A 121,896-nucleotide genomic window follows, 5' to 3' on the forward strand; every position below is an offset into this window, starting at 1 on the left:
AAAGTCAAACAAGGATCCAAGCCAAGGTGTCAGAGGGCAAAAGCACAAAGAGTTATCTGCAGGAGTAGTTGAGGAAGCAAACTAGGTCCATAACCCAGAAGTCAGTCCAACACAAATATGAAGCAGGCTGGATCATGACAGAAAAAGCAAGCAAACAATAGGGGGTGATCCAGAAATGTATTAAATGTGAAGTGTAGAACAAGCCAAGGAAGGACAGTCAAGAAAGCACAAGAAACAGAGTTTCCAAGACAAAGATGAGACTCTGACTGAGCAGAGATGTACTGTCTGTGGTGGTCTTAAATACTCTGCTGGTTACAGGTAAGAAGAACAGGATTGCACACAGGTAGAATTGCTCCCCTACTATATCATATTGCCATGGCAACAGGTCAATTGACAGGTTGAGAAGAGGCTTGGCTGGTTGCCCAGGTACTTGGGGTGAGAAAAACTGTACCTATTGGAATCGGTATGACTAATATCTATTGTGGATTGCAGTCCAAAGCTAATGCTGTCTATTATTATTAATAGTTTTTGAATTGCATTAAAACACTTGCAATTAGTGCCAAAAATGAGCAAGCTGGGCAGTCTAGTTTCTAATACTATATCTTAAGAAAAATATTAAATGCTTTAGTCTATTTGGTTATTAAAAAACTAACATTGGAATAACCAAAATAAGATTTTCAAACATTCATCCATACAGTACATTCATTTCCAGTCTTCTTCTTGTGGTGAAGATTATACAGACATATTGTACCTTTGCAACTGACCTCTGACAAACATACTATTCTAGAGCAATACTGCTGATAAATAATTCCTATGTCCATATATATTGAGCTAACTTGAAGTCAATATGACCATTTTTAAGCACATTTGTGTCAGCCTGGGGCCATGGTCCCCTTTTAGCAATATTCCTGAAAATAGAATCCTGAGAACAAATGTCTATAGCCACATTCTGTAGCCACATTGGCTCAACTGTAGCTATAGAACTCTCTGACATACTGTACATCTAATAATCCTCCAAACCATACAGAAAAAACATATTCTTAAAGGTCATCCCATCAGTTAAAAATAACTCCCTCCCATCAAAGTTCCATGTTTCCAAGGAGTTTCACCTACAGTACACCTGAGGATATTTATCACTGCAGCCAGTATTGTTTTCTGGACAAATCCCTCCAATTAGAGCTTTAAATCAATTATAACAGTAGAGACAACCACAGAGATCAATCAAATTCATCAGCAATAATCGTAACACAGTCACACTTGATATGTAATAACTTCGCAAAATAGATTGGTGTCATAGCAGTTCTCACTGCTCCATCTATGGTTTTGAGTGTGGCCTTTTCATGCATCTGCCTATATGTACAGTGCATGATCATCTTGTGTTCACATCAGTTTTCTCCAGATGTGCCAGTTTTCTCTAACATCCAAAAGAAATACGTTTTAGTTTTAAGTTGTACTTTATTAGTGATCTGTGTCCCTTCAAGGGAAAGCAGTTGGGTTCCCTCAGTCCCACTTAACTTAACACCCTGTTCTAAGGGGATAGGTTCTGGCTTGATGAGCTAGTTTCTGATAATTGATATAACAAATACAAACTGAGATACAGATGCAGCCATTCAAAATGGGTGGGGTATTTCGCGGCATACCCCGGTGGGCGTGTCGCGGTATCACGCGGTGTCACGCAGTGTCACGTGGTTAATCGCGCGTCATTTGACGCTCTGCCGGAAACTATCCGGCGTCACCTTGTAAAACCGCCAGGGGGAGCTTAACCTCTCATGTACAGCATTTGAGCTTTTAATTTTGAACTGTGTATTACAGCATGTTAATCATCAGTCATTAAAATGTTGGTATATTTTATGAAAGCAAGATTGCTCAGTTGGACAAAAGTACACAACCTACCTTTATCAGAAATATTTATGCATCAAAGCCTTTACTGAAGATATTACTAATAGTACTAATAATGGATGACTTTGGACAAGCTGTATACTCAAAGTATAATTTCTTTAGCACATTTGTACAAGCACTTGGAATCTGTCCAAGCCATACTTTGTCAGGCATTTTGTTTTACTTCAACGGGCATAAAAACTTCCTTGCTTTTAACAGGGCGTTTCATAATTTCTAACTACGAAAATGATTTAAAATGTGACACTTATCATTCAACTAGAGCTCAAAATATCACAAGGATCCTCAAGAACACAGCAAAGACTGTATTAAAAGATACTTGTATGTATCAACACTTTCTTTTCCGTATACCAAATTTTATGGAACCACTTCAGAAGGGTGTCAGCCAGTCAGATTCCAGGAATCGGTACTTTAAAGGAAAAATACACACCGGTATTCCATTTCTCCCTAACGATTTTAAGCATCGAAGTATTTAACTAGCATGTGAAATAGCGTGTAAAAAAGTGGTAGTTTTAAGCTTTCTGCTAATATAATATGGAATTGCGTATCTAAAGAATTTAATAACGATATATTCGTGTACTGCAACAGAGCTGTGTAGGGCTGTTTCGCCTCCCTCTTTTTTGTGACTTCCCCTGTAGCTTACTGGTCTACGTGCCTGACTACCAACTCACGGGTTGTGTGTTCGAATCCAGCTGGTGCTGGACTTTTCTTTTAACAAACATTTCTTCGAAAAAATAGAATAGCGATATTATGGACAATCAATTGACTTTTATATTTCAAAATATCACAACATGATCGATTCTAAGTCATTTTTGATAACTTTTTGAATAGTCACCTTCTTCCCTTCTGACAACAGTCCCTGCTTCTGCTTCCTGCTTCTATTGTGTGTGTGTGTGCAATAGAGTAAATTTTTATAGAGAAATGGAGGCTGGACAGTATGCGTTACAATATAAACATTCATATTGATTTAAATCGTGTTCTGATTTAAATCGCAAACGCGTGTTTAATTATGTGTTTTTTAATCATAATCAGGCTAATGCAACATAAATTGATACAGTATCTTTGTCTTCTAAGTATCTTAATAAACTTTCAGCATAGCTTTCTACCCGGTTAGATGTATATTTCTTGGGATTTTGGGATCAAACGTGGAAGGATTGGATTGTAATCGTTTTTATTTGTCAAATACGTGATTGAATTTCTGAATGTTATGTTACACCAACGAGTGCCCCTGTCGGTCAACCAATCACGTACCGCGGTACCCCGCGTCATCTTGCGTCATGATGCGCGACACCGCAGCCAATTACCTGTGGTACGTGTCTGTACTGCTCACTTTGAATGGCTGCATTTGTACATGGCTTTTGCAAGGATTTTGATTATGCTGACAAATGTGAACTTCAACTTCTTTTTTGAAGGAAATATATGGTTATTAACAAACTTCTTATTTTATGTGAATAAAAGTTAAAATATTTAGATTACAACTGTTTTACGTAGAAATGTTAAAGATGTCCCCAGACAAACCTTTTCAAACATTTTTAGGCATTGCAGGAACATAATTTCCAAATCTAAGCCACAGCAGTTCATCTGGCCAGAGCTTATCCTGGTTTCTGTGGCATTAAGTGGACAGTAGTGCACGTAATTACTTGCCCTGGATGGGGATCCCTCCCCTCAGTGCTGGTCCTCATTATGCAGCTGGATAGACATTTTAACAACTGAGTACTTCAGTCCCTTGCTCAAGGTGCAAGTGCAGCTCAGTAGCAGGGACTTGAATCCCTACCTACCAGTTAAGAAGACTTAAACACTATGCTGGACCCCTTAAGTAATGTAGATTTATGTAATTTCCAATCTACAGAGTGATTGGAAAATCTAAATGTGAGCTTCATATTATTATTTAAAAAGCCAAAACAAATATGTTGCTATTTTTAATGTACAGATGCAGCCATTCAAGATGAGCAGGCAATATCGCATTATTTTGCGGTGTGCTTTACGCAGTCTACCGCGAGTTACAGTAAATTCTCGTATAGTACCTCAAGTAAAATAATAGTATCCGGAATTTCCGCAAGGTGGAGCTAATAAAGCTCAGCCTCTCATGTTTGAGCTGTCGCCATCAAGTCTTTAACGAAGATATTACTAAAAGTATTAATAATGAATGACCTTGGACAAGCTGTAAACTCAAAGTATTGCCCTGGTCCACATTCTTTTTTTCATTGACCGTCTTTGTTAAAGTAACACCACAACATTTCGCAATCACGCATTTGTTTCCAATCATGCAAAGTACAGTAATTTTTGAGAATCTCTGATTCACCATGCCTTTCACATGCTCATAAAAGAGATTGATTTAGGAACATAAACATATTACTGTATGCAAACTGTACTGTATACAGTATGTATATGTATATTTAATGTCTTTACTGTGCCCGTTTAAGTATTGAATATTTATATGGAATTTTACCACTGAAGGGAAATCTTAGTAGCTGAGCATAAAAAGAATAGGAGCATACTGTAAAGTGTGTGAAGGCCATAAACGATATTAATTTTGGAACTTAAACATACAGTATATGGCTGGTCTCGGTACTTTAAAGAAAACATACACACCAGTATTCCATTTCTCCCTAAACATTTTAAGCATCGAAGTCTTTAACTAACGTGATACCGGAGTCAACAAGCATACTTTTAGAATTTGATTAAAAGGGAATATAATATGGAATCGCGTATCAACTCTATCTAAGACAAATATATGGAAGAAAAGATAATGCACTAGATTACTATAATTTTTTTTGTTTTTTTATTGATACATTGAATTAATTAACAGATAAGAAACAGAATTCTGTTTTCCAATTATGAGTTCATAATTAATCTGTTTTAAAATTGTAATTATTTTAGACTTTACTATTTTTCATTCACAGGATGCTCAAAACATCAGAAATAATCAGTTTTATTTTAGTTCTTAGATTTGCAGAAATGTGATGGAATTCAAATTGGGTACAGAAAAAAGGATTGTAGTGCGACAGGTTTTTGCCCACAGAAGGAGCCATTATATTAACTTACAGTTTTCATCCCAGCTGTTAGAAATCTAGAGGGCATTCTTCCATGTCACATATTTTGGAGCATCTGGCTAACAAAACACACAGCTTTTTCAGTAATAAACATAAACTGCCCAGCTTTTTTCAGATTTCAGGTAATAAGGGAATTAATATGAAAAGGAAAACCTCTCTCTATTTGATATCAATTTAAAATTGAATAATGGTCCTGTTTGCTGTGGAAATTAGCATAATTTGAAATTTATGTATCACCAGACATTTTTGCCTTAAAATATTATTTTTCATTCCATTTGTTAATATTAAGATTTATTGCATATGTCTACCACATTTCTGAGTATATCAGTCATTAGCTTCCAATAATGTCTATTTATAAAGTACAGTATATACTGTAGGTATATATATATGTATAATGTTAATATATATACATAACAATATAACAATATAACACTTATGGGCATTCTGAGAATTAAGTTAAATCTACATTTCACTTTCTGTTTACTTTTCTTTATATATGTATATAAGAACTATTGATATTCCTTGATTTTACCCTCAGTTTGTAACTCACACTACCTGGTGTACTCCACTTTCAATGCTTACAATTAAGGAACTACAGATGGAGCTGTCAAGACATTTAACTTTCTGATATAAATTCTCTGATATAAATACTATATACAGTATAATGTAAGGAACCCTTACATTATATTTGTATCTCTGGGATCCTAACTCCAAGGGACAATCATCAAAATCCTTGAGATACATGCTAAAATCATACTAGAAAATCTGCAAAAAGGAATGATATGATACTTCAAACTTTTATTCTGTCTTTCCTTCCAGCTTGTTTCTGTTGGGAATGTTGAATCTAATTCTATGGTAATTATGTGGTAATGTACTTTAAGTTAATTGCAGTTCTTACTAAAATGAAGAGATTTGTTTACACTAGGGCTAAGACATTGAGCTAAGAAATGTACACCGGGGTGGAGCAGTGGCGCTGTGGCTAAGTATCTGCACCTGTGGATGGAAGCTTACTAGTTCAAATCTTGCAAAGGAATCATATTTTGCGGGGCCCCTGAGCAAGGCCCTTAACCCCAGCTGTTCCAGGGATGCTGTATAAATGACTGACCCTGTGCTCTCACCCAAAGCTTCTCTCTCACTGCCTGTGTGTCTCATGGACAGCAAGCTGGGGTATATTCCTAATGCAAGGAATTGTATTGGGCTAACAAATTGATCTTATCTTACATTACAAAGCACATGCAATAAAAAATTGAAAAAGAAAAATGGGTTACCTAAAGAAATGGTGAGAGTATCATTTATGTTTTGTTCTAAATTATATTCCACATAGTATTTGTGCACATGCCTGTCGACCATTCCAGAAAGTGGCTGCAGACCACTCACTCACTTTATTTTTTAACAATACATACGTGAGCATGGAGTTCCAGAATATTTCCACACAGATCAAGGTCGACAGTTCGAGTCAGATTTGGTAAAAAAACTGTGCTCTAAGTTAGGAGTGACAAAAACCCGAACTTCCTCCTAGCATCCAGCAGGTAATGGGTTAATCGAAAGATTTAACCGGTTCCTAAAGGACCAACTGGCCAAATGTTTATATCAAACACATGAAGCTTGGGACACGTTGCTGAGATCCATTCAGCTTGCCTACAATACAAGTGTACATGCTAGCACTGGGTATAAACCATTCTATCTGGTGCATGGTTGTGAGGCTCGGTTGCCAGTTCATCTATTATTTTCACCTAAGGCTGAACTATCATCTGCATCTCCAGGAACACCAGCTGAATATGCTGCAATTGTTTGTCGTAAACTCCAGCATGCTTATCAGTCCAGCCAGGAACATTGTGAAGCTGCACATCTACAACAAAAGACCCAGTATGACAAAAAAGTAAAGTACTCACCTTACCACAAAGGAGACTTAGTTTGGTTGAACGATCCAGCTCATTTACGGTGTAAACTGGCGCCACGTTGGAAAGGGCCATACTGTATCATACAGTTAATACATCCTGCTGATGGAGATGGGGTGCTGTATGTCATTAGACAGAAAGACTCCCCTGATGGACCTACCCAAGTTGTTCATCACAACCGTCTGAAAGCTTCTTTGACACCTGCTTTTCCACAGACAGAATGTCTCCCTCCAACTGCACCTGTCGAGCTTCAGCAGACTCAAAGGGTGCCACCCCAGGACAACCCAGATGTGCAGGTACCTAGTGCTACCCCTGAGTTGCCTTCTATCATTTTCTCTGGTGTGAAGCAGTGCCACCATCCTGCCACACATACAATTAATGAACAGTCCACTGCATAACGCGTCCAACACCTTCCAGGGGAATCAGATCACAGTGCAGCTCAGGTAGCATCTCAAATGGACAGTACCTCCTGCTCCCCTGATAACCCCGAGCAGTCATCACGACAGCCAGGTCGCAGGCCTATTAAGTTGCCAGCCAGTTTCAGGGATTATATTGTAAAACGAAGTTAAACAAAAATGTACACAAAGTGTTTCAGTGGTTTCATGTTGTTTAATGATCTTACATCTAATACTTGTTTGTTCTAGTATTTGTTACTTGTTATAAAGTTTAGTTATTCTTTAGTGTTTCTTTTTCCACGGTGGGTCTAATGTGAGACATATTTGGTTAAACATGTTCAGTGTTCAGTGTGTGGTAATTTCTTTGGTGTGAGTGAAGTTTTATTTAATCTCTGACCCAGGGAAAAGTGTGGTGTGGACAGTTGAGGAGAGAATGCAGGCTCGCGCTGTGTCTGTTATTTTGATTTTTTGTCTTCTTCTTGCTTGATCGGCTAGTTTACTTTTTTTGTTTTACCAATAAAGTTTGATAATCGGCCAGTGAAAGCTCTTTTGTCCTTCACCTGAATGCCTGAAACATTTTACCGAACCCAGGATTTTACAGTAGCATGATATTTTAGATAGATAGATACTTTATTGATCCCGTAAGGGAAATTGCAGTGCAACAGCAGCTTAACACAGACAACACAGCCACAGTGTAATGAATGATACAATAATAATAATAATAATAATAATAATACAATATATACAATACAATCAGTATAGTGAGAAGCGCACTAAAATAGTTACTCACAGTCCAGAACACACAAGAACAAACTAGAACAGAACAGTATGCAGAAAAATCATGTTGCACATATGAATATAAATATAGATGTAAATATAAATGTATCGCACAGGTCCCTGGCATATATTGCATAAAAAACAGTTGTAAACGGGAAAAGAAAAAAGAACAGATGTGTCAGTTTACTGTTCAGTCCAGAAACAGGTCACTGTCAATGTTGCCTCTGCCCAGACGCAAGGTGGATGCGTTGTACAGTCTTATGGCAGAAGGCAGGAATGACCTCCTGTAGCTCTCCCTGTCGCACTGTGGATGAATCATGCTATTGCTGAACGTGCTCTTCATTTCTACAAGCCTGTCACAGAGGGGATGGGAGAAGTTGTCCATGATGGCCTCTAGTTTGGACACCATTCTCCTCTCAGCCACTACCTCCAGGGGGTCCAAGCCAGACCCAATGACAGAGCTTGCTCTCCTGATGAGCTTGTTCAGCCTTTTAGAATCCACTGCTCTAATCCCAGAGCCCCAGCATACCACGCATAGAAAATGGGGCTCGCCACCACCAACTGATAGAACATATGTAGCATCTTACTACACACATTGAAGTACCTGAGCCTCCTCAAGAAGTAAACTCGGCTCTGTCCCTTCTTGTAGATGGCCTCGATGTTCTTAGACCATTCCAGTCTATCGTCGATGTGCACTCCCAGGTACTTGTACGAGTCCACCATCTCCAGGCCACTCCCATGGATGTAGACAGGAGTAGGTTTGACCTTTTTCCTCCTGAAATCTACCACCAGTTCCTTTGTCTTTGTTACATTCGATTGCAAGTGGTTCTCCCCACACCACTCTACAAAGCTGCTGACCAGTCCTTTGTACTCCTCCTCCTGCCCACCCTTGATACATCCCACAATTGCAAAGTCATCTGAGAACTTTTGCAGGTGGCATAACTTTGAGTTGTACTTAAAGTCCGAAGTATAGAGGGTGAAGAGGAACGGAGAAAGAACCTCTTTAGTTGTCTCTTATTATAACGTCCTTGCATGTCTCAAAATATGTGGACAGACAAGTCCAATTACTTTATTACATAATCATTTAAACTAAAACACAGAAATGCATTCCATTATTTCCACATGAATAAAAACAATTATTGATGAATGACAATGATGGTGTGACACATATTGTATTCCAATTCCAACAAATTAAATGTTGCCATACTGTCCCTTACAAAATATGTGACAGTACACGTGATCTAATCTTCCTTAATATAAGCATAAATAATATAAGTATGTTTTCTCATCATCATTTGATACCCTTGAGTCCTGTTTTTTTTTATCCTGAAATTAAATCTTCTACAAAATAAAGTAACAGCTATAATGACTTTTGAAAACATCTACACTGTGGGTGTTTTTAAAATTTTTAAGTCCCATTCATACCTTGAAAAATAGAAAAATATGCCAAAGATAAAGACAACTTGGACTGAAAATAAATCCTTCCCAGCATTTGCACACACTGACTTCAAATTAACCATAAGAGCACAAACTCATTACAGATTGACTGCTAGAATAAATCTGCATAGTTAAATTTAATTAGTTTCAGGGTTTTTGTGACCATGAGTTTTAAAGGCTTACAGATTTAATCAGTAAAGAATCTGATAAGCAAAAGGTAGAAGAATACTTTCCCCATTTGTGTAATAAAAACAAGGAATGTTTGAAATTTTCTTTATGGATTCACTTAAATGTAAAATGTGAGCTTATTTATATTTGTGCTTGCATAATAGCTTGAATTTAGACCATTCATATCACAAAGAACATTCAACTATCTGAAACTTTTTTTTAGGAAAACCCATTCCCATAGCATAGATTTTACCCATTTATATATATTTATAATATTGTGGAGTGGTGTCATCTTAATCATCTCCAGCATAACACCAGCAAGACCAAAGAAATGATCTTCGACTTTCGAAGGAATAAGTCTCCGCTGAACCCTGTTTCCATCCAGGGTGAGGACATAGAGGGCGTACATTCCTACAAGTACTTAGGGGTACACCTGGATGATAAGCTGGAGTGGTCTGGTAACACTAATGCCCTGTACAAGAAAGGTCAGAGCCAACTCTATTTTCTTAGGAGACTCCGGTCCTTTGGTGTGTGTGGAACACTGCTACACATTTTTTATGAATCAGTGGTGGCGGCGGCCATCTTCTACGCTGTTGTGTGCTGGGGCAGCAGCATCATGACAAAAGATGCAAATGGGCTCAATAAACTTATCAAGAAGGTTGGCACTGTGTTGGGGATGAGCCTTGACCCCATGGAGGTGGTGGCTGAGAGGAGAATACCGACCAAGCTCACAGCCATCATGAACAACATCTCTCATCCACTTCATAGGACTGTTACTGGGCAGCGGAGCACTTTTAGCAACAGACTGCTCCAGCTACGGTGTTCAAAGGAACGTTTCCGCACGTCTTTCCTCCCGGCGGCTGTCAGGGTGTATAACGCTGCCCTAGGCTAGGACTGTTAGCCCTTTATTTGCTCGTCTATGGACAGCATGTTTGCTCCATTGTACTTTTTGGACAATCAGTCTGTATAAACCTATGCACATTTTGCACATATTTTATTGTTTTTACACTGACTATGATCATTACATTTTGCACACACCTATGTATTTATTTATTTTTATTTATTTTCTTATCTTTTGTTTTATAACTATTCTGATGTCTGTTTTTGCTTGTCTTGGGCTGGACTGCTGTAACACATCAATTTCCCTACAGGATTAATAAAGTATTATCTATCTATCTATTTCAAGATAAATTGAAAGGATGGTCAAAAATAGAGCAAATGCTTACCAAAAGGGAATAGTGTAGATGAATAAGGAATAAAATAATTTAAGTGTTATGAACAAAGACAATAATTTTAGGTTAAGGGTTTCACTTCTACTTTAGAGGTGGGGAAAGGATTAATGTGACGGCAAAATAATGTATGAATTGAAGGTTAGCATTAGAGGACGTAGGAATGTAGGAATAGAAGGCTAAGGTTAAAAGAAGCAACAGCTGTTTCAAAATTAGGTGAGAGATGAAGTGAGAATAAAAAATAGGAGTGCTAGTGAACTGGGCCAGGTTTTAGAGCACAAAATTAAAACATTTGTGATTTATTGTTTGGTATGGGTATTGTTTGGATTAATTGTTTGGAGTAGGTGAATCTTAGACACTTCAGAATGGAATGAGGGATTGTTATGTTCTTATGTTCCAGATAAGAGTGAAAGTAAGGATTGTGTTCGGAATTAAGGTTAGGCCGGGGAAATAAATAATAAACAATAATGCACAGGAAAACTTATTTTTGCCTTCTAAAGGGGGCACTCATCGTGTGGTCTATGTGGGTCCTAATGCCCCAGTATAGTGACAGGGGCACTATACTGTAAAAAGGCGCTGTCCTTTGGACGAGACTTAAAACTGAGGTCCTGTCTCTCTGTGGTCATTACAAAATCCCAGGGTGTTTCTCGAAAAGAGTCCTAGCCAAATTTACCATTGGCCCTCACCAATCATCTATGAATTGGCTTCATTATTCTGTTCTCCTCCACACTAATAGCTGATGTGTGGTGAGCGTTCTGGCGCACTACAGCTGCTGTCGCATCATCTAGGTGGATGCTGCACATTGTGGTGGTGGATGGGAGTCCCCATTACCTGTAAAGTGCTTTGAGTGGAGTGTCCATAAAAGTGCTGAGTTACCCTTTTAGAACAGTTCCAATCCAAACCATAAACAAAGTGTTTCTGATATCTCTAACCTTGACACCAAAGCATAGGAACAGAATTTGTAATACCCAATTTCCTGAACTAAACCTTACCTAAACCTTTGTAAAGGTTAAAACTGAATTTAAAACCAAATTTCACTAGTTTAATCAATTTAGTTTTTTTTTTCAATACAAAGATTTTGCACTTCTTTGGAAAATTTTCATGATTTGTGTCATCTAAATGAAGACTAGAAATGATTACAAAGGATTCACAGTTCTAGAACTTATTGTACTGTACTGTAATAAGAGTAAACAACCTACTGTAACCAAATCTACTCCATTATCAAACAATAACCCTCCCTTCATTAATATACTGTTGTCTTTACAATATTTTTTATTTAATTTCTATTACGAAACTTTTGGTTAACGTGACAGCTCTGATTGCTGTCACGCCCTCTGCAGCCAGAGGGCGCTCCTTCTCTGTCCTGTCCCTAGTTTCCGGTCTGTTGTCCTTCCGGTCCCTCTCTTTCCCTTGGGCTATATATTTCCGGGTCTTGCACTCTGTCCTCGCTCAGCATTGATGTTTGGATGTCCTGAGACCCGCCTAGCACCAGGGCGCCCCACGTCCGCTCCCTGAGGGCATAGGTTTCTATACGGCATTCCTGAACTCTTTGCACTAATGAGCCCGGGCCTTTTTCCCGTCTCGCCGCTACACATATGGGTCTTTTTCCGCTCTCCTGCTCCCCACGGTTAGTCCCTTTGGACGTCCGTGACAATTGCTTTTTGCTAGCACTTTAGAATAAGGTTCTGATATTAAGGGTTTATTAATGCTTTGTCAGGAATTAACTTATAAGGATCCATATTTTACTGAAAATGAACTCAGTATTAATTAATGATTAACAGAAGTGTACTTATTCCTTTGTTAGCTTAAATGTTCATGCTTTGTAAAGGTTTTTTAAAAATTGAATAGACAACAATTAATCAATTATAGAGAAGGAACAGCATATTAACAGATGAGAATGTGTCTATAGTGCCAGCCTGTTGACTCTTTCCAGGAAAGTGGTAGAACTGCAGTATATTCTTTTTTTTTGGAGTGTGCAGTTACAGTATTCTACCATGAACAGTAGAACCATCAACCAAATTCAGACTTAGACTTTCAAAGATGATTAATGTTTGCTATCACCAAACTGGGTTGAGGTATAAATTATTAACAACCATTTGTAAAGGCATTATGAACGTTTACACAACACCTCATCTATAGGGTGATGTTATTCAGCTTTTCATGCTTATAAATGCAAAACCATGTTGCAATAAATTATTAGAAGACATTAATAAAGCCTTTGTAAACTATGTATTAACGTTTTGCAGCACTCTCTCTAAAGCATAAACATATTCATGCTTATTAATACAAAATCATGTCACAATAAACTATTAATTGCCATTCACTAGGAATCACAACAGCCAAGAATTAGAATATTAAAAGTACGCTGGGCAAACATTCCGAGGTCAAATTCTTCCAGCACGGGGGTACCTTTAAAGCGGAGACGACGGCACCGAAATTTTTTGGCGCGCCTTCTCTTTAAAGCCCTGGCCAAATATGAAGACAGTACGTACAGTTATAATTCAAACGGAATTAAAAACTACACATCCCAGTTACCATGGTGGTGCTTGTGATCATTGCGTTTAACCAACGAAACAGGGCGAAAAATCAGTCACATGACTTTGGGGCAGAGTTTCGAAAGCTTAACCTAAAAGCAACAAAGCGAAATTTACACGATAAGCTACCTCAAACTGTCAGTTACACGACTGTGTATGTCGCTTAAGCCACTCCTATTTGGCATTTTAGTTATGGAGGCGAGAAGACGCCCCCCCCCTCTGGGTGTCTGATTTCCCGCCATCTTTAACCGCTTCGTGTCCGAATGGTAGTAGCTACGCATACGAAATAAAGTTCATCCCAGCTACAAAACATATATATTTTTGTGGTAAGAGGGAGCAAAACATCAGTATTTACTGTTATTAATTAGTGTACGATTTATAGTTGAAATCTGAGCCTAAATATAAAGTTAAAATCTCGACAAAGCAATGTAGGAAATACAGAGAAAAGAAATCCTTTCTGACATCTAAAATCAGTTTCGATCAAGGTCTCTAAAACGAACAAGAAAAAGAGGATTTTCGGAGGGCAATTACAATGTATTAATATAAGGTATAAGTGATTTATGAGCAATCTAATTTCTTGTTCGTTTAAAACAGTGAAATGTCAGCTGCAAAAGATCGCACCAGAAACAGCACTCTCTCTGCCTGTCATAGACGTTCAGGAAAGGCTGAATGAAGTCATGTCAAGTACAATAATTCGGTGATCAATAATAACAGTTGTAGGACAAGAAACAAAAGATAGTGAAAACTTAAGATTTTTAAGGCTAAAACTCAAATTCATTCTACAAATTAAGGCAAATGAAAATTCAGGATGTTAAAGTGCTAGAGGTGTAAAAAAATACAAAAATGCACATGAGCAAAAAGTTTTAGAAATGGAGCAAACAGAAAAAAAGCCATGCCTATAGTGCAGAAGAGGGATGCAGGGACACTTGCTTAGATATACAAAAAAATCACAAAAATGTGTATGTTACAAAAGAACATGCAAACATGTTCATCGTGTACATGAACAGGTACATCAATTTCCCTTCGCGATCAATAAAGTCTTATCTATAAACATGAAACAGAGTGAGGAATCAGAAAATTAGCATGCATAAAAAACAGCAATTCTGTCAATGAGCCCTAAATGAATTAATAGCAACCATGGTTTCATGGAGGGCTTCTCAGATAGTTGGGCATTCAGGTAGATTGCCAGGTGAAAGGATTTGTAAACATACTTTGTTAAAGCAAGTCAGTTTTTTCCGCAACACATAAAATACATTTTTCCAAGAAAGTTTAGCCGTTGTCACTAATGAAACCACTAAATAAAGACATAAATATAGAAATCATAAGATTTTTTTTATTCAATGTTGGTAGCAGGATGAACTGTGCTAAGTGTATATTTTGTTGCAGAGTTGCTGCAAGATGTTAACAGTGAAAAAAGGTATTTAGAAATGAGTTATTTCAAGAAGAAAATTTTCAGAATAATTGCAAATCTAGCAGGATAGAGAAAGCACAGAAAACAGGCAGTTAGATTGATCAGATTAGTATGAAAAGTTATTTAGCAAAGGGAATGAGAAGAGTGACAAACTAGTATGCTTTAGATCTTTTTATCTGAACCAGGGAAAACTGATCATGTTTCTCTATAACAATAATAAAAAACTTTATTTTATATATCACCTTTAAAAGTGGCATCTCAAAGCAATACAGTAGATATAAAAACAGATAAAAGGACCACAGATTACAAAGTAAATACATATAAGAAAGACAAGCAGTTAGAGGTGCTACCAAAATTAGAAAATGAAGCAGATACAGACACTAAGTCTTCTGAAAAGAAAGGTTCTGAGGTTAGATTTAAATGCACTCAGGGTACGTGACTGATATCACTGGGAATACAAATTGAGAGCTCTGGGGTGCAGCTAGAGAAGACCCTGTCACCCACAGAATGTAGATGTTCTTGAGGACAATAAGAAGACCAGAGTCAGACGGACAAAGGTGGGGAGTAGACAGATAATAAGCCATATACTGTAGGTACTGAATGAGGATGAGGATTTTGAAGTTGACTCGAAACCTGATAGATAACCAATGCAAGGACTTGAAAACAGGTGTAATGCATCCCTGATAGGATTCTCGCTGTCATATTCTGAACATATTGAAGATTGCTCAGTGTGGATTTAATTTCCCCAGTGAACAGGATGTGCATCACATCACATCAAATTACCTAATCTCTTTATCCAGTACAGAGGATTTGGAATCTATCCCAGTAAGCAACAGACACAAGGCAGAATACACCCTGGACATAGCGCCAGTCCATCACAGGACAGACAGACACAAACACACACACACACCAGGGCCAGTTTTCCCATAAACCAATTAATTTACCAGTATGTTTTGGAGTGCGAGAGGGAGTCATATCACACATATGGAGAAAAACCATGTAACCCAGAGAGAACATGCAAACCCCACACACACAGGATGGCAGGAATTGAACCTAGGACCCCAGTGCTCCAAGATAGCAATGCTAACCACTTTGCCACCATTATAAATGGATGGATATCTTAGTTATCTTTCTAGTTCACAGGTTTGCATGCATATTTTAATTTTGAAAGCCACTGAGACATCAGGTACTTCTGTTGTATTTATGAAAAAGAAACAAAACAAAAAGCATACTAACAACTGTGCCATCCTACTCTTTAGTTAATACAATTTATTATTTATAAACAGTTAACATTGTTAGCAAAATATTTTGAATTATATTTAACCCTATTTTTTCTTTAGTTTTGTATTTAACTTATTATATGATAGTCAGATTTAATGTATATTTAAACAATGAAAATATATTTTTACAAGATGTGGGGGAAAGTGCAACAACTTATTACAGTGCTAAATTTAATATTATTGCTAATAGTTTATGCTAACACCTAACTTTCTTAATTAGATGTATTTAAAACAGTGAACTAAGTGTAACATACCATTCAGAAATACAATCGAGAATAGTTTTGTGGTGTTTGTATGGATGAAACGTTTCTAAAATTTATAACGTAACAAAATTAAAGCCGATTAAAATCTGTAATCTTTCCACTTGTAATGTCATTAGACAGAACAACACGTTTCTGCTTTGTCTAAGGATGGTATCAAAAAGTAGTCTTGGTGGTGAGAAAGCTGTGCTTAATGATAATTAAGTGACTTAAAAGTAAAAAGAGATGCTTCATATTGCTTGATTAATTTTAAAAACTAAGTTATAAATGCAGACGCGATCGGTGCCATAAGCGCTCCAGGCAGAAGAACGTTCGGTCTGTACTGCTGAGCTCCGCGCCTCCTCCCTCGCAGTGGGCGGTACGCTATTTTCAGAGCCTCTGATTGGGAAAAAAAGACCTGCTGATGAGTTTCACACAACAGGAAGAGAAAAGAATGGGATTTTTTTCTCTTCGAAACGTGTGTTGTCTTTATGAAATTCGTGTATTTTAAACGTTTAATTAAGAAGTAAAAACCTTACAGCGTACACAAAGATTCTGAGCTGATCACGAGGAAGAAAAATCACCCATTTTTCGCGCATAAAAAGTGGTTTTTAACTCTCGAAACCTGTTTTTATATGTTTTAAAGTCGTGCAATGTCTAAGTTAAGCAGGAACACATCATTATATCTCATTTTTTATTTATTTAAAAAAAAAATCGTTTGCCCAGCCTATTAAAAGGTTTATTGAGTATTTTAAGTTATTAAGCAATAATTTGTCTTAACCCCCTTAGCTTAGCTTAGTTCTGGCCATAGGACAAACAGGCTAGTAACCCCATGCAGGGTAAGGAGTGACCAAGAGGCAGTTGCAAAGGTAGAGATTGGGTGGAGGAGGGATGCAAAAGACAAATGCAAGGGAAAGGAGGGGATGTGAAGAAATGATGTAATGATTGATTATAAATTAATAAGAGTGACAACAGCCAAGAATTAGGTGTATTCAAATGTTTATTAAGTATTCTATATAATAATTTCTCTTAGTAGTTTGGGTGGGTAGTTGTGTCAGCATGCGTAGGCTGCAAAGGAGCAAGTAATAGGTTTATTCCATGCTGAAAAGAGAAGAAAGAAGGCTGAAGAGCTGAGCCCACCTGAAGAAGGCTCCATGGCTGAAACGTTGTGTTATCTTTCTTCTCTTTTCAGCATGGAATAAACCTATTACTTCATAATTTGTCTTAACCCATTAGCTGAGGGTTAACTTCCTGTCTATTGGACGAGGAGACTAGAACTCCAAAAACAGAACCCGAAACCATCAAGGCAGAATTGAAAGGAAAGCATCAAGAAGGTGAGACACGTGAATGTTTGCAAATAAAATGAGCAGAGGGGAGGATGGAAAGACCAGGAGAAAAAACAAAGGAAAGGCCATCAAGTAAACAATGACTAAATCCAGAATCAGGGTGGTAGAGTAATTTAGAAGCCAGTTTGGGAATATCAATCAGAGTAGAGAGATGAATCAATAGCCATTTCAGCAGGCCTGAGCTTCACTGCAGAAACTACAAATTTGAAGGAACCAGCGAGAAAAAGATGAACAGTTTAAAGAGTTGAAGTTGTTATAGCCTTATATTTACCTACTAACAAAATAGGATAACGAAGAATACCTCTAGAGCAGCTGTTGCTTGAGTTTAGAGGAGGAAGATTGTGGGGGAAGGGTAAAATAATAGGAGATAATCTTAGAGATAGCTGCAAGCAGAATTTTGTAGATTGGGATTCTGAAGAGCAAATAGTGCCGGAAAGAGCTCTAAACACCAGCAAAAATATGGCAGTGGAAGTCAGTATCTAGGGCACCCCAGTAGGAATGTTGGTTGCACTGGAATAAACAAGCTGAAGCCTTGGCAGAAAAGTTTGTGGCATTCATAAAAAAGAGAGCCCCCAAAACGGATGGATAGATTCAATATAATATGCATGTACTGTAATCATCCTGTTCTTGGTAACAGTCAGGAAAAACTAAACACATGATATCTCTTAAAATACTGGAAGCTAACAGAACTTGGGAATTGTGAGGATAGAAGAGGAATGCAGGAAGATTTAAGAGTGACAGAAAAAGCTAATAGAGTCTAATAGAAGATGGGCAAGATTAACATTAGCAAAGTATAAGATGTGCTTCTTGAAGGAGAGAGCGACAGGAGGTGGAGTGAAAATCAAGATACTACAAGGAGCAGGGAGGGAAGCTGAAGGTTGGTTTGCATATGAGAAAGAAACTGAAGTAGAGAGGAAGGACAAAGGAAAAGAGGCCCCCGCCTTGTTATTTTGGACTCCAGGCAGGGGCATTGCCCATGATTGATCCTAGGCCTACCAAATCAGTTCAAAGTAATTTAAGATTTTTTTGTGGGATTTCTTGTTTGCGTTACATGATTTGCTTTTTTATGTTACATGATTTGATTTTAATTTGCTACTGGCTTGCTGTATTTTTTGTGACCCATAGGAAAATTGCAGTGGGGCGGTGCAAGTGTAGCCATAGCCTAATTGGCTATCATCATCGTCAGACACTCTTAGAGCTATCTAGTGCTAGGTTTTTGGTTCATTAGCCACCCTACATGTCAAAACAATTGAATATATCTACGTTTTTCAAAAAGCCGCATTTAGACGTCCAGCCAGGCCCGAAACAAATAATAAGACCCATTAGATGCTACAGGCAGCCGAGGAGACGATGGGGGCTAACACTACGGCCATAGTTTTTTCATCAGAGGTGAGTCTACCTTCTGCCTCAAAAGACGTCAACGGTGACAGGACCACCAACAGATTTGTCTGCCATTGACAAACCAGCCACTCAACCCAGCAATAGCAGGAAGTTTTTCGATAAAGTGGTATGAACAATTTAAATGGGTAGAATACAGTATAGCTAAGGATGCAGTACGCAAAGTCTACAGACACTTCCCAGAGATGTATACTGAGTTAGTGTTCAGTAGAGAAGGATTTAAAAATTGGAAATATTTTAGACGGGCTTGTTCAAAACATGAGAACAGTAAACAACGTCATATAGCATTTAACAAGTCAAAGGTATACATGTCAAGCCATGCCCCACGCAGCCGTGGAACAGTGCTAATTAACTGCAGGGGGATGCTAACATTTCATTTATAGAGAAAAACCGCCAGCATGTGAAAGTTGTTTTGGACATTGTCTTGATGTGTGCAAAGCAGGATATTCCACTTCGAGGGCACAGGGAAACTGAAGAGTCACGTAACAAAGGGAATTTTATCAAAATGTTCAAGCTTATCTCAAAGTATGACCCAGAAATTGAAAATAGCTCAAACAGCTTTCTAAAAATGCTAATCTGATGAGCCCAGAGATACACACCTGAAGAAGGCCCCATGGTCGAAACATTGTGTTTTCTTTCTTCTCTTTTCAGCATGGAATAAACCTATTACTTGTTCCTATAATATATATAGCCTAGCTGCTGTTTAAAATGTAATGTGGATGTTTTTTTTCTGAATTTTCTACATTACATGAATCCATTCAATCCATTAGATTGAAAACTCTTGCATTAAACCATTATGTTTGGTCCTTCACATTACAGTATTGTAACAGCATGGGAAGCCTCCTCCTTTAAATCCACTTAATATGGAATTATGTACTTAAAGGGAAATTTTGATAAAAAATATCTTAGTTGCCAGAATTCTTATTTCTTTCCTCGAAATTAATAGAACAGTGTTCAGTATGAGAATATTAAAACAAAACTAGAAAAGTTTACATTTATTAAAGATTATTCAGACATAGTGGATGTGGCATTATTCTTTCTGCAGATAATATGAACTACCTGCAGATAATATGGATGTATCTCACATGTATTCAAAATGGATTGATGGTGACTCAAGAAACTGTTACACAAATTCTGTTATTGACTGTTGATTAATGGCGACGACATACAATTCAACGAAGGGTGTATTACAACTTGGTACCCATGTGGCGTATGGACAGCTATGATAAACTGAAATCTTATGGCAAATGTATTAATGAGGCAATAGATGAGTATTCACGGTACATTATCTGGATGGAAGCCCACAAACCAAACCCAAGCTTGTTGCAGGCAAAAAAAAAATATTAAAAAAGCTGGGAGTTTTGCTATTTGACAAAACTACTTAAGCACAGGACTTTTCAAAAATAGAGCGTTAACCAAGATAGGAGATAACAACATTACCATAATTAAAAACAAGGGTTTAGAATGTGCCACAAGATGCAAATAACAGACAGACACCAATTAAATAAAAGACTTTCTGAAGAAGAAGATTTTTATCTGGATTTGAAAGTGCTCAGGAACGGTAACTCTGATATCAATGGGGATGGAACTCCAGAGTTTTGGGGCATAGCAAGAGGAGATTTTGTCACCCATAGAATATAAATGAGCTTGTGGTAACAATGTGGTAAAAATGTCATTACTGTATTTAATGAAATTGTCACTAGTATGCATGTAGCATAATTAGTGCAGCATAATTAAAGCACTTATGGGTTAACAAACATTTAATGCTTAACACATTTGTCTGAAAACCACTACACTAGAGGTGGTACTTTAAGGATTCACTGGCAGTTTTATAGAGTAGTGCACTGTCTACCACAATATACTGTACCTACTGTAGTGACATCTTGCACATTTTAGATGGATGCCTCTATAAATTCCATCACCACTGAAATGGAATATGAATTCCATTTTATGACAGATTGGCTATAATACATGACATACCCGGAATTCTTTTCATTTTGAAGAAAAATGACAATAAGGTGACAAAATATTAAAAATTCCAGTTAAAATCGTTTATTGGAAAAAAGGGGGTACTAGTTCAGTAATTACTATTTTGTTTTCTCAATAATGTACGTCAGGGCCCCTTGAAGACAAATGAATGTGTTGCAAAATTCTTTGCACTGAGACTTTAACTTTTTTGCAGTCTTTAACAGAATTTCAAAGCCAATATATCCTGTTACTTTTAACAACTTCATATGATTTAAGATAACCTAAAAAGTGTAGTGTTCCATTTTGTCAAAAGCATTGCCTTGCAAATACAGTGGGTATAGAAAATTACCACCCCCTTTCAAAATTTGTACCTTTTGATGTATGACACTCTGAAAAAAAAAATTAAATTAAGCTGGTTCCATTTTTATTTACACACAGTAACCCACATTAGCCAAGTGAAAATACAATTCTAAAACATTCTGAAATGTATTAATATTACAAAAGTACAATGCCTTATTTGGATAAGTGAACACCCCACTTACAATTGCATTTGTAAGTATAACCAATCACCTTACAGATCACACAACATACTAAGGGGCTCCCACCTGTGATCAATTGTGGTGATTTTGATTAGTTCAGAACAAAAGCAGCTGTTTCTAGAGGATTGCACTGCTTGGAAGTGCATTTCAAAGCAAAGAATCCACCATGGGCGGAAAAGTGCTTTCAAAAGAACTTCGAGACAATGTTGTGGAAAGGCACAAGACAGGAGATGGGTATAAAAAGATTTCAAAGGCTTTAAGTATTCCATGGGGCACAGTCAAGACCATCATTAAGAAGTGGAAGGCATATTGCACCACCCAGACCTTGCCTAGATCAGTCCATCCCTCCAAACTGGATGAGCGAACAAGAAGAAGACTGATCAGAGAGCCAACCAAGAGGCCGATGGCAATGACCAAGAGTGGTCATTGTGTGCAAGTCACAACAATTTCGCAAGCACTCCACAAATCTGGCCTGTATGGGAGGGTGGCAAGAAAAAAGCCACTCCTTTAAAAAAAACACATCAAGTCTCATTTATTTTGGTAAAAAAGCACCTAAAAGATTCTGTGGCCAAGTGGCAAAAGGTGCTGTGGTCAGATGAGCCTGAAATCTAACTTTTTGGCCGGAATGCAAAATGGTACATGTAGCGAAAACCCAATACATCTTACCATCCAAAGAACACCATTCCTACAGTATTGCACAGTGGTGGCAGCATCCTGTTGTGGGGGTGTTTCTCTTCAGCTTGGACTGGGACACTTGTCAGGATAGAAAGGAAGATGGATAGTGCAAAATACAGGCAAATTCTTGAAGAAAACCTGCAGCGCTCAGCCAGGAAGTTGAAACTGGGAAGATGGTTTATCTTTTAATATGACATTGACCCAAATGACACCACCAAAGTAACCATACAGTGGCTGAAGGACAGGAAAGTTAATGTCCTTGAGTGACCTAGTCAGAGCCCTGACCTAAATCCCATAGAAAATCTATGGAATGACTTGAAGAGGGCAGTCCATCAACGGTCACCTCATAGTTTGACTGAGCTTGAACAATTCTGTAAGGAAGAATGGGCAAATATTCCTCCTTCTAGGTGTGCAAAGCTGGTAGAGATGCATCCAAACAGACTCAAGACTAATTCAAGCAAAAGGTGCTTCCACCAAGTACTAACTCAGGGGGGTGTTCTCTTATCCAACCCAGTTATTCTACTTTTGTTTTCAGAAATGTTGCTTTCTTTTTTCACTTGGATGTTGCAAGGTGCAATTTGTAAATAAAGCTGGAAAAAGTCTGATTTTATTAGTCACCAACCTCTTTTAGCACTCTTCATTATATTCTAAGGAGAGTATAAAAATAGAGGTTGATGACACATGAGTGGAAAGAACAGTCTTTTAAGACTTTGCAAATGTGATGTCTATACACAAACACAAAGGGTGCACAAGTTCTCCACTTTCAATCACGGTGTTACAATGTCATGGCTCAGCAAAGGCAAATGAATACCACTCGCTTGTAAAATTAGGTTACTAGGGCATCAGGATACTACCACCTACTATAATTAAATGCCAGAAAAGCTACCAAATGACAATAAACAACCATGATAGACTTGTTTTTGTCAAGTCATTGTGTCTGCCCAGGGCCATGTTTATAATATTTTGACACTTTTCCTTCACCTGCTGTTGTTTTCTGATTATTTGCATGCAGTAAACATATTAAATGGATCTATTAAAAGCTTCAAAATTAATACCTGAGTCAAACAGGAGTGTATCATTTCTATCACTGTATTTTCAATAGTTCTGAGTGCTATTGAAAATTGAAAAAACTACGTAACCTACTGTACAACAAGTCTGGTTGAAAACTAAAATATCCCCAACTTCAGTCAATGAATTGTAGTACTTTTATGATGCTGCATTATGTGCATTGAAAGTACTGAATAGATTTACACATACAGTATTTAACAAGGTATATAAGAAGATAGACATAGCATTTAGACATACTGTAGCATTATCAGAAGACTGAGATTCTCTATAATAAGGCTCCAGATACACATACTGTACCTCATCACCATCAATTTAAATTCATGATGACTGTCTAAAGAATGCACAGCACTACCCATACATTGGGAGTCTTTGTTCACAGAAGGCTGATAGCTAGGCTAATGTTGACTAAGAAATCTAGTATGCTGGAACTCTTCAAGTGCTACTAAATTAGAAATAATGACATACAGTACATATCTTCAAAAATCTGGAGTCATAACCAACTCTTTTTGCAGAAGCTTTTACAACAAGAGGGAGGATAGATGCACCAATATCAGTGTTCTTTTTCAAGGAGGCACCACAGACAAACTCCAGGCTTCCAGGTTAACCAAGGCAATTGCACCAGAGGAGATGAAAATACAACTTGAAGCAATTTGAAATGTCAAATCCTGGGAGATTATGACCTAAATCAGATGTAAGAATGAAATCATGAAATCAAGACCACACAGATATAGATGCATACTGTATCAATATTTTATTAGACTGTGTTTAAGTGTTTTAAAACAGTGGTTTAATGATGAGAAAATTTAAATTCATGAGAAGGGTTATTTTTATTTGCTAATTCCATATTCTGTGATGGAAAAATACCATAAGATTTTAGTTAAAGTTATAATGTGCTGTTGTTTAATGCATATGAGCGTTGCTGTAAAATCACCTGTGTTCGCCTTAAAAGCCTAGTCACCTAACCACTTCCCTACGTGACCATGTCTAGCTTGTTTTAGTCCAGAAAGTGCTTTACCTCACACATTGGATTAAAAATAAACCATAGGTTGTCTCTCTCTAAATAGGTTGTTACGTCTGTTTAAGTTTATAACATTTTGGTTGTGTCACTATGAAGCGCACAATTAAGAGCATCATGGAGCTTTTTTTCATATTCTACAGTCCATATACTATATGAAGTTGAAGAAATTCATTCACACAACTATTTTTGTCTATATGTTAGCATGTAAATCTTTTCCACACTTTACTTTTGTTACTGTTTTCACTGTACCAAAAATGTGATTTTGTATGAAATTCATACACATTCATTTTTTATGATCAAATCAAAAATTAAAATGAATTAAAATGGATTAAAAAAATATGTGGAGCTGTGGTAGCTCAGACAGCAAGGGCATTTAACTCCTGCCCAGAAGGTCCCGGGTTCATTCCCAGGTAGGGGTAAGCAATGTAGCTTGCTCTAATTCTTTCCAGATGGCTCCCAGGTCCACTCAGCCTGCTTTCCAAGAGAGTACCTGGGGTTAATCCTTCTGGGAGTTATAAGCTGGCTGGAGCGTAATGCTGATCACATCACCACCATGTCCAGTGTCATATGGTCAGGAAATATGGTAGCCCTTGCCCCCCATTCCCCCATGGGCCTTTATGGCCTGAAAAGGGGACCAAACCTACCTAAATAAAGATCTATTAGCCTTATTCATTTCAATCAGAATTTTACAAATTTGCTTTGAACTTTGACAGCTCTAGTAAGTACTTCCTGAAGCTCTTAATAGTAACTGTCAACTACTCATGACAAATATTTCTCCAGCTTCTCCAATTTGCATGTCCTGCAGTTCTGATATTTTCAACTCTTTCCATAAATAATTTATGGATACTCTGATAACATATCAAGAACACTTTGTTTTCTTTACATTTTGTTTAATTTGATATAAGCTTTGAATTTTTATTCTACTGTAAAATATATTTAATGCTAAATCAATGTTTCAGAAAGAAGTCACCAGTTTTGAAAACTATTCGATAATTATAATAATTGATCTCTCCATTTTAAATAGGTGTCACACCCTGAACACCTAGAGGGCGCTCTACTTCTGTCCTGTTTCTAATTCCCTGTGATTTTTCATGTCTTTCTGGTGTGTCTTGTTGTGTAACCTATTTACTTCCTGTTTCTGCTCTGCTCCTCACTCAGCATTGAGGTTCGGATGTCCTGAGACCCGCCTAGCACCAGGTCGCTCCTGTCCATGGCCTGAGGGGATAGGTTTCTATACGGCATTTCCCAAACAGCTGAGCCCGGGCTAACGCCCATCTCGCTGCTACGCATAGGGTCTTTTTCTGCTCTCCTGCCATTCCACGGTTTGTCCCTTCCAAAATCCGTTATACTAGGACATTAGAGGATGCATATCAAACCTAAAGCACAAAATCATTATTCACTAAAGGGATGTCCTAGTGAATAATGTCCTAGTGACATTCATGTTTTTGTGTTTATCATATTAAAGGTTAACCCTTTATCAGATTAAAATCAGAATCAGCATTGTTTTATTTAACTACATTATGTGATGCAATTTGAAATTAGAATGAATTATTTGTCGCCTAGGCATAGCATTGCAATCTTGCAGCACTGTGACCCTAGGTTCAATTCTTGGAGTGCTATCTCTGTGGAGTATGTAAGCTCTCCTCGTATTTACATGGGCTTTCCCTGGGTGCTCCAGTTTCCTCTTATAGTCCAAAGACATGTTGGTAGATTAATTGGCTACTAGAAAACTTGACCCTTGTGTGAGTGTGTACATATTTATGACATATTTATGACTGTAAAAAACATTTCTATTTAAACATTGTTGTTTGTATGTGTGGCTTGTGATGGACTGGCATCCTGTCCAGAGTGTATTCCACTTGGCTCCCATTGCTTGTTGAGTTATATCCATATTGAAAACATTTCTATTTAAACATTTCATTTGTATGTGAATTTTAAATAGTTTTATTATTCAGACATTATGTTTTTTTTCATTATTTTGTATGACCTTTCAATCCATATATTTTTAAAAATATTGATGTATTCCTACATGTTTTTGATAAATCAATTATTCATTACAGTTTCTCATAGTATGAATGCCTTTTCCACCCCTGTAGTGATGTGATGGATTTTGATTTACTGTGGCAATTAAGAAACTGGAACAGTAAATTGTGAGAGTCCTCTGACGACTGTTGGGAATCAAACACAACAACATACAGTCTCACACATGGATTCTAACTATACAACATATAATTTATTGATACAACACCAAACTTAGTATAAAAAAACAACAAGAATAATAGAATACATTTAAGATTAATTAATTAATCTTAATACAAAAGGTTGATCATTCACATAGGGATAACAAAGACAAGAGGTTATCATTTCAGTTAAAATATATTGATTACAACATGTTATTGTATACCTCATAGGTTGTATTAATCTCATATGTTTAATCACATTCATCTTGTCACAGACAAGTATATATGCATTTACTTTTATGAACTAAACAATCAAACATGTTTGTAATAATAGTTTAAGAATTGTAATGTGGGACTGACCACAAGTAACCACCCATCCTTCGGATGAGACGTAAAACCAAGGTCTTGACTCTCTGTGGTCATTAAAAATCCCAGTGCGTTTCTCGAAAAGAGTAGGGGTGTAACCCCGGCATCCTGGCCAAATTTCCCATTGGCCCTTACCAATCATGGCTGTCTTGTTTCTTGTGCACATTTAGTGTAGAAATTAACAACCCAGGACGACGATGTGACACTCGAACAAACTCTTTATTTTTTAACCTGTAACTCCAAACCCGTTAGCTCCTACATTCACCATGGCCTGTTACCCTGAGCAACCGTTATTCCCGCTCAGCCCTCCACCAATCAACATGCAGTTTCACTGCTGACACACACAAATATAACAATGGCCTATTAATAATCCCTGTCTATGAGTTGGCTTCATTACTCTGCTCTCCTCCCCACTGATAGCTGATGTGTGGTGAGCGTTCTGGCGCACTATGGCTGCCGTCGTATCATTCAGGTGGATGCTACCCATTGGTGGTGGTGGAGTGGAATCCCCATTACCTGTAAAGCGCTTTGAGTGGAGTGTCCAGAAAAGCGCTATATACAGTGGTGTGAAAAAGTGTTTGCCCCCTTCCTGATTTCTTATTTTTTTGCATGCTTGTCACACTGAAATGTTTCAGATCATCAAACAAATTGAAATATTAGACAAAGATAACACAAGTAAACACAAAATGCAGTTCTTAAATGAAGGTTTTTATTATTAAGGGGAAAAAATTTCAAACCTATATGGCCCTGTGTGAAAAAGTGATTGCCCCCCCCTTAAAACATAAATCAACTGTGGTTTATCACATCTTTGGAAAGCTGAGTTCAATTTATCTAGCCACACCCAGGCCTGATTACTGCCACACCTGTTCTCAATCAAGAAATCACTTAAACAGGACCTGCCTGACAAAGTGAAGTAGACCAAAAGATCCTCAAAAGCTAGACATCATGCTGCAATCCAAAGAAATTCAGGAACAAATGAGAAACAGAGTAATTGAGATTTATCAGTCTTATCAGGAAAAGGTTATAAAGCCATTTCTAAAGCTTTGGGACTCCAGCGAACCACAGTGAGAGCCATTATCCACAAATGGTGAAAACATGGAACAGTGGTGAACCTTCCCAGGAGTGGCTGGCCGACCAAAATTACCCCAAGAGCGCAGCGACGACTCATCCAAGAGGTCACAAAAAACCCCACAACAACATCCAAAGAACTGCAGGCTTCACTTGCCTCAGTTAAGGTCAGTGTTCATGACTCCACTGTAAGAAAGAGACTGGGCAAAAATGGCCTGCATGGCAGAGTTCCAAGATGAAAACCACTGCTGAGCAAAAAGAACATAAAGGCTCGTCTTAGTTTTGCCAGAAAACATCTTGATGATCCCCAAGACTTTTGGGAAAATACTCTGTGGACTGACGAGACAAAAGTTGAACTTTTTGGAAGGTATGTGTCCCATTACATGTGGCGTAAAAGTAACACAGCATTTCAGAAAAGGATCATCATACCAACAGTAAAATATGGTGGTGGTAGTGTGATGGTCTGGGGGTGTTTTGCTGCTTCAGGACCTGGAAGACTTGCTGTGGTAAATGGAACCATGAATTCTGCTGTCTACCAAAAAATCCTGAAGGAGAACGTCCGGCCATCTGTTCGTGACCTCAAGCTGAAGCGCACTTGGGTTCTGCAGCAGGACAATGATCCAAAACACACCAGCAAGTCCACCTCTGAATGGCTTAAGAAAAACAAAATGAAGACTTTGGAGTGGCCTAGTCAAAGTCCTGACCTGAACCGATTGAGATGTTGTGGCATGACCTTAAAAAAGCGGCTCGAAAACCCTCCAATGTGGCTGAATTACAACAATTCTGCAAAGATGAGTGGGCCAAAATTCCTCCACAGCGCTGCAAAAGACTCATTGCCAGTTATCGCAAAAGCTTGATTGCAGTTGTTGCTGCTAAGGTTGTACCAACCAGTTATTAGGTTTAGGGGGCAATCACTTTTTCACACAGGGCCATGTAGGTTTGGATTTTTTTTCATTTAAAAACTGCATTTTGTGTTTACTTGTGTTATCTTTGTCTAATATTTCAATTTGTTTGATGATCTGAAACATTTCAGTGTGACAAACATGCAAAAAATAAGAAATCAGGAAGGGGGTGTAATGATTCATAGTGTAGCCGTTCAGGGACGCCAAATATGTAAGAAAACTGGCTCAGGGACGCCAAATATGTAATCATAGTGGCTCTCTGAAGGCACCAGTTCTGTAGGGTTTGGGCATTTACTGAGACAATTATTAATTGTAGCAGTAAATCACAAAGTTGATTCTTTTGATGGCTTTAGAATCCAACCATGCGACATAACTCAAACAACGCGCACACACAGGTACTAATACACGAGGATACATTTATTAATACATAGAATATGCATGTAAACCTAACAGATCTTATCGAGAGGGTTATCAGAATACAAAAGATATATATTCAATCAGTTACGAAGTGTTACACATATCAAGAGGACATACGTTCAGTATATCATTCATTAAGACCGTTTCGTAAATGAACTTAGTTATAACTTCTACATTAGATACTCAAACAAGTACATAACTCTTAGGAATTAAATTGATATCAACTGGTTGGGATAACAATTGAATTCTCGAGCTGTAATGCATTGAAGTTGAATACTCATCCAATCTCTGGGGATTCAGATCTCCTGCGGGCACAAAGAAACAGTTGCAGGCTGTTGCTGTCCAATCCGCGCTCTCTGGCTCGGTGCCAGGCTGTGCTGTGCGGCTTGCGATGGTGTGTTGCTGATGCTCACTGGCCTGCTAGTTAAGTTTGTGCACAGGAGAAAAGATGACTGTGGGTCCCAGCAAGTCAGGAAGAGGACCGGTTCGTTCCTGATGAAGAGCTAGTTCTGAATAGCGATTCAGCTGTCCACAGTTCCGACCTGTTCACGAGGCCTGCTGCTGGTTACTCTCTGGCAATCTCCACTCTAGACTCTTAGAACAAAGGAAAGTTCTGGCACTCAGACACACTGGCCGTTCCGTGGTTGTCCGGGCTGAGTCTCAGGATGGTCAGGAGGCGCGATGCGAGGATGTCCTGCCCTTGGGAGCCTTCTGCTCCTGGGCCGTCCTGCCCTGGAATTCTCCTTTGAATTCCCTTTAGAACTGTCCACAGAATCCTCTCCAGAATCCCTTCTGAATCTGAATCTCTGTGTTGCCTGTTTTTACCTGGAGGAACTTCAGCTCATTGATTGGCTGAAAGTTCCATGGGCATCAGAGTCCCACGTGGGTTACTCGGCCCTACCAGTCCCTGATTGGTTGATCAAGGTGAGATATGAGTCACTTACTCCTGACACTTAGGAATGCAGTCCAGATGTCCAACTCGCACTCCCTAGACAGATAGGCGCCAATGGATGACCATTGATCATGATAGCCAGGCTTAGCTAAGTGCATCCACCTTTGGGAGCTGTCCTTATCAAAAGAAAACATCTTGCATGAATAGTTTCTCTGTGGCTTCACCACAGAGATGAACAGAGAAATGGGGCCTCATTTGGGAAGGCTCAGAACACTTAATTCTGCCTTATTAATAAGCCTCGCCGCTACAGGGGCAAACACTTTTTCACACCACTGTAAGTGTAAGCAATTATTAATCATTATTATTAAGTACGATGAGTGGGAAAAGGCTATTGTTTTTTGCTGAATATGCTCGAATACTCAGAATGTTGCCAGGAAGAGTCCAAATGTCTTAATGTTGTTGATCAGGTGAAAACAACAATCGGTTTGCTAAACACAAGATTTCTGTTACAGAAAGAACATCTTGGGCAGAATTCTATTCTTTTTTGACACACTCTCTCGGCCTTGTGACCTGAATAAAGTATAAGTCCTGACTTACACTGTTTGCCATCACATAGTTGTTAAAATGAGATGCCAGATTAGCTGGAGAGAAGAGGAGCAAGTCAGCGAGTTAACCAATCAAATAAGTTGGGTATCTCATTGGTTGGTTATATTTTGCGTGATGTACAGTAACATCTGAACCATTGTCTTAGGTATCAGACTTAGAAGAACCTCGCTGCACCACATATCATTAAGGAGTTTATAAGGTTCATGACATATAAACTGTGAGGACTGGAAGCTCAGGCAAAATGTCAGCTCTGGCCTAGACTAGATTCTACCAGAAAGCCATGGGGAATGTCTTTCTACCACCAGTCATATGACCAGTTGAAAGAAGAACAAGTGGTTGGGTGATGCTTTAAAACAAGGTTTAAAGCTTTAAAAACAGGAAGATGGTGCTTCCTAAGAGAAAACAGAGAAGGAGAGAACAGAAAGGAAGAGAGGACCCTGTGTAGAAAGATATAGAAGATAAAGAAAAAGAACAAAGAACATTGTGCATGACAATCATGGAAGTGTGTGAGCCTACGTGATGTGTGTTTTGAGAGTTTGTTTTGAGAAACCAGTAAAGCAGGTTTGCTGCCTGACTATTGTTAGATAAAGAAAAAAAGAAACCTCAGAAAAGGTTAGGCTTCCGTTTATGTTCTGGTATTGTTTAATCAGTTTCCATACACTGTAAATAAATACAAAGCACTTGTCTTGTACCTTAGGACTATATTTGTGTCTGTTTCCTAAGACCCACTTATAAAAAGATCTCTACAATGCTCAAACCGCCAGCAACATAACAAGATGTACTCCCATGTGACATTAACTTTCATTAATCAACTTATTAAACAACTTTTATAAGGAAGCCTTATTATATAAGGAATTTGTATTCCTTTGCCGAATGATGATCCAATATTTTTAGAAAAAAAGAACTTCAATGTATCTATACATGTCACATGTCTGGAAATACTGTAAGTGCAATAGGTGCAGGTTTGTTATCCTGTGAAAAGCCTACCATGGTTGTTTTTTATCATCTAATCAAATAGAAGTTAAAATTGGTTCTGTTGTTAATAATTTTTTAACAATAAATCATATTGTTAAAAAACATACACTACCACATCAATGTATTGGTGTGACTATATAAGTTACTAAACTGTAAGTACAAATTCACATAGTATTTAAAAATACATTCAGAAAAAAGTTGACTAGATGTCAGTTGTTGAGGTGAAAATGACTCTCAAAACACAGGAATACATCTATTTGATCAGTTACTGCAGCTGTTTCAAAGACAGTTTAAATGACTTTCAGTTACCAAAGCTCACTTTGAGATTACTACACTGTAAAACTGTCTGACATTTTACAACACATTGGAGCTACTGCAGCATGATAGCAACAGAAATCATCAGCATATGTGTAGCTAATCTAATTTTCTTAGATTGATAAGGTAATGAGGCACATATGCAGTAGATGTCCAGCTTCTCTGACTTTGGTTCTATGACTAATGTTTTGAAACCCAAGAACACTTGCTTCTGCTATCTGTTTACTTACAGTACTACTTTGTTCATTATTTCACAAGACATTCATTTGTACCACATAGTCTTATTTAAATGTCTGACTATTCTACTTATCAATACCCCTTCTTCGGTACATTTTATTGTTAAGAATACATGCAGCCGATTTAAAACCAACAGTTTCCTTAACTTTTTGTACCATCATTTCAAATAAAGGAAAATCAAAATCTTGACTTGCATACATGCTGTGTTCTCCAATGAGCTATAGCATTATTTGTTTTATAATTACCCTATAATTGATTTAGGATCCCTTCTCAAATGTTGTCCTGTTTTGCACCCTGTGCCACTGGGACAGACACTGAGAAGCAGCTGTCTGATAATGTATTGATGGTTTATTGTAATTATTTATGATCTAAACTGGAAGCAGTTACACGATATCTATAAACTACATCTCAGAAAAACAGATTTTAAAGATCAGACTGAAAAAGGAACTAAGAGCACAATTGTTATTTTTTATTGTAGAGCTGTTTCGTTTCCCATTTAATAGCTGGAAGAGTTTTCTCTTTTTACGGAAATTCTGAATTCAGAGGAAGACCACTTCAGTGTTCCTCAGTTACACACTCTTTTTGTTTTTGATAAATCCCAAATTGGGAAACATCAGATTCACATGATACCATATACAGTATATATTTACCTTGATATAATGGATAATGAATCTAACATGTGCATTATTATGACAAACCAAGAGATTTTTTAATATATGGAAACTTTTTTTTCTAATTTGAAATTACTTTCTCACAGAGTCCTTAATGGTCCCTCATCACAATGCACATTAAGTAAAAAAAAAACATAGTATGCAACCTGTTACAAACATTATGTTATATATTTATAAAAGTCTTTCATCAGTGGTTACATTGGGACAAAGGGCATTTTGATCACAGTGGTTCTCTTTATGCTCTGAATCAGTTATGCAAAAAGCTTAATAACTCCATTTTATTTAATGTAGTTGTTGTTATAGAGAAATTGAAGATGACACCAACTCTTTAAAATTTAGGAGCTCCTAACTAACAGTTATCTTCATCAAATGATCATTAAGAAATTTATATCACTGATCATGTATTAACATCCCTCACCGTTTTCATTTCTACAACCAAATCATTCATAGTCAAAGTCAACATAACATTAACCACTGATTATAGTTCTGCACAGAATCTAATTAGTTAAAAGGAAACTAGTATACCTCTTGAATTCTAGAAGCTGCTTATTTTGTGAGATTTTGCTATCTGAGATTGCAGTAGTTCTGTGTTGCTTTCAAGGTTCAACCTATTTCTTTTTAACACTAGCCCGAGGAGACACAAACTCCTTTGGATAAATGCTGAAGAGATTAAAAAAAAACAATTTCCCAGAAACTCTAGCAGATTTATTGCATAGTGAGGTTTGGGGGTACTGACTGTTTTGCAGGAATATTTTCAGTACGCAATATGTACAGTATAAATCTCTTAATTCCAGTGCATCTGTTTCTTGCTTAGAAAATCTGATAATTGCATATTTCTTAGGCTTCAAAAATGAATCAAAATCAAATACTCAATTACTCTGGGAATCATAGAATGTCATTAGTAATCCACAGATGGTGATATTGAACAAGAATTTAGGAAAAAATGTAAATATATATGCATTTTTAGTAAAAGGCACGCATATTCACATTCTTGATAAATGAGTTGCAAAACTTTAACTTTTTTAAAGCCCCACATATCAATGCAGTATAAAGTGATAAAATGAATGATAAAGTGTAAGAAACACAATGAGAACAAAATCCTTCACTGTAGAATGCTGATGTTAGCTTTGAGGAAGTAGATTACAAACCAACAAAAATAAGAGGCTGAAAACACAATTCTAAGTAATTAAAACCAAGACATAAACGTCAGACAAAACCTGTGGTGTTTTAGTGTTAAACTTACTTGATAAAGGTCAGTGTTTTAACCTAGTCTATTATTTGTGCTCTGTAAGCATGTCCAAGTTTCCACTGTAAGAAAAACAACTTCTACAACATTAGTAAAATACCATTATAAACTCCTCAACAAAAAAAGCATCAAAAGATCTGATGTATTTGTACATCCTATTCTATATGTATCCACACCTCTTAGCACAAGAGAATTCAGTATTAAAATCAATGCTTCTACTTTAGTGTTTGAAAAATAAATTTTGTATTTGTATAGCATTACAAAATTTATTTTTTTTGATAAACAAAGGGAGGAGCTTGAAAGAAAGCTTTCTTGCAGTGGTCAAAAACTGAAGCACATGTATCAGAATAGCACATGTATCTTACTAACTCATCAAATTAGGACATTTCACTTCAAAATGCAGAGGTGGGGACAATACGCAAAGTTTAAGAGACGTGAAGACAGTCCAGTTCAGAGGTGAGGTGATATTTAATGTAGATCTAGGCTTACATTTTTCCATACTGTAAGTTTTTAAATTCTAAATTTTGTTTTCCTGCATATCAAACATTGATAATAAAAAATGATATTAAAACTACCAGTACTTTTTCATATTACAGTCAATACTTTGTGATTTACCAAAAGGGTTGTAACTTCTTAAAGGCACTTCTTTACCCCATAATCAGCTTACTCATGAAAATATTGATAACTCTGTAAATGGCTTGGAGATGAGCAATGGGTTAAAAAATGTAAAAAATTCTAAAAGATTACTGTATATATTTCAGCACAATCAAATTATAGAACTGGCCCAGCACCCTTAGTCTGATGTAAGTTAAAAATCATAAAGAAGGAAATAAAGAGCAACTTTTGAAATCCGAATAATATTTCTTGAAGACAACAATTTCTGATACCTAAGTTATGCTTATTTAATATTATTTCTATATAAGTTTTTTTGTGTGCAATATGTATGCAAACTTTATGTGTATAAGTAAAATATGAAAGGCATGTATACATTGAGCATTTGACATATCTGGCTCTTATAGCCTTGGCATGGCAACTGTGCACAAATTATTTCCACTTTCAAAAAAGACCATACCAGTTCAAATCTTGGTCAATGCCTTAAATATTGTCATGGATGCTGATTTACTATTCTGATATACCCAGCATTGACAATGATCTTAATCTCCCATCATTGCGACACTAAAGTGATGGGGAAAAGTAGTGTTAGTCAACTGTTTTTCAACAGAACACCATAAAAAGTGTGATTCTCTTATTCAGTATAAATTGTATTTCTATAATATACAGTGTCTTTGAAAAGTATTTTTCTCGTTCTAATGAAATGCGTTATTTTATTGAATTACATGTGATGCATGCACATCTTTGACATAAATATTTTAATCTAAACTTGATTTTTTATTGTTGAAACAAATGATGAATGACTGACTGTATAGAACAAGGCATACATGTTTATGCACATATTCACTCCCTTTTAAGAGTTTAGTTAAGAGTTTAGTTATGGCAAACCCAAATTAGTTCAGGTGCGCAAAATTACTTTTAAAAGTTACACAATTAGTTGAATGGCCTCTGATTCTCTGTAGCAATAGTGGTTCACCTGATGTAAAAATTAATACATATATATATACAGTAGGGTATGTCTCTGTAAGATCTCTCAGTCCGGTAGTGAACTTCATATATGAAGACAAACAAACTTTCAAACTAACTCTGTGATATAGTTGTAGAAAGGCACAGATCAGGGGAAGGATATAAAACCTTTCAAAGACAATGTAAATGCCTTTGAGTACAGTGAAGTCAATCATTAACAAGTAGAAGGTATATCCTATCATTGAGATTACCTAAATCAGGCTGTTCTCCCAAACTGGGTAGTTGGCCAAGAAGGAAGCTGATTAGGTATGCAACCAGAACAGTTTGGGTCCTCTTTGAAAGAGCTCAGAGTTCAAACGCTGAGATAGGAGAAAGTAAAAAATGGTCATTCCACAGTGCTGGCTTAAATGCCAGAGTGGCAAAACCATCCATGGAATTTGCAACAAAGAATTTAAGTAATACTGCTAACATGTGTCAAAATAGTCTCTGTCTTCGGCTAAATGCAAATAATACATATGTTGCAAATTCAACACAGTGCATCACCCTGTCCACTCCTCCCTACAGTCATACTAGTCATGGTGACTGCATCTCTTCAGCAGGGACTTGTCAAGATAAGAAAATGGATGGGGCAAAGTTTGGGCAAATCTTTGAAGAAAACCTGCTTCGGTCTGCTAAATACTTAAAACTGGGTTGGTCACCTTTCAGCAAGACAATGACCAAAAACACAATGCCAAACCTATACTAGTATAGGAACAAGTAATAGGTTTATTCCATGCTGAAAAAAAGAAGAAAGAGAACACAACATGCTCTTCGCAGCTACCCACCTGAACTATACTAGTATAGTATTGTAACGACTGCGGGTTTTGGTGAGGAATGGAGCAGGCATGGGACTCAGGGAATGGGGTTGAACAACGCATTTATTAACTCGAACCAGGGAAAGGTACACACACAGGGACAGGGGTTACAGTGCTGCACCTTCACTAACACACAGACACGAAGGGAAGACTCTGGATCCCAGCCTCTGTCCCACTTTATACAGTCCCGTAGTCCTGCCCCCAGGCATTATTCCCAGACCGCCTTGTGTGCACATGGCTAAAGCACCCTGCGTGGCGCTACATTGCCCCCAGCTGAAGAGTCAAGCGTCCTGTCGACCCCAAACCATCCCTCCAGGCTGCACACACAAGGCAGGCTGCTCTGCGGGCTAGCCTCTATTTGGGCCAGGATCCTCCGTCTCGGCTAAGGCTCTCTCCACCCACGCTTGGCCTCTCACCGATCCACTCCGTCCCACTGCTGACACCAATGTAGCAAATTCAGGTTCGGAGAGGATGGCCACAGTGACTCAGACTTCGTGGAGTGAAAGTCAGCAGAGAGATAGAGAGTGAGCACAAGAGAGAAAAGAGAAAGAGCAACACACAGGGGTCTAATCGGGTAGTTACACAGGGTTAGGGTGTCAATTGGGTACAAGTATAACAGGGGTGGGAAACCAGGGAACTACATGAATCTGGGTGATCTCACCAGACTGTATGCCCATTTTGCAGTGGGTCAGCTGCACTGGTCAGCGGCTTTCCTAGTCCCCACCCTGACCATTACTACTCCCGTCCTGCCCCTCGCCGCATACCCCAGCCAGGCACTCTTCGGCTGCAGTGCCAGGCGAATGCGCTACAGTATGAATCTGATAGGAAATCTGTGGCAAGATTTGAAAGTTGCTGTACATGTTTGATCCCCACCCAACTTGATAATGATCGAGCAAGTTTGCAAAGAAGAATGAGTGTATCTTGAACCACCCCAGTGTGCTAAGTTGGTAGAAACTTATCCAAGAATACCCACAGCTATAATTGCTGCAAAGTTGCTTTAAATATGTATTGACTCAGGAGTGAACACATATGAAATCAGCATACTGTAGTGTGTGTTTTTACAAAGATTCAAGCACACCAATGTGCAGAGAACAACATTTTACTATCCTTAACTATTTACAAGCAGTGCTACCCCGAAAAAGATCAGAGAATTTATTAGCAGGTTTGAACTATTCCATATCCCCACAAATTTCACAGCACAAGACTGTCCTCCAGTCATTACTTAAAGTGAGACTGGAGTAAGACGTTAAGTGAGACAGAGTGGAAGGCACTCTGGTGTTAATAAGGAATCTTCTATTTCTGCCCCGTTACCCCCTGCTTCCCTTTGGAACAGACAGCAACATCCAGTTCTGGGGTCCAGCCCCAGGGTGCTCCTCTACCAAATGACAAGAAAACAATTATCACTAATCTGTGTCTTCATATTTCCCAAGCATCCTTAGGTCATAAGTGTTAAAATTAATTAGTTGCATATTAACAAGTTGGTTTAGTTTTTTGAAGGTTTTTGAAGAGTTTTGGAGCCAGTACGCTGTTTTTATGTTTGGGTACAAATAGGTAGAGATGGTAGGGAGCTAAAGCCTTGCTAGAACTCAGAATTAAACTAGTTTATTTGTTTCTGTTTGGATTTCAATACATTGTATATACTGTAAGCAAAAACATAAAAAAACATCAGAACAGTTCAGAAATGAGAGGAGGCCAATCTAGCCCATTTGGTAGTAGTTAATTGATCCAAAGGTCTCTCCCAGCCATTTCTTGAAAGAAGCCAGGGTATTTCTTCAACAACATACTTGGGTAGTTTGGTCCATACTTCACAAGTCTTTTGGTATTGAAGAGCGGACTATTCTCAGATTTAAGTACATTCCCACTTTATTTCCACTTGTGTCTTCCAGTTCATGTATCACAGTTTATTCTAAGGTCCCTGTGTAATTTTCTCTGTACAAGATTAAAATGTCCCCTCCCTGCTGCCTATCAGTATACAGTCTCTCAAGCTCCATACCAATAAACCAAAGAATTTATTTATTATTGGTGATTTTTCTGCCTGAGGCATCTTGTTAAGTTGTTCCTCAGTAAACTACTCACTTAGTACATTAGTCATTTATCTTTTATTGTTAGAAGGTTCCTATTATTGTCCTAGAAATATTTTAGTATTTTTATCTTTAATGGTTCTTTTGCTTTTGTAGGACTTAAAGTAACTTTTTATTATTAATTTTAGCCTCCACTGCAATATTCCTTTCCATCTCTCATTTGTGTTTTCTAATAACCATTTTGCAATAAATGTGCTTGCAAAGTATTGCTCTCTTTCTCTTTATTGGATCCTTTTGCTTTTTAATAATTTTGTGAAGCACTTTTTCTTTTATGTTTCCTAAATGATTTGTTGAACCACTTAGAATACTGTTTTTTTAAAGTTTTTCTTAGCCTTATTTTTGAGATTATCAGACTTTATCTTCAGATAAAATTGTTTTGTGTTTCAAACATTTACATTATATTTACTCATTTTGAATAAGCATTTATCCAAAGCAAATTACAACTGCATCTGGTCAAGATGCAAAGTGTGCATTTAACAACAGCACAATTAAACCACAGAAAACAATGAGCACAGCATTTTGTGCTACTGTGTTGCAAAGTGCATAGGGCTGCTTCACAAACAGGAAGTAGAGACTTAAGAGCATACATGGTAAGTAAAGGTTAGTATTTGGCCTCTGAGGTTAGTGATGAGTTTTCAGTTTCTTTCAGAAGGTAAAGAATGAGTCCGCTGATCTGAGAGTCAGGTCAAGGCATTGCCAGTCAGTCTGAAGAAGCAGTTCTTAGTGCCCTAGCAGAAACACAGGGTCGGATAATGATATGGACATATGCTTGTTCAGTCCTCTTGGAGTCCATGTAGGTATACTGTATATCCATTTTGAAATCTGATGCGGGTCAAGATTGAAGCCAATGTAAAGATACAAAGAAGGGGAAGCATGAGTGTATTGCAGGAAGCTGAAGACTGGGCAGGCTGCAGTATTCTAAAAGTTTTGATGGAACTGATGTAGGGAGTTCTGCTAGAAGGGAATTTCAGAAGACCAGCTTTAAGAACAAAGTGTCTGAACAAAATACTTAAAAACTGAGCTGAGTAGGTGGTGAAGTACTGCATACTGTATGTGGATCTTCTGGATGTCGTACAGGATGTATCTTTACTGTAGCTTTGCCCATGATTACAGAGTTTATAATTAACTGAAGACTTGACCAGGATGTGAATTAGCTGAGCCATAGAGAGACTGAAACAGAAAGTGAATTAGCTCAGCCATAGAGAGACTGAACAACAGACGGTGGTCAGCTTTAGAGGAGAAGATGTCCACTAAACATGTTGTGATTTGGGAGGAGACTTGTAGGTTACAATGTGGTAAAGACAGAGATGGATATCATCAGCATAACATGTGTGACATCATGAGTCACAGAGTCCTGTTGGATCCCAGTTGATAAGGTCTGTGACACAGAAACTGTACCTCTCTTTGACACATGGTAGGACTTTCCCAAGAGGTAAGATGTGCTCAGAGCAGTGTCAGTGATGCTAAGGTTGGGTTGAGTATTGAGGAGGATATTGTCGTTCACTTTATTAAAACCATAGAAAATCCATTCTCTCACATCTCTGATTACTATCTGTCTTACTAAATCCTCAGTATCTTTCTCTGTCTTGATATCTGAAAAGGCAAGATCAGTATAAAAAATTCCTTTTGTAGCTGCTCCAACAATTTGGGTAAGAATGTAATCATAAACCGTTTCTACCATTTTATTTTATGCTGCTATCATTCCTAAAGGTTTTTTTTCCTTAGTCTATGTGGAGAATGTTGAGGTCCACAAAAGAAACACATTTGTTTTCTGAAGATAAAATCATAATTGTGTGATGCATTATTGGTTAAAGTTCAATATATTTCCTTACTGCTTCATTAGGAATGCTGGGAAATGCTTGCAGGAGAAGGGATTGAGTTTCCAGGTTTTACTCTTACCTAATGCATTAGTTCAGTTGAAGTCCTAATGTCGAGATGGTTTTCTCTCCTCCAAATTCTTCCTCTCTCATCCAGTGTATTGACCAGAGTGTTACAACCACTTTTAAGATAAAAGATAAGATCAGTTTATTGGTCATATACAATTTCTTGTATTAGGAATTTGTCTTTTTGCATACCCCAACTTGCTTTCTATGAGACACACAGACAGGGAGAGAAGCTTGGGGTCAGAGCACAGGATCACCCATTTATATGGCACCCCTGGAGTAGTTGGGGTTAAGGGCCTTGCTCAGGGACCCATACGGAGTAGGATTCCTCTGCCGGCCACTGGATACGAACCAGCAGCCTTCCAGCCAATACAAGATATGCTTTTGGCTTTAATTATTAGGGCATTCTGATGCTGACCTTGAGGTATGGAAATGCTGGAAGGATTACAACATTGCAGATTGCATGACAAACATAAAAGACACCCAGGATTAACTGACACCCACCATTGTCATTGTGTGTTCTAGGAACCAGAATACTCTTTTTGATATATCCTCCCCCATTAACTTTCCTATATCTTATTAAAAAAATTATCCATTACTGTTACATTAATCTTGTCATTATATCAATCTCTATCCATGTTGTGATTCCAGTTATATCATACATGTCCGTTAATTTGCTAGCTTCTAAATATTTAAAGACATACAGATGCAGCCATTCAAAGTGCGAGGTACAGACACGTACCGGAGGTAATTGGCTATGGCGTCGCACATTGTGACGCACGATGACGCGCGGTACCGCGGTACGTGATTGGTTGACCGACAGGGGCACTCGTGGTCCGTTGGTCTGTCGTAGAAAGATTTACAGTAAACGTCTTTACTGTGCCCGTTGTAGTATTGAAAATTTATACGGAATTTTACCACTGAAAGGAAATCTTAGTACCTGAGCATAAAAAGAATAGGAGCATACTGTAAAGCATGTGAAGGCCATAAACGATATTAATTTTGGAACATAAACATACAGTATATGGCTGGTCTCGGTACTTTAAAGAAAACATACACACCAGTATTCCATTTCTCCCTAAACTTTTTAAGCATCAAAGTCTTTAACTAACATGATACCGGAGTCAACAAGCATACTTTTAGAATTTGATTAAAAGGGAATATAATATGGAATCGCGTATCTAAAGAAATTAATAACGATATAATTATATTCATGTACTGCAACACAAGAATAGTACACGCTGTAAATTGTCTGTTGATAATGTTTCTGTAGTGCTTTTTCAGGACTCTGCATGTGACCTTGCTGGTGGCGCTTTGGGTTAGGTTCCTGACTCCCATGTCACACGCTGTGTGTTTGAATCCTGCTGGAGCTGTGACTTTATTTTTTAACAAACATTTCTTTGAAAAAATGAAACGTTTCCCTTGGTCAGAGATTAAATAAAACCTCACTCGCACCAAACAAATTTATATTTCTAAATATCACAACATGATCGAATTTAAGTCATTTTAATAACAATGAATAGTCACCTAGGCGTTACAATATAAACATTTATATTGATTTAAATCGTGTTTTGATTTAAATCGCAAATGCGGGTTTAAATATATGTGTTTTTTGATTCACAATCAGACAAATGCAACATAAATTGATATCTTTGTCTTCTAAGTATCTTAATAAACTTTCAGCATAGCTTTCTCCCCGTTTAGATTTATTTTTCTTGGGATCTTGGGATCAAACGTGGAAAGATTAGATTGTAATCATTTTTATTTTTTAAATACATTGCGAGTTAAAGCAAGTTAAAGCCTTGATTTTATATATCACCTTTAAAAGTGGAATCTCAAAGCAAAGTAAATACCCAACACCGATTGTACCCATCTGTCATGCTAATAAAGCACCTTGAATTGAATTGAATTGAGGGAGAGAGGGGGGAGGGCGAGCGAGAGAGCCAGGACAGACAGGCAAATAAGATACACTCCACAGACATTCACAACAGCGACATATCATAAAACGTTTGCACATATAGTTAAGTTATTACTTGGTTTTCAAAGTGCAATGAAATACAATATTGTTGTTGTTGCTCTTATTGTTGTTTTTATCCTGTAAAGCGTTTTGAGAAGCCACCTTTAAAGGCGATATATAAAAGCGCTGAATCTTATGGAATGTGTTCCGCCGGGGATTCAAAAAAAATTTTTTTTTTAATCGCGTATCTAAGGAAATAGCAGTATAACTTTGTTCATGCACAAACAGTGGCATGTTACATTATTAATTTGGGTGTCTCCTCTTGCCAGAAAGCTCTAAATTGCATTTTGAGTGCGGTTTTTGACTTTTTCTAAATTGCAACCCATAAATAAAGCTGATACTGTTTAGACTTATTTTAAACTGTATTACAGCAGCACAATGGACAATGCAACGTAAATTGCAAAAATGCACTTGGAATCTGTCCAAGCCCTACTTTGTCAGGCATTTTCTTTTACTGCAACGGACATAAAAACTCCCTTGCTTTTAACAGAGCGTTTCATAATTTCTAACTACGAAAATTATTTAAATTGCGACACTTATCATTCATTCCATTCCATTCCATTATCAGTCTTCCATTTCTCCCTAAACATTTTAAGCATGAAAGTTTTATGAAACGGTACCCAAATATGTGATTGCTGTATGGAATGAATTTTAATTTAAAAAAAATTATTTAACACGAAAATTAAGCTGTTTACATCTTCCGCCTGAGAACAGTCACCCGTTGCTACCCAACGCAGAAACACAGCCACTAACTAGCAAAGAGAGGACATTAGCTAGCCAATATGATAAAGAAATAAATGATTATTTTATTTCTTTTGCACATTTATTTGAACATTTCCATTGATTGTACAAGCACTTGGAAACTGTCCAATCCCTAGTTCATCAGGCATTTTCTTTTATGCTGCGGGCATTCTCCTGGTCTGGCGCCGATCTGTGTCTTCTAGGATATAATGCCAGCGAACTCTTGTTTTTATGTCCACTATAACAGACAATCTCCTTTGCTTTTAACCGAGTGTCTAACCCCTCTGATTGGAGGAAAAAGATGTGCTGGTTTGCTATGCTGTACATACTGTACCAGGAAGATGATTTCTTTCTATTTGAAATGTGTATTTTAAAAGTTTAAGAAGTAAAAACCTTACAGCGTACACAGATTTCTAAACTGATCAGGATCGTTATCTTTGTCTTATGCATAATAATGTTCACCGCTCTGTCCAGCAAATTATTAATAAACTTAATTTTATATAGCGTTTTAAAGGAATAAGTAATTAGATTGCTCATAAACCTAATCGCTTTTTATACATAAACACAGCGTGATTGCTCTCTGAAAATGCTTTTTCTTTATATTTAGGCTCAGATTTCAACTATAGATCGTATTATTATAAACTTTCTTGGAAAAATGTCTTTTATGTAAACCATGTTTGCTATTAATTCATTTAGGGCTAGAATATGTTCATTGTCTTCCAATCGAGTCGAGTTGACATTAGAAGCTTGCTACGCTCGGACTGTTACACCAACGCATTAGCATGTTAAAGCGATTTCATTGAGGAGCCTAGCTTTCTTAACTAGTAAGTACTGTACTTACTGGGTTTTTGAGGGGGGGAGGTGTCTTTCGCTGGAAATCTCGCCCCCTTCTACTCTGAAAATACCTGTGAAACCGGTTTAATTCGTCACAGCCAGCACTTCCGCAGAGAGGGGGGTTGTACTCGTTAATGTCTTAGCCGGAACACATCATTATATCTCATTTTGTATTTCTATAAAAAAATCGTTTGCCCAGCTTAACACTTTTGCTGTTGTTTTTATCCTGTAAAGCGCTTTGAGGAGCACAGCTTCCTCACCACTTAGATTACTTTTTGATACCATCCTTACACAAAGCAGAAACTTCTTGTATTTTCCGATGACATACAAGTGGAAAGATTACAGATTTTAATCGTCTTTTTTCTGAACCAGGGAAAATCTGATCATGTTTCTCTATAACAATAATAAAAAACTTTATTTTACATATCACCTTTAAAAGTAGCATCTCAAAGCAATACAGTAGATGTAAACCACAGATTACAAAGTAAATACACAGACAAACGCAAACGCGTTTTTAATAAAATGCTTTTATTCATTCAGCAGAGAGAGAGCTAAAACCTTGGCGTAACAGCTGTTCCTTCTTCTGATCACTCACTCTCTGGATAAACGTCTCACCTGTCCTGTTCTTTGTTTTCATAATTTGCTGATTATGCCTTCTGCGATCCACTCCCCCCCTCACACCTAAAGAAGACTATATTTCATTTTTTTGCGCAGTCCATTGTGCAGTTAACCCTTGTATGTGCTGTCCTTAAGGTGATATCACATAAAGGTGATATGTAAAATAATGTTTTTATTATTGTTATAGAGAAACATGATCAGATTTTCCCCGGTTCAGAAAAAAATATCTAAAGTATATTAGTTTGTCACTAGTATACTTTTAATACAGTCTTTGCTGTGCTCTAGACGATCCTTGTGATATTTCGAGCTCTGGTTGAATGATAAGTGTCGCAGTTTAAATAAATTTCGTAGTTGGCAATTATGAAACACTCTGTTAAAAGCAAGGGAGTTTTTATGTCCGTTGCAGTTTTTTTGAAACTGAATCAGCGCTGAACTTGTTTGAATTGACTGAGCTCCGTTCTGTACCACACAATGTCTGTTTTTTTTTGTGCTGTCTTTTGACAAAACAAGTTTCACCAGATAATGTGAATCGAAACCTGTTTTTCTAGCTTTTAAAGTCGTGCGATGTGTAAGCGGGAACACATCATTATATCTTACATATGAAAAATACATAATATAGCTCCCAAACAAATGCAAACGTGTTTTTAATAAGATGCTTTTATTCGTTCATAATCCGACGATTTCAGGAAGAGTCTGGATTTTTTTCTGGAAAACCGTAACTCTGGTCTTGTCCAGATTGACTGTCAGCGCTCAGGTCTGACAGTGCTGCTCCAACAGTGCCAGGTTCTGCCGCAGCCTCTGTTTTGTGGGCGACAGGAGGACCAGGTCGTCTGCAAAGAGCAGGAACTCGATTTCTGTAATAAATGCAGATCAGTAAATCAAGGGACAAAACAGTTATTGCGCCCGGCTCCTCAATGGGCTTTGACGTGCTAATGCGTTGGTTTAACGGTCCGTGTGTGGCAATGTTTTTTATTATTGTTATAGAGAAACATGATCAGATATTCCCCGGTTCAGGAAAAAAGATCTAAAGTACTGTATACTAGTTTGTCACTCTTCTCATCCCCTCTTTGCTAAATGGCTTTTGAATAGAGTCACATGAAGAGAGAGGTGAAACAGCCCTACACAGCCCTGTCACAGTACACGAATATAATTATATCTTATTAATTTCTTTAGATACGCGATTCTTTTAATACAGTCTTTGCTGTGCTCTAGAGGATCCTTGTGATATTTCGAGCTCTGGTTGAATGATAAGTGTCGCAGTTTAAATAATTTTCGTAGTTAGAAATTATGGAACGCTCTGTTAAAAGCAAGGGAGTTTTTATGTCCGTTGCAGTTTTTTTGCAACATGAATATGATTATATCGTTATTAATTTCTTTAGATACGCGATTCCATATTATATTCCCTTTTAATCAAATTCTAAAAGTATGCTTGTTGACTCCGGTATCACGTTAGTTAAAGACTTCGATGCTTAAAATGTTTAGGGAGAAATGGAATACTGGTGTGTATGTTTTCTTTAAAGTACCGAGACCAGCCATATACTGTATGTTTAAGTTCCAAAATTAATATTGTTTATGGCCTTCACACGCGTTACAGTATGCTCCTATTCTTTTTATGCTCAGGCACTAAGATTTCCCTTCAGTGGTAAAATTCCATATAAATATTCAATACTTAAACGGGCACAGTTAAGACATTAAATATACATATACATACTGTATACAGTACAGTTTGCATACGGTAATATGTTTATGTTCCTAAATCAATCTCTTTTATGAGCATGTGAAAGGCATGGTGAATCAATTCTCAAAAATTACTGTACTTTGCATGATTGGAAACAAATGCGTGATTGCTAAATGCTGTGGTGTTACTTTTACAAAGACGGTCAATGAAAAAAAGAATGTGGACCAGGGCAATACTTTGAGTTTACACTTACAGCTTGTCCAAGGTCATTCATTATTAATACTATTAGTAATATCTTCGTTAAAGACTTTGATAGCGACAGCTCAAACATGAGAGGTTGAACTTTATTAGCTCCACCTTGCGGAAATTCCGGATACTATTATTTTGCTTGCGGTATTATAGGAGAATTTACGGTAACTAGCGGTATTTACCGGTAACTCGCGGTAGACTGCGTACAGCGCACCGGAAAATAATGCGGTATCACCCGTGCATTTTGAATGGCTGCATCTGTAGTTTATTTCAAGTACAATACAATTTTAAAATCACCTTTTCAAGTGTTACCTTCTGAACACTGCTATGATTCTGTACCGAAGTCTGTGTTTCACTGATACACATCTTTTCATATTCTTGTGGGTTTTTTTTCTTTATTGACACAGTACTGATGTCCATCAATTATCAAAGTGTATTTCGAGGACTGGAGTTGATCATATGTTAAAATGTATAGGATAAAACATCTTTGGTAAATGAAGCAGCTCAAAAATCTTTAAAAATGGAACCCTTTCCTATCCCAGCACATGAATGAAAGTTCGGTGTATTGTATTTGAAATAATGTAATGCTTTTGTTTAGTATGTGCTGTTTTAATGCACAAATGCAGTTTGTAAAAAATACACATTTTTATTCCATTTTTAACACACAATACTATCTTTGTAATAGTGCACTGTAGATTATGATTAGCAACATCTAGTACTGACGAAAATTTAAACAGATGTCTCTCTAAAATAATTTAAGTCATGTTCTATTAAAAACTGTGGCCTTCAGTTTATTTGTACTTAAAGGCTTAAAATGATGTATGACACCTGAACAGATGTCCTATGACAACAGCCGATCATTCACATTTTTATCACCTAAGCTCTTTACCTACAAAAAAGGCATGAGCAATGCAACAGACATAATGCAGAAAGATAGAAAAAAGTGTCAGTAAAAAAATACAAAATGAATTTAAAAAATAAACTTCATTATGTGACCTGCTTACTAAACATGCAAAAAACTAACCCTTATATTTAAGGACTTTTTTGAATGAAATAAACTAATGATAATCTTTGGGCTGTACAATGGCCTTTGTGCCTCCTGTTTACACATTTTTGTACCACTGGCATTTAATAATTTAAACTGCTGAATCACCAAAGCTTTTCTGCAATCTCTTTACAGAGATACTTTCTAACAGATACCTCATACACTGCTCCTAATTTATTAGTGTATTCTCAAAAGTAACAAAAATATGTTTGTTTAAAATATGAAGCCTTTAAGAGATAATACTGAGAAAAAAGAAATGGAAAAAGACTGTAGTATTTTCACATTGCTGCATAAAAATACTACTATGTACTATTATTATACAATTCGTTACACTGTGGCTGTGTTGTCTGTGTTAAGCTGCTGTTGCACTGCAATTTCCCTCTCTGGATCAATAAAGTATCTATCTATCTAAAAATAAAAAGGATTGAAAAAAATTTAATGAAACGCTTGTTACATTTACATACTTCTATTATTGTTCCTGTTCTAATTATGACAATGTAGCACATGCTACCGTCAAGGAAATAGCATTGCCCACCATTTTATAAGACTTTTGTAACAATCTGACTGCACAATACATTTCAATTTTCATACTTCCCTTTAACAAGCACTCTACAGGCAACTGAACCAAGACACTGGGAATGATATATCAAGCTGGTTTTACCAAGAAAATGTTAGTTCATTAAAAGAGAAAACATATTAGTATATTCTTGTTAAAGAAGGAAAAAGTAATAGGTTTGTTCCATGCTGAAAAGAGAAGAAAGAAAACACAACTTTTCGGCCATGGAGCCTTGAACTACTTGTTAAAGAGTTAACTAACTGGTTCAATCGTGTATTGGGGTGTCTGAAAGCACAATACTTTGGAAACCTTGTGATCTTTGTGGTGACTACTCTCTACTCTACTTTGTGGTGATATTTTCAGCTGAAGAGCTTTTTTTGCAGTGGATAGGTTAAGTGACGTATGGGGGATCACACTGCAGCCACAGAAGGTACTTTTATGAAGCACTAACCTGAAGGAAAATGAGACACATTTCAAAATAAATAAGAAATTCTTATCAGCATGAGTTTACGCTGCTCAAGGGAATATGTTTAACAATGATAGAGTAGCCAAGAGCTAGCTTGGCTACTTTGTAAAAATAACTTCCTCTAATTATGCCTAAGCATTATGTACTATCTTTTTTTACAGAGAACGGTTTTTGATGTTGTGTTTATACATTGTGGTTATGTTACTCAATATCTTGCCTTTGCTAAGTTATTTTTGATTAAAACATCATAAAAGTAATGTTTTATTTTTTGGTGTATTAATTAAATACTCTAAACACATCTAAAATATTTTTTCAAAAATATGAGCTTTGATTGTAAGAAAAAAGAATAAACAATAGTCTATCTTAAATGGTATGGCAGAATAGCACTAATATATGCCATTTCTTATGAGCAACTTCATTATGAGGAATGCAAATGCCCTCTGTTGTCCCAGCATTGTTAGATTTCTTGAAATTAGACCCTTATCTTTAAAACAAAAAACAAGCTAGGATTTGATTGCAGGTATGAGACATCTGTGAAAGACTTTGAATAAAGTGACTGAGTGGCAGAGAAAAACTGCATAGCAGTGATAAGAATCAGTAAATACGAGAAGAGAGATGGTAATCAAAGAGGAAATGAAGCTATACTATAACAACAGAAACCACACAGGAAAAAGTGACCTTGAGAAAACAGCCTAGATCAGTTTATGAGAACATAGTTTTTTATTCTATAAATAAGTACTGGCCAAAGACTTTAAAAAAGACCAACTTTACAATGAAAAAAGAAATATTCTGAAGTATTTCCATTATACTACTGGATCCATGGTATGATTATATCAAATAAGGTATGTGTCTAAATCATAATATAATGCATTTGTGTTATCTGGTGCTTTTTTGTCATCGATAAAAACAGCTTTTGCTACCAATGAATGTTTTAGAACTGTAAAACTAAAGGCAGGTGATACATGATGGAGCTTCAGAAATTAAAATTTCCCTCATCAATAATTTGAGTAGAATATATTGAGAATGTTCCTTCCAGGTGCATTAACTTTAGAATATTTATTTAATTAGATGTGGTGTTCTGATGGCTAGAGTTCCTCCAGTGATTTTCTTACATTGTACATTTTCTATTCAATATATTTCTTTAAGCATCCATGAAGTTGAGATGTAAATGTAGAAATTGCAATAGGGTTTCCCATATTTTATTTCCATTAATGTATGTATCTTTTGGTTAAGTATCAAATAGTGATTTTCTTTTCTATTTAAAAAATGAATTAAGCTTTCCTTTACAATCTGGCAAGACATAGTTAAACATCCGTCTTCAAATGAAAAGTAACGTTTTAATATCTATTAGGAAACTTGGGGCTCTGACTGATTTTAGTTAAAAAGATAATTGTGGTATCATTCATATTATGAAGAATGCAATTTTAAAGTTTTGCAGAACACAGCAAAAGTGACTTGTACTAATCATTAAATGACTGTTCTAATTCAAAATAACAGTAAATACATTTTCACAAAATATGAAACAAAACAACTTAATGTAGATTTTACAAAAAATTCAAAATTTTCACAACAGTCTCTTTTTTAAAAAACAGTAACTTGGTCTAAGAATTAAATCATTTTGATGATTTCATTTCAGCCATCTCCCCAAAAGAATGAGGTGGCATGTGTCCACTAATTGGGTGTGAGTCTCGACACTAAACAGCCCAGTTTTTTTAACTCATAACTACACATTTGTGTTATGTTAGCCAACATGGTTACACTATTATTTTTATAGTGTTCTTTTTTTCTTTTTTGCTTTTTTCTTTGACATCCTTGTTATAAAATAAAGTAGCCATGCAAGTCATCAAATGCCATTATTTACCATATTTTTTGCTTTTATATCAGTGATCAAATATGACAAATTCTAAATTTGAGTGTACAGTATATCCTCACATTTTTCTGCTTCATATTTTTTGCAGCAGGCAGATTGGTTATCTCCTATTCTCATCACGTATTTTTAAAATAGAAGAAATGATAATGACACAAAAAGTGTTGTGACATAAGGACACGTGAATACTTGTTGTATTTCTGTATTAGCCATATTTATTTTTTTATTTTATATCATTTAGGACGCCTAATTATTTTTAATGAAACACTTTCTAGACCAGCACAGGTGAAAAACATACAGTTATATTCTTTTTCATGTACCATGCTTCATAAAATGCCTTGCAGGAGAGTTAATATCAAGTGAGTGAAGTAGACTGAAAGCTCACTAACACAAAATCCAGGCAGGTCACAAGCAACATGTTTCTGAGGATACTTTGGCCAACACTAACTCACACTGTCTTGTTGGTATCTCACATTAGGTGATAGTGGATACAGTCCGTCTAATCATGTATCACAGGTACAGACTAGGTTATTCTGCCCAACCTATGCTCTATATATGTGCTTTTACTCTTTGAGTCACCTAAGAATCTGTCCATTTAGATGATTTGGTTAATGTTTGAAAGAAAGGCAGAAAGACAGTACCTAGAACGACTAATGAAAACAAATTTTCAGTGGAGGTGCTTAACTGTGATGTGTACATCAAATCAATGTAACCCACTTCCAGCTCATTTTCAAAAAACAAATGTTGATTTTAAAAAAATTCAATCTGTTTGAAAAAAATTTCAATTTTATTTATTTTTTTGCAATCTGTTTGTCTCCTATGTGCCCATGGTAGTCAATGTTGTAATCTAAACAAGCAGCATCTGTAGAGCATCATCAGTACAGCAAATCAAGAGGCTCTGCATCCACTTCCATTTTTAGTGCTTCAAGCCTAGTTTGATGAATTTTTAAAGTGTAAACATACCATACATACTGTATTAAATTTTTCATATGGAGCTGCTGGTGTTGTGGCTTACATGTGCCAGACTGCCTACAATCTTAAATTTAGAGGTTTCAAAGCTGAACTCCAGTGAGTTTAAGTTCAATTTAAGCACATTAGATTCAATGCCCTTCAAATTTATTCTTAAAATACTTAAAAAATGTTATACAGTTATGTAAATTGTATTGCACAAAGCTAAGTCAGACTTGTCATAATAACATTAATAAAACACAAGGTCGTATTTACACACATCCCTGTAGTTAGTACATTATAATTCTTCCTCTAGCATGGATTCTAATGACCAGACACCTCCTGTAGTATCCTATGCTACTAGCACTTCAAATGGGTAACTTATGATCATTCCTCCATATAAAGAGTTTTTCAGAGCATTTGCTTTTCTTCAGTGAACTGCCAACTTGAGTTAGTATTACAAATGTTTCAATTGGATTAAGGTCTAGAAATTGAGATAAAAAGTCAAGAACATGTCTTTTGTGTACAGTTAACAATTCGTTTGTAAAATTTAGATTCATACTTTGCATTATTGCCAGGCTGGAATGTCCATTTTTCATGTTCATGACTTGATAAAGACTCCAGGTCCCATAGATGTAAACTTCCACAAATATATTAGACCCCACACTATATTTCACACTGGGCATTACATTTTTTAACTTGAACTTATCCATTTTTACACCAAATATAAAACAGATGATCATGTCCAGAATGCTCACTTTTCATTTCATTTGATCTAGTGACATTATTTCAATTGTCATTCAAAGTATATTTTGCGATACGGAATGTCTATGTGGTTTACCTTCATTCAAGGTTTATTCCTTGCAACCCAGCTATGAATCCCACATTTTTGCAGATTACATTGAATGGTAGTCTTCAGCAGCATCTATCCTAATGGAGATCTCTAACTGTTGCTATCAAATTTACAGTTGTCTCCCAAACTACTTGCAAAACAGGCTTGTGATCTCTTCCTGCCAGGGTGAGCTTAAATACTGTATATTAATAAAGATTACTACAGTGGAAAGATTCAGCTCTTTGTAGATTCTTCTAAGGCTTCATGACTATTTGCTCTCAATCTTTATAGAGCTCTTTTACATTTTATGTATCATCAATGATGATGTATGCTATTGCTGAATGTTTTCCGAGTATCAAATCCTTTTATGCATTAGGGAAACAATACACTTTCAGAATATTCAGAGAATTCTGTATAGTTCTTTTGATTTTGTTTGCATGCCCAAGGAGCAGAATGTCAATGTTGATTTTTGTTGTTGTTGAATTGTGTTTTTTTATTTTATTTTGCTTTTAACAGTAATGATAACAATAAGAAGTCATTGTTCAAAATAAAATATGATTATCATCCATTAATACAAAAGGAAATAAACTGCATAATGATGTGTTATCAAGTTCAATTTCAAGTTTATTGCCATATGTATCTGAATACAATTAAATGCTTACTTTCCTCACATGAAAAATGACATAAAGATGACATACTGTATCATTGATACAGAAAATAACAACTAAAGGCAGCACAATTATTGGAGACAGGAACAGGGTAGCAGCTATCATTGTAACTAGCATGTAGATAGAAGCTGTGTGCAAAGTTCAGCAGTGGCAGTGTTTTCAGTTCAGTGCAAAATTCAAGTGGTGGCAGCATTTTGAGTTCAGTACAAAACATAGGTGTGTCAGTGGGGGAGGATTTAAGAGACAGAGTTAAGGAGCCTTATGGCTGTGGAGTAGAAGCTTTCCTTGAACCTAGAGGTCTGGGTTTTTATACTCCTATATCTTCTGTCAGAATAAAATAGAGAGAAAAGTGAATTCCCAGGGTGGTTTTGGTCATTGATTAGATTATTCGCTGTTCTGAGGCAGCGTGTTGTGGAGATGGTCTGGATGGAAAGAAGTTTTGTGCCAGTGATGGACTCAGCTGTCTCCACCACATTCTCAGCTCATGACTGTATTTTACATTCATGAGCTGAGCAAATTCCATAACACATTGTAATGTATCCAGTGAGAATACTTTCCACAGTGCATCTGTAGAAATTTGTTAGTTTTATGAAGACGTACCAAATCTCCTGAATCTCCTGAAGAAGTAGAGTTGCTGGTATGCACTGTGATTACTTTATCTATGTGATATGACCAGATTAGGTTGTTGGTGATGTGAATCAGGAACTTGATTCTGCTGACCATCTCCACAGTAGCCCCATTGATGTAGACAGGGGCGTGGACTCCTCCCTGATTCCTGAAGTCAACAACTAGCTCCTAAGTTTTGCTGAAGTTGAGGGAGAGGTTGTTGTCCTGGCACCATACCACCAGGTTTTCAGCCTCTTTACTGTACTCTGTTTCATCATTATTTGTGATCACACCTACAATGGTGATGTCATCAGCAAAAGATGAAGCTGGAGCTGTGTCTATTCACACAATCATGGATGAACAGGGTGTAGAGCATGGGACAGAGCACACAGCCCTGGGGGGCTCCTGTGTTGAGGATCAGAGTGGGGGAGATGTTGTTAGGGACAAAACTGCACAGCCCTCCAGTACTAAAATAATCCTAGAAAGAATTCAGAAAGGTGAAATAGTTCAAAGTGGTGACCAGATCTTCCAAAAGTGCTCCAGTCTCGAGTGGAGATCTTATACAGTATCAGTTTTTCAAGAAGGTTGAAATGCAGCTACTTAACAGACACACATTTCAGCAGGTGGTACCTTGGAGACAGAGCATAACAGTACCATAATGGTACCAAAGCAGCAAAATACATTTCCTAACAAAATGAACAAGCATAGCAGATAAACATTCCGAATCTTTGTCAAGTTTGACCGTATAATCACTTTGTAGAAGATACAATTCTGCCGACATAGTAAAATCCAAAAATGCTTTAGTGACAGAATGTACATTGTTCCAGTATTGTTTAATTTTATTATGTTTTATTTAATCTGAGAGTGACACTTAAAACATCAATTAGATCTACCTGGGTATATCTTTTGCTAATGGACTGGGGTTAGATAAGATCCGTTAAGAAATTTGAAATTAAGCTCCTGTTTAATAACAGAAGTACACTTTCGATTCAGTTTTTCACAAAATGTTAGCCAATCCTCCTCGGTAAATAAGTACTCACTCCCAGATAGTTTTCAGAGTTATGTACAGTATGACAATTTACAGTTATTAAGTAATATACTATAGAACTTTCATAACATTCCTCCCAGAATAGCAGGAGTTCATAATTTTTTTTCAACCTCAGAGTGAAAAATCTCAATCTATTTTCTTTCATAAGAGATAAAATATAGTTCTGTATTTGAAAAAAAAAATGATTAAATTCAGATATGGGAATATTATACATAGCTTTGATCTGATTAAAAGATTTTAAGATTTCTTGTGCGAATAATTAGGATAGGTCTAAAATCCCCTTTTGTGGTCCAGTCTAGAAGTTCTATATTTTTCATTTGAAGAGGGAAATCTGGATTGAGAGTGATAAATGTTGAATTGTGTTTTAAACTACTTAATGGTGTAAATAAATGTGACCCTCTTTTTTCTGGAATTCAATTATTTATGACAAATATGCATTTGCTCTGTGAAATTCTATTATTATCAAAGTATACTATTATTGAAATTATAAAGTGACATATTATGTAATCCATCCACATTATGTAAACTCATTCTGCTATATAATGTTTTTATACTTATTTCACCAGATATATGAATAAATCTGAAGAGCTCTGTACCTAAAATAGAAGTTTTTGAAACATGAGATTATTCAAAGCCTTTCCTTTTTCCAAAGAACGTTTTGTATTTAAAGTATGTTAAATACACACAAGCATTTTTTGTTGACTTTTATGTTATCAAGGTATTGTTTTATGTATTTGGTGCAAATTATTATTACGGTTCTTTCTGTATGTTGTCATGTCAGTGGTTTTCTTCAAATACATTAAGACTACACACAAATAAGAATTTCCAATAGAAACTTAAGTTCCTAACAATTTTCTGAGATTTAATTTTCTAAATGTTCACATTCAGGGAAATAAATTTTTGTTTCAGTCTGAGTTAAGAGAATGAAGAAATTAAGATAAAACATCCAAAAAGTAAATTTGGCAAATTATTATCTTTGGTTTTCAGGCTTACTTTTAGGATTTTCCTCTTAGCTTTTCTACAGACTTTGTGTATTCATCTACTGTATGCCTAACTTTCATAATACACAACAAATTCATAAAAATAATCATAAAATGCAAAATATGTACTATACATAGTTAAACTCAATCATTTAAATATGTGGCTTAATTGAGATAGAACAGCAATTCTGTATGGGTTACAATATAACTCATCTTGACTTTACAACTTCTAAGAAGAATAATGCCTTTTCACAAATTATCTAATCTAAATTATATAACAGATTAAGGATTTTTAAAGTTGAGTCTTATTATTGTAACTTTAATTTTATCAAATGCTCAGGCCGATTTAACTTTGCACTATGATCAGTTGCCAAAAGAAGCCATTACTCTTTTTAATATGATTATTAGATTTAAGATAAGCGTATGGGAACTTTCTGAAAACTTGTGAGTTCCTGCTTTCTTCAAAGCCTTTAACACAAAAAAAATAAATTCGTATCTAGAAAATCTGTGAAGAGAATAAGATATCATGTCTTCTTAATAGGGACCTCTGTAGTTAAATAGTGGTTGGCAGCTAGCAGAAAAAAGCAAGAATGTACAGTAACCTACTACGAGGGCCTCATTCTTTTATGATAACTGTTCATCATGTGGACAATGATCATTCTATTATACAGAAAAAGAGTTGTTTCTACTCTCATGATCATGTCAAATAAATTGAATTTGTACTGTATGTATTGAAACATAGATATTAAGTTCTGTTGTCATAGTCATAGAAAATATATCCAAATATTTCAGTTAGAACTTAATAACATCAGAAACATAGCAAACAAGGGGAGCCCTTCAGCCAGTCTGGCTCCTAAATTGCTTAATTGATCTAAATATCTCATCTGGTCTTGAATGATGGAACAGTAGCTTCATCTGCATGCTTTCTTCTAATGCTCTCAAACTCCCACAAACTTTTTGTGTGAAAAAAAGATGCCAACAATGTCCAGAACTGGAAAAAAATACTAAAACGTATTACACAAGCATATGATTGTTCTGTATTAGGAACCATTCAACATCAAAGGCAAAAATAGAGCCACATCTGGAGGTCTGTAAAAGGAACTGATAAGGTTCACTCCTATACCTCAGTGACTGAAATGGAAACAACACTTTTTTTTTACTAGGCAACCAAATCAAAAACTAAAATAAGCAATGTGTTTTTAAAAATGAGACAATTCTGAAATATAAGCAAAGGTGGTGTTCTCAAACTACAATATTCCAAAACAAATTAATAATATGCAAAAGGGAAGGCAAAAAGGTAATTAAATGCAAACTCAATATATACTGTAAATGTATAGACTACAGTGGCAAGTACTATACTCATAATGATTGGTACTTCAGTTATAAAGAGTAACATCACCTTATTGAAATATGCATTTTGGAATGTTTATTGAGAAGTAAGTCAAAAGAAAGTCTGGATCAACTCACTTGGCTGAGGGTCAACCACCTGAAACATATTGTATGTTCTCCCATACAGAGAGAGAAGTTAATAAAAGGGTAGCTGTAAAGGTGGAGATGGAGTGAAGTAGGGATTTAGAAAGAAATACCAGGTAGAGAAAGAGAAAGTCTGCATAATACATTTAAAAGGCTGCTTTGCAGGAAAAACACAATGTTATTATTTAAGCTACAGTATAACAGGATTTGTTAACTACTTTCTGAAATGTCACGATAATTAATTTGTTTCTTATTAACTTCAATTATCAATGTTAACTTTTTTTTCTATTCTACTTTCAAAGGTCCTTTTTGCTTTAAAAATGTACTTCTTTTACACTGGTACAAAACGTGTTCAGTTTTTTGGAATTCTTCTGAATCGTTTCCACCCTACATTCTTGTTGTTAATCTTCACTTTCATTTCCACCATATTTATTCTTAATAACTTCCTCTCTGTGCTTTCACAATATAAGATATTTTTGAAAAAACGGCAGTAGCTTCATCTTTTTTATTATTTAATTTGATTTAAAAAAAATCAAATGTGCATTGGATCATTTTTCTGTACATGCATTTTATGAATGCAGTCACTTTTCAGTTGAAAGAATGAAAATGAAAGAATAGCTTATGCTTTTGTAAACAGGAAGAAACAGTGAAACTTAATTATGTCCTAACAATTGGGGTAGAGTTTTATTTTAAAGAAGCAGACATTAGTGTATTTCAGTGGTTTGTAGAGACAAAACATCCAAAACGTGCTTTTTTTTTTCATTTTTTTTTCATCACCACTAAGCAGAAACTGCTTGTCATCTAAATTGAAGCGTGGAAGAAAAAAAGTTATGATCAATTTGGCAAAAAAAATTGGTTAAGTATAAAGTGATTCACACAAAACAATGGATCTGTGTACCTTTAAAATGTTTTCTGACTACATACTGGAATATTTAAAATATTACATTTTTCAGCTATAAGAGAAACATTTAATTTGCTGTTGATAAATGCTATAAATAATATGATAAATTAAAAATATTCATATTTATTAAACCAATTGACTTGTTTCAGTAAAGAACAATACAGTATCAATTATAATTTTATTTTCAGATGTACTTTAAAAAATGATTTATAAATATATTAGAATGACATATGATGTAAGTGGCAGAGCTAAGCATTTGAGACTAAAGCATTGTTTGGAGCTTCATGTAGCAAATTCGGCTGTATTTTTTTGCTTCTTTAAACAACAAGGATTTTTCTACTTGTGGTTGTTTTTCACAATGAATGTGATACAAAATATAATTCATCATGAGCATTAAAACATTGCAGACAAATTTTAGAAAGAACTATACATGAAGAGAGGAGGATCTGAAAAGGGCAATAACAAGTTTTAACAATAAGACAGACTCAACATGAAATCCAGCCTGAACTCTTTAAATTCACAAATGTATGGTTAAATTTAACATATTTAAGGTTGGGAAAGCTAATCAAATCTACAGCTCATAGTTATTATGCACTTATCTACACGTAATAGATGGAATCAACTTTGCTGTAAACATTTTCAAAGTTTTTATTAAAGGGAAGTCTGGGACTAAGGATATCGTGCTTTTTTCTGTATACCATTTATAATTTATAAAGAATCTATCCCTTTGTTGACTTTAGCTTGACAGCTTGCAATCCCTGTTTCAGTATTTCAGTCAAATTCTAACAACGATATAATGGACCAATGAACCAATGAACAACGGATAGCTTACTTAATGCTTTGGCTTGGATTTGTCTGTTTGGAGAAATGACAACTGATGGATGAGCCAGGGAGATTATGCTGCCATGGTGAAGTTTGGGTGGATGGAGGATCTAGAAAAGATTAATACAGTGCTGTGTACTGCTAGGGCAATTTTATGTGTAGGGGAGCAGAAGTATAAATTTAGAATTTGGGCTCAACCCAAAAACCAGTTTAAAATTAACACCTTTATATTAAGACATTATGCTAAACAATTAATTTAATAAAAATCAGTATTCAGAACCTTCCTATGGTGTGCAATCTTATGAAATTGCCAAATATTACATAAACATTTTTAAATCAATATTTTACACAAAATCTGAATGCGCAAACTGAAGACTTTAATGGTAAGTTACAGTAAATGGCAGCAAGACTAAAGAGAAAAACTGAAATAAGTTGATTGGATAAGTATTCAGACCAGTGAAGGCAACGCTTGGTAATTACTTTGCACACTGGTTTGGTTCAGTTTTTGCTCATTGTTCTTGACAGTTTGTCTCAGGCTCTTAAATTGCTCGGGAATCACTTATGGACAGTAGTTTCCAGGTCTTTACTCAGATTGTCAATAGAATTCAAGTCACTCAAGGAGATTCACATGGAGAGCCACCCCATGTTTAACCTAATGTTTAACTAATGTTTTGAATTATTATCCTTTTGAAAGTTGAATTTTCAACCCAATTTTAGATCTAAAACAGGTTTTCGTCTAAGATTTACCAGTATGTTTCCATCAGTCTTAACAAGCTTCCCAGGCCCTGCTGATGAGAAAGAGAACTACAGATGCAGCCATTCAAAATGGGTGAGGTATTTCGTGGCATACCGCGACACGCCCACCGGGGTATCACGCAGTTCACGTGTGTCACGTGACGAACTATCCGGCGTCGCCTTGTAAAACCGCCAGGGGGAGCTTAACCTCTCATGTACAGCATTTGAGCCTTTAATTTTGAACTGTGTATTACAGCATGTTAATCATCAGTCATTAAAATGTTGGTATATTTTATGAAAGCAAGATTGCTCAGTTGGACAAAAGTACACAACCTAAAAAAATAGGAGCATACTGTAACGCGTGTGAAGGCCATAAACGATATTAATTTTGGAACATAAACATAAAGTATATGGCTGGTCTCGGTACTTTAAAGAAAAAAATACACACCAGTATTCCATTTCTCCCTAAACATTGTAAGCTTCGAAGTCTTTAACTAACGTGATACCGGAGTCAACAAGCATACTTTTAGAATTTGATTAAAAGGGAATATAATATGGAATCGCGTATCTCAAGAAATTAATAACCGATACTACAGTGCTTAAGTACTGCTCACTTATATGTTTCTAGGTTTATATTATGCATTTCATACGGTCAAATTACTTTTGAGCAACTAATAAGAAGCGCGAAACGGTATGCGTTTTAGTTTCGTTTTGTGCTGGGACCCGTGGATTGATTAGAGATATCAAGTACATACAAGTCATTTTTTAAATGTTGTAGTTCGTCTTGAAAAAATGTTAGGAGTACATCATCTATCAACAATTACACAGGTTCTGTTTCCATATTGCGGATTTTGGTTACGTAATATTATTTTCTAGATTTCACGTTGTGAATATATGATTTGGGCAAACAGAGCCGCAAAGAAGTACATTATTGGTTGTTGTTTTTTTTTTTTGCAGTTTTATCTAGAACAAGCGATGCTTAAACCTTTGTCTGATTCTTGTGAAACTATCCACACGACAGTTACAGTACCTAGGAGTTGACTTCAGTGATGTCACTGATGGGATGTTTCTAAAAATCCATCCTCTGTAAAACATCTTCTCTAGTTGTCCTGCATATGTATTCGCTAATGAAGCTGTGTGTTCTGAGCCTGGATCTCTACATTTCTGTATGAACCAGCTTAGAGGGCTAAAGACAGCTTGTGTTTAAATTGAGTGTAAGGCAATTTATGCTTCTAAAGTCATGGTCAGCATTTATTTTTGTACTGTGCTCTAAACTTGTTCTGTGCCAAGTCACATTATTTTATAGCGTTTTTATAGCGTTATCAAATCCGGTGGCGCTGTGTGTTAGTTTACTGACTCCCATGTCACATGGTCTGTGATTGAAACCTGTAAAACCAGTTTAATTCGTCACAGCCAGCACTCTTCAGGTGTGAGGGTCTTCTGCTCAGAATGAAACGCTAAAATGTTTGTGTATATTCTAATAGTAGTGGGGGCAGGGTGTGTGGGAACAGGTTTGGTTGAAATTGCATTGGAGATCTATGTTCTTCACACCTGAAACATTTTCTCTGAAAGGATTTTCTTCGCAGTTTAACCGATCTTGTTACAGCATGTTACAGTTTACTATTATTAACCATATTAATTTTAAGTGCTTAATGTAAAATCTTGTAAAAATATATTTTCATTGTTCAAATATACATTAAGTCTGACTATCATATAATAAGTTAAATACAAAACTAAAGAAAAAATAGGGTTAAATATAATTCAAAATATTTTGCTAACAATGTTAACTGTTTATGAATAATAAAATGCAATAACTAAGGAGTAGGATGGCACAGTTGTTAGTATGTTTTTTGTTTTGTTTCTTTTTCATAAATACAACAGTAGTACCTGATGTCTCAGTGGCTTTCAAAATTAAATTATGCATGCAAACCTGTGAACTAGAAAGATAACTAAGATATCCATCCATTATATTCCATAATATCCATGAAATATATGGCGCTGAAATATGTGTGACGCAGTGGTGGCCTGACACGGTGAGGTGCCCTGGCAGCTGTATGATGCAGTGGTGGCCTGGCACGGTGAGGTGCGCTTGCAGCTATGTGACGCAGTGGTGGCCTGGCACGGTGAGGTGCACTGGCAGCTGTGTGATGCAGTGGTGGCCTGGCACGGTGAGGTGCGCTGACAGCTGTGTGGTGTGGCGCAGTTGTGGCCTGGCACGGTGAAGTGCGCTGGCAGCTGTGTGATGCAGTGGTGACCTGGCACGGTGAAGTGCGCTGGCAGCTGTGTGGTGTGACGCAGTGGTGGCCTGGCACGGTGAGGTGCCCTGGCAGCTGTATGATGCAGTGGTGGCCTGGCACGGTGAGGTGCGCTGGCAGCTGTGTGATGCAGTGGTGGTCGGGTATGTAGAGGTGCACTGGCAGCTGTGTGTTGTGACGCAGTGGTGGCCTGGCACAGTGAGGTGCGCTGGCAGCTGTGTGATGCAGTGGTGGCCTGGCACGGTGAGGTGCGCTGACAGCTGTGTGGTGTGGCGCAAATGTGGCCTGGCACGGTGAAGTGCGCTGGCAGCTGTGTGATGCAGTTGTGGCCTGGCACGGTGAAGTGCACTGGCAGGTGGGTGATGCAGTGGTGGCCTGTCACCGTGAGGTGCGCTGGCAGCTGTGTGGTGTGACGCAGTGGTGGCCTGGCACGGTGAAGTGCGCTGGCAGCTGTGTGGTGTGACGCAGTGGTGGCCTGGTACGGTGAGGTGCGCAGTTCATTAACCCTTGTATGTGCTGTCCGCGCCCAAAATGCAATTTAAAAAAAGTCAAAAACCGTGCTCAAATGCAATTTTCAAAGTGCAATGAAATACAATATTGTTGTTGCTGCTGTTCTGGTTGTTTTTATCCCGTAAAGCGTTTTGAGAAGCCACCTTTAAAGGCGATATATGTTGTAGAACCGCTGATTCTTATGGAATGTGTTCCAAAAGGAAAAGCATTTTCAGAGAGCAATCACGCTGTGTTTATGTAAAAAAAGGGATTAGGTTTATGAGCAATCTAATTACCTATTCGCTTAAAACGCTATATAAAATAAAGTTTATTTAGAGATGAATGATCAGTGTCGCAGTTTAAATAATGGGAGTCAGGAAACTAACACACAGCGCCACCGGATTTAATAACGCAATAAAAACGCTATAAAATAATGTGACTAGGCACAGAAAACGTTTACAGCACAGTACAATAATAAATACTGACCATGACTTTAGAAGCATAAATTACCTTACACTCAATTTAAACACAAGCTGTCTTTCTGTATGAACCTCTAAGCTGGTTCATACAGAAAATGTAGAAATGCATTAGCCTGATTATGATTAAAAAACACATAATTAAACACGCGTTTGCGATTTAAATCAGAACACGATTTAAATCAATATAAATGTTTATATTGTAACGCATACTGTCCAGCCTCCATTTCTCTATAAAAATTTACTCTGTTGCACACACACACACAATAGAAGCAGGAACCGCTGTCAGAAGGGAAGATATGTTCAAAATATCGCAAATATCGATCATGTTGCGATATTTTGAAATATAAAAGTCAATTGATTGTCCATAATATCGCTTACCTATTTTTTCGAAGAAATGTTTGTTAAAATAAAAGTCCAGCACTACCTGGATTCGAACACACAACCTGTCAGTTGGTAGTCACGCATCTAGACCAGTAGGCTACAAGACAGCTCGCATGAGCAAGCAGGCGAAACAGCCCTACACAGCCCTGTCGCAGTACACGGATATAATCATACCATTATTAAATTCTTTAGATACGCGATTCCATATTATATTCCCTTTTAATCAAATTCTAAAAGTATGCTTATTGACTCCGGTATCACGTTAGTTAAAGACTTCGAAGCTTACAATGTTTAGGGAGAAATGGAATACTGGTGTGTATTTTTTTCTTTAAAGTACCAAGACCAGCTATATACTGTATGTTTATGTTCCAAAATTAATATCGTTTATGGCCTTCACACGCGTTACAGTATGCTCCTATTCTTTTTATGCTCAGCTACGAAGATTTCCCTTCAGTGGTAAAATTCAATATCTACAACAGGCACAGTAAAGACATTTACAGTAAGTCTTTCTACGACAGACCAACGGACCACGAGTGCCCCTGTCGGTCAACCAATCACGCACCGCGGTATTTTGCGTCATCGCGCGTCATGATGCACGACGCCGTAGCCAATTACCTCCGGTACGTGTCTGTACCGCGCACTTTGAATGGCTGCATCTGTATAATATAAGGCTGTCACCACCATGCTTGACTGCTGTAGCAGTCAGATGTAACATTTTGTATTTATGCCAATAAGTTCCAATCTATTCTAACCACAAAACCTTTTGCCACGTGTTTGCAGAATGACTTAGGTACTTTTTTGCAAACCCTGTGTGGGATTTTAGGTGTTTTGTCTTTGGTTCCAATGCGATATTAAGGGTATTTAAAATATTTTATACATTTCTCTTGATCTATATATTTTTATAGCTTTATCCCTGAGTTGTTTGAAAGCTCCTTGATCTTCATGATTAAATCTCTGCTTGAAATTCACTACATAACTGAGAGATGTTCCAGAAATAAGTGTATTCCAAAATCATGTGAACCACTATTGTTGCACATAGACAGGTCACTCAACTAAATAACTAATTGTTAGTTAAAGTTATTGTGTGTACTGTACCTAAATTAATTTTGGTTTGCCACAGCAATGGGTTTGGACACTTATGTGGTCCTGACTTATCTCTTTTTCTTTCACATTAATTAACAAAATATTAACTATTTACTATTACAATTGTCAATAAGAATATTAACAAAAAGTAAATACTGATTGTGGCACACATGACACAGGCCTCTGTGAATATCGGGGCCTTATTATTTGCAACACCTGTAAGAATTCCTGCTTCTTTCAAGCACAAATTAATCTTCATAATACATGTTATAAACCTCAGTGACTGTAGCTTCACCAAATAAAACCAGAACATTAGAATTTTAAAAGATTTGGTTATGTCACTGAAGCAAGAAAGAGCAACTGAAAGCGCTCTTCTATCATAGTCAACCACTTACACAGCAGTTGTAACATTTGCCCTAACTTAGACTATTGGAGAACACACAGTATTGTTATATTATATACATAAGTATGAACAAATGTTAAAATCCATAATTGAGATCAGATATCCAAACTATTATCGGAGAATAGTCAGAAGTACAGTATTTAAAAGTCCATCAATACTGTTTCCCAGATCATATCTTTAGCCACAGTTCCAAATGTAATTTCACTACCCCATTTTTCTGGGGCTTTTCCATTGCAAACTTTATACTGCATATTATAACAACATGTTTAATGACACATAGACTGCCACACCACAAACGTAGATTTATGGATCGGTAGCTCTAATGAAAAATATCTGTTAAAACAGAGTCTGAAACAAATCCATATCCAAACATCTCTAAATCCAGCCTTATCATCTTTAAGACAAACAGAAGTGGTTAGCTATGTACTTCTGATTATGCCATGGTTTCAATTAATGTTAGTAACAGTCTCTCAGAAAGTGTTGGGACATGAACACTACAGATAACAGTCTGTAGTCTACAACAACAGTCTACTCTCTTTGTAATGTAAGTACAGTGCAGTTTAAAAAGATAATTCCTCAGTGAACAAAAAAGGTAATGGTATTTACTTCATAATGCACTAAAGTTATGTACAAAGAATTAAATGTGATGTTTACATTATAGTGCTACTAAAATCTGGATTCTCTGATCATAAATAAACAATAATTCCCTCATCATGAAACTTTAGGCAAAAGGCTTTTTTTATTTTCTGTTGTTTTGCATTATAAGAGATATCATACACACATTTTACACACACAATGTATGATGCTACCTCTTTTTGACAGATTAAAAATACTAACAGTACTTATGATATTACTACTGCAAGTTAGTCGTGCATTTTGCACATTACCTGTATGGATTTATTTAAAAAAACAACACAACCCAAGAGGATGTAGAACATTCTAAAATAATTTGCATTACACAAATAAAATTATTGTGACTCACACAAGTTGGTGTACATTTCTTAAGCCTATCTTTGATTGTTGCTCTAACATCAAAGCCCTTCTAAACACAAGGATTAGAAGAAAACAAGTCTATCATTGAGAGAAGGGGGAAGGGGGAACATGTACATTCTAAACTACATACTGTATGTAGCTTGAGTTAGGGTCATGTGATAGAACTTAGATGTCAATTAGGTCATATTGCCAGGACGCAACATCAAAGTAAAATAACAGAGAACAGTGTATGGTGACACCTTTCAATACTTTTTGAAGACACTTTGTACTTAAAAAATTAAAGAACAGAAGACTGCTCATACTGTATATTTTCATTGTGTTTTAAACAATTAATTACATACAGTACAGTATAAGTACATTATATCCAAATATACTGTATACCCTCTACAGTGACATTCTGCATCTCTCCTCAGGCTGTCGGTATAAAGTCCAAGCCATTTTCTAATCTTAACCTTTATTAAAGATAGGTTTTGTACATTTTTTTGTCATACTAAAGTATTTAACTCCCTGGCTGTCACAAGGCAGACTGATACATTTATTTTTATTGTCCTGATGATACAGGCACATATCCCTCGATATCCAACACATTACAGTTGAAAAATATTTATTTCTTATATCAAATGTAGTACTATGATTGTCTGTTGATTTGTGAAGCATACATCTGATAGACCTGTATTTTACAATTAGAGTCCCTTTTTGTTGTTTGTACAGTATTCAATATAAAGCATTTTAATGTCAAAATATCAAAAAAGGTCATAGGTTTGATTTCTCCTGGTAATTAATTATATGTCACATTTTAAAGGCTAATATGTGAACTAAATCAGTAAGAAAGAGTAAAATATTTCCCATCTGAGGATTATACAAAACTAGGTTCCTCTTTAATTATACTTTTCCTTCTTCCTTACATAACCTTGAAGTTTTCAGTAATAAAATCATTAAGTTTTTTTTGTTAATTTTTTAATGCATTCAATATCATAGCAAGGTAAAATAAAATAAAAAATATTTACAAGTTACTGTAAATTGTACTATAATTACTGGCTGCAATGTCTTAATCTATTTGGTCAAAATATTAAATAAGCAAATAAGTCAAATATTCCACAATAGTGTGTGACAACATGTGAAGATTCTGTTCATTTGCAAGTGTTAATTTCTCTCAGTTCCACTGGAATAGCAATTGATTGAGCCTCCACACATCCTCCTGCCTAATCAATAAAAAAAAACATTTCTATTTTGAAGACCATTGTGTAATAATAATTTTCCTATGTTATCGATTTCTTGAATTTAATTTGTTTTTTTCAAAAATCTAGGGCTACAAGACAGGTGAACGAAGAAGAGGTGGAACTGAATAGCCGTGGATTGCAAAGCAGGTGAATATTGTTTTTCTTCAGGCTGTATTCTTACCTTCTTTGGATGGTAATCTTATCTTTTTGCCTGAAGTCAAAGTTTGTTCAGTACACATCATTGTCTTTACCAGAGGCTATTGTTCACAGCATAGTTTTTTCAAAAAGAGGACTCATTAACCATGAAATATTCCTCACAATGCAATTTTTGAAAATGCAAGTTTAGTTCCATCTTAAAATCCATCTCTCTATAAAACAGAAAAAAAATAGGTTTGGAAGTTTCCCTAATTGTACTTATGTGCTTGAATTTTGTGTACTTTTAGACTTCCTTTTTCTAACTTTGGTTACTGACTTTCTCCATGTACTATATATGCTATCAATATTACTATTCTAAAGGCTGGTTTCAGGAGGGTTTCACAATTCAACGCATCTACTGACATGTACAGTGTATAATAAAAGCAGAACATTTTCTTCCAGGAATATACACATCTCAATTTAATAGTCTAATGTTTAATTTTATTTTTCTTTCTCTCATTTTTCTTTTTTCTTATAGATTCTCGCCACAGGTATATTTTCAATCTGAAGAATATTTTTCTACTGATGGTATGTACTACAACAACAAAACAGTTTAAGATTTAGAAGTTTTAGGAATAATATTAAATTACAAAAGATTAAAAAAAGCACACGGAGCAACATATTAGTATTTTTATTTCCAATAAAACAAATGAATTTCATACAGTATCCTAATAGTTCTAACTGAATTATATCCTAAAGTTGCTCATATGAGTTTCAGCTATTCTTCAATGGTGTCTCAAATTTCTCAATTATTGTTATGTGTGACCCAATTATTCTTTAATCTATTGCATATGATAGTGGATTTTATACCTGCATCAGTATTAATCCCATACTTCTTTTTTGGACTTGTTTTATGAGGTCAATATTGTGATTTACGGTACATCCAGCTACAGTATGCTGGGAAGAAAGTATTAGATTCCCATTTACACTAATGTAGAAACCTCAGACAGTTTGAGGAAAAAAAACAATAAAATGTTTTGCACTTTCAAACGTCTCCTAAAACTTTGAAATATTAATGTGAGATCTTATCATTGCCAAAAAAGCAGAAACAAAATTCAATACTAGCCAAAATCAGAAAAATAATTAACCAAAATTTACCAAACCTTTAATTTCCTTCAATTATGGCCATCCCAAGAGTCTATAGACACAGAATCACACAAAATCCCGGCTACCTTCTCAGTTCATACTAAACTTAATACAAACCTTGCCATAGACTGAGCAAATTAGCACCAAAATAAATTGAACAATAGGTCGCATGGAAAAGTTCTGAATATACAGTAGTTGGAAATTATTACTGATGTAATATTGTAGAAGTTTCTCAGCTGTCCTTTGGAAGGGAGAATCCCTGGGGGTAGGCTCCTATGTTTTCAAGAGGAGAAAGGGGAAGGGGGTACTGTGTAGTTGGATAGGAAATGAAGGGGCAATGAAGGAAATGCCAAACTGTGTGCACAGTACAGACTGTACTGCACTTTTTTATTATTTTCGAATTACCAGTTTTGTAGCTTTTTTTACATTAAAGGGCATTAAAAGCTCTTACTTTGAAACAAAGATTGCAGTAACTTTGTGAACAGCCCAGTTAATTGTGCTTTCATGTTGTTCATGCCACTACAATGTAAAGAAAAGAATGAATAGCAAAACAAAAACACAGGGTTAGAAAAACCTGGAATTTGGAATCCTTTTTCCCTTGAATCACAGTTGAGATTCCAGTAGTTTAAACTTTGGTGAATCAAGATTATTCTACCCAACTACCCTGAACAGTCAAGAAACAGCCATACATTGTCTGGATTCATAAAAAACATAAACATAAAAAAGTTGGATGAACAGCGATAAATGTAGAACATAGAAGTGTACAAAGCTTACCTTTATAGCATTGTATACACATAAATGTAGTCTATCATGAAAAATATATTCCCAGTATATTTACTTACATTCTTAGTATTTCGGAATATGTCTGCATCATTTATTCATAAAAAATTAAAGCCACTACGACATGCCACATGATCATATTCAAACCTACAGCAACTGTATTCCTTTTTATTTATGACATTCAATTATCACAATCATTCAGCTATGCTTACATATGGTGTTAATATTTCAAGTGTTATGATTCAGAGCCACCTTTAGTTCCCGTTTGCTAAAACAACAACAATGCTTAATCCTTACTATTGGACAAAAAATGTGATCATGTGGTCTCCATTTTTGGCAAATGGGATTGCAGCTATGGATGATCCCAACTTCCGTACATATATCTGTTCCGTATAAAGTTCCGTACTATATCTGGAAGTGCGTTGCAATCAACCCACAATGTCCTGTGATGTGCAGTATGCTTTCTTATTATTGCCTTTTCAGGGCTCAACAAAAAGAAAATGACACAAAAAAATCCCAACCACAACTTACCCCGGGCATGTCCAAACTCAGTTATACCCATTTGTGAATATATGGAAACACCCTTCAACACTAATCTAATTACCTACCTAATTATCACTGCTGTGTGGCCTCTAGTGGCAGGTCACTCAAGACAAAGCCATTGGCATTGATTTTTGGGTCAAAGGGTCATAGTCAAGGGTTATTACTGTAGAGTAAACTGTAATCTTGAAAGAACATATTGTTCTCGAATGTTTTCTTTTGCAATTGAATGAATGCGACAACACTGAAAAATGTTTAGACAATACTAGTAAACAATTCTTGGAACATTTCTGAGATTCCACACAATAAATCTGAGAGAATACAGTTTGTCCGGGAGCCCTGAAGCAGCACAAATACTTTTTTTTTGTTCCCAGGACTAACAAATGTAAACAGTTATGAGCTTCCAACAAAAATGGTGAGTACTTTCATATGTAACAACAAAACAAACTTCTGAATTGCAATGGATAACATTTTTTTTACTATATATAAATGTACCTACACTAAGGCTCAAAGAATTCGTCATGTTTTTTGATTTTATGATAACATTAAAATTAATTCATCAAAATTGTACTTTTGTTAAAATTATGACAGAAAGTACTACATAATTCAGGTAATTTATTGACCAATTTAGATGTTTCCTGTAATCTAAGGAAAAGAAACATGAAAATATAAATCAGAACTCGGTAACCTTATCTGACCAGTGTTGCATTTCCTGTAATAAAGATGGTTTTATTTTATTTTTTTACCTTTGATCTCTTGACCCTCACCTGTGTACATTTCAACTGACACACAGTACCAAAAAATATTATTTTTTTATTACCAGTGTCAGCTTGTGCTGCTTCTCTCTCAATTTGTCTTAATCCACCTTCTCCTCTTTTATGACTTTGACACAATAGACACTATGATCTGTAAACAATTGCTGACCTGGGAATATCTGGTGCCATTTACACCTGGTTCTCTTTCTCTACTTTGCTGATCACACTTACTGGGTCCCCTGGCAGAACTTGCTCTCTGCATCTCATTTATTCTCCACTGGTATCTAATACTTTATGTGTTTGTGTCCTGTTTTTACCCCCCCCCCCCCCAGCTCTCTGGGGCCTATGATCTCCTCTCACAACTTTTTAAACCACTTCTATGCAGATTATGCATATTATCTTTTTCTCTTTCTCTCCCTCGATATCCTTATCTCCTCCCGTATTAAAGCCTGTCTGTCAGCCATGTTCTCCTAGGTACACTCCCATCATCTGAGCTGAACCTACAGATGCAGCCATTCAAAATGCGCGGTAAAAACCCGCGGTACAGTAACCTACCCACAAGCCACCGCGGGGCACCGGAGGGTACCGCAGGGCAAGTGATTGGCTGGCCAAAATGACCGACAGGGGCACTCGTGGTGCATTGGTTGGTAGTGCAAAGATTTAATCATTTAATGTCTTTACTGTGCACATTTTAATCCGCTTAGTTTTGAATATTTATATGGATTTTACCACTAAAGGGAAATTTTAGTAGCTGAGCATAAAAAGAAGAGGAGCATAACGCATCTGAAGGTCATAAACGATATTAATTTAGGAACATAAACATTACTGTATGTATGTAAACTGTACTGTGTATGGCTGGTCTTGGTAGTTTAAAGAAAAAATACACACCAGTCTTCCATTTCTCCCTAAACATTTTAAGCATGAAAGTTTTATGAAACAGTACCCAAATATGCGATTGCTGTATAGAATGAATTTTAATTTAAAAAAATTATTTAACACGAACATTAAGCTGTTTACATCTTCCGCCTGAGAACAGTCACCCGTTGCTACCCAACGCAGAATGGTGATTGGCTGACACCATCTGACACCCCTCTGATTGGAGAAAAAAGACGTGTTGGTTTGCTATACATACTGTACCAGGAAGAGGATTTCTTTCTATTCAAAACGTGTATTTTAAAAGTTTAAGAAGTAAAAACCTTACAGCGTACACAGATTTCTAAACTGATCAGGATCGTTATCTTTGTCTTATGCATAATAATGTTCACCGCTCTGTCCAGCAAATTAATAATAAACTTTATTTTATATAGCTTTTTAAACGAATAAGTAATTAGATTGCTCATAAACCTAATCACTTGCTTTTTCTTTTTATTTAGGCTCAGATTTCAACTATAGATCGTATTATTAATAACCATAATAACAACCAACCAACAAAAACAACCATATAAACATAATAACAACCAAAAACATAGATAACAACCACAATACAAAATCAAATAATCAAACCATTTTACTCTCGCAAAGTCCTCCAATTATCATAATCCCGCCCCTTATGCAAAACCAAACCTTCCTCCCATCCCAGTTTATCCTGTTTATCATAAACAAAATCCACCTCAATTTTCAACATAAAGCATTACACAAAATCAATACCTCAACACTCCATACTCAACAACGATAATTCACAAACAGCCAGAACATGTAACTACACATTCCCAAACAGACCTAATTTCCATAGCCCCGCCCCTTATGCAAAACCAACATCCCTCCCCTGTTCTCTCTCTCCCCTGGCGGTTGTAATTGTTTTTATTTTCAAATAAATTTTAGCAAAGTCATGTATTTTAAAAATCTTAAGATTTTTATATTTATGTCTTTATTTAGTGGTTTCATTAGTGACAAAGGCTAAACTTTCTTGGATGTCTTTTATGTAAACCATGTTTGCTATTAATTCATTCAGGGCTAAAATATGTTCATTGTCTTCTAATGAAAGAAGGGTTCCTTTCGCCGTAGTCGGGAGCCTAGCCTTTAACTAGTAAGTACTGTATTTACTGGGTTTTTGAGTTGGGGGGGGGGGGTGTCTTTCGCTGGAAATCTCGCCTCCTACTTTGAAAATACCCGTGAAACTGGTTCAATTCGTCACAGCCAGCACTCCTGCAGAGAGGGGGGTTGTACTTGCAGTGTATACAGTACACGCGTTATGCTCTTCGTTAATGTCTGTGAAGTTTTATTTAATCTCTGAGCCATACTGATTCTTCTGGAAGCCAGTTTCCGCCAGGGAGTAAAAAAAAAAACATACTATGGTATTCTCTCCAATGCAGTGCAGTTAAAAACATACCTCTGATGCTGCTCCTAAATGAATATCGTTTATGACCATCAGAAGCTTTATGCTCCTTTTCTTTTTTCCAGTGGATTGAACAGGGAGAGGCATTTCATGATGTACTTTTCACTGATGAAACAACAGTGGCTCTGGAACAGTTTTCAACCAAGTCGTTTTATAAAAAGGGGAGATATGTACACGTTACTGAAGCTAAAAGTTTAGCCTTTGTAACCACTAAATAAAGACATATAGAAATCCCTACGTTACAGACTGTATATGGCTGGTATTGGTAGTTTAAAGAAAAAATACACACCAGTATTCCACTTTCTCCCTAAACATTTTAAGCATCATAGTCTTACATGTGGTTATTTTGAAAACATTTGTACGTGCTCCTTCTTACCATGTTACTGTTTACTGTTACTGACCATATTAAGTTTAAGTGCCTGTGGGCACTTTTCCTGTCCATGGGGGGTGGACCGTCTTTCATTAGAAGGTTAGTCTGTTCTACTCTGAGAATGTAGAGGGGGTGGAAAGTGCCCGCGGTCATTTAATTAGTATTAAAATCTTAGTTATCTTTCTAGTTCACAGGTTTGCATGCATAATTTAATTTTGAAAGCCACTGAGACATCAGGTACTACTGTTGTATTTATGAAAAAGAAACAAAATAAAAAACATACTAGCAACTGTGCCATCCTACTCCTTAGTTAATACATTTTATTATTCATAAACAGTTAACATTGTTAGCAAAATATTTTGAATTATATTTAACCCTATTTTTTCTTTAGTTTTGTATTTAACTTATTATATGATAGTCAGACTTAATGTATATTAATGTATATTTGAACAATGAAAATATATTTTTACAAGATTTTACATTAAGCACTTAAAATTAATATGGTTAATAATAGTAAACTGTAACATGCTGTAACAAGATCGGTTAAACTGCGAAGAAAATCCTTTCAGAGAAAATGTTTCAGGTGTGAAGAACATAGATCTCCAATGCAATTTCAACCAAACCTGTTCCCACACACCCTGCCCCCACTACCATTAGAATATACACAAACATTTTAGCGTTTCATTCTGAGCAGAAGACCCTCACACCTGAAGAGTGCTGGCTGTGACGAATTAAACTGGTTTTACAGGTTTCAATCACAGACCATGTGACATGGGACTCAGTAAAGTAACACACAGCGCCACTGGATTTGATAATACCTAACCAAAATCCGCAATATGGAAACAGAAGTAGTATCGGTGTTAAGACATACCTCTCAAATACTGTAAATCAAGTTAAAAATATCTCAAGACCGATTCTGGTCGTAATGAAACCATGTTTCGTGTATGTTTTCTTTTTCATCTTGAAATAACTCATTTCTAAATACCTTTTTCACTGTTAACATCTTGCAGCAACTTTGCGACAAAATATACACTCTGACAGTTCATCCTGCTACCAACATTAAATAAAACAAATCTTAAGATTTCTATATTTATGTCTTTATTTAGTGGTTTCATTCTAAGCTTACAATGTTTAGGGAGAAATGGAATACTGGTGTGTATTTTTTTACCGAGACCAGCCATATACTGTATGTTTATGTTAAGATTTCCCTTCAGTGGTAAAATTAGATATGAATATTCAATACTTAAACGGGCACAGTTAAGACATTAAATATACATATACATATTGTATACAGTACAGTTTGCATACGGTAATATGTTTATGTTACGCGATTAAAAAATAAATAAATAAAACTGAAAGGTCCGGCACCAGCTGGATTCGAACACACAACCTGCCAGTTGGTAGTCACGCACCTAGACCAGTAGGCTACAAGACAGCTCGCATGAACAGGCAGGCGAAACAGCCCTACACAGCCCTGCCGCAGTACACGGATATAATCATACCGTTATTAAATTCTTGAGATACGCGATTCCATATTATATTCCCTTTTAATCAAATTCTAAAAGTATGCTTGTTGACTCCGGTATCACGTTAGTTAAAGACTTCGAAGCTTACAATGTTTAGGGAGAAATGGAATACTGGTGTGTATTTTTTTCTTTTCATGATAGGTGTCGCATTTTAAATCATTTTCGTAGTTAGAAATTATGAAACGCCCTGTTAAACAAAATGCCTGACAAAGTATGGCTTGAACAGATTCCAAGTGCTTGTACAAATGTGCTAAAGAAATTATACTTTGAGTATACAGCTTGTCCAAAGTCATCCATTATTAATACTATTAGTAATATCTTCAGTAAAGGCTTTGATGCATAAATATTTCTGATAAAGGTAGGTTGTGTACTTTTGTCCAACTGAGCAATCTTGCTTTCATAAAATATACCAACATTTTAATGACTGATGATTAACATGCTGTAATACACAGTTCAAAATTAAAGGCTCAAATGCTGTACATGAGAGGTTAAGCTCCCCCTGGCGGTTTTACAAGGCGACGCCGGATAGTTAGTCACGTGACACACGTGAACCGCGTGATACCCCGGTGGGCGTGTCGCGGTATGCCGCGAAATACCTCACCCATTTTGAATGGCTGCATCTGTACATCTGACCTCCTTATTCTTCTTCTTCACCTTCTGTCAACCTCTCCACCTCTGTTCCTCTTGACTCAACTACGCCCTCTCCCTCCTTCTCTTTGAATAAACTCGGTGTAATTTTTCAGCCCTCTCTTCTTCCCATCACATTTTGTATTCTGATCCACTCCTGCTGTTTCTTCCAGAGAGATATCAGTCAACACCTTTTCCTTCCTCATTAACTCATCTAATTAACTGCTTATTTTGACTCTGGTGCTCTCCTACCTTGAGTATTGCAATACCCTCTTGTCTAACCCTCTCCAAACCATTCATGATTCTGAATTCTGAACGCTCATATCACATCATTACTCTTCCATGATTCCTTATAGCTGCATGTACCCATTTTAAAACTCTAGTGTTTGTCTGCTGCTACATAAACCACTCTCCTTGGGGATAATTCCGGTCTTCTCCTGCCCCAATAATTTCAGGTCCCTCATCTCTTCCTTAACACCCTTCAGACCTCCCTACGCCTTCTTCTAATCTCAATAGAATAATATACCCAGTGAAAACAGAACTATCCAGAACCTGTTCATCTTTTGGCCTCTGCTCAAGACTCATCTGTTTTAAACAGCTCCTGTGATCACTGAAGTCTGCTCAATGACATTCTTTCTTTACTATTTTTAACAATTCCTTCTCATTTACCACTTGATGGTAATTATTTTAATTCCCAATGAAAAAAATGGACATGGACATGCTCCTTTGTACTTGTAACATGCTTTCCTCATATTTATTTGTCTTGTCATTTATATTATTAGTATGTTTTACTGTTTTGATGTTTTTTGTATTTGTATGTATTATTACATATTTTTTAAGCTTCAGTTATTAAGGGCACACAATAAGAAAATACTGTAAATAAAAATAAATAGATGAGAACTGAATAACACGTAAGTGTAACCTCTTCTGGAGATGCCATTGATCTTCTCACATGTTGACATCTTTCATTAAATAGTGTCAATTGCATTCCTACAGTACATAGTTCTACAAAACCCACTTATGTCCATCTGTCAGTGGTATCTTTTCTGTGTTAATTCAGAAATATCACAGTATGGGTCATAATATATCTATTATGTATATTGAGACTGTTTTACTTTTTAATGATGCTTTCAGGCCTATTCATTTCAAAAATAATTTTGGGAGTTTAAATGGAGTTTAACAAATGACACAACTCATATTTTTCTTAGAATGCTTTATTAAATGGTAATTGTCTACATTTTGGTTATTTTTTTCCATGTAATAAACATATTGCTCCACTGGTGTTTTTAATTCCTAATTAATATTGATAAATAATTTTGTCTCTGGCAGGCAACATGATAGATTAAGTATAGTCCATTCTGCACCTATTTTCCTTAAAATGTGTTATTCTTCACTATAGGCTCCAGTCTCATTAAAAATACATTTAAATAATTCTCCTGCAATCAGTGCACCATCTATGTGCCTATGCGACCATAGTTTTTAAATTCATTATTCATAATTATTTATGAGTGTCATTATCAATGAGAGTGTAATCTTTTTCTCTCTTTAGTCTTCTGATGGTTGTTTATTTCGTAAACTTGTATTGTTCATGTGACTAGTGTGCCTCGAAATATCTTTTTTTCTCAGTAAGCAGTAAAATAATTAACAACACAGGCAATGTAGGAACAAAAATGCAATAATTCCCTAACTTTATTTCTCAAAGTAATAAAACCTCCATATTGATGCACTTATCCTACTTATTATTCAGAGTAATGATCAATGGAGATGTTTTATGCTCTTTGTACCACATAGGACTTATACCCTTGAAAAGCTGGAACACATACTGTATCAGTCACAAGAGACTAAGTCTGTGTTGTAGAGTGGAGGATTCACTCAAGTTAAGATGCCAAACAGTATATGCTGGCCTATAAATTGATGAATTGCAATGCAGCGCATAACCCTGATTTCTCATAATTTCCCACTGTGTGTTGCAGATGGTATTAAAACGGTTTGGGCAGCAGGCCAGCCTAAGATTTACCAGTGCTTGTAGATTTGCACAGCAAGTAATTAATTAGTAATTCATTAAATAGCACAAAATTGCTGGTGGAAGTCCTGTAAGAACAGAGAGTAAGAACAGTTTGAAAAGAGAGGAGGCCACTTATCCTATATACCTAATTTGTCAGTTAGTAGTTTATTGATGCAAAGATCTCATCCTGACATTTCTTGAAAGAAGCCAGAGTATTGGCTTCAACAACGTATTGAGTTCAGTTTATAAGACACCCATCTAGCAGAAATATTTTATATGATACTTGTAACGATGCTCTGTAGAGGTGAAAAGGATCCGATGCAGATACAGGAGTCGCAGGGAGGTAAGTAAACGTACCGAGCAAATCCAGGAGCTGAGTCGTAGTCCGAAGGCGAAGGTAAGTCGAGATCCGGTAAAGGCACTGGTGGCGAACAATCCAAAACGTGAGACAGAATCGTAGTCGAAAAGAGAGCTACAGGGTCAAATCCAAAACAGGCAATGATAGCAAACAATCCAAAGGGCGAGACGAGATCCGAAGTCCGAAGGCAAAAGGTGCAGGCAGAATTCCAGGAAGGCAAAAGAGGGGTGAGAACGCTAGGCTGAGCAACAAGTAGTGAACTCAATACCGAGCAACGGGAATCAGGTACGAATGGTATAAATAACCCGGCGTGCCGCACGGTAGAGCAATTGCAGGTGTGTTAACTCGTGCGGCGGCGCTTGTTAGTAGTAATCCGCTGCTGGTGCTGATTGACTCGCTTACATGTTGATCTCCGCTGGCTGGTGGTCGTGACAGTACCCCCCCCTTCACGGGCGGCTCCCGACGCCCGAGACGGCCGATTAGGATAGTCCCTGTGAAAGTCACTGATTAGTGTAGGGTCCAAAATATCCTTCTCTGGAACCCAAGATCTCTCCTCGGCACCAAAACCTTCCCAGTCGACTAAATACTGCAGGGTACCGCGGTTCCATCTGGAGTCAATGATCTTGTGGACCGTATAAGCCGGGCGCCCCTGAATGCGACGAGGAGGTGGCGGGCGATGTTGGGGAGCCGCAAGGGGCGAGCGGTAAACAGGTTTCAGGAGGGAGACATGAAATGAGGGATGGATTCTGAGGGTAGGGGGGAGAGCAAGACGGAAGGTAACCGGGGTGATCCGGGAACGAATCCGGAAGGGACCAATATATCTAGGCCCAAGCTTTTTGGAAGGCTGATGTATAGGTAGGTTCCGTGTAGATAACCAAACAAACTGTCCTTTCCGAAAACGAGGGGCTGGTCTGCGGTGTCGGTTGGCGAATTTGGCGTGGCGCTGGGTTGACTTAATAAGAGCTGTCCTCGCCATTTTCCAGGTCCTTCGCAGTTTGGCAATATATTGTTGCACGGACGGCACTGCCGTGAGTGGAGGTGTGACAGGGATGAGAGTAGGCTGATAACCTAAAGAACAAAGGAAGGGAGAGAGACCTGTGGAGGAGGAGGTAAGAGAATTGAGGGCATATTCTGCCCAGGGAAGTAGTGATGACCAATCATCCTGTGAGCTGGAGGTGAAGGCTCTCAAAAAGGTCAGGAGGCTTTGATTGGTCCTTTCCACCTGACCATTGGCCTCAGGATGATAACCAGAAGTCAAAGATACATGAGTCCCTAGAGTTTGACAGAAAGCCTTCCAAAAGGCCGAGATAAATTGAGGTCCCCTGTCCGAGACAACGTCATCAGGCAAACCATGTATCCTAAAGACCTGTTGTACAAACAAAGATGCCATTTCCTGGGCTGTGGGCAATGCTGGGAGGGGGACAAAATGGGCTGCTTTGGAAAAACGATCGGAGACCACCATGATTACCGTATGACCCTGACTGTTAGGAAGGTCCGTAATGAAGTCAACAGCTATGTGGGACCAAGGGCGGTGTGGGATTGGAAGGGGGTGAAGGAGGCCAGCCTTCCTAGAGCGTGGAGTCTTGCTCCTGGCACAGACCGGGCAAGCCCGGACGTACTCTGCTGCATCAGATCGCATGGAAGGCCACCAAAAGTCCCTGGTGAGGAGGTCCAGAGTGCGTCTGCATCCCGGGTGGCCGGCAAACCGGGAATCATGTCCCCACTGCAAAACCGCAGAACGTAAGTTGTTCGGGACGAAAAGCTTATCCGGGGGGCAGCACAGAGGAACTGTAGTTCCGTTGAGGGCACGCCTGACCTGATCTTCAATGGAGCAATGAATCGCTGCCACAATTCTGTTAGGAGAGATGATTGGTTCAGGTGTGTCGTCCAGGTCTGGGGGGTCATGGAGCCGAGAGAGTGCATCAGCCCTCCCATTCTTCGAGCCAGGAGTGTAAGTGATAACAAAATTGAAACGAGAAAAGAAAAGTGACCAACGGGCCTGACGCGAGTTGAGGCGCTTGGCAGATTGAATATAGGACAGGTTCTTATGGTTCGTGATAATGACAAAGGGGTGCTGAGCCCCCTCCAGCCAGTGTCTCCATTCCTCGAGGGCCAGCTTGATAGCTAGTAGTTCCCGATTGCCCACATCATAGTTAACCTCAGCAGGAGAGAGCTTCTTGGAAAAGAAAGCACATGGATGAGGGAGGCGATCCTCTTCAAGGCGCTGGGAGAGGACTGCACCAACCCCATGGGCAGAGGCGTCAACTTCAACAATGAAAGGCCAGGAGGGATCCGGATGCTGTAGGAGAGGAGCGGAGCTGAAGAGACGTTTCAAGCGCAGGAATGCCTGGTTAGCCTCCTGATTCCATTTACCCCGACTAGGACGGTTGCGGGTCAGAGCCGTAATGGGCGCCACCACGGAGCTAAAGTTCCGGATGAATCGCCTGTAGAAGTTGGCAAAACCTAGAAAGCGTTGGATTTGCTTCAAATTACGTGGCACAGGCCAATCATTAATAGCTGCCACCTTGGCTGAGTCCATCTCGACTCCAAGAGGAGAAATAATGTAGCCCAGAAAGTGAATCTTAGAAGCATGAAAAATGCATTTCTCAAGCTTGGCGTAGAGCTGGTTGTCGATGAGTCTGGACAAGACCTCCTGGACGTGATGGACATGTTCCTGAGGGTCGGTGGAAAAAATGAGGATGTCATGCAAGTATACCAAGACAAATTTTCCAATAATGTCCCTAAAGATGTCATTTATGAAGGATTGGAAGACTGCCGGGGCATTAGCGAGTCCAAAAGGCATCACCTGATATTCATAGTGGCCGTGCGTGGTCATAAAGGCTGTCTTCCACTCATCCCCTTCCCGGATCCTGATTAAATTATAAGCCCCCCGTAGATCTAGTTTTGAGAAAATGGAGGCTCCACGTAGGGACTCCAGAGCGGCTGGGATTAAAGGCAAGGGGTAGGGATGTTTGACTGTAATGGAGTTCAGGCCTCTGTAATCAATACACGGCCTCAAGGAGCCGTCCTTCTTCCCTATGAAGAAGAACCCAGCACAGGCTGGGGACGAGGAGGGACGAATAAAACCAGAATCCAGGGCCTCCTTGATATAATCCTGCAGGGCTTCATTCTCCGTCTGAGTGAGCGGGTAGATCCGTCCTTTGGGTGGGAGTGCTCCTGGAAGCAAATCTATTGCACAGTCATAGGTGCGGTGAGGTGGGAGCGATAGAGCTTTCTGTTTGTCAAAGGCTTGCTTCAAATGTGCATATTGGGGGGGAATAATAGAGTGTTCTTCCAAGAGGTTTACTGAAGCAGCAACCTTGAGTGGAGGACGACAACAGTTGTCACGACAGGCCTGGCTCCAGGCAATGATCTCATTCTTGGCCCAGGAGATGTGGGGATCATGCTTTTTGAGCCAGGGAAGGCCCAGGATCACAGGGTAAGCAGGGGAGTCCAGAAGAAGGAGTGAAATGTCCTCCACGTGAGTGGCACCAACAGTAAGGGATAGGGGAATGGTCTGCCAGGAAATACGTCCAGGAGCGATCGGTGACCCATCCAACGTTTGAATGCAGATAGGGGGTGAAAGCGGAGCAAGAGGAATATCCCACTTCTTAGCAAAAGAGGCATCCATAAAATTCCCAGCTGCCCCTGAATCCACCAAAACCGAAAGGGGAAGGTGCGTGTCCATCCAGGAAATCTCAGCTGGGAAAAAACAGCACTACTGACACTAACAGTAGGCAGTGGGGGAGCTCGAGGTGGATGTGGGGGTCTCAAAGGACAAGTAGAGAGCAGGTGACCCGACGCAGAGCAATACAGACACAGCCCCTCCTGACGGCGCCTTTCCTTTTCCTCCAAGGACAGGGGTGCATGTGGCAGGGTGGGCGCCACGAGGGGAGGACCCATGGGGCGCACAGGTCTGCTTCCTGGGTGTCTCTCCGCTCTCCGCAGCCGAATGCGAGTGTCCAATTCAACTACCGCAGCGATAGCCGCCTCTAGAGACCAGGTTGGTAAGGACATGAGCACCAGGTGGTCCTTTAGATCCTCCGAGAGACCCTTAGCGAAGAGGCAAACCAAAGCTTCCGGGTTCCAGGCAGACTCCGTGGCGAGGGCTTGGAATTCAGCCACATAATCTTGCAGTGGTCTGTCGCCCTGGCGAAGAGAGGAAAGCCGAAGGCAAGTCAAATCCGGGTTGCTTTGAGAAAAACGCGCCTGGAGACGGTCAGCAAAAAGCTGAAAGTCAGAGAACAGCTGCTCTCCTCTAGCAAGCAATACTGCAGCCCAATCCAATGCTTTGCCTGTGAGCAAGGAAAGTGCGAATCCGATCCTCTGTCGAGAAGTAGAAAAACGCTCAGGCTGCAGCTGAAAAGCCAGGGAGCACTGGGCAATAAAGCCCCTGCAGCCTGCAGGATTGCCGTCATACTTCTCCGGGAGTACAAATGGTAAAGTTGAGGGAGTGGTGGGCGGGGCCGCTGTGGTTGGAGCAGGTGTTTGTAAAAAAGGCGTTGTAGGAATCGGTGCGGGAGCCGGCGAAACAGGGGAAGAAAAAAGCCAGGCGACTTGGTTAGTGAGCAGTTGGAGAGAAGATTGAAGCTGGGCGATGGTCTGGGATTGCTGCGGGAGAAGGGAACGAAGGGTCTGTGCGTCTGCGGGATCCATAATCAGGCTCGGTATTCTGTAACGATGCTCTGTAGAGGTGAAAAGGATCCGATGCAGATACAGGAGTCGCAGGGAGGTAAGTAAACGTACCGAGCAAATCCAGGAGCTGAGTCGTAGTCCGAAGGCGAAGGTAAGTCGAGATCCGGTAAAGGCACTGGTGGCGAACAATCCAAAACGTGAGACAGAATCGTAGTCGAAAAGAGAGCTACAGGGTCAAATCCAAAACAGGCAATGATAGCAAACAATCCAAAGGGCGAGACGAGATCCGAAGTCCGAAGGCAAAAGGTGCAGGCAGAATTCCAGGAAGGCAAAAGAGGGGTGAGAACGCTAGGCTGAGCAACAAGTAGTGAACTCAATACCGAGCAACGGGAATCAGGTACGAATGGTATAAATAACCCGGCGTGCCGCACGGTAGAGCAATTGCAGGTGTGTTAACTCGTGCGGCGGCGCTTGTTAGTAGTAATCCGCTGCTGGTGCTGATTGACTCGCTTACGTGTTGATCTCCGCTGGCTGGTGGTCGTGACAATACTATGTTCATCACTAATAGTTTCACAGATTCCCACAGAAATTCAAACTTCATCAGCAAGTCCTGCAGTCTTAATCTGTTGATCATACAAATCATTACAGAGGTTTTCTAGATTTTCAAGACATTTGTCAATGTAATTTGTAAATGCCTTCACCTGCAAGGAATCTTTGGATTTGCTTTGAATTGTACCATTTCTTTTCAGTACACAAACGTTTGAAGCCCTATAAAATGTTTTAGCTACAATGACCCTGGAAGGCACAGAGCAGGTTTAATCAACTACAGATTGAGATACAAACATTAAATGTGTTACCATTACTTGGCTACAATTATAATTAAACGTGTAGCTTCAAATTAAGTATATGGACTACTCAATAATCACAGTGTATATATTTTATCTACGCTAGTATTCAGATCAAGATAGCATTACATAAGCTTAAAAAATATTTTGGAATGGTTTACCATCTCAACTGCATTGTCCTTGGTCAGCAGACTGGGGCATTGGTTTAGAACAAATGTTGTCCATAGGAAAAAGTGCAACATATTGAGGCACCAGCATTAATACAACAGAAATATGTAACAACTCTTCCAGTGAAGAACTTATGTCTATACATTACATATTTTTGTTCCAATGCCACTGGTCCTTTCTTGACTCTTTTCAAATTCTGAGTCTCTCTGCTCAGCGTTTTCCTGTATTTTTCACTTTCATTTTAAGTAAAAGTGTCTGCATTATCTGTTTGTTTTTCATCTCTAATCCTTGATTGAATCCCAAAGCACAAGATGTAACAATTACATCGACAATTATATTTTTCAAAATGTTACATTTGCAAAACATATTCAAGGAATTACTGTGATCATTGATCAATTATCAGTTGTTGGCTTCACTCCTGTTACTCCATTTACAAAAACTTACAAATGTGACCCAGAAGTTGTTTGTAAGGCTCTCATTTTTTAATTGTAAAAGAAACGATATTGAAGTCATGCTATGTGTTTTCTTATTATGTAACTTAGAAAAATTTTATCGTTTATAAAATCTTAGAATTTCCATGGTATCAGATGAGGTCCAAAAAGCGATGTTACAAGTTACTTTCTATTCAGGAAATGCTTCTCTTTGTACACATATGTATACCTTGTACTCATACATAATACAAGATGCATATGAATGATAGAATTCCACATTAGTAAACTGAAAATAATGACATTACATTTTGAAATTAAATTATACTTTACACAGAGATACTGGAAATATTTTTAAAGGAAAAAAATCTTTCATATCAATAATACTATTTCATTAAAACACTTTTCCCCTTGTGATATTTTAAAACAGGACCATGTAGTGAGGAGGAATGTGACTGAGCGCAGCTGGTTCAATGATGGGGATGATGATTCTGAACCTTCCAAAGAAGGTGATTACAATACCGTAGAAGATCAAGAAGAATTGCGAAATGTCAAGATTCACCCTGCAAAACCTTTAAATCCCGAGCCAGACTATGCAGGTTAATATCGAAATCATCTGCATTTTCAAAAATAATCTTTAAAAGTACAGTATAATAAATTCCTGCATACAAAATAAGTGTAACACAAAAATTACAAATGAATGTATTTTAAAAAAATCACCTATAACATAATACTGAAACCTGGGGAACTTTCAACTGAATGCTTCTCAGTAAAAATCAACACAGCCATGGACAGAAGCTCAAAGTGCCACATGCAGCTCTGGGGCCATCTTTTGGACAGTCCTGCTAAAGTTCACATTAAAAGGAAACATTGCCATAAAACCCAGCCCTTTAAAAATATGCATCTATGTGATGTCTTTCGGCACCCTACAACTTGTTATTGACATGTTTTGTACTACATCAAAATCTATTAAAAGATTTATTAAATTATTACAAGTACTGTGTATTGACAATAGATGTTATCTCTGTCTTTAACATTTTGTCCTAATGAAGTGTAAGAAAATTATGTTTATACCAATTATTGATTCATTTTAATTTTTGATCAATTTAATTAATCCTGCCATAAACAGCTTATATGTGGGGATAGATTGTCTTATATGGCTGGTTATGCCAAAGCTTCTTCTTGATATCTGTCTCATCTAATCTCAGAATTGAAATCTCAAGCATATCAGAAAAAAAACCATGTGATTTCTTGGAAAATCACAAGATGAAGGTTCTCATTAGATGATGAAATAATCACCAGTGTTTGGGACCCCAGGCTAAAACTCAAGGTATTATTCTAATTTCACAAGTTCAGATACCCCAGCTGTGGCCTAGACTCTGTTTATCCAAATATTAGAACACTGCAGGTGAGAGTGACCCAATTAATGCTGTACAGTGATAATCAGTCATAGACACACATGTTATTTATATTCAAAGGACAAGGTCCACATTCCCAAAAGTGCAATTCTCTAAACAGGGAAGTTTTTCAAGTATCATTACTTTAAAAAACTCAACTGTTCTAAAGTTCTGTATTATTTGACTCTGATAAAGAAGAGAGTTTTAATATCCTCAAATGTGCTTCAGGCTATTTAACACAAAAATGTGTCACATATGCCATCTAGTGGTAGACTGCAGCCTTCCTATCCACATGAAAAAGGCTGCTGTGGGTGATTCACCTGATTTGGGTTTAAACAATGTTAAAAAGGTGCCTTAGATTTTTTTTTTTATCTTCTTTAGATAACCGATATGATCAATCTTGTCCTCCACACTTCTCATCTCCAGGCCTGGGAGTAAGTATTGTATGCTGTAGTGAATTAAATTAAATTCAAAGCATATTGAAAAAAAAATATGGTTATATTGTTTTCACTCTAAAGTTGAGAATGACAAAATATCAAATATGTACTGGTATTCTGAGATGGACTGGTGTCCCCTTCAGGGTGTATCCTGCCTTGCGGCCTGTTGCTTTCAGTGAGGTTCTGGCAGGACCATGTACTGAATAGAGTGTTTAAAAGATGGATGGATGTTACAGTATTATATCAAACCTGACCCAATATGATACATAATCTGCAAGAGATAAGATAAATTGGGAGAAGATGGAAAGTCAAATCTGCAACTGAAAAAAAAATCTTTCAAAGTTCATAAGGTTTTGAATGGCTCTTAGATAAGCTAAAGAATATTTAGATTAATGAGCGAAAAATAAACCAGAGTACCCTGCAGCTGTTATGGACAGGGATTGCCACTTACTAATTTGCAAAGAGCTTGTTCTTTGATACTAAAAAAAATAAATTATGTAACTCATTTGACACCTGCAAGATTCTACTGCCCAGCCAGCATTTTATTCCTTGTCTTTATGATTACAGAAGTTCCAGAACATTCCTCCAAAACTTCCTGAAAGAAATATACCAGGTAATTTGTGCAAACTATTATCTTACTTGTATTTTCATAATAATGAGCTGAAGTTAAACAGAAAAATCATTCTAAAAGAAGAAAGAATGATCAAATATGGTAGGTGTAAAAATTGCATATTATCCATTTTATTTTTGTATCATTAAGAGATTATGACTATTAATAATTAGATTATTGTTGTTTTTATTGCATATGTTTTAAGAAGATTAAACTGCTAAAAAGCTAAGCAAAAGGAAAATCGTCTTACTTACCTTCATAATATTTGCTTTTTTAAAAGGACTGAAGACCATTATTAGTTAAATCAAGTTTTAAACATGTAAGCTGTTCATAGGGGGGAATGATTGACTGTACTGAATTCAGGGTACAAAGTGGAATACAAGATATTGATCAAACTATACATCTTAAAAGTATGCGATGCAGTGATGTATAAAATATGTGTACAATAGTCCAATTGAAAGATGGATATCTTTCAAAACATCATGCTTAAAATGTGTATTTTTTATTCTTTTTTCAATATTTAATGTTAGGGCCTGCGGTGAACAGAGACTTAAAGCCAAACAGGAATTCACTGCTTCCAACAAGTGGGTTATTTAATTTATTTTATTTAAATATTGCTCAACATTTTCCATCCACTAATCAATCTATTATACTGTAAAGGCACTAGCTTCACAACCTACTTGGAAATTAATTTGGCAAGGTTCTGCTGCTTAAAAGCTCTTATGTAAACTTCATTATTATGCCTTAGAGATAAGGGGATGTTATCTGTTTGGGATGGCAAATTATTACCAGGTCAATAAACAGAGAAAATAGCCTCTGTACAAAGCCCCAGGCTCTGTACAAAATTTGATGCTTCTAAATGTTTTTTTTATCTGACGTATGCACACTTAAGAGGCCCAGTTCAGAATTTACTTCTCATGAAAGAACCACTAAAACTGTCAGCAAAAGTTGGTTACAGCTGTCTTAGAACAGTAAGTGGCCAAGGCAGCTGATACATTTTACAGTACTGTACTATAGGCGTGTGCAAGCAGGTATGGATTAGTATTTCTGGTAACAGAAGGGAATGCTTGTAGATAAATAGGATTTTATAAGACAGCATATGGACAACAGTCACAGTGTCTCCCTTTATGAAGTAATGCAGCCATGTAATCAAATATGTCTGATACTGAACATACTGATACTGGTCAGAGCAGGCATAGCAATGCTGTGGAAAATCATACAGTCAGATTCTGAAACGCTATTTATGACAGATCCATTTAGGTGGACATGTTTCAAATCACCCAGTCTAATGGAAGTATTGTCTATATGAGTGAGACTAACATACCTCCCCCTCAGAGCACAACAATGTATTAAATGTACAGTATTATCTGTAATAAATTCAGAGTAAAAATGTTGATTGTGGGAAGTTGCATCTACTCCTAGGAGTAATATATTAAATATTCGAATTGTATCTAAATATCAAATTAAATATCTAATTATATCTCACTTAGCTACTTTAATTGTATCTACTCCAAAGAGTACAAAGGGATAGGTCGGACAGTGTTTGCATAGAGAGATAGTGAAATGAAGGAAAAATCTATTTTCACACCGTATCTTACAATTTATAAGGTCTAAACTATTCTCTTCTTATTAGGGGAAAGATTAATCAGTACTGATTTTCAGGTAAGTTCTGGCAATGAAATCACTTATCTCTTACAGAAATTGTCCTGTATTCAACTTTCAATTTATAATATCACTGACATGAACAATAATATCTAATGCTTTTTAAAGTACAAATTATGCAGTGACTTGGATAATGTGGTTTCCACAATGCATCCATTATTTCGGTACATTATTTGGGTGCTACATAAATTATTTAATTTTTTATTTAATTTATTTTCTCTGTCCTTTATTATTATATGCAATCATAAATTGATCAGATCTTTAACTCAATCATGAAATAAACTCTTCAAGATTCTGAAATGACTTTGTAAGAAAACAGGGATGTTTTTTTAACCTGCACAATTTGAAAAGGATACTAAGATATGTTTTATTTCTGTTCTTTCAGGACCTACAGCCTCCGCCAAGGTAACAGTTGACTCTTCTTCACTTCTGAATTGTTTGTGCATTTTTGAGTCCATTTTAATTCTGATAATTTTGAGAATGAATAAAAAAATCCCAATTTATTTTGTCTGAATTCTAACATTCTACTCACAGCTCATCAGACTAAAATAAATAACTTTTTTTCTATTTTTTTATTTTGTTTACATGTTCGAACACCAGCTGCACAGCTACAGATTGGATAGATTGATTAATACAGACCTTTTGGTATTCACATTTCAGGCACACAACCCAAAATGCAGTCAAAACATTTCACCAGAAGGCATTATGACTCAACAGTGGGGTTTTTTACAATGTATTGCTGAACAAAAGGGGCAGCATGGCAGTTAGCAGTGCAGCTCTTGTGTTTGTTTCAATCTGTGTGGAGTAAATGGTCTCATGTGCTCCCCGTGTTTGCATGGGTTTTCACTGGGTGTTCTGGTTTTTCCTTCATTCCAAAGAAAAGTGGTGAAAACGTGTGGACATTTTAAAGGACTCTAGTCCCGCACTATCAAAACAGAATCATGGTGTAGCCCTGGGCTTTCCTGGATAGACTCCGGGTGTCATGACCCTTACAATGCATAAGTGGCTTACCGATAATGGATGGATATCAGACAAATGTTGTAAAAATTGTAAATAATTTGGCCTATGATTATAAGTTTTATCTCTTCCTTCTCAAATCAATCTGTATTTAAAGCGATTTGTTCTTCAAGAAAACTTATTTTAATTTATTTTAATGTACTTTTTTCAATGCAGGATGAATGCAAAATCTGTAATATTTACAGAAAAGGAAAATGGAAAACATAAAAAGATAAATAAAGATTTGTCTAAAAAAATAAAAGCATTCAACATAGGCCAGAATTAATCTATTTGCAAAAGGGTGTTGAATCACATTCCACAGTTTTGGTACATAATGGAACTGAATTGTTTTGTAATGGTATACAGTTTATTGCTCATAATGATTAAGAAAAAATGAATTAAAAAAACTCTTACAAAAAAATGTTGAAATGCTAGTAAAAAAATGTTGAAAGCTTTTCTATCAGATTTTTTTTCATTTAGTATTCTTCATTTCATGAGCAATAATGACATCCATGATCTAAGTGTGTTTAAGAATGTTTGTTGAATATTTAAATATAGGAAATTGCCTTAACTCACTTAGCTGAGGGCCAACAAGACAAATGTTTCAAAATTCAAGAGAAACAGTTTTGTATCAAGGCATACAGGGGAAAAGTTTTGCACACAGTTTCCAAGAAATGTAGAGGTGTAAGCCATTAATAATAATAATAATAATAATAATAATAATAATAATTATTATTATTATTATTATTATTATTATTATTATTATTATTATTATTGTTTATGTTGCTGTTGTTGTTGTTGTTCCAAATTGATGTTACAAAAATACAAAATATCATGATTAGGCTGAGCGAGTTCATCAAATCCTTAAGTAATCATAACCTCCCAATTTGTAAAGATTTTGTCAAGAATATACTCAAGCAATAAGTACTACAATTCTTTGTTATCTGACACATCTTTCATTAAAATAGTAATAAATCAGGCACACTGGGTTATACAAACATTTATTAGAAAGAGCACTAATAATGAGCAACACACATCATAAACAAAACAACGTACAGGTTACTATATTTATAAACAAGGGATCCCAGAGGCATACATTCTGACAATCCAGAAAAACCACTAACTGCTACCAATTATTGTAAGTTCTATGTAACATCTATAAAACTCAATAGAAGGGATATGACTGCCTTCTAAAATAATTAGAGTACGACCCATAGTTACATCTCTCTCTAGAAATCGGGATGCTACAAAGTGAATCTGAACCAATATATCTATTCTAAAATATGCATTCACTAAACAGAAGAGTCTGTTTTTAAACCTAGGGATTTTTCATGCAGGAAATCTGAGTTTCTTAAAAAGAACAGATTGGCAAGTTCTCTTAATGTTCAAATACTTAACTTGAATCTGGTCTTTAATGCTGATCGGAACAAGGACCTTCCGGCTTCTGCCTTCCTCTCTTCTCTTTCTCTTGCCTCTCCCATTCAGTCTTTCTCTTTCCTCTCTCTAGTCTCTCTTCTCTATGCTGTGTTCATGGACTGTTGATGACATCAATCATTAACCCAGAACGTGGTTAACCATGGTAAACCACAGGATTCCTTTGATAAATGTACTATCTCACACCCAGCACAACTTAGTATACCACAGTCCTTGCTTTGAAGCTCTGAGAACTTCAGATGTTTACCCTAGATAGATGTTTACCATTGTATCTAGATTCTTAAAGACACTTCAGTAATCACTGATAATAGCTGTAACAACATAATAAATATTGATCAGTGTGTTTCAGACCTAATGCAACTCAGTAAACACTTTAGTTCCATTCTTGCTTTGAAACTCCCCAAGAAATGCTACCAAGCATTTGAGGCTTAAATAATGCCTATAGTGGCCCAAATACGAGTTAAGCTGCCTTCTAAACTAAATGCAATACAACCAGCAGTTAAATCTCTCTCTCTGCAAACCAAGATATCAAACAAACTTTAAAAATACACACACCAAACAGTAAAGGCCATTTTTAAGTGAGGTATTCTTAACTCAGGAAATCCAAGTTCCCAAAAACTCAGACTAGAAAGCTCTCAAATACTAAGCTCCAATCAGATCTTTTCAGATGATCTCAAATCAGGAACTCTCACCTGGCCCAAGCTTCAAGTTCTCTACCTGCCTCCTCTCGCTTTTGCGATCTGATCATCTTTTCCTTCTCTTTCATTTTCTTCCTTTTTCTCTGTCTTGATCTGATCTTAATCATGTCTTTCTGGATTGTTGATTCACTCTTAATCATTTGTCCAGAACTTAATTAACAAACCTAAAACAAGTTCAACTTTATGACTTTGTTGATCACAGAATCTGGTCCCCCTACATCTCAGCAAACATCCTCTTTGCTTTGAAGTTTGAAATGTTTGCACTGCCAGGCATTACCCATTGTTTCAAGATTTTTAGAACATCCATTATCATCTACAACTGTAACATTATTAATACTTTTATGTAGCTTTAAAAAATTAAAATGACATAAGTAATGATTATTATTAAGAACAACTGGGACAAAAAAGACAAAAAAAGACAAAAAAAGTTTATTTGTCATATTTTTATATTATATTTATATTATTTTATATAATGCATAATATATTTTGGGAATAAATTAATAAATTACTTTTAATTTTTTTTGTAGATAATCAGCATCATTACTTTTTATTTCATGCTATATAACTATTTGTGATGCTTTATTACACTCTGCCCAACTATTAATATCATTCCATTTTCATTTTATGCAGCACCTTTTCTTTATCACCTTATCAAACTTCTTTTCAAAGTCAAGCTATAGTAAAACATTAAAATACTGTAACCACCGTGGGTTTCAGTACAGGATCGAGCAGGCATGGGACTCAGGGTATGGGGTTGAACAACACATTTATTAACTAGAACCGGGGAAAGGTACACACACAGGGACAGGGGTTACAGAGTTGCATCTTCACTAACACACAGAAGCGAAAGGAAGAGGCTGTCTCCCAGCTTCCGTCCCACTATATAAACTCACCTAGTCCCACCCCCAGGCGCTGTTCTCAGCCAGCCTTGCGTGCACATGGCTAAAGCGCCCCGCGTGGCGCTACAATACTCAATATCAAAACAGCAACAACTTTACAATTACAGTAGGTGTAGTTAAAATATATAATGCACTAAACATAATTTATTTTAAATCTCAAGCTTTATTTTTCAACAGAAAAGATTATTACATATCTATCGTTAAAACGTGGATGGTAGAAAACTATCATTGTATCATATTTTTGTCTATTCATATTGGGAAAACATTATCAGTCATTACTGGCACATATTCTCTTTTATTTAATATTTACATTAACTCATTCACTACAGGCATGAGGCCTGTAAAATGCATTAAAAAATATTTTTTAATTGGTTTTCTTTTTAACACACTCCCAGTGCAGTCACCCTGTTTCATACTTTTTGAACTTTGCTTAGGCCTCCTAAACCAATTCCTAAGGAGCTTCTACCTCTTCCTCCAATTCCTGGGATATCAAAAACAAAGAAGGAAACGGACATACCACTGAAACCTCTGTAAGTAATCAATGATCCAGATAATAACTGAAGACTTTCAAGACAACATACTGTAATTACTTAGCAGATCTCAATTCATAGCACCTCCAAAACATATTTTTGTACTTCATTCAGTGAGTTTCCATTCTTTTCACAACAGTAACATTTGTGTCTCAGAAATGTTGAGGAGATAGCTTTAAGAATGAGAAAGAATTCTGAATATTTTGTATGTTGTTTTAGGAGGTTATGAACCTGTTAAAATGCCTCTGATATATATTTTAAAAGAATGCTTTATAAATGTAAGTATTTAAAAGTTATTTCCATTTCCAAACATTTCCAGAACATGGATTATATTTAGTTTGTATGTTGTCGTTTGTTCTTAGATGGTGCTTGCAAATCTGATATTTTGGAAATATGTATAACACAAAACACAACACCATGTGCACTTTCATTTTTTGTAAATTGTATTATATTTTCAAATTTTTTAATATAACAAATTTGCAAAGATCAGTAGGTGGTACATATAATTCTGATGTCAGCACTTTTACTGTTGTACTACACAGATTTCATATTGAATTCTTAACATCTTTTTTATTTCCAAAGAAATGTTGTACCGTGTCTATCTGTCTCATGTATTTCAATTGTTTGTTTGTTTTTTAAATTGAGAAGTTCAGTCTACCCTTAAATAAGATGAATTACAGTTTGAATGAGTTTGCATTATTGTTGGAACTTACCTGGTAGAGAGAATGGCAGCCTGTCAGGAAGGTTTATGAAGGAACTGGAGCAAGGGTGAAGACAGGTTGGAGGGGAGGATGGAAAATTAAATGTTCCAGCAAGTAACCTAGAATCTTGATATCTATACTTATGTAATTAGAGGTTTAGAGATATGGTTTGATATGAGATCAGAGATACGGTCCTTTCTAAGTTTCCAAGTTTTCTTTAAAATGAACAGTTTGTGCTAAATTATTTATTTTGCTGGACCATCATGTTGTATTGTATTCTACTATATACAGTACAGTATGTTCCCTGTTAGAGATTAGAACTATCATATAAGACATTTTGCAAATATTTATGGTTTTATTTCTTATTGGTTCCACAGCACAGGAAGAAAAGGAATAGTAAGTATTTCTAAACTATACCAAAATTCTTATTTTGCTATTATTATAGTTAGTTATTTTAAAATACCTTAAAAGAGTAAAATAGTATTTTATAAATGTCATTTGTTAATGGCTTATCTGTCATTGAGTCACTGGCCTGGGATTCATTGTGCCAGATCAGTTATTGTGATTGCATGACTTGCATCTGTGTTTCTTATTCATTTGACACATGCATTTATATTATTACATATATCTAAGACATACTGCAGATAATAAAACTACAACTAAATTTGAATATCAGGAAATAAAAGATACAGATGCAGCCATTCAAAACAAGCAGGGTACGGTGCGGTATAACGCGGTGGGCGGGTCGCATCAAAACGCGGTAAAACGCATCATTCTATGTCATACCACAAATTACCATATGCAAATTAGATTATGTTAATAGTATCCAGAATCACCTTGTAAAACTGCCAGGAGGAGCTAATAAAACTTAACCTCTCCTGTACAGCATTTGAGCTGTCAACAGAAAATGCCAGTTTCGAATCCCGATCGCTGGTGAGGGACAATCTTTATTCAATTAAGAATTTAAGTTGTATACTCTTTAGACTTTTAAATTTAAACTGTGTATTACAGCATGTTAATCATCATACATTAAAAAGTTGGTATATTTTATGAAAGTACAGTTTATGTAAACTGTATTGTATATGGCTGGTCTTGGTAGTTTAAAGAAAAAATACACACCAGTATTCCATTTCTCCCTAAACATTTAAGCATCAAAGTCTTACATGTGGTTATTTTGAAACGTTTTTATGTGCTCCTTCTGACCATATTACTGTACGTTTATATACTTTGTGAAAATTGATCGTTTTAACCTTTTCTGCAAATACACTCATTATCAGATTAAACAAAAGCATAATTTTAGAATTGGATTAATAGGAAATATAATATAGATTTGCATATCTAAATAAATTAATAAAAGCATAACTATATTCATACTGTTGCACAAACAGTAGTACAAGACTTTCCATTGATACAGTATGTGTATGGCTGTTTCAGTGGTTGTCACATGACTTGCCTTGGTGGCGTGATAGCTTAAGTGACTGATTTATAACCCTGAGGTTGGGTGTTCAAACCCAGCTGTCGCCATGAGTTTTCTTTTAACAAATAAACATTTCTTTGAAAAACTAAAATAGCAAATATTATTGGCATTATATTGACCTTTTTTATATTTCTACATATCACAACATGTTTGTACTGTATGCACACAGCAGTACCGCAGGGTGTAGGGCACAAATCCATGTGAGCCCGAAAGCCTACATTAATGTTGTGCATTCGCCAGGCGCTGCGCGGTTTTCATCTCTCTCTCTCTGCAGGATTGCTGGCTGTGCCGAATTAAAACAGTTTCACAAGTATTTTCAAATTAGAATAGGGTGAGTCTTCCAATGACACTCCACCTTCCCCCACAGACACATGTTTTCTTAGAAAAATAGATTCACAACGCGAGGCTGTGTCAGTCTTCTGTGTAAAAAAAATCCGTTTGAACACCATTGGTGCTGTTTTTAAGACGCTGCTGAGTAAAGTATAGGAATTTTCCTGCTGTCAGCAGTATTGTGTATATAGTTTTATGTACAGGCTGCGAAAAGTTTCACAAGTAGAGGTCTTTAAAATTAGGCTGGGCAAACAATTTTTTTAATTCTTAAAAAATAAATAAAAAAGGAGATATAATGATGTGTTCCTGCTTAGACACTGCACGACTTTAAAAGCTATAAAAACAGGTTTCGATAGTTAATAACCACTTTTTATGCGCGAAAACAGGTGATTTTTCTTCCTTGTGATTAGCTTAGAATCTCTGTCTACGCTGTGTAGTGGCAAGGCTTATCAAAGTACAGGAATTAGGTTTGCTGCTCCCTTGCCAGTCCTTCTCTCCTTCATCTCAAGTGGTGCTTGATACAGAGCGGCCATTCCATTTGGTTCACATTTAAGGTGTTTTTCTAGCCGATAGAGTGTCCTGTTAAGGAACAACTCCCAAAGCTGAGATTCTCCAGCAACCTTAATAAATGGTCATCTCTGGTGCCTCAATGTCTGGGAGATTCCAAAGGAGTCTCATCCCAAGTTGGTTTACAACCCTAAGGTCAGAGTGCATTGTTACTCATCATCAGCCAATCAGGAACTGGTAGGGCAGGGTAACCCAACATGGGTCTTGGATGCCCATGAAACTTTCAACCAATGAACGACCGTGGTTCCTCCAGGTAAAACAGGCAGCACAGAGCCCAAAAAGTGCACCTCCTGGACATTTCTCAGACTCAGCTCCTCCTGGACATCCCCAGACTCAGCTCGGACTACCACGTAATGGCCAGTGTGTACTAGTGCCAGGACTTTCCTTTGTTCTAAGAGTCGAGAACGGAGGTTGCCAGCGCGTAATCAAAGGATCCACCCGAGGTTAGCACAGCCGCAAGCCTCATGAACCCACTGCTAACGCTCACCTGATCAACAGGTGAACTACGGTCGGAACTGTGGACAGCTGAATACCAGTCAATAACAGGACTAGCTCTTCATCAGGAACGAACCAGTCTTCTTCCTGTGTAAAAGAGTGTGACCTGCTTGGACCCGCAGTCCCTTTTCTCCTGTGCACAAACTCTGCTAGTTTCAGCCAACCCTAACATCACAGAGCATCAGCAGTGCATCGCAGCAGGAATCTCTCCCACCACGTCGCAAGCCGCAACAGCACTGCCTGGCACCGAGCCAGAGAGCTCCGATTGGAGAAGATCTGAATCCACACAGATTAGATGAGAATTCAACATTCTGCATTACATCTCGAGAATTCAATTGTTATTTCAACCTGAGTTTATATCAATTTAACTCCTATGAGTGATGTGCTTGCTTTTGAGTATCTAGTGTAGAAGTTGTAATCCAAGTTCATTTACGAAACGGTCTAAATGAATGATATACTGAACGTATGTCCCTCTTGCTTTTTGTAACTCTTCGTGACTGAATATATGCCTTTTGTATTCTGCTAACCCTCACGATAAGATCTGTTATGTTTATATGCACATTTTATGTATTAATAAATGTATTCTCGTGTATTAGAATCCGTGAGTGTGCGTTGTTTGAGTTATCCCGCAAGGTTGATTCTAATAGCCATCAAAGAATCATTTTGTGACTTACTGCTACAATTAATAATTGTCCCAGTAAATGCACAAACCCCTACATTTACTGGTGCCTCGTGAGAGGATGCCTACAGCTGTAAGGCTTTGACTTCTTAATAAACATTTAAAATATATGAATTTCATAAAAACAACACACGTTACGAATAGAAAAAATCATATTCTGTTGTCTTCCTGGTATGTAGATCAGATCAGCAGGTCTTTTTTCCCCTATCAAAGGCTCTGAAAAAAGCATGCTGCCCACTGCACTGCGTCAGAGGGGGAGGTAGCACTGGGAAGGAGGAAGCGCAGAGCTCAGTATTGCACAATGGCTGTAAAGCACAAATTGCGTCTGTGTTCATAACTTAGTGTTTAAAATTAAACAACGTAAATCATTTTCTTTGACTTCTAAGTCTCTTAATTGTCATTAAGTACAGGTTTCTTTTTTGATACCATCGTTAGACAAAGCAGGAACTTATTGTACTTTCTAATGACATGACACGTGGAAAGATTACAGATTACAGATTTTAATCATCTTTAATTTTGTTATACATTTTAGAAAAGTTTAATACATACACCACAAAACTATTCTCAATTGTATTTCTGAATGCTATGTATAAAAAAAACTGCATCTTACTCAATGATTCTAAGATCTAAGGCGAATGCACAACATTAATGTAGGGCTTTCGGGCTCACGTGGATTTGCACCCTATACCCTGCAGTACCGCTGTGTACCAACAGTACGAAAATGTTGTTATATATAGAAATATAATAAAGGTCAATATAATGGCAATAATATTTGCTATTTTAGTTTTTCAAAGACATGTTTATTTTTTTAAAGAAAACTCATGGCGACAGCTGGGTTTGAACACCCGACCTCAGAGTTATAAATCAGTCACTTAAGCTATCATGCCACCAAGGCAAGTCATGTGATGTCCACTGAAACAGCCATGCACATACTGTATCAATGGAAAGTCTTATACTACTGTTTGTGCAACAGTTTATGAATATAGTTATACCGTTATTAATTTATTTAGATACGTGAATCCATATTATATTCCCTATTAATCTAATTCTAAAAGTATGCTTTTGTTTAATCTGATAATGAGCATATTAGCAGAAAAGGTTAAAACGATCAATTTTCACAAAGTATATAAACGTACACTAATATGGTCAGAAGGCGCACGTAAAAACATTTCAAAATAACCACATGTAAGACTTTGATGCTTAAAATGTTTAGGGAGAAATGGAATACTGGTGTGTATTTTTTCTTTAAAATACCAATACCAGCAACATACAGTTTACATAATGTGTTTATGTTCCTAAATTAATATCGTTTATGACCTTCAGGTGCGTTATGCTCCTATTCTTTTTATGCTCAGCTACTAACATTTCCCTTTAGTGGTAAAATTCCATATAAATATTCAATACTAAGCGGATTAAAATGTGCACAGTAAAGAGGTTAAATGATTAAATCTTTTCACTACCGAGCAATGCACCACGAGTGCCCATGTCGGTCATTTTGGCCAGCCAATCACATACCATGGTATGCCGCGTTGACGCACACGTAGTTGCCCACGGCATGGGTTTGGTACCATGCATTTTCAATGGCTGCATCTGTACATTTCAGCATCTACAAAAATATTTTAAATAAAATTATTAATCAGTTTGTGATATTTCTAGACAGAAACCGAATCTATAGTAAAATAACAAGCTCAGTCAAAGAGTATAAGAAAAAGTTTACTCTGTATACATGCAGTACGCAGAGCACCGGTTCTTCACCAACAGAACATGACACCAGTTCAGAATGGTAATTGAAGACATTTACTTTGAGAACAACAATTTATTTTGTTCTCAAAGTAAATGTCTTCAATTAACATTCTGAATTGTATTACCATTCCAAAGTATAAAATGTATTGCTTGTCAATCATGCTGTCCTGCAGGTCCCCCCCAGGACTAATTACTGTACATATTTAGACTACTAGCTGTGAAATGAGGGGACAAAAAAAAACTGAAAAAAAACTGTTTTCTGTTCTTCTTAGGAAAACTGTCTATCTAGTGGTGTTTCTCAACATCATGGTATGTATAAGCTGCTTTGAGGGGAAAAATTTAAAATGTTTGAGATATAAAATAACTTCATACTAACTTTCAGTAGCATCTTAACCAGTTAAAGAAACTGTGGCCTGGAGCCTGTCCCAGGAAGCATTGGGTGCATGGCAGGATATACCTTCGACAAGATGCCAGTCCATCACAGAATGTTGTCCCTGGGTCCTGGCTAAATTACAATTGTACAATCATACCTAGCCAATTTTCCATTTTAATTATTTTTTTTAGCATTTTAAGAATTATTTTAACATTTACACATTTTGGTGTTATTCTGACAGCTCTTCATTCCAGGTTATCAGATTGTATTTGTCACCACAATGAAAATGTTCACAGTTCATAGAATAAATGGTCATACATCCAGTACGCCTCATAGTAAAACATAATTAAACATAAAAGTTTAAGTTTTATATGTTGTGCATCAGGATCTCCTCATCCAGCTCCAAGGTGCTTACAAGATCTGGAATTCAGAGACACTTCAAATTCAAGGTAAAAATCACATGTGCAACTGCTCAGTGTAATAGCAGTTCTAACCATTCTTTGATATATGTATGTCCATGTAAAACGATATATATAATGCATGTATAGTTCGTTATATGTGTATGTTATTAACCATTCTTAATTATTTTTCTTTTTTCTCTTTTTTTCTTTAAGGCTATCATACAACCAAGGACCTCATTCTGGTAAAGTTCTGGATGTTGTTGTACCATATTTGATTCAAAGCTTAGTTTATTGTATTTCAATTACATCAATAAAATAAAAAGGCATATGTTTATACTATGTATGTACAGATGCAGCCATCTGTGATGTATGTCGAAACTCACGTCAGTGGAAAGTACACTGCAGTATACCACAGTCCTCTCCAGCACGCCACTTTCAGCCCTTCCACAGCTCAGAACAGATCTCTAAGTGGCACATGATACTGCACACATTGCATTTAATGATACTTCATATTTCTTGAAAATATATTATATATGTTACATAAATATATAAATACATAGCCTAGCTACTGTTTTAAAATCTAATTTTACAATTTAATTTTTTTTCTGTAAAGTGGATTATATTATTATCCAAGGGCGTTTCTCGAAAAGAGTAGGGCTGTAACCCCGGCATCCTAGTCAAATTTCCCATTAACCCTTACCAATCATGGCCTCCTAATAATCCCCATCTATGAATTGGCTTCATTACTCTGCTCTCCTCCCCACTAATAGCTGATGTGTGGTGAGCGTTCTAGCACACTATGGCTGACATCGCATCATTCAGGTGGATGCTGCACGTTGGTGGTGGAGGGGAGTCTCCCCATTACCTGTAAAGCACTTTGAGTGGAGTGTCCAGAAAAGCGCTATATAAGCGTAAGCAATTATTATTAATTATTATAATTATTTGCCATAAATGGGGCCTGGAACAAAACTTGATTTTTTTTTTTAACTGTGATTTTTTACGGAATCATTCTAGGGACCAGGACATTTGTTTTCTGAATTTCAAAAATGATTGCACAGTGTTTCACACCAAAAATGCTAATCCACTTTTCAAAATCATGCTTTCCTGCAGGTTCTGCCCAGGCCACATTACAGTACATTACATTGGCAGTTTAAATGAAAAAAAGAGATGCCATGCTAGAGTCCATGACACCATTTTCCCTAACATAGTATACCTACAGACACCTTGCACAGATGGCTGCACCTGTATTTTTAAATAATATTTATTGTTATATTATTGTGTCTTTAACTATGCATACAAATATATCTCATGGTAGGTCAATAGCAAAATGTGTTGTCACACTGATGTTTTATTAGATTTCCATCATAATTTCACTGTTAAATATTTAGTGGATAATCTTGATTTAATTTAAATTTTTCTGAAAAAAAAGTTGCTATATTGCTGATTTATTATGTGTCAGTTCTTCATGAGTTACTTAACATTGCCTTTGGTGTTATGGTGGTGTTATGATCAAACATCACAGATGTTTGTTTTAAATAAAAACAATTAAAAAATGCCACACTGCTATGTTAGTTCACAATCAATACTACAACAGGATTGTAAAAATTCAGTATAAAATGAGTGTACTTTGACTATGTTTTTACATATCATTTATGTTTTTCTACTTTTTATTTTATTAGTTTATTGTAAAAATAACTGTGTGCAACAAAAAGGCAATGTTAACATCAACTAAACTATCTGTATCCATAATTTCTCTAGGATTTTCACAAAAATATTATTTTGTTTCTCAAAATACATCTTTCCTTAAGACAAGAGGAAAACTTCCAAGATTATCAATTTTCATTATATCTTATTTTCCATTTAGCATAGCTTCAGTAATTATTTCTCTGAATATGTTATTCAATCCATATTTAATCAATAATTCTTCACTCATAAGAATGGTTACAAATGAGAGGAGGCCATTAAAACCAACTAGCAAGTTTTGTAGTTAGTAGTTAAAAGGATCTCATCCATCCATTTCTTGAAAAAATCTGAGCCAAGCAAACATTACTGCAATGACTGAATATAAGTAGCTAGTGTGGTGTCACCGGGGGAAAATAGGTGTAAAAGAGATCTTACTCACACCACACTGTTCTTCTGTGTTCTTCATCCGTATGTCTCCCCAAATCCGTTCCACAATCCGATGCCAGTATCCTTAAACGATCCAAGTTCCCAAATCCGTATGTCCACACTACTCTGCGCCGTATCCAAGCCGTAATCCGTAATCCTAGTCAAAACCCATATCCAATAGTCTGTTATTCTTAAATATCTTCCAGCACACTCCTAATATCTCTCCTTCCTCCGAAACGCTTTCACCTTATCGGCTTCCGCACCGGCTCATCGCGTCTGGGGCATTTATATCCTGTTTCCTGATGTAGTTCAGCTGTGTCTCCTTGTGCATAGGCTTTTTCCAATAGCGGGTCAGCTGGTTATCCTGGGTGGCCATCTTGCCCAGGTCTATATCGAGTATTTTCAGTGTTTCGTTCCGGAAATACCGGTTATAAATGACCCTTCCCCGGATCCTCTTACATTCCCTCCCCCTGAGATCAGCACCGACCTCGGACGATCTAGAAAAAAATAAACAGTGCGTTCGGGAGAGGGCGTCTACATTTCCTTGTTTCCTTCCGGGTCTATATACCGTTTGGAATTGAAACCTTTGCAGACTAAGACCCCATCGTGTAATTCTATCATTTTTATCCATATTTTGTAACATCCATGTTAATGGCGCATGATCTGTGTATAATATAAATCGTCTTCCCAATAAATAATACCTCAAATAGTCTAGGGCCCATTTGATTGCTAGACATTCTTTCTCTATCATAGAATAGTGTTTTTCGGCCAGATTCAACTTACGGCTGATATACAGAATAGGATGCTCCAGTCCTTCAATTTCTTGCGAGAGTATGGCTCCAATTCCAGTGTCCGAAGCATCAGTTTGTACCATGAAAGGTTTATTGAAGTCTGGTACCTGTAAGACGGGTTGAGAAAAGAGAGTTGCTTTTAAGTCTCGGAAGGCCTCTCTTCCAAGTCGGTCCATTTTATTTTCTCCGGACAGCTCGTCTTTGTCAAGTCGTGCAGAGGGGCAGCAATGAAGGCAAACCCTGGAATGAAACGTCAATAGTAACTTGCCAGTCCCAAAAATGTTCAGATTTGCTTCTTGGTAGCAGGTTTGGGCCAGTTCTTAATTAACTGCACCTTCTGATCTTGGGGCATGATCAATCCTCTCCCAATTGTATAACCCAGATAATTGGCTTCCCTAGCCCCCAGACAACATTAATTTGGGTTGGCTGTTAATCCTGCTGCTCGCAACGCTCCAGTCACTGCTTCCAGGTGTTGTAGATGTTGTTCCCAGGTCGTGCTATGGATCATGACGTCATCCAAGTAGGCGGCTGCAAAATCCTGATATGGTCTCAGAATTCGGTCCATTAATCTTTGAAACGTTGCGGGAGCGCCATGCAAACTGAAGGGTAGGACCCTATACTGATACACAGATGCAGCCATTCAAAATGCGCGGGCGATACCGCATTATTTTGCAGTACGCTGTACGCTGTCTACCGGTAAATACCGCGAGTTACCGTAAATTCTCCTATAATACGACAAGCAAAATAATAGTATCCGGAATTTCCTCAAGGTGGAGCTAATAACACTCAACCTCTCATGTTTGAGCTGTGGCCATCAGTCTTTAACGAAGATATTACTAATAGTATTAATAATGAATGACCTTGGACAAGCTGTAAGTTTAAACTCAAAGTATTGCCCTGGTCAACATTCTTTTTTTCATTGACCGTCTTTGTAAAAGTAACACCACAGCATTTCGCAATCACGCATTTGTTTCCAATCATGCAAAGTACAGTAATTTTTGAGAATCGATTCACCATGCCTCTAACAATCAGACATTAAAAAAAGTCAGGCCAAGAGAGAAAATACCGAGCTTTACAACATGCGGTACCAGTAACATTTTACCCACAGTAGACTCACCAACCAGATGTGTTTCAGTTTCTGTGATAAGCCTAGATTAATCATATCCTCTCCTCTAGTAGGAGCACCAAGTGTAAACATGTAACGTCCCTATTAAAAATAATGGCAAAACAGAAGTTCACTCTTTCTAGAACATACCTTCCTATGGACACTCCTAAAATGTATAAAATAGTGTCCACAGCATTTCATAATAGCGGCAAATGGGGAACTACAAACTCATTTCATATAATGCCATCCATGAGGGGTTAAATACACCCTGAGAGAAATTAATTTCTGGATAATTCAACGGCTGTGATTTCTGGAATATGTATTATCCCAAATATTTTCAAAAGAAATTGAATCATTTCAATGAATCTGTGCCATTCAAGTACCTGCTCCAGACAGTAACCACTGCTAAGGGTTTATATGAAGCTTGCATTAAAAGACTTTAAAAAAATGTCATGTTCCCATAAAAAAGTCATGCCTTGGAGTATAGACCCCCAAAGGAATGCCATAGACTCAAACTGCGAAATAAACACATACAGAAAGAAAGTATTTGTATTGTAATTGCAAATCCTGGTACTGTATGAGTGATTGGTATGACTTTCCTCAAATTACAAATCTCTTATTAGAATTTAAATTTCTCTGTAACTCCAGGTCAGAACAGAGAAAATGTAACTGCCTTAAGGAGTTTACGATTATGAAAAATAGAAGGATAAGCATGATACGTATGTCTTCTGTCATTTTCTAAGTCATGTTACTGAGCACCAAATCTTATTGAGAATATGAATCCATTTAAGGTTTATACCATTAAAGTAACGGTTTATTCCATGCTGAAAATGTTTGTACCAGACTTTTTTGAGGCCTGTTTAATTGTGTCTGAAGTCTGATGTTGTAAATTTTATTGTTAAAAAGATCCATGAAAATGTCACTACTAAAGTTAGCTGGTACTGTTGGTATTGTAAGTGGCAAGTAGAGCTCATATTTTAGATTTTGTGTAGTTGCTAGCGTTGAACTGTGTGTTGGATGCACATGAATTGAAGGAATGGGCAAACATAGCTGATGCGGATCCACAGAGCCAGCATATTAAGATGTTTATAATTAGAGGCAATTTCTTTAAATAACTAGGTATGGATACTGATGTGCAAGAGAGGTGGAAAGGCTGTTTCCTTAAGAAAGCACTATAAAATGTTTTATTCTCAGTGAGATGCTGCCATTTCATAGTGGGTTTCTAACACTGTGTATAGTTCCATCCACACAGTGACTTTACTTCCATCCATTTCTAATCTCTTTATCCAGTACAGAGGATTTGGAGCCTATCCCAGTAAGCGACGGACACAAGGCAGAATACACCCTGGACATAGCGCCAGTCCATCACAGGACAGACAGACACAAACACACACACACCAGGGCCAGTTTAAATCTAACCTCAGAACCTTTCTTTTCAGAAGACTTAGTGTCTGTATCTGCTTCATTTTCTAATTTTGGTATCACCTCTAACTGCTTGTCTTTCTTATATGCATTTACTTTGTAATCTGTGGTCCTTTTATCTGTTTTTACATCTACTGTATTGCTTTGAGATGCCACCTTTAATGGTGATATATCAAATAAAGTTTTTTATTATTGTTATAGGGAAACATGATCAGATTTTCCCTGGTTCAGAAAAAAAGATCTAAAGTATACTAGTTTGTCACTCTTCTCATTCCCTTTGCTAAATGACTTTTCATACTAATCTGATCAATCTAACTGCCAGTTTTCTGTGCTTTCTCTATCCTGCTAGATTTGCAATTATTCTGAAAATTTTCATCTTGAAATAACTCATTTCTAAATACCTTTTTCACCGTTAACATCTTGCAGCAACTCTGCAACAAAATATACACTCTGACAGTTCATCCTGCTACCAACATTAAATAAAACAAATCTTAAGATTTCTATATTTATGTCTTTATTTAGTGGTTTCATTAGTGACAAAGGCTAAACTTTCTTGGAAAAATGTCTTTTATGTGTTGCGGAAAAAACTGACTTGCTTTAACAAAATATGTTTACAAATCCTTTCACCTGGCATTTTCGTAGTTAGAAATTATGGAACGCTCTGTTAAAAGCAAGGGAGTTTTTATGTCCGTTGCAGTTCTTTTGCAACATGAATATAATTATATCGTTATTAATTTCTTGAGATACGCGATTCCATATTATATTCCCTTTTAATCAAATTCTAAAAGTATGCTTGTTGACTCCGGTATCGCGTTAGTTAAAGACTTCGATGCTTAAAATGTTTAGGGAGAAATGGAATACTGGTGTGTATGTTTTCTTTAAAATACCGAGACCAGCCATATACTGTATGTTTAAGTTCCAAAATTAATATCGTTTATGGACTTCACACGCGTTGCAGTATGCTCCTATTCTTTTTATGCTCAGGCACTAAGATCTCCCTTCTGCTTTGTGTAAGGATGGTATCAAAAGCAATCTTAAGTGGTGAGAAAGCTGTGCTCAATGTATTTAAGGGACTTAAAAGTAAAAGGAGATGCTTCATATTGCTTGACTAATTTTAAAAACTAAGTTATAAATGCCGGATGCTCCCTCGGTGCGCTGCTCTGGTGCGCTGGCTCTTACACAGTGCCTGTCTGCCATAAGTGTTACAATATACATACCCAACACTGCTTGTACCCATCTGTCATGCAAATAAAACACCTTGAATTGAATTGAATTGAGGGGAGAGGGGGGGAATACTAAAGCCAATACTGGCTCAATACCCTCAATGGGCTTTGACGTGCTAATGCGTTGGTTTAACAGTCCGGGTGTGGCAGGCTTCCAATGTCAACTCGACTCGATTGGAAGACAATGAACGCATTTTGTGATATTTAGAAATATAAATTTGTTTGGTGCGAGTGAGGTTTTATTTAATCTCTGACCAAGGGAAACGTTTCATTTTTTCAAAGAAATGTTTGTTAAAAAATAAAGTCATAGTTCCATGGGATTCAATCACAGACCATGTGACATGGGAGTCAGGAAACTAACACACAGCGCCACCGGATTTAATAACACAATAAAAACGCTATAAAATAATGTGACTAGGCACAGAAAAAGTTTACAGCACAGTACAATAATAAATGCTGACCATGACTTTAGAAGCATAAATTACCTTACACTCAATTTAAACACAACCTGTCTTTCTGTATGAACCTCTAAGCTGGTTCATCCAGAAAATGTAGAAATGCATTAGCCTGATTATGATTAAAAAACACATAATTAAACACGCGTTTGCGATTTAAATCAGAACACGATTTAAATCAATATAAATGTTTATATTGTAACGCATACTGTCCAGCCTCCATTTCTCTATAAAAATTTACTCTGTTGCACACACACACACAATAGAAGCAGGAACCGCTGTCAGAAGGGAAGATATGTTCAAAATATCGCAAATATCGATCATGTTGCGATATTTTGAAATATAAAAGTCAATTGATTGTCCATAATATCGCTATTCTATTTTTTCGAAGAAATGTTTGTTAAAAGAAAAGTCCAGCACCAGCTGGATTCAAACACACAACCTGTCAGTTGGTAGTCACGCACCTAGACCAGTAGGCTACAAGACAGCTCGCATGAACAGGCAGGCGAAACAGCCCTACACAGCCCTGTCGCAGTACACGAATATAATCATACCGTTATTAAATTCTTTAGATACGCGATTCCATATTATATTCCCTTTTAATCAAATTCTAAAAGTATGCTTGTTGACTCCGGTATCACGTTAGTTAAAGACTTCGAAGCTTAAAATGTTTAGGGAGAAATGGAATACTGGTGTGTATTTTTTTCTTTAAAGTACCAAGACCAGCTATATACTGTATGTTTATGTTCCAAAATTAATATCGTTTATGACCTTCAGATGCGTTATGCTCCTCTTCTTTTTATGCTCAGCTACTAAAATTTCCCTTTAGTGGTAAAATTCCATATAAATATTCAAAACTAAGCGGATTGAAATGTGCACAGTAAAGACATTAAATGATTAAATCTTTTCACTACCAACCAATGCACCACGAGTGCCCCTGTCGGTCATTTTGGCCAGCCAATCACTTGCCCTGCGGTGCCCTACGGTGCCCTGCGGGTTGGTTACTGTACCGCGGGTTTTTACCGCTCATTTTGAATGACTGCATCTGTCGTCCCTCAGGTGTGGCAAAAGTGGTTTTGGCTTTATCTTCTTCGGCCAGCGGCACTTGCCAATATCCCTTCGTAGATCAAGGGTGCTGATGTATCGGGCGTTACCTAATCGCTCGATTAGTTCATCTATACGGGGCATGGGGTATGCATCAAACAGCGAGATCTCATTTAACCTTTTGAAATTGTTGCAAAATCGAATAGTTCCATCCAGCTTGGGGATCAGCACTATCGGGCTAGCCCACTCACTATGGGATTCCTTGATTATTCCCATCTCCTGCATTTTTCCCACCTCTTCTTTAATCAATTTCCTTTTGGCTTCTGGTACTCGATACGGGGGTTCCTTACCTTCTTCCCTGATTCCGTGATGATCTTATGTCGTATAAGATGGGTTCGACCAGGTGTCCGGGAAAAAACATCTTTGTTTATCTTTGGTTAACTCTTACACTAGCAACTGTACAGTAGCAAGACTTACAACACTTACAAGTAAGTAGCAACACTTACAGTATGAGTTGTGGCAGACATGTTGTTATGCCATTGCAAATGAAGAACAACTAGCTTACTAGGAAGTTAATCACATTTCCCCTTAATTTTTAATATATATAATATTGTTACAAAAAAGGGTGTTACAAAAATTAGAGAATGCCGAAAATTGACAAAGCAGGATAATCAACAATCTCCAAATTGTAAAAGATATGCCAAGAATATACCCGAGTGGCTGACATGTCAACTTGAGATCTTTGTTCGTTGGCACAGGATAAATAAATCAGACACAGACTGGGGATAAACTAATATTTATTAATAATGACACTAAGCCTAAACAACATATAACCCAACATAGAACATGCAAGTTACTCTAGTTTCAAAAGAGGCATCTCAGAGGCCTATGTCCTGACCAAACCGAAAAACCCCAGACCGCCACCAAGTATTCAAGGATCCAATATAACATAGAACACAAGAGAGATAAACCTGCTTTCTAAACTAAACAGAATGTAACCTTATCTTAAATCTAGAGTTAAATCGCTCTAGATATAATTCCAAATGCTAGAAAGCAAATGGAACCCATGTCTGTATTCCAAAAATGCATCCACTAACCAAGAGAGAACATTTTTAAACTAGGAATTCTTTATACAGGAAGTCAGAGTTGCCTAAAAGCAACAAAATGGCACATTCTCTTAAGATTCAAATATTTAACTAGAATCTGATATTTAAGGTTGATCTGAACAAGGCCCTCTTGCCTCACACGTCTTCCTTTTTTCTCTTCTCTGTGTTCTTCCCCTTCTATACCTGTCCTTTTATCCTGTTTTCCTGGACTGTTGAAGATTCTTAATGATGTACCAAGAACTTAATTAAGTTACCTTTAACTAAGGTAAACCAGAGATTTCTGTGATCAATATGTCTCAGACCCCTACAACTCAGCAAACATCTCAGTTCTGAATTATTGCCATTGTGTCTTAGATCCTGAGACACCCCTATATGCTATGGATAATATTAGTGTATATGTAGTACAGTAATAATATATTTTGTTATAGTTTAGATACTAGTTGTCATGCTCATGGTTACCAAGTTTCACACACCTCCACGTTGCTCACACATTGACATTTGTAATCACGATGTACCATTTTAAAAATGAGACATTTTAAAAATAGAGGGACCAATAGGTCAATCCTGGCTGTGTTCATTCACTGAAATGAATCTTAAGGAGAGAAGGCTGGATAGGTTAAGGTTTACTAAGGCAAAAACATAGTCAGATGCTTTTTCTTAAAAACTTTATATTTTTTGTGTATGAAAGCTCTGTTGTTTGTCTTCGATTTAGTACTTGTCATTGTGTTTTCAAAAATAGAATTGTTAAAATACATTAGGAGGTTAGACACTTCCATTTTAGGTCCAAGATAGGGATCAAAATTGGGGATAATAAAACTTATGTTTTGCTTTTGCATTTGTTCATCATTTAAACTAATTAAATGATTGTAGAAAAGCAGAAAAAAACTGTTCCCTTCAAAAATATTAATAGGGCTGTTTAAAAAATGTGAAACTGCCCGAGTTAAAACTTTTAATTTGCGTATCAGTTGGTAGACCTGTCAAAAGTCCCCTCTCCTCTCTGCAGCAGAAAACCAGTTGACTGTATGTCTTATCACATGATGGAAGTATTAAAGTCCATTGTGGCACCTCAAGGAATATGATACATATTTTATGATGTATACTGTATGCCCTATACATTACATTCACTTATTGAGGTCTGTATACTCCAATGAAAAGTCATTGACATGTACCTGTTTTATTTTATTCAATATTTCACAGCTGTAATGCCAAGTCAAATGCCAAAATACAACCATGAATGGCCACCAGTTAAAAAAGACATGAAAAAGCACAGACCCACTTGGGAAGACCATGGTTTGGAGACACCCAGGGATTTAGCAAGGAAAACATCACCGGTACAGTTAACCCTCTATAGTGTATTACCAAACGCTGTATTTTTTTATTTTCATGTTACAGTCTCAATATATGTACATTTTTAGAACTGTATTTGGCCACTTCTGTGAAAGAATTTTCAAAAGAAACATTTTGGATGTCTTGATAACTTTAAATCATAGATACAATTACCATTTAAAGACATATAGAATTACCAATTATTTGAAACAAAGTGTAGGTCTGTTAATTGTGATTCTCTTGATTAGCTGCTGCTGTCCATAATTTATCTGAGAAAACTACTGCATATACATCCTGTCATACCTTCACATACTGTATACATGTCATACTTTCACTTCAGCCTTTTCTATTATTACTGTGAGAAGAAGCAGAAAAACTAGGTGTAAATATTCACTGTTTTCTTTGATAAAATTTACTCCTGCAAGAACATGGAATACAGTATATAGGGGATGTGAAATAAACCACAAAATATAGTCGACTTATCGTCCAATATCAATGGCTATTCGTATCATGTATTAATCATATCTCAGTAGCTTCATATTTTTTTGTGCTACATCTCAGGTACCAGCTGGGATTTCAAGTTCTGAATGCCAAACTTTAAGATCTATCCTGCATTAAAAAAGAGATATATACATATCATATCAACTTTTAGTTTTTATTAGTACCAAAACACAAATAGCAAATTTAGTAACATAAATATATCTTCTCTGAAAGCACATGTCTTGGGGAAGTTACTGTATATTCTTCACACAGTATTATTGAAAAAGATTCAATACTGATTTAGAACAATAACAAATAATTTGTTAAAAAATGTTTTGCTTTTATATGTATGTTTTCCATTTATTTGGCTACTTTTTTTTCAGAACTTAAATGACTATAAATGGTACATTGGGGCTTGTGATCGATATGAAGCAGAAAATGCCTTGTATGCTACGCAAATGGTAAAATATTTTCACTTTTATTTTAAATTATTCATTTTTTCTGCTAATTTTAATCTATATCAATCTAGATTATGGTATAGTCAAAGTTATAGATAATGCCAAAACAGGATTAGCAAACACTTTGGAAACAGCAAATGGAAATCAAAATATTGAGAAAACATTTAACAGTGGGCACCTGGTAAGTGACAAGTGGTAAGTAGACAAGTGCAGAGTATTACATACAGGTAACAAAAAATATTAAGAAATACAAAATAGGAAGCACTGAGCTTGAAGTAACTACTTATGAAAGCACATAGGTGTTTATGTTGCAGGAGATTGGGAGTTTTAATTTGCTTTTACAATCAGAAATTGTGACAGTAATTGTGAAAGTGCTTCATGACTTTAAAGAACCAATCAAACACAATAATTTACAGTCTTAAATTAGATTATCACCTAATCTAATTATGCATTAGTCAACATAGTGAATGTCTTCACAAGTGTAAATATTCAATTTAAACCAACAACTGGATTCACTTCTGTACTCAAAGGTTCGTGTGATGGTGTGATGTGGTAAGTCGATACGACGGTTTCTTTAAAAAAACGGTGGAATGAGATCCTTGGATCAATTAGCAAGACAAGCTACAGTAGACAGACCAAATGGATTCCTCTCATTTGTTTTTTTTTTATACGTTTATGTTCTTTAAGTGTTTCAGCTTGTCATTTACTGAATGACCCATGAAACCCAACAAGATTTCAATTGCCTCCAGTGAATCCACATTCCCAACACAACTTGGTTGGTTGGCACACAGCCCATGGAATGAAATGCCTCAGGTTCCATACCCTACAATTATTAGAACAGAACAAACTAACAACCTTGTCAATGATTCACTGGTAATTCAATATAAACACATTTATAAAATCATTAGTTTAATAATATACAAACCAACAATGAGCTAGATGGTCCAAATATTCTCATGTGCTTTAAAGCTTTCTAATTTTCTTGTTCTTCTTACTGCTTTGAAGAAAATGTCTTACTCTGAACACATTCCACAGAAAACAACTTTAAGAATTTTCCAGTAGCACACTCTAAATACCATATAAACAAATTACATTTTTAAAACTCTGATCAAACTGTACGGGTCAAAACTCGGAACACATCCAGACCTTAACACACAGATTTAAAAAAAAGGTCCATATTATTACTGGGTTCCTCCAGTTTGTCACATGAAAAGTTTCACTTGAAACTTGAAATTGCATTCTACAATCAATTTGATACCTTTTGAAATTTGTCTAAGAATCTTTGACAAATACAGTAAAAAAAACAATGTTCCTTGAGCAGTGAACTGCAGTGGGTATGAGCTAATTATTTTTTTCACAAATAGTAATGTAGTTTCAGTATAATATAAGCTGAGGTTTCTTGTTATATTTTATATGTATTATTTTTTTATGTTTTAAATGTTATTCCTTGTTTTGTCTGAAACACACTTATAATGTAACACTTCATCATTCACAGGTGTTTCTTATTTGTGTTTCACATGGCAGCTGTGATTAGTATGCTAGTATTTGTGTGGAGCTATGTGCCATTGTAAAAACATGACAAAAAAACACAACCACAAGACAGTTGAGACAGTCTCCAGGTTACCCCAGAGTAACTGCAACTATATATATTTAAACATGTTGTAGTGATATGCGTGTTTTAATTTACTGAAATAATTCTTAATTGCATATTGCAAAAGTGCTTTAATAATTGTTAGGAACCAAACACAATTTAGTCTCAGACAGATGTTATGCAAGTTATTGATGCAACACCGAAACATACATACTGTAGCAAACCAACAAGAGTAACAACAACAAAAGTAATAGAATATAATTGAATTAGAATATATTTGTGAATTTATCTTCTATGATACAAATGGTTGATCATTCACTCAAGGATTACAAAGACAAAGATTAGTAACATCAGAGATAAAATATATTGCCTATAGTATGCTTTTGTTGACCTTTTTGGTATATCTGTCTCATATAGTTAATCACATTTATATACTGACGGAAAAAAGAAACGTATCACCTCCTCCTCTTCCACGCTCTAGCCCTCCTGTCTGAATGGAACAGGCTGAAGAGTGACTCATCCATGATGAGGACCTGATGCCACTGCTGACAAGTCCATCAAAGCCTCTGTCTGGCCCAAGCCAGGTGGTTGTGACATTTAGGAGGTGTGAGCAGAGGGCCTCAGACAGGTCACCTTGCTCTAAGGCCAGCAGCATGGAGCCTAACTGTTATGTCACTAATGAGGGCATTGTGTCTGCCAGCAGTTTCAGCAGCAGCGTGGGTGGCAGATCTGAAAAGATCTGTTAGACGGACCAGTTTGACATGTCGGTCCTGCTCTGGTGTAGTCACTCGAAGGCAAACTGATCTTGAATGGTCATCTGTCCTGACGGTCTGCTGAAACCTTCTCTGCAGTTGGGACACAGTGGAGCAACTTACCCCACAGTATCTGGCAACACTGGCACATGACATGCCTGCCTGCAGTATGCCAATGGCCCTCTCTTTTGCTTCTGATGACATTCTAGGCATTATGGAATGCACAGAAAGCTGACTAAGTGTAGCCTTTCCCTTCCAGTGACCTTATCTTTGAATTAAGGCCATTTTAAAGGTGACCAGGCATTTTCCACCTGGACCTCATTGGGTAAAAGTGCACCTAACAAGCTTTCGTGTGATTGGCAAGTTGCAGTGCCTCACTGCACAAGCTGTATTGCTGGTCAGAGGGCTTAAAACAAATTGACAACTTTTTGTGAAAGTAGATAAGCTATAACTATAACTATATAGTTATATATACTATAACTATAACTATAGTATTCTCATTCCAGAAAATGTTGCGTTTCTTTTTCCCCATACAGTACATCAGTACTGTATATATTCAAAAACAAGTAAATATGCATCCATTATCATGAACTAAACATTATCAAACTCATTTGAAATGATAGTTTAAGTTCGAGAATTGTTATATGAATCAAAAGATTTTACAGTCAAAGATCTGTTGGCCAAGCTTTTCTCGGTGAGTTTTGGACTTTCTGCTGAACACTGAGCTGGGCAGGGTTCTTGCCAAGATTCAATCTGTCAGCTGCTTGCTTTGTGCTGGAAATGTTCCAGTGGCATAGACAGAGGGGGAAGCTTTGCCTAGTGTTGCATAGGATAGCTCTTGAACAAATGTACAGATCTTGTGTCTGCTTGGGTCCAGTCACAAGTAAGATGCATAGGAAAGTCAGTTCACCCTGGCTATAGCTTATCACTGAATATACTTGGATAATCAGGATGTCGACAAAAAGACTCCAGCTGTATTTATTTCTATTGATCAGGTGAAAATAAGTCAGAACGAATGCCCTGGACAGAATTAACTGACTCTCTGTTGGCCTGGCATCCTAAAAAATGTTAAAAGTCCTGATTCAGAGTGCTTGCAGTCACATTGTTCAGGAAGTTAGATTACCAGGTTATATAGAGTGAAGAGTTAAGTAAACCCAAAAATGAGTTGTCCATTCCCATTTAAGCAGAAAATCACAGTTGGCAATTGGTCAGGATGTCATTAGATGAGTAGCTTCTTCATTGGTTAGTCATGTTGTGGGTGATGGACAGTAACCTGTGATAAATATACTGTAGCTTTACAGTAACCCTGTTTGTGATTTAGACTGATTAAAAGAGTGATCTCTTTTAGCTTCATTTTTATTACACAGAGGCCCAAGGTGCTTTGTCAAGGCCAATAGAAAGATTACTACATATCTTTAATAACACTTGATTCTTAAAGTAGAAATAAGTCTTTCTGCTACAGGGAAAATTCACATTATCAAAGATAACTTTAAATTTAAATTTAATTAGAAACAGCATATATGGTTGTTCTGTAATAAATTAATGTCTATAACAGAATTTTAATTAAAACTAAATTTAAATTAAATGAATGAATTTAAATTTAAACTTGTCCCGGCAAAAATTTAACAGCATAGTACAGTGGTGTTACTTTATTTGTGTCAGAGTTAGAATGCACCTTTTAGTCATATACTAAAGTATTTGAATATTTATTTTTAAACAGGATGGAGCATTCTTAGTTCGGGACTGTTCAAAGAACATTACTGATGAACCTTATGTCCTAGTGGTGTTTTACAGAAACAAAGTGTACAACATTAAAATCAGATATATAAGAGACAAACAAAGGTATGCTCTTGGAACAGGACTGTGGAGAAATGATGTAAGTATGAGTTTAAAAAATAAGTATTCATAATTAAGTAATATTGATTCATAATAATAATTTGTAATTTAGATAAACCTTTTAATGTTGTTAAGTAACACTTTATCTTGCTAGCCTACATATCATCTAAATATCAATTATCATAAAACAAGAATCTTTGACAATTTTACCAAGAATTTGTTTTTCTTTAGTCAGCATAGGAAGTTGATAAATCCCAAAAGGATTCACAAAAAATCCTTACTAGCATAATACATAAATTACTGGTTGGTGTGATTTATTCAACCCATGAATAACTTAAATCTTTATTCTCTTTTCTTTAGGTGTTTGATTCTGTAAGTGCCATCATTAAATTCCATTTGACATTTCCAATAGTCCTAATTGATGGTAAGGACAAAACTGGGTGTCAGAAGGAGATGTGCACATTGACATATCCACTGACAAAGGAGGACGTGAATTAAATATTATTGTCTGCATAATATAAGCTGCAAAACAGTGTTATCTGCTAAATGTAAAGTGTCTAACTGTAATGTCAATACATCAGTAGAAACAGAGAAAAACGTTAACTGTATAATAGGTTAAGAGAAATGCTTTATAGTGAGGCCTACTATATTAATTCTATTTAATTATTACGTTTATCCAAATATTTTGGATAGTTTTGTTTTTTATAAACAAGCCATACATCTTTGTATATCTTGTAACAAATGGATGAATATCAATTTATTAAAATCTGAATTGATTTGGGATAAAAGTGATCAGCTTATCACACACGCATGACACAAGTGTGTCTCCAGACATTACTTCTCTTATTAAGACACAATATTGATGGTTAAGAAAGAGATGCAAAATAATTTATTTATCTTTGTGACATGGGCATCATATATTGAAACTAACCATATGAACTAATTTTCATCTTGTACTTTTTTTCTAACATCTACTAATCATGTGTATAGAATTAACAATATCTTATCAACAGGACATATTATAAAGTATTAAAATGTGTTTTGCCCACTACAGAGTAGATTGTACAAATTAAAGAATGTTTACATGTTATCTAATATCATAATATTATTATATTACCATGCAATGGAAATTCCATGGAAATTCAAAAATATAATTACAATTGATATGTTTTCTGTATTCAAGGCTTTTGGTCTCATATCCATTGTACTATGTTAAGCTGTAATAAAATATATTTCTTTGTATTTAGTAATTTATAAATAGAAAGTAAACCTGAGTTTTTAAATATTGAAACTATCTATCCATCCATTCTTCCATTTCCTAAATGGCTAATCCAGTACAGAGTTTTATGGAAGCCAGAGCCTATACCAGCAATCAAAGTGCACAAGACAGGATGCCCCCTGGACAGGATGCCAGTCCAACTCAGAATACCATAACATATTAGATATTTTGTCATTTTTAACATTATAGAGAAAACAGCGTACACACAAACACCGTGGAACATTTGTCCACTGCTGAGCAGATAGACACAGACATGCATATACTCACACCAGGGCTGATTTTACAGAAGCCAATTAATATTATTAGTATGTTTTTAGACTGTGGGAGGAAAATTGAAGGACCTGGAGGAAACAGGGAGAAGAACACAGACAGCTCTCTGGAAATTGAACCCAGGGCCCTAGTACTGCAAGGGAGCAATGCTAACCACTGTGCCATCATGCTGCACTTGTGTTGAAAAATGAATAATGAAATGTAATTCACTGTACCATATTTTATTCATATTGGTATCCTATTAAAATAAATGGGGATTAATCTCACAAAATATAATGCTTTGTTTTTATGAGATAATTATGTTGAACTAAAGATAATTGAATTAAACTGGAAAAACTGAAAAATCTTCAGTTTTTATATCTACACAAGAGTGTTTCAGGGAATCAAACTTCTAATAAACTCACAGCTACAGAGAAATTAACCTTAACTGTTAACTGTTAATCTTTAACCAAATTGTGTAACCAGAATATCTATTTCACTATTAACGTAGAGAATAGATTCAGTATGTCATATGCATATGCAAACCATATAAATTCTGTTCTCCATAGAATTGTATTTTACTTCTTATTGACACAATTGTGTGAATGTCTTGATTGGGTGGCTGTGTTCATGTGAGTTCCACGGGTCTAGTTGTGTACACAGTGAAGCTCTCCAGTATTAAACTGTGATTCTAAACTAAAAAAATAAAGCCTCTGTTGTAGAATATTGGTTTTATCAATATATTAGTTTTGACTTCACCATGACTGTTTCAGCATGTAAAATATATGTTTATTTGGATTTAAATCTGGAAATTAGTATGATCTGTCAAAGATTTTCTGTCTTTTTTTTACACACTCCTTGACTGCATTAGCATTGATTAGCATTAGCCATATGTTTTGGGTCATTGTCATACTGCATGGTGAAGTATCAACCAATGATCATGGAGGTATTTTCTTCTACATAAAGTAAAATATTCCATTGTGTCAGTATTGTGTAAACTATGGATGTTGATAGCTTTAGCCCTGCACTCTGGGGTGCTAGTGATAGCACTAGCAGTTTAAGGATTGTCCTTGATTCAGTATAAAAATTGATAGTAATCTTAATACTAATGTGGTTGACTTAATGATTAAGCAGTGAGTTAGTTTAAGAACTATTACTTTGATCTTCATGCCTCTTGGCCCAAGGATAGCTATGTGATGGAGCAATATAGTACTGTTTCAAACAATTGCACAATAAGGCAAATTAGCTAACCCAACTAAAAGTAATATGTTCCCCTCTTCCTGTAACAATATTATTGCACATTATATTATAATACCTGACTAGTGTTTTGCAAAATAATTTATTATGGATGCGAAGACATTGATGCATGTAAAGACTACAGTAAAAAAGAATTACAATTATTTTTCTCTGAAACATTGTACTGTAGATTATCTTTTAATTCTGTTCTAATTTTCTGGTGTATTTACACTGGCATTTATAATTTGGATCAAACCTTAAAGAACAATATTTTTTAAACTGTTTTTAAAATAAAAAACATGTATTACATTAAAAATGTATTTGAATTATTTTAATTACATTTTCTGGGATGATTATTGCAATAGAAAATTAAAAGCTTGCCCAAACAATCCATTCAAACAAGTGACAATTTGGTTCAGTGGTAGAATTATTGCCTGCAAGCTACAAAAGACTAGCGCATTGCTTTCCAGCCAATGTGCTAGTTATATTTTTAAGAAATAAAGACTCTTTCTACAATATTTATATCAAATAAAAATAATATGTATATAGTGTATATAAGAAAATGTATATAGTATTTAATTTTTTATTAATTATATATAGTAATATTTATATGCAAATATGTAAATAATATTAATTATACATGAATGATCAAATGTGTGAATACTGAGAGTGACGGGTGTTACGTCCCAGTGTGTGTTCTGTGTGTTTTTTCTGTTATGTCCACACTGCTGACCCTTGATTGTTCTCCCTTCCCCATTGGCCAACCATCACACCACTGTTTCAATATGATGTCATCATCAATCAGCCTTCAGCCAATCAGAACACATTTTATTCACTATATAACATGGAGGCTTTCAGGAAGAAAAGGCCTTTCGTTTGACTTTGGTCCTGTTTGGTTTTGGTTATCTCTTCGCTCCGCTCCGCTCCGCTCCGCTCCTGGTTATTGCTTCGGCTTCGTTTGTTGGTTTGTTTTGCTTTGTGTGTGTGTGTGTATTTTCGTATAGCTTCGGCTTTGTTGTTTTGTTGGTTTTACGTTAGTTTCTTTGTACTTTGTTTGTTTGTGTGTTCATCCTTGTTTTGTCATTACCTTGCCCCAGTGTTACATGTTCAACTTTTGTGTTCTTTTGTACCCTGCTCCTGTTGATTACTCGTTTTCCCTTATTTGTATTCCTGGTTCACTTGTGTTTTTGTGTGAACTTTTGTATATAAGGTTAGTTTAGGTTGTTGGGTACACTTACACACTTAGTTGCTTTTGTATTAGTAAACTAGTTTAGTACGGGTGAGTGCCGTTTGTCTTGTTTGGTTTTGGGTAATCAGTGCAGGTTAGCTAGGGTGTTGAAGACGCCGAAGACCGTGTGTTTCGGGTTTTCTTTTGTAGTCAGATTAGCTTTCCCTCACTGTCCTAGCCAGCTCCATTTTGTTTGTTATTTTCTTTTCTTTGGCACCACTCTAGTTCCTTACCCTTATCATGCTTCCTAGTCCCTCACCAAAACCCCCCTGCTTCCAAAAGAATTATCCTAAATGTTACACCCCTTTTCCCCTAGACACTTGGGGTCGTAACAGCGGGAGTAAAACCTAGACCTTATGGTAAGATCAGATCAACAATTTCCAATTGTTTACTGCCACAATGGCTCAGTGGTAGAAAACTTGCCTTTTATGCAAAAGTGGGTTTGATCTCAACCAAAATACAAGTCGTACTTTTAATAAATTGCCTGTTGAGCATAATACTTTCTCTAATAATGTAATATTTTGTAAACTATATTCACATTTCTGTTAATTGTTTATATCAAAGTATTTCAAATATTAAAAATAAGTAATAACATGGATGAACGTCCAGACTGACAATCTTCAGGTTGCTTGAAAAGAGCAAGGGAATTTAAAAATGATCTTAAACAGAAATTGCAAGTTTTTTTTTATTTTTATACAATATTTAAATACTAATTTGAAAGCCACTGTCTATATTTTATACATTTTAAATTACATTTTAAAATGTACATTTAAATGTTTATGCATTTTTGCTGCCCCTTTTCTTCTTATTAGTTGATATTACCATTTGGTTTCATCAACGTTTTTAAACTGCTTTCTTGTGTAGAACCTATTTCAGCTTAACTTTTCTGTTTTGTCTGTGCATTGTCTCCTCACAGTGGAGAAACTAGTTGGGGACAGTGATTTTATTTTTACTTTGCTTCTTGTCTGACCATTTGAAGAACATTTGGAACCATTTTTTTATTTTCTTTGTAATACCACTTTGAAGAGTAATGGAAATTGAAACTTAAATGTAAATAAAATAATTGCTAAGTCAGCTAAAACAATTAAATTGAATGAAAAATGTTCATAATTTTAAATAAAAAATGTATTATCTAATAATAAAATCAAATTAATATGTATGCTATATGGATAATTTCACGCAACACAGCATATTAAATATTTACCTTACTTCATGATCGCGACTACAAGGTACTGGGGATGTATCAGATATTAAACTGAGGAAAAGGGCAGGTTAAGCTAATTTCAGCCCCTGCCCCCTGGACAGATTGAGAACGCAATTTGGAGGCATTAAACCATCCAATCTTTACAAAGGGTGCAGTGTTGCAGAGATGAGTGCATTTGCAAGATAATGCAAGGATATGAATTGCAGCAGTCACGAGTCCTGCTCCCACAGCAGGAAAAATATTTATTTTGATAAATCTCATAAGAGTAACAAGCTATGTCAAGTTTCACTCTCTTCTATAACAATCGTGACATTTCCAAAAAAAATAAGTATTCACTGTCACATTAAAAAAGTTTTCTTAAATCACTTTAAATTTAATACAAAACTTGGGAACCATCAATACATTCAATTTAAAAATCAAATAGTTATGTCATTAAAATAAGATAGGTGTGTAACTGCATTAGCATGCGTAGGCTGCAAAGGAACAAGTAATAGGTTTATTCTATGCTGAAAAGAGAAAAAACAAAATTTCAGCTGTGGAGCAGAACGTTTACACCAGTTGATTACTTCATTAACCAATGCATCAATCAAGCTCCCAAGACTCTTTCTATACCCAGTAAACACAGGTCTAACCTCACCCAAGGAGAAACTCAGGTGCTCCAATCTCTCTGCAATAAAGATGATTTTGTCATCAAGCCAGCTGACAAAGGAGGCGCTGTTGTGGTGTGGTGAAAGGACCTATATATTATTGAAGCCTCTGGACAACTAACCAACACTTCCACCTACCTTCCTCTAAATCAGGATCCTACCACTGACTACCAAAAGGAAGTGGTATCCATATCTCCCTTCTTATCAGCAGCAAGGAGCTCCCCCAGGAAGCGAACTGGTTCATCATAGAACATCCCCAGATATCCCAATTTTGCCTCCTCCTCAAAATCCACAAACCCGACACCCCTGGCCGCTCCATCGTCTCAGCATGCAACTTTCCCACTACTCACATCTCGGTCTTTCTTGACAGCCTTATGAGACCGTTGGTTGAAGGTCTTCCTTCCTATATCAAGGACACCAACCATGCCCTCCAACTTTTTAATGATTTCCATTTTCAGGGCCCAGAATGCTACATTTTCACCATGGACATCACATCTCTCTACACTGTCATTCCCCACAATGACCGTCTTACAGCCCTGAAGTACACCCTGGACAAACGCACAGTGCTTGATCCACCTACCCACACCCTTGTATGCCTTGCAGAATTGGTACTCACACTTAATGCTTTCTCTTTCAATAACCTTTTTTACCAACAAGTTAGTGGAGTCGCCATGGGCCCCAGAATGGGCCCCAGCTTTGCCAATATTATTGTTGGCTGGGTAGAAGAACGCTTCTTTGCTTCCTACACTGGCTTTGTCCTGGACCTCTACAAGGAATACATTGATGACTGTGTTGGTGCCGCCACATGCTCTAATGACTAGAGTGCTTTCTGCATCATTTCACCAACTTCCACCCATCTAAGCTGTAAACTCAAAGTATTACCCTGGTCCACTTTCTTTGTAACCGTCTTTGTAAATGAAAAGGCTTTATATTTTCATTGACAAAAAGTAACTCCACAGCACTTCGTTGATCCGATCACGTATTTGTTTCCAATCATACAAAGTAAGTTTTGAGAATCTCTGATTCACCGTGCCTTTCACATGCTCATAAACGATATTATTTAGGAACATAAACATATTATGTAAACTGTATATGGCTGGTATTGGTAGCTTAAAGAAAAAATACACACCAGTATTCCATTTCTCCCTAAACATTTTAAGCATCAAAGTCTTACATGTGGTTATTTTGGAAACGTTTTTACGTGCTCCTTCTGACCATATTCAATTTATATACTTTGTGAAAAGTGATCATTTTAACCTTTTCTGTGAATATGCTCGTTATCAGAG

At 36.6% G+C, this 121,896-nt stretch overlaps 1 protein-coding gene across 7 annotated transcripts; it reads left to right on the forward strand.

Annotated features, from left to right (window-relative positions):
• The first annotated feature begins 34,572 nt into the window (after positions 1–34,572).
• On the forward strand, positions 34,573–116,013 carry clnk (cytokine-dependent hematopoietic cell linker). Of its 7 annotated transcripts, none has more exons than XM_088628481.1 (19): positions 34,573–34,660; positions 67,075–67,134; positions 67,661–67,710; positions 69,963–70,003; positions 84,071–84,239; positions 85,419–85,471; positions 86,042–86,087; positions 86,615–86,668; positions 87,718–87,746; positions 88,132–88,151; positions 92,208–92,303; positions 93,382–93,400; positions 98,568–98,604; positions 99,054–99,117; positions 99,283–99,311; positions 109,522–109,655; positions 110,514–110,591; positions 114,652–114,807; positions 115,128–116,013. In XM_088628481.1, the coding sequence occupies exons 1-19, from the start codon at positions 34,602–34,604 to the stop codon at positions 115,263–115,265; spliced, it is 1,332 nt and encodes a 443-aa protein (XP_088484607.1). In that variant the 5' UTR covers positions 34,573–34,601; the 3' UTR covers positions 115,266–116,013. The 7 variants fall into 7 exon arrangements, with proteins under 7 accessions (XP_088484607.1, XP_088484624.1, XP_088484616.1 ...); XM_088628498.1 differs by having other exon boundaries at positions 84,071–84,149; XM_088628512.1 differs by lacking the exon at positions 34,573–34,660 and adding an exon at positions 49,453–49,646.
• The last annotated feature ends 5,883 nt before the right edge of the window (positions 116,014–121,896 follow it).

This window comes from Lepisosteus platostomus, chromosome 1 (assembly GCF_059453375.1).
Source record: "Lepisosteus platostomus isolate fLepPlt1 chromosome 1, fLepPlt1.hap1, whole genome shotgun sequence".
NCBI lineage: Eukaryota > Metazoa > Chordata > Actinopteri > Semionotiformes > Lepisosteidae > Lepisosteus > Lepisosteus platostomus.

What these genes read in the sequence shown, in the direction of transcription:
- clnk (XM_088628481.1), top strand. Translation starts at nt 34,602, where the DNA reads ATGCAGAGGTGGGGACAATACGCAAAGTTTAAGAGACGTGAAGACAGT. An exon ending in CAACCAAGGACCTCATTCTG is followed by an intron (nt 99,312 to 109,521) that starts GTAAAGTTCTGG and finishes AATATTTCACAG; the next exon opens with CTGTAATGCCAAGTCAAATG. An exon ending in CAGGACTGTGGAGAAATGAT is followed by an intron (nt 114,808 to 115,127) that starts GTAAGTATGAGT and finishes TCTTTTCTTTAG; the next exon opens with GTGTTTGATTCTGTAAGTGC.